At 39.0% G+C, this 123,625-nt stretch overlaps 5 protein-coding genes and 1 long non-coding RNA gene across 14 annotated transcripts in view; 1 reads left to right on the top strand and 5 right to left on the bottom strand.

Moving 5' to 3' along the window:
* HDC (histidine decarboxylase) overlaps positions 1-6,712 on the bottom strand; it is a 10,969-nt gene extending 4,257 nt beyond the window's left edge. For 2 of the 4 annotated variants that reach the window (XM_053988786.1, XM_053988785.1), the window contains exons 1-9: positions 6,621-6,712; positions 5,673-5,845; positions 4,526-4,639; positions 3,667-3,789; positions 2,728-2,862; positions 1,698-1,841; positions 1,379-1,445; positions 416-578; positions 242-332 (exon numbers count right to left, since the gene is read on the bottom strand). In XM_053988786.1, the coding sequence (XP_053844761.1) occupies positions 242-332; positions 416-578; positions 1,379-1,445; positions 1,698-1,841; positions 2,728-2,862; positions 3,667-3,789; positions 4,526-4,639; positions 5,673-5,845; positions 6,621-6,648 (1,038 nt within the window). In that variant the 5' untranslated portion in view covers positions 6,649-6,712. Of the gene's footprint in view, positions 1-241; positions 333-415; positions 579-1,378; positions 1,446-1,697; positions 1,842-2,727; positions 2,863-3,666; positions 3,790-4,525; positions 4,640-5,194; positions 5,223-5,672; positions 5,846-6,620 lie in introns of those variants that run through there. The other 2 variants (XM_053988787.1, XM_053988788.1) reach the window with 2 other exon arrangements.
* A 2,728-nt stretch (positions 6,713-9,440) lies between these two features.
* GABPB1 (GA binding protein transcription factor subunit beta 1) lies at positions 9,441-28,981 on the bottom strand. Of its 3 annotated transcripts, none has more exons than XM_053988485.1 (9): positions 28,878-28,981; positions 22,303-22,410; positions 21,334-21,501; positions 20,673-20,867; positions 19,470-19,581; positions 18,973-19,086; positions 17,125-17,310; positions 16,104-16,219; positions 9,441-11,234 (listed from the first exon to the last, which is right to left on the bottom strand). In XM_053988485.1, exons 2-9 carry the CDS (start codon positions 22,408-22,410, stop codon positions 11,082-11,084), a joined length of 1,152 nt encoding a protein of 383 aa, XP_053844460.1. In that variant the 5' UTR covers positions 28,878-28,981; the 3' UTR covers positions 9,441-11,081. The 3 variants fall into 3 exon arrangements, with proteins under 3 accessions (XP_053844460.1, XP_053844461.1, XP_053844462.1); XM_053988486.1 differs by having other exon boundaries at positions 28,814-28,971; XM_053988487.1 differs by lacking the exon at positions 28,878-28,981 and adding an exon at positions 22,744-23,018.
* Positions 28,982-32,688: 3,707 nt separating this feature from the next.
* Positions 32,689-55,243, top strand: USP8 (ubiquitin specific peptidase 8). 4 transcript variants are annotated; one of them, XM_053988160.1, is made up of 20 exons: positions 32,689-32,838; positions 37,381-37,551; positions 38,187-38,331; positions 38,819-38,904; positions 41,479-41,623; positions 42,275-42,332; positions 43,064-43,208; positions 43,468-43,630; positions 44,787-44,931; positions 45,124-45,317; positions 46,465-47,076; positions 48,302-48,388; positions 49,020-49,100; positions 49,483-49,745; positions 50,344-50,556; positions 51,007-51,217; positions 51,555-51,791; positions 52,296-52,438; positions 52,806-52,938; positions 53,157-55,243. In XM_053988160.1, exons 2-20 carry the CDS (start codon positions 37,448-37,450, stop codon positions 53,340-53,342), a joined length of 3,351 nt encoding a protein of 1,116 aa, XP_053844135.1. In that variant the 5' UTR covers positions 32,689-32,838; positions 37,381-37,447; the 3' UTR covers positions 53,343-55,243. The 4 variants fall into 4 exon arrangements, with proteins under 4 accessions (XP_053844135.1, XP_053844133.1, XP_053844136.1 ...); XM_053988158.1 differs by having other exon boundaries at positions 32,690-32,838; positions 48,299-48,388; XM_053988159.1 differs by lacking the exon at positions 32,689-32,838 and adding an exon at positions 36,055-36,072 and having other exon boundaries at positions 48,299-48,388.
* Positions 45,124-51,597, bottom strand: LOC128813232 (uncharacterized). The gene is made up of 4 exons (XR_008438965.1): positions 51,509-51,597; positions 48,996-49,112; positions 47,507-47,571; positions 45,124-45,177 (listed from the first exon to the last, which is right to left on the bottom strand). It is a non-coding gene; the product is annotated as an uncharacterized LOC128813232 (long non-coding RNA).
* USP50 (ubiquitin specific peptidase 50) lies at positions 54,900-59,787 on the bottom strand. The gene is made up of 7 exons (XM_053988705.1): positions 59,467-59,787; positions 58,941-59,136; positions 58,334-58,525; positions 57,519-57,716; positions 56,882-57,024; positions 55,643-55,775; positions 54,900-55,064 (listed from the first exon to the last, which is right to left on the bottom strand). Exons 1-7 carry the CDS (start codon positions 59,553-59,555, stop codon positions 54,900-54,902), a joined length of 1,116 nt encoding a protein of 371 aa, XP_053844680.1. The 5' UTR covers positions 59,556-59,787.
* A 2,550-nt stretch (positions 59,788-62,337) lies between these two features.
* On the bottom strand, positions 62,338-96,010 carry TRPM7 (transient receptor potential cation channel subfamily M member 7). Its single transcript, XM_053988704.1, has 40 exons — positions 95,993-96,010; positions 94,803-94,882; positions 93,316-93,354; positions 92,664-92,862; positions 91,217-91,430; positions 90,558-90,682; positions 89,769-89,940; positions 88,702-88,876; positions 87,862-87,985; positions 87,226-87,298; positions 86,839-86,939; positions 85,854-85,988; positions 84,987-85,040; positions 84,303-84,443; positions 83,696-83,830; positions 82,820-83,100; positions 82,121-82,349; positions 80,723-80,878; positions 80,442-80,585; positions 79,732-79,860; positions 78,774-79,058; positions 77,556-77,730; positions 76,882-77,014; positions 75,889-76,073; positions 75,097-75,229; positions 73,907-74,622; positions 71,834-71,910; positions 70,898-70,957; positions 69,778-69,859; positions 69,333-69,403; positions 68,817-68,854; positions 67,830-67,855; positions 67,426-67,476; positions 67,272-67,337; positions 66,388-66,671; positions 65,978-66,060; positions 65,427-65,632; positions 64,357-64,408; positions 64,160-64,266; positions 62,338-63,877 (listed from the first exon to the last, which is right to left on the bottom strand). The coding sequence occupies exons 1-40, from the start codon at positions 96,008-96,010 to the stop codon at positions 63,747-63,749; spliced, it is 5,685 nt and encodes a 1,894-aa protein (XP_053844679.1). The 3' UTR covers positions 62,338-63,746.
* Between the last annotated feature and the right edge of the window lie 27,615 nt (positions 96,011-123,625).

The raw sequence follows: 123,625 nt of genomic DNA, 5'->3' as shown, positions 1-123,625 counted from the left end.
GATCTGCATCTGTGTAAAAATCTTAAGTACTTCAATCTGAAAGCAATTTTAAAATTAATCTTCATAACCAGGGCTTACTGCAAAGTTTTGCTATTTTCTCTGCATTAGGATCTCAGTATAATTTGGTTTACATAGTAAGACCAGCTATAAAATAAGCATAATCCAGAATGTGAGAAAAATTTCACAGTCTGATTAAAAATTTTATAGGCAATATAAAATATCAACTTAAATATGAACTTACCATGAAGTCAATTGCAGCTTCTGAATTGGCATGTCTGAGGTAGACAGGGTTAACGCTGAAGGTTTGATGCAACTTGTATTTATCTTTAACCCTGTCAACAACGTAAGTGCAGAGAAAAACTTTTCAATTTGCATGTTATCCTTTTGGTGTTGTTTGTGTTTTGACTATACTCACCAAAATCCAGTGCAGTCAAAGTGGACCATCATCCATTTAGAAGGATTAAAAGTAAAGGAATCTGCATATTCAATTCCATCCAAAAACAATCGAAACTCAGGACATACAAATGCCGTTCCTGCATATGCAGCATCAATATGAAGCCAGAGTCCCTCAGCAGCACCTGTTGGAATTGAGATTGTTGTTATGAAAGGGATATAGGGAATCAAAGTGCATGCTAAACTCTCCTCTCTGCAAACCAGGAGCAGTGTTTTGGAAGAGTCAGACAAGCAATTGACAATCTAGTTTTATTCTAAAGGTATGGATCCATAATGTCAAAATATAGGATAATGCTGAAACCAGGTGGACTCTGTAATAAAATTCACTATTCTATATTTTATGTGAGTGAGTCTTTTTAACATTTGATTTCTCTCACCTGCCCTTTCACTAAGTGAAATTCCCCAGTACCCCTCAGTTGCACAAAGCCAAAATAAAGACATAGTGGCAAGCAAAAAAGGGCCCAGAAATAGAAACCACAATCTGACCCATAAGAGAAAGCTCCTCAGATCTTCAGCAGCTACTGGTCAGTATTTATGCTGGAATAGAATTTGCAACCATGTCAAGTTTACATATGATATTGATTGATCCACAGGCTGTCCTACCAGAATCTACCTTCAAAATTCCTTTGCTAGATTAAATATTAATGTGTCCATCCTACAGCAGTACCACACAGTCTGTATTTCCTGAATAACCACATTAAAGATTTATCAGTTGGCAAATTTCACCCATCTAAAATGGAATGTATTTCAGCATCCTAACCTAATTCTTACAGAAATCACTGCAGTCTTGTACTGACTTCAGTCATCCCTGAAACATGTCTGAAAAACTCAGCTCTCCTTCATTTTGGTATGAAAAAGTCTAAGAGTATCTTCTAGATACTTTCATAGATCAAAATCAGGGAAAAAAAAAACCCAAAACACTTACAAACTGGACCCAATTCTGAGAGATTGTCAAAAGCACAGACACCAGTTGTACCCAAAGTTGCACAAACCTAGAAAAAAAAATCTGTTATAATGGATTTGGTTTCTTTTAATACATGGATGCAACACTTTAAAAGTGGGCAGCTTATTGCAGGCAATCAAAACATTAAAACTTTTTATTTAATAAAATAGAACTTCTTGTATACATTTGAATCTTCAGCTAATGTATTTTAACACAACAGGAAATTTTTAAAATGTAATTTCATGTTGACATTAAGAATATAACACTATGTCAATATCCCCAACCAGAAAGTTGAACATACGAAGACTGGCACTAGGCCTTTTTTTCTGTCTTCTGCAATGGCTTTCTTCAAAGTTTCACCTCTGAGGGAAAAGTTCTCATCCACAGGCAGAAATTTTATCTTCACAAGAGAAATCAAGCCAGCCTTTTCTACAGAGGAATGTGCCTTTAAAATAAGAAAAACAGTAAGACCTCAAGCTCTGAGGCTGAACAGCTGTGATAAGTTATGGCTTTATGAAAGACAGTGGTGGCAAGAAATACAGAGATAATGACCTTATTGTAATCCCTATTAATACAAGTCTGAAAGCATCTTCTTTGTAACTGTAAGAAATTGTACACTGTAATTCCAAAGAATGCTTCATTTACTTGGGTACTGGTTTCTAAAATATAATAATAGCCATCCTCATCTTGTGTTTGGAGGGCCATTTATCATAACTCAGTTCTTAAAAGAGCCTCCTAGAAATGAATCAGCCTCAGTTTATTCCCTCCTCCCTGCCATAAGAAGATAAATCCCCTGAAGTGTGTTTACTTCTGGATAGAGCAAAACACCTTACAAGATACAGTCCTTTTAGTTATACTAAGAGAGAATGAGCATGAGTGTGTCTTCTGTGGTAGTTTTCCCAGGGGAACACAACTGCTCAGTTCAGGAGGCCAAGGACAGAACAAGTCTGCTGGTAAAAGCCAACAGTGGAGCCCACAGCCAGGAGCAGCATTTAGGTAACAGTGCCTTGAGCATGCCTGTCTCCGAGGGGAAGGAGGCTGGGAAGAAACAGCATGAGCTCAGCACACAGTTCCTGGAGTAAGGCTTTGTGAAAAAGAGGAAGGAAGTGCAGAAATCAGTCATGTGAAACAATCTCTTGAGGACTGCCAAGACCCTAAAAGCCTCGCCTCACACTGAGTCAGCTTCCCCATCTGCAGAAAGCAGCAGTAGGGGAACTGGTCCACACTTGGGAGGCACTCTTGTGGTGTTGTACAGAAATGTGACTTCACATGGCAAAGGCTGAGTGAGACAACAGAAGCAATTTGTCTTCCTTGGAATCATAAGAACCTACTTGATCAGATGCATAAGCGATGAGGCAAGAATTGAGCGAGGACTCATCAGTGTCTGGCTCAGAAACCTTCATCTCTAGAATTTTGTTCTTCCGTGCTGCCAGCAGTGCAACCAAGGTTGATTCACTCACAGTGCTCTGCAAAGACATTGCTCATTTACTGCAACTGCTACTTCCTTGCTATTTTGCCAGGGATCTGCTGAAATCAGTGAAATGCCCAGCTGCCCACCCCCTCTTTTATTCCTACTCCTGCTTTTCTCTGACGCAGTGGAGAGTCATTAGCTGATGAGCAATTCTCTGGGCCAGCAACACAAAACAAAGCCTTTTAACTGCTGCATATTTTAACATGCAGCACTGAGTTCTGGGGAGTAAATAAGCTACATTTTCCTTTTGTTCTACAAATAAAACATAGTATTTCCCATAAAATAACAAACATGATCAAAGCCCTTTATAATAACAAAGACGCAGCACTGATTCCAGGGAACTCTTGCTTACACCTTCTGGAAGGAGGTAACAGTTCAGGCCTTGACCTTGCACCTCTCAGAGACAAAAAGTAGACATGAGAAAAAGGAAAAATAACTTCTTGTGTGGCTAAGAACTGTGGCAGAAGGATGGTGATAAGGATTCCTCCTCTAATTTTGTAAGAATCACTTTAGTGCAAAATTTGGTGATGTGAAACAGATTAAAGAAATTAAATCTGACTCATTTATCCTTAAAAAGACCGCAATACTTGCTGTTTGTCCATAACAGAGCACTAAAAGCAATAGCAGTTTCTATTCTATAATCTACCACATTTAATACTAAAATCTGGGAAAATAATGCCAAATTTAGATTCAGAGCCATATAGAAAATTTTGTTGGTTTTGTCCCTAAGAAAACTATCACCCAGAGAGAAATTCACTTGAAAACAAATGTTGATAAGGCCGTCTCTAAACTCCCCTACCTGTAATACTCCTCCACCCACACTATCAGGATGGTGGTGCAGGAATTTATCTGGAAGGCCCAGCATTTTTGCCAACCAATCCATCACATTCATTTCCAGTTCTGTACAGGCTGGGCTGGAGGCCTAGAAAAAAATGAAAAAGGAGAATCAGGCTGTAATTCACCTTGGGCACTGATCCCTAGTCCAACTGAGAGCTGAGAGGCAACGAGCTAATCTGATACAGCTGCATGGAGACCACACCAACCAATTTCTTATAGGCTTATGAGCTTCTACTTTCTTACACAGACACACACATCTAAAAATCTGGGCAACTTTGGCACTGGGGAAAACAATGGCTTCAGAAACTACTGTGGTGTGCAGAGTCATAAGCATGCAGTGCTCTGTAGCTGCTGCAGGAGGATACAAAATACGTAGATATTCTGGCCCAGGATACAAAACAATTATTTTCAGAAGAAGAAAAATAGGAAGTGTGTTCTCTCAAAGGAGCAGGAGAACTGGAATGGAGCCCAATCTAGCCTGCAGACATGGATGGTGGCCGCCCTATTGCTTACACTGCTTGTGTAAGAGTCTTGGCACTGAGACTAGATGACAAGGAACAATGCTCAGTGGGATATGCAAAGAATTTGAAAACAGACATTTCTAGTATATTTTTTTTAATTCACCTCTTACTACTAGGTATTGCTTGTTCTTATATGTTCTTTTGGGTTTTTTTTTTTTAAGTGACAATTTTCATTTATGCAACAACATACAGTTGGTTAAACAAATAATTATACTGAGAGAACAAGAAAGAATGACTAAGACCTGGTCTTGCACATGACGCACAGGGGAGGAATGACTAAAATAGCCACAAAAAATTTACCCATGTGAATCCCAAGCAGTTAATTGCGTCAGCCAACATATCTCCAAGGAGTGAAGGCCAGGAAGTTAGAGCTGGAAAGTAGGCATGCATGTGTGGACTTTGCCAATGGACTACCTAGAACAGAATTATGTAGAAGTTTAGTCTGAAAATGTCACAAAACTTTGCATGAGATGTAGTGGTTCCTATCTGTTTGAAGTGAGAGAAAAGGATTACAGCAACATAATACATGCAACTATATATCTGCTAGCAGAGGGCTGCACAGATAATATCAACAGGGGAGCAGCACTAGCAGATAATAACACTGCATTATTAACAGATAAATTGCAAGCAACAGCAAAAGCATTTATCTGAATTAAACAGGCAGACAAAGATTCTGAACAGGAAAGAATGTTGTGCCGTGTTTGAAAGACGAGAGTCAGAAACATTCATCAAAATATTTATCTTTATAAAGGTAATCCTTGCAACAAAGTTGCTAATTTTCTCAAACAAGTTGCCTTTAGCTGCACACAGCAATTTACAACTATATAAACCCTTCTATACACCTGAATGAGATTCTGTGTGGCACACCGGCATAAGTACACGTAATCTGATTGCCTCTCCTACATCAGATCAAGTTTCTGCAAACATCTACAAAAAAATTTGAGAACGGGGTTTGAAAAAGCTTCTTACATTAAACATGCAATTTGGTAATATGAATTCCCTTAGCAGAATCTGCAGTATCCATGTACAAGAGGGAGTAGACGTTTATATTCAAAGTGCAGGAGACAAGCCTTGTATGTGCATGAAGTTGGGCAAGAGTTGTTTCACCTTGCTGTGCCCAGTTTTCACATCTCTGAAATTAAGATTATATGGTTCAGCAGGTAGAGACATTGTGAAGCTTATGATTTTCTCATACTGCTGAATTTGTTTCCCTATAAGCAAATATGAATTATATACAAAGTAGTTAAAAAATACACTCACAATCTAACCCCTAAAATTATAGTTAGGAACACAACTATGGACATAACATCTACAAGATTCATGCTACATTTTTGGGTACTTCACTTATCTAGAACAATGTTCTACAGAATCTGCGCCTTCCCAGGATTTGGTGTTCACCCCAGGTAGTAATGGCCTTTTCCTGTCATGATTATACTTTATTTCTTACCCCTGGCATAATAATCTTCTCTATATCTCCAAAGATGTCGTCCCAGCTGTCTGGGTCCATTGGGGCAGAGTCTGGCAGCTGGGCTCTCATGTAACCTGGCTGTACATCAGGAGTCACCCGTCGCTCTCTCACATTGCTCAGGTACTGGCAAATGTAATCCACCATCTCTTTCCCTGGAAGAGGCAAACCAGTGGTTTCAGTTTCAGTTAGGGAAACACTAACAGTACAGGCACTCCACACAATCTGTCCTTAGCATTGGACAGAGATTCCAACAGCATTGGAATACTGCTCCCAGCTCCTCCCCCCTACTTGTCCCATCTAATAATGTTCTAAAACAGGCTCACAGGGCTTTTTCAGTGCCATCATCCAAGAGTTCAAATGTACCTTTAAAACCCAATCATGGTACAAATTGTTTGTTTGGTTGCTGAAAGGTTAGATTTTCTTGTCTACAAATTAACTGAAACTGCATTTCACAGGAATTAAATTTTCATGTCCTGCACGTCCTTGTCATTATAGCAAACCCACTTTCGCATCCTCTGAAATCAGCTGCATAGCTCCACACCCTTTCTCCACTTTTTAAGGCAATCTGGAACCAAAGTTAGCTCTCCATCTCCAGAACTGTCCAAGTACCACTGCAGTCTCAGGGTGTGAAGCCAGTGAAAAGCTATTGTGCATAACCCCTTAGCACAAGTTTATTCAGAATTATAGCTTTGCAGCTTTCCCTCAGCATCTTAGATGTAAGACCAAAAAGGCTAAGTTACCCACAGACACTAAATCCATTAATTTAAACTCAACCCTGGGACACATTTTTGCCTCAGCAGATCCAAGGCCAAGTACACATTTAAAGAGTATATAGCCCATCCTAATTTTGGGTATCACTCACAGCCCTACAACAGTTGATCTCCATGAGCAAATGTTAACTATTGGCAAGAGCCACAGTTCACTCACCTCTCTGTCTGTACTCCTCAGGCTCCATACTGATTCCTTGGGAATGCACCTCTTCAAACCTGGGCCACAACCTTTTGGGAGCTGTGGTCAGTTTGGTCTGGTGCCCTGCCAGCTGCTTCCCCCTTTATAGCTCCCTTTATCTCTCAGACTCACACATGCTGGAAAAGGTTTAACAGGCAGGTCATTGGTGAGTGTTTATCTAACTCCTCCCAGCTGAGGGTTTTTACAATCTCTCATGTTCTCATCTGTGCTCTTTTGATGTGTAAGATAGTGTATCACTAGAGGAGCTGTCTCTGCACTTTCCCATTTTCAATCAGTCTTTCAGAAGTCTCACAGTAATCCATGCCATGAATGTAAGGCACATTAACATGAGACTTGTGGGAGAGAAAAAGCTCAAGAGCTTTCAAAACCAAATAAAAGCTAGCAGATGTTACGCCAGCACACCCAGCCACTGTGCTAGCAGTAGCCATGAAAACAAGATACCAGCACAGAACAAATTTGATATGGGAAACAGTGACTTTTCCTAAGAATTGAGAATTCTTGGTTTTTCCCCAAAAGAAGAGTACACTACATCCCCACAAGTATTTAGTCCTTATGCTCTCAGTCCCATGCTGCTAAAAGGAAAGGCTTCACAGTCATTGCCAGTTCCAGAACTACAATGTGAAGCAGCAATGATCCTTTTTGTGGATTTCCTGCCCCTCAGATCAGAGCAGGTTACACAATGCAGGGTGATGTTCCTCCATGGATACCACCCGAGACCACTGAGCTGGGGAGAGGCACCTTTTCCTTCACTGTGCTTTCTCCTGTATGATATGCATAAGCACTGGGATTTAGTCTTGTCTCTCCAGAATTCCTCCAAGTCCTCCACCTGGATTGTTCTCAGTTTGAAAGAACAGCCTTATAGATTGCCTCTTGTTCCAGTTTTAGGACCTGAAAACACATCCTGACCTCTCTCTGGCAGCACAATCTTTGACACTACTCAATGTGGAATCCTTATCCATCTTCACTTGCTCTACACTGCACCAGGCAGCCCTGGGAAAAGAGAGAGGCAGGACTTGTGGACTAAGCACCAGAAAGGGAAATTATTTCCCATACAACACACTCTTGCCTATTTTTGCCATACCCTAGGCTCCTGCTTGGGGCTGGCCCTGCTGGAGGCAGGATGCCAGGCTAGGCAGACGCTGAGTCTGATACCTCCCAGCAGTTTTGCTGTTCTCTCACAAGAGAGAACTGGCTGCCAGAGCAGCTTTGATTCTCTGCCCCAGGTACTCTAATGCAGCACAACCACTTACATAGTTCTAGAAAGTTTTTACATTGTTCTCACACATGCTGTCTACAGAACAGTGTGAAACCTTTCCTTTTTTTCTGCTGCAAATAGATACTTGAGAAGGAACTGTTTTACAGATATGAGAAAGATGCTCTGACACACACACATCAAAAGATTAATGTACTGAAATAAAAAAACCCAAATTGATAAAAAGGCTTTGAGAGAAGTGCAAAAAACCACTATATGCATGTTCATCTTTTTATCTCATATTGCTCTGGAAACCTTAGGAAAAAAGTAACAAGCTGCCCACATGTTTAATAGGAATTTATGAACAACTTTTGGCTGTACTGTAAGTGATCCCATAAAGGGGAACAGGCTAAGAAGGGACAGGAATCAAGCACAACTCAAAATGAGCCCAAAGTTCTCAAAAACCCTGATTTTAGCTCATGACAAGTGATCAATATGCTAATATATATGGACATCTGTTGAAAGAAACAGATGGTAGCTAATTACATTTATATTTTTAATTTGGAACAGCAAATAAGGAACAATATTTTTAACAATGTTTTCAGAGTGAAACTATATAGTAAATATTTCATGTAACATATACCCTGCACTTTAGCTCAAAGGTGACAGTTTCATTGACTTAATCTCTTGTTCTGTGCAGAAGAGAACAAACAGCAAGTCCTGTTTGGAGCTAAAATGAAATAGCTGATAATGGATTACAGGTAGGGTAAATATTGCCGGTGATAAATAAGGATTTGTTATAGCTACGCTGCACTCAGAAGGGTTTTGTCATGGACAATGAGGAATAGAATATTTGCTCACAGGAAACAGAATTAATAGAAAAGGTTCATTTCATTGTGTGCTGCCAACATCTGCTGTCACAACCGTGGGAAAATCTCCACTTGGATGTTGCCACTATCACCACTCAAACAGTGCCACTCTTATCATTATTAAGAAATCAGAGATTACACTGTTGTTAAATTTGTGGGATGTGAGGACACAAACATTATTTTGATCACAAAATAATTCATTGGAGCAATGCCTAAGCAGCACATTTCCCTTGGCTAACTGGTTCCTCAATCTGTTAATGATGTAATGGATAGTTCCTGAAAAAAATCCCTAAAATAGAGCAATTTCCAGTTAACCGCTGCACAGGGTTTGCTTCAAGTCCTAGTACTAGCCTGATAATGTCCTTGAAAATAATTCTTCTAATAATTTTTCTTCACCACCACAGATTTCCCATTTTTATCTTTCGATTATTTTTAGCTTGAATTTGCCAATCAAAATCAACTTTACCAAATATATAATAATACTAAGATAATTAGAATTTTTCCTATCTGCCAAATCTATAAACCCAAGTCAAATTTTGACCAGTTTGAAAAGTTTTGTACAGTGCAATGCAATTATTTCCCCATTCCTCCCTCCTACCATTTAAGGCCATTTTATACCCAAAACTGGTTTTTCATGTTTTTCCAGATGTCTAACACAGAACAGCTTTGACCTTCTCATTCACACACAAACCAATTGAATAGATTCTACACTATATATATGTGGAAAAGATATTTAATTGTAAAATAGAAAAAGTAGGCCAGAGTACAGTTTTAAGGGTAATTCTTCCGTGTACAGTATAGATAAACCAGACTTTTTGCTTAAGTTTATATAAACAATTTCATAAAAGCAGTGAACATGGAACAACAAAGCAAAGCACAAAGAGTTTTATCTTACAAAAAATGGATCTGCACAGTAGTTCAAAATTTAATGTAACACAGCACTGAACAATCTTAAGGCAGCTCAGTCTAAGCACAGGACTAAAGCCAGGAACTCCTGAGATCCATTCCCAGGTGACCACAGGTTCACGTGGTGGTAAGCCAGTCATTTAACACTCCCTCATGTTGCACTTAAACCAGTTATAAAATTGAGACAGTAACACTCACTTACCTGCCTCAGGCAGAGCAGTAAGGGTTCTTTAAAAGATTTTACAATGCTCTGAAGATGTAACGTGCCATATAAATTTTAAGCATAATAGATCACTGCACAGACACACACAAACACAGTATCACAGTGAGGAACAATGATGCCGGCTAGGAAGAGCATCACTACAACATAAAAAAATTATTCGTCCAATTGTGTAATTAAAATGCAAAAGTCCGTTAAAAAATGTATCACCGAAGTAATTTCAAGGTTATTGGGGAAGAGAGATCAATAGGGATATTCTAAAATAGCTAGTATTTGTGTTCCAGTGGAGACGTTCTTTTCTACTCATTACTGAACTTTAAAATGTTTGTACAGGAAAATCGTAAGACACACAAAGTGAAGTTTCAACACCTCCACTACCAAATTTTGCCTTTTAATATGTAAATTAAGATACTTTTTTGTTCTTCTTAATTACAAATTACATTCTTCCAAGAAATATACCATCCACAATAAAACTGGCTGCTAGCTTACTTCAAATGACCTATAGGCTAAACATTTTTCTCATGATTTTTCTCATCTTTGCTGAAAAATACCTATGCAAGATGTATGTGTAGAAATTATAAAAACATGCAGCATATGTACAAACTGAAAAGTTTAAAAAATATTAGCTTCATATACATGTAAATCTACTTGGATATATCTGAAATTAAATATAAAAATTTCACCACCTAAAATAAAAAAAAAAAAAAAAAAAACCCAAAAATGGTTTTCAGAGAATCTGAGACAACTACTTAAAGCTGTACAAAGATTTCCACCTGGAAATGTCTTATTCAGAGAAGTTGAGCTGTTATCATGTAGAAATAACTGTTAATTAATTTTGTCACATAATCAAATTTCAAATTGTCAGCTTAAATCAACATCACCCTTAAAACTGTTCTGTTTTTCAGAAGTTAGATTCATACTAAAATCAAAAATTTCACAAAAACATTGGCTTTTCATGTTTCTGGATCCCTTCAAAAAGATTTAGCAACTCATTTTGAAACTGTAAAAAAACCAACTATTTACAGTATTTAATTTTAAATACTTTTCACAATTTCTAAATTCAGAGTTTTTATGTTACAAGAAATCAATCAGAGCTCACGGCTTAAGTCCAGTTATCAACTTGTAGCATCTTCTCTATCATGAAATCCCATGGCTGTACCTATAAAGTGTACAGTTCAAGATTGTACTGCAGGTTTTGAAAGTAACAGGCTTTGCAGTGTGTTCATTTTTTATTAAACAGCTTCTTTATTAGTCTGGAGGCGGTTCATTGCCTCTAACTTCTGCCGATAGGCCTCTGCTTCTTGTTCCTTCTTTAGAAGCTGCTGACGATATTTTTGTGCTTCTCTGTTTGCCTCATCCAGCTGTTTCTGAAGAGTTTCTCTTTCCTATTAGAAACAGAACCAGCAATATTTTGTCAAAGAAGTATCAAATACAAGCTAAAATGGCAAATACTTTTCCTTTACATGCAGTTCAAGTGTTATCAAGGGTATCATGGAGAAGCTGTTCAGTTCTGACTCGAGCAAACCTGTATGAATGCTGCTGTGCAAATTAGACCCCAATTATCAAGGAGCCAATTCCCCACACAGGGCTGGAAGTGTGGAGACAGTAAACCCGAGTCAACTGTGCTGCAAAGGTGCCATGCAAATCTTCACCAAAAAAGAGCTAAATGAAAAAAGCGGAAGCGTGGTGATTAAATACTAACAGAATACATTAACATTTCTCCAGTCATTCAATCTAACAGGCTTGTCCCTTGCTGTTGTATATCTAATTAGACAAGAAAAATGACAAGCTGTTACCTATCAGCCATCCGCACTGGAGAGTGTCAGCGGCCCACTGACCAAAGCATGAACCTAACTGTTTCTGAACGGGGACTGATACTCTGCAATCCAGAGGTCTAATTACATCCCCAAGGACACTGTATCTTTATGAATTAACAGGCAATTAGCCAGATAAGCTTTGTTCCTTTTAAAAGCAGCTAGTAAAGAAATTCTTAAGTAACTGCAGAAATGCTGCATACAAGTTTGCTGGGGGTGGATATAAAATGGTATCCAAGCAAAATGATATGGGAAATGCCACATCCTCTGAAGCTGCCTTAGGAACTAAGGAGAACACATTTTCATCTCCAGTGATGCAGGTACTGGCATTTTGTCTGATGTTGCTCTGAGCCCAATTGAAAAAGCAATTTGCTTGGGAAATAGTTTTGTTTTGATCAAATATTCAATCAAATACCATTTCATTGAAGTGCATCATACTTTTATGAGTAAGGCAGTATTGGATTTAAAATAATTCTTTCCACTGTAGTTGTTAAGCAGGAACAGTAAGGAAGGTTGCCAGAGAAACCAGCCATCTCCCAGAGAAACAACTTATCAAAAAACTGAGGACCAGTGAAAGCAAGTTGTCTTTTCACCATATTCCCATCTGAGCAGTTCAATATCACACTCCCATTTAATACCTCTAACAGTTGTTAGAAGTTTCAGTCTCCTACACTCCCCTAAGAGCATCCCTATTCTTCTCCTCTGATGCATTCATGTATTTTCATGATCAGAAAAACACAAAAATACTCTGCTTCCCTTCTACTTGCTACTGTCCTCAGTACTTGTCACAGTCACATTCAGCAATCACATGTCAGCTGAAATGTGCTTAAATACAATGCCAGAGGTGGTCAGATCATTGCTAACAGCAGCACCTGAACAGCAAAAACAACAGGTGAAGGAAATTATATTAACAGATTATAAAGAGACTAGCTAGAACACAGAACAAACTCCAGTAAGTGCAACTTGATTTTCCAAGGGATTTTAAGAGCTGAAAGCTAGGGTTTGCTTCATTTGGAGCATATGCTAGTAAAATGAGAGCTCATCTGATTTTGGTTACTTATTTGAAAAGTTAGGCTTCCACCTCTGAAAAACTGGATTCTGCTTTTAAGGCAACTTTAAGTATGGTCAGCCCATCTTGCAACTAGCCTGGCAGATGGCAAATGAACAGCCAAGCCTACACCTCAGAGGATCTGAAACACACCAACGATCCTCCAGCACCAGCCCAGCCAAAAGTTCTCTCTGTAGAATGAGGGGACCAACAGCTTATGTAAAACAGCCTCATGGATTAGAGCCTTGGTGAACAGAGCTACAAGACAATTCCCAGGGAATTAGTCAAAACAGTTGATCCTTCCACATGTGGAAAGCAGCCTTTCCTTTTTGAGGGCTGGGATGTACTGAGCTGGGCATTAGCTATCCCATGAATTGGTCTCAAAAAAATCATCAAAAACCTAGTACTGTCAAGAAGCAAAGCTGCTCTCTCTGCTGGCCTGCACAGAAATAAGAACCTTGGTAGTTCACTGGCAAGAACTCCTGTGGGGCATTACAAACAGCAAAGGGCTATCCCTGCTATGGAATGTGTGCAAACATTTGGGAATGCAATCACTGCTGTGGAGTGGGGGCACACTGCAAACATTTGAGGGTGGGGAAGTTCTTGAACAACGTTTTAAGAGTATTTCCCACAGAAGAGAGAACTAGAGCTGTGTACCCAAAAGTAGTACAGCACGTTAAGGAAAGGGTAGGAAAAAATGGAAAAAACCCAAGTCTCCAAGGCAGGGCCAGAAGATAAAACCATTATCTACTAGACAGACTAGCAATTCAAAGCACATAGGTTAGTCCAGCAGCTAACAGGTGTAGTTTTCAGACGGTCACAGTCCCAACAAACAGAATGAGTTCAGGAGATGAACTCAACTATTCTGTGTGACGAGGCAGTGGAAAGAATCCAATGCTTCTGGAGGAGCTACCGTGGACTCAGTGGTCAAAACCGGTTCTCTAACTTTGACATCTAGAATAGAGAGGACATTATCTCATCTACCAATTCAATCAAACCCAGAAAGTGCTCTTGGAACATTCTTTAGAACACAACCAGAAGTGTTCCAGATATCTGGAGTTCTTTTGTATCACCTACCCAGATAAAACTCAAATTAGAGGATGCTCAGTGCTCTAAAGAAATTTTCCATTTTACCAGGGAATTTTCCTCATACATGTAACTTTTCATTGACAATAGGAACACCATTCTTTTAAACAACCACTCTTTTAAACAACACAAAGACACAGGATATGAATCCATGAATGTAATTAGTTTACAATTATGATTATTTTTTAGTATAATCAAATTATTTTCCTGGTTCTAATGCATGTCACCTTTCAAACATGGAACATGGGAGAAACAGTCAAATTAAAGAATGAAAATAAAGACCATTATGTGTTAATGAATTATGCATGAAAATGAAAAACAGAGTATCTGTGTGACAGGGTTTTTTTGCTGCCATCCCATGTTTAAAATATCAAACTGCTTAGGAAAACTGCTGTCAATCTACAAAATGAGCTGAAATGTCTTAATGGACCCAGAATAGAAAATTTAAAAACACCACTACAGCTTTAGTTGTTCCACAGTACTTTCACAGGAAAGGTTGTCACCTCACATGGATGGGAGGATTTTCAACTACAAAAACTTCCAAACTACAGTAAACTGTTCACACACTATGAACTTAAAACAGCAGGAAAAAAGCATTCAGCCTTGAATCAACCTTTATAATAAAATAAAGGAATTAATTAGAGCGATGCAAAAAAACCAAATGTTTTCTGTATTTCCACATTCTAAAATATTTTTAAATACTTTAATGAGAGGAAGGGTCCCACTCCAAATTTAAATATCTACCACTGTCTGTGATGAAGAAATTTGAAGTGAACCAACTTTGTGTGCACTCCTTTAGTAGCAGTATCCACTACTACTAAAGTAAATTAGTACCATAGCCCTGTGAACCACAACAAGGCCCTTAAAGACAACTGGCCTTCACACAGAGGCAGAGGTCTGCATGTGCATTTCCAGTTGTACAGGCAGGGACAAGAAAGTCATCAAAACTTCCACTTAAAAGTAACAGACCAAGTAACTCATCTAAATCAACTTCTTTCAATATTTGAGAAATATGTTTCACATATATAAATAAAACTGGTCATCCCCTTAAAAGAATTCTTGGTATTTTTACATCAATTATCTGTAATTAAGAACAGGTCAATTTATCCCTTAACCAATCTGTATTTTTAAAAATTAATTTAACAGAATTACTAGAATACTTAAGGAAATGTAATTTCCTTTATGAATAATTCAGGCAGATTTTTAAAAGTGTGAACAAAAGAAATGCTTTTATTGTAACAGTCATACATTTTAAAAAATGCAGCAAGAAAATTTCAACTGTCAGGATAATCTGTAATGACCACAAAGCTGCAAAGGCCAGAAGTATTTGATGCAACAACTCAGGGACACGGAAAGTAAATGAAGAGAGGTGGTAATTACTGTTATTGGACATGGATAACATATAGCACATACTGTACAACAAAAAGTACTCAATTAGGCACAATTTGATAATATGAACAGAAGTTGGAGAATACAACCTTTGATAAATGAAGTATCATGGAGTTGACAAAATGAAAACTTACAGTCTAGTCAAAGCAGACAGCAATTTTCATAAACTTTTGACCAAAAGGGGTCAGCACAGTTAGAAGTAACAGGAAAAGGAATGAGATGGTTGACCTTTTGTGGCTAGTATAAAAAAAACTACAATTTTAAACTGAACAGCTACATTCATTTATCATATAAAAAGGAAAGAGCTCTCAACATTTTTAGGTCTTTTGCAGTATAGTTTTTAAAAAAACAGATGGTGCAAAGTTATGTAATAATAAACTGCTTCAGAATTAAAAAAAAAAAAAAGGCGGAGGACACCACACAGATAAAAATTAACAAACACAGAATCTTACTGTTTCACAGTTCCATCAACAGTTATCTAGATACCATGAATGGAAAGGAAACATTGCTTAAAATGATCTCACAATCAGAAGCATGTGGCTGTAACAGAAGGATGAGGGTACAGTGCTCTCATTCACTCAGAGCGGAAAGAGTCAAGTCACTCGATAACGTATCAGCACCCAGTTTTAAAAACCAGCTAGTGATCTTCAAGAAAAACAAAAAGAAGTTCTCATATACCTGAACAAGTGTCACTTTTACATGACCCCAGGATCAAGCAAATAGCCCTCCTATTTTCTTTTTACAGCAACTTTGTAAAAGATGAATTTCAGTTACAGGAGAGACTCAACAAGTTAAATGTTTTCACACACTTCATTCTGTGGTAACACAGAAATTAACCTCCTGAACAATACAAAAACCATAACCAGATACTCAGTCCTGAACACTGTTCAACACAGATCACGTAATATACTCCTTACTTCTATTTCTGCAGACTCCACACGATTTTCAACAATCTCAATGCACTGTCTCTTCACTGGTGGTTCTTCACTTATTACAGTTTCTTCAGCAATGTCTGTTGCTGGAACTGTTAACACTGAAAATGTATTTGTACATGTAAATACATTTACTTTAAACAATATTTGCACTACATAAAACTCATTTAAGTAATTTTATTAACAGCAAAAAATGCAGATATTTTTGCTTGTGAGAACACAGTTATACAATAAAGTGCACAATAAGCTCAGAGTGAAAATCTACTAAAAACTTTAGTTGCTTGTATGCTATTTAAGGACTTTAAAATTCCTCATTATTGAAGCCTACAGTACTTAGCTCTGGAAAATCACTGGCATTTTTCACAGAGTAAACAGACATGACAGAGAACTGCAGCAGAGTCACCAGCCTGTCAACTCTAACTTCTGGAGCAGACCATTTATATAATATTTCTTGAATAAATACAAATCTTGCTTTTGTTTTGATTATACACATTAAGTAATCTAAAAATCCAGTAATTAGCCATGAATAAGAAAATCAGGATTCTCAGTAAAGTCATACTCTAATTCCTGACACAGCCATCTGTAAATAAATGTAACTGTCACCTCAGTTGCTATCTACAGCCATTCACTCATATTGATAACAAGGTGTACTAGTTCAGGCAGACTGTGAGCCAAATTATTTGCCTCCTATGTACAACTCTTCAACCTTCACACTGCGAATCCTCATGAAGAAACCAGAGAAGGATTCATTTTTATCTAAATAGTGCCAGGGGATCTTTAAAAGAAACCACCCAAAGCACACTATCAGCTTCTACAAAGTTCATATGGCCCAAAAAAAGTTGTGTCACTCTGGCTTCACTGGTTCTGTCAGTGCTGCTCTAAAACTTCAGGTCCAAGCTATTTGCACCTAAAAAGTCATTATTATTATTATTATTATTATTATTATTATTATTACTGTAGCTAAAACAGTTCCTCAAGCTGGAATCATATACAAGCGTGTACTCACCTTGCTGCCCATCTGGCATGGTCACAATAATGGGTTGCCCTATCCCACTGGTTGGAATGGAATGCAGGTTACCCAGCTGAATGCCATCTGTTACTATGGTAATAACCTGCTGACCTCCAGAACTGACCACTTGCTGAATGGCCCCATCCACAGATTCTGCAGTCACAACTTCTTCTGTGGCCACAACTAGCAACAGATTAGTAAAGGAATTAAGTCAATTTATAAATGAAACTTTTATGATTTCAAATGCATTTTCGTACAGCTGAGAAAACATTTATTCCATGGCTTTCATAAGTTGACCCCCTGATGAATACTTTACTATATATTTTAAATAGAGTCTTTCATCAGGCCAACATAAAGCACTCACATTTTGACATATACATGCAACACCATCCTTGCTCAATATAATAGTATCGATATACTCCACTCAAAATTGATGCTTTGGGGTCAGTGTTAACAGGTCAGCAAGAACAGCAGCTGCTTTTAAGAATACAAAGAACTTCTGCATTGTACACAATGGACTAAGTTACACTAATAGCAGAATAAAAAAAGAAAATTAACTTGTGATACTACCTTGAAGTTACTTCTCAACCAATGCCTTGCCACTGTATGTCAGGACTCAGCTTGGATTTCTCTAGATAATATAATGGTCTTCAAGATGCTAACAGACTAAAGGACCCCTAGAGAATCTTAAGTTTTGTCTGTACTCCATGAGTACTTCAAACAACTTTATTTCTTATACAAAGTACGAAACAAGACTAAAGGAAAAGTTCTGCAGAGCTGACATTCTTACACATTTGAAGAAGAAAGATAAAGCTTAAGAAGTAAAAAAAACCTTGTATGTATATAATTTTGTAGGTAAAAGTAAAAAATTCCAGCTTAACTATTTCATATCCATGATTCAATGAGTATAAAGCAGTGAACTCTCACAGTTCAGTATCACTTCTACAAATCAAGGTAGGACAAGGAAAGCCTGCATTCAGAACTACAGCACATACCCCAGCTTGCACTGTATGCTGCAAATGGAGTATTGTGCTACCATCCAACAAGATGCTGAGACAAAGAGCAAGATCACTGGTAGCACAATCAAGGAAATTCAAGAACACTAGCTCTGTATTTTATTTTCAATTTGTCAGGGTAAAAGCAAAGCCTTTGATTTAAATAACGGACATTAGAGTGTTCTCTATCTACAGAGATGAAATTAAAACCCTATAGACTGTGTTGTGATGTTCAAGATGATAGAAGGTAGATGAAACTCTGAAGCTTTCATCTTTTAAGTTAATTACAATATAACATACACAGAAAAATCACTCTGTAGTTGAAATAATGATTGCAGACATTGTCTTCTGAAGATCTTTATGTTTAGAGATTACTGTCCTATAACACTGCTTAAATATTCACAGTGTTTATTCAGGAAACCAAAACAGCAACTCCCACATGAATAAGTGGTGTTGTACTGAACTTGATTTGGCTTCCAAGTACAGGCTCAGCAGTAAGAAAGACCACTGTCACAAAAAAGTCCAAATTGCAACTGCCAATACCGGGTGCTGTGGCAAACAGCTCTGATCTTTCAGTGTCAAACTCAGTGTTGGGTTTTAGTTCTGGAAGGAAACATTGCCAGAACTTCTTCAAACTTTGAAAGAAAAGGGAAGATTTTGTCTAAAAAGAAGCTATTCTATATAAAAAGAAAAAATAGCCCATAAATATGGTCATTATTCCTTCCTTGCTCTCCTTCCTTATCTATACCTATAGAATCATTATTTACCACAGTACTTCACGTGTTGAAGGAAACTTGAAGTTATGTACTTTAAATTTATTAAATTAGTCTAAATGATTTAGCTTTCTAACCTGGTGTTTCTGAAGAATTAGAGAGTGGAGCTGATGCTTCTGCTAAAGCTGCCAACGTAGCTAATACTGATGTTGATGAATTTCCAAACTGTACAGCAGACACTCCTGTTTCATCTAGAAGGATGAAAAAAAAAAATAGCTGATAAATTTAAAACCAGCAAAGTCCCTTTTTCTATTTTTATTGCACTGAAACTTCTAGCACACACTCCATTTTCAGCAGCATTCTGCAGAACCAAAGTGCTATTCTAAAGTGAAGTTTGTTAAGCAAATACAACTTCTGATAATTTATGTCTGTGAAGATTGTTGTTTTAGGTATGTACATATTTACAACACACAAAAAACACTGATGAGAAATATGGTAACTATTCTTATCACTGTTTTTCCTCACACCTTTTCACTAAATGGTGAAAATCAGTGGAAGTATAAAATCCCAGTAGCTATCCTTTAGGCACCTAAATGCCTGTTTTATTTGGATGTATTTGCAGAAGATACCAGACCTGTTAGGTTCACCACCCCTCCAGGTCCGATGATGAACTGCGGTGTGGCTGCGTGTATCGTCACAGTGTCCGGACTCTCGGGATTCGTATTGATTTGGTTCTGCATTGCAATCTGGGACACAAAGGTAACATCATCAGTCCAACTGCAGGTATAAAGGAGTTGTTGACCTTGTTTAAGAGCTAGAATTCTTGAATGCTTCACACAAACAAGGAGGCTCTCCCTCATTATACTCATGCAATACACATACATTGTGTCCTACCTTCAAGTACATAAGAAACTTTTTTTTTTTAGTTGAAATCTGAAGACAGAAAGTCTATTGGCGTGAAAGAGTTTAACAACACACCACTACTTCTCCCTACCAGTTATGTAAACAATGAGAATAAGGCTCTTTTGCAGATATGCCAGCTCACTTATCTAAAAGAGGAAGCCTGAAGAACCGAGACTGCTGGGGCAGATACACGTCAAGAAAAGCTACTCTGACAGCTTTGCAATTGCCCCGAAATGGACGTGGCAGTCATTTTGTCTTCCTATGAATTATTACTAACTTCTGTTTACTGCACCCCTTCTGCAGTCGGGAGGAGGCTAAAGGAACACACCAGAAGTTCAGACATTTAAAGACATAGGGAGGCTACAGATTTATACAGTGGCATAATGATGTTTTTCATTTGCTTTACATTCTTTTCTCAGTAAGATTTATCACTTCATTTGCCTTTAACAAAACTATTGGACAGGGAGCACACATTTCCATGGAATTATCTATTAAAATCAATTCTCCAACATTTCAATCTTAGCTTTTCTAATTCTGGAAAAATTGGCATCTCTTCTGTCCTGTCTGAACTTCAACTAGGAAATTAATATCCATATATGAAGCTAACTGAATATTAGGGGATAGTCAGAATATACTGCCAGAGAAGGGAGTTCTTTTTTTACACCTCAGTTGTAAAGAGTCCACCTACCTCTGTGTATTACATCACTCAAATTTAAGAAAATAAAGAATACTTATCCTTGACTTTGTAGGTGGTGAAGATGTTCTTTGACCAAGTAATGTCTACTAACATTAATCTCATTTCATGTAAAGAACTAGACTGGAGTGTGGCATTATCAATATATGGTGTCACAGCTGCTACAGTAAAAGCTTAGTTTAAAACATGTAATCAAGTACTTTGCTGCAAGTTTCCTTAACATGAGGAATTAAAAGTTACCTGTAATATTTCTGCAATGTCTTCATTTCCATTGTCTACTGCAATATCTAATGCCGTTTTGCAAAATTTACTCTGAGCATGAACATCTGCTCCATACTTTATCAAGAGTTCTACAACTTCTTGGTGGTGATGTTCAGTAGCCCAGTGAAGTGCAGTCATTTTGAGCATGTCCTTTGCATTGACATCAGCACCATGCTACAAACAAGATCATTGCATAAATTATGCCATTAGAAACATCTCAATTAAATAATGCTGGTCACAGAATGAAGCCCTAAATTGCTTTTCTCCATGAGGAATGCCCAGTTATCTTACATTTACACATTTATTAGAAGTAATTCAATCTAGCTACCAAATACATTATTTACCTCGAAAGTATTAGAGATACTCTAAAGCACATCTTATTTCTAAAATCTATTACTAAACACAATATCAAATTAGGGAGTATTATTATTTTGAAACAGCAGTAAATAATTCACCTGAAATCATGATGATTTTAATGTAAAATAGATTACAGTTCAACTGGAAAACAAAGCTCCCAATGCACACAGTTTAACTACTCATGTAATTTCAATTATGGTTTCATGACTAAAAGCAAATTGCAAGTATCTGATTGTACACCATTGCAATAACCCCACTTCAGACTTGTTTCAGCACTTCGTACCTTAAGTAAGACTTCTACTATGCTGGCATGGCCTTCTGATGCTGCCATATGTAATGGAGTTCTGTCCACTTTGGTTCTGGCATCCCGACTCACCCCTGCTCGCAGCAACACTTCTGTGGTGGAGTAATGTCCGTACTGTGCTGCTAGATGAAGTGGAGATGTTCCCAACTGTAACAGAACACAAAACATGCAGATCTAACAGATGTCAGTACAAAGCATTTCTTCTTACTCTGAAGATACCAAACCCAGGTGTCAAGCTGCCACTTCAAAATCATTTTCCCTTGTAGTCTCAAGGAGAGGAGCTGTTGAGGCTTTTACAGAATATGAATGGGGGAGGGAAGTTTGTTGTTGCTTTTTTTTACTCTGTTTTTTCTGTGTTTTTGGCATGTAACATTTCAAGGGGCCTAACTCCATTTTTAGTGTTGGTCAACAGGGACCTTTGGAAGTCAATTAAGTCCAACCTTCTGCTCAAAACAGTTTATTTGGAAGTTAGGTCACTAAGCAGATTAAGGCTCTTAAGAGCTTGTAAATGCCCTAGGAATTTTGGGTACTTGACCTGTCTCTACAACTTACTCAAAAATCAGCACCTCCAGAAGACAACTCAGTACCCCTATATCAGGGAACTCTCAGCTGCACATATTAGGACTGTTTTCATAATTCAGACCTCTTCCTATACTAAGTGCATAAACACAGTAACTAGGAGGATGATTGCTGCTTTTTCCCATTAACCATTCCAAAGTTCATCTTGAAAGTCACCAGAATGAGCTCATTCACAGTCTGTTACTAAAATCAGTAGGAGGTCATATGAAGAAACAGACAAGTTTAATTTTGAATTAGACATTAGATTATGTGAATGAAGAATTCCAAGGAGAAGTGTAATATAAATGCTAAATTGTAAGAATAGTATTTCCTTTTTCAGGTGAGAAAAGTAAGATGATTTACTTTCTCCACTGCAAAAGTTTTCATTACCCAGTCTGTGGTAAAAGGTGCTCCATTTGCCATCAAAATGCGAACTTCATCATCTTGACCTGCTCGTGCAGCTTCTAAAAGTTTCTTTCCCAAATCTACTAGTGACATCTAGTGAAGAACATAAAGGAATATAAAGACAAAATAATAACATTAACACTATTTTAAATACATACATGTTACCTATTTTTTTAAATTCTTATTTCTGAACTACTCTGAGAAGTTCAGAAACTGGAGTTGGTATTTTAGCCACGAGAACAAGCTTTATTGATTGCAATAAGCAGTCTGATTTTAGAATTACTTTTGCCTGTCAAACAGAACTGATATCAGTGTGAAGATTTCAGTATGACAATGCTGCAACCATTGTAGATGTAAAGTTAAACAAAATTTAAACTGAACTGGATGAACATTTCTTATAGCAGAAGGTGGTTTCAAAGCTCTCACCTGATACTGTAGCCTTCTGCAGCTTTGTCCAGCTTTCAAACAGTTCTACATCATGGCTGCTATGTCATGCATCCAAAGGCACTATATCCACTTATCCAAAAAGCCTACGTGTATTTAGGAGGTACCACCATGTAAATGCACTGAGATAGGTACGAAACACAACACCTTTCTGACATCTTATCCATCACTATTTTTGTTCACCCTAAAATATAATTTCTGTACCCCCAGATGCAAAATGACACAATAAGCATATTATTGTACTACATACAACATATACATTAAATAAAACCTTTGCCTGAAAAAATATTACTGCCCGCTTTAACTGTCTACAGTTACTAAAAACATGTGAAATAAAAAGTTTTGAGACATGACTGCGATACTAGCTGAAAAACCTTCACATCATGATTGGATAACGTCCCTTTTACACCAAGATTCTATGTAATACTTGCAATAATATATGTAGACAAATTACACCTGTTTCTGTTGCATCAAAGATTTGCTACAAACACAACTTTTTAAACTCGCCCCATTTCATACTTGCTATTAAATTTGTTTGGTAAAAAAATTAGAACTAAACCATAACCTATGCTACTAACCAAAAAATACTACTGCTAACATTTTAGTATACCTATAGCTATGCTTTCCACTACCAGGATGCTAAAAATGGAATTGCTTTCATCAGTTTAGTCTCCAGTCACAAACAAAGTTAAGCCTGTATTACTAATAACAGCAGTTGTGAGGCCAATGTCCTACATAAAGTGAAGAGAATATCAGTCCAGGAAAGAAATCCCATTAACATACAAATCTATTACAAAAACAGTATCTTTAGAAATTTCTCTGTACCTGGCTCAACTGGCACATTGCTTAATAAACTGAAAGCTGTTGACTTTGGAAAAAACTAGAAAGGAGACCAAAATACTGCAAATGCAGTACTGAACACATATTGGTAGGGCTGTGAACTAGAGCAGATTACCTCTGTCTACAGAACTGACTGCAGGCAGCAATATTCCTGTCACCAAAATACTCCATTGTGTCCATCCTTCTGGTACATGTGAACACATTGATTTGTCTCCAGCCAGAAAAGGGAAGAGAAGCAGGAAGGTGGCAGGACAGGACAAATACTAACAATGGGAAAAGGAAGGAAAAAAGGAATACAATCAGATGCAGAGGAAGGGACAACAGCTGTCTCTTTTCCATAAAGAGCAAAAGAGAAAATCTAGGGAAGATCCTAAGAAACTGAATAAGAGAAAAGCTGTCATACCTGTTAAAAAGAGACACTAGAAGTAATAATACCAAACATAAGGCAAGATATGGCACTTGAAAAGTGCAGCAGTGAAATGAAGGAATAGAGCACTCCCTTTAAATGGCTTTTTTTTTTTTTTTTTTTCCAGTGGGGATTGCAAGTTAAGGAGGAAAAGTATGCTCACAGACAGACATCCTTTTTCTTTTGGTCTAATACCACCACATCAAGGCCCTCAGAAGCAAAGGAAAGCTGAAAGTTAATTCAAAATACTGAGGTTACAACTAGCTCAGAAAGACAGCTATCCATTTTCCATTTATTTTTGGTTTAAACAGCAGTAGAGCAAAGGAACTAATAAAACCTCATTTTGGAATTGCTGAATAATTAAGGCTGAAGGAGACCTCTCAAGGTCACGTAGTTCAATATCCCAGTCAGAGCTGGCCCAGGGCTCAGACCTATTGAGTTTTGAATGTCTATGAACATCCTACCACTTCTTTAGCCTCATTCCAGTGTCCAACCACCCTCATGGAAGAGTTGCCTTCCGTATATATTCATCTTCCCCCACTAACCAAAAAGACACTCATGATAACAAGTTATACTTGATGTCTGTTAAACTGAATTAAATTAGCCTGTACATTTAACAGCCTATTCAGAACCCACTGCACACATCTATACAGTACTGAATGAACTGCAAAGCTGTTATGAAAACCCTATGCAGCAAAACTCAAGCCACCCCCCAAAAAAAATGAATTATGGTGGCCTGCAAAATACCAGTCTCACTCCCAGGGGATGTTAGGGACAAACTTCATCAGAGCCTCCCTGAAATCCCTGAATTACTGTGGAGCACAATCAATGAAAGCACACCAGTTCTCTTCCCAATGCAAAACTAAATAGCTTTATACTACACTTGATAAAAAAATGTTCCAATCAAGGAAAAAAATAACCTTTCATTACCACAAATTCCTTACATTAACCAACACTCTCTTGGTTGCTATAAGGTGTTTGTATTTTAAACAAGCACAAAGCATCACACAGGTTGGTATATACCTCACAATGTACAGTTTTTACTTCAGTTAAAAGAGAAATTAATTATGTTTCAGTTCTCATGGGGTACTTGGAAGCATGCTTGGGCCATCTAGTGGAAAAGTGAAAAAAAAACCCACAAAATTCCACTGTTCAACTAAAATAATAAAAATCCCATTACACGTCACTAATGCTCTAACAGCAGCAAACAAAGATGCATTTCCAACAAAACTCATGCACGTTTAGTCACTTTTAACCAATGAATACTAGCACTCACAACATTTCTGAATAGTCAACCCAAAGCTGATTTCCACTTGGCAGCCCATTCCAAGGACTGGTACTGTAAGAAACCCCCCAGTGACAACATACCCAACCTCCCCCACACTCATCCACAGTCCTGGGACAGAGCAAGAAGGGTCTGCAGAGTCACAACCTCCCATTCCAGAAAACCTTTCCAGGTGCTCTCTCAAGATCGCTCAGCAACACTACAATAGTGCAGTGGTACTATCACAAGCAAGATACAATAATACATTTAAAATTGAAATGAGATTGCTATTTCAAAGAGCAGTCTGCTGCTACTCCACAGTGCTAAAATCAACTCTGCTGAACAGTGTTTGAGGGTTCTCTTCACTGTGTCATTTCCATCAAGCTCTGCTAAGCGTGACAGCTGTGTAACACTTTGCATGAAGACTTTTTTGGAGAATAAAAACATCACTGGCTCTGAAATAAAGACTTGAGACTGTTGGAGTTACTCTTATGGCAATGTGATAATGTTTTCAGACTTCTAAGAGCTCCTACACAAATGTGTGAAGAGAGGGTTTTGTCTACAACTGAGTAAATAGGGAAGAGCTTCTGCTGGGTTTAGACTTCTCTGGTTTAATCAGCTCCTGAACTTCCACAGTACTGCAATGTATTCTGCACAGTATCTTAGCCAGATGCCACAACTAACTGGTAATTAAAAATAACATCAAATTATTATTGCTATTTTACTTATGTTCAAAGGAAAATTACACTACTTTTTTGCATCCATCTTAGATTTAGGTTTTTATACACTCTATAAAACTCTGAAGATCACAGTGTTACCAGAAGGGTGTAGAATAGCACTCAACAGGAGTTTAGGTGGAACTGTGTGTGAAATAGGCTCCATGGGAAGCAAGTGGAGCTAAAAACCTGGCAACTTGGGACGCCTGGCTACCACACCACAGTCTACAGACAACAGAGCAGCAGACTACTGCAGTCCAAATTAAAATCAAGTTTGGCTTAAAATGTTGCAGCATCTCTCAGAGTGGTGTCCTGCCCCCAAGAACCCAGACCTGTTCCTCTTCTATCACTGCAGTGCTGAGCATCAGCTGGTCAAGATCAACAGGCCCAAAACAGCTATGACAGAACATCTGGCAGCACGGAGATCTCCCAGCCCAGCGTTTGTCCCAAGGTGCACTCCTGAAAGGGACATGCTTACTCTGGAGGAGCATGGACTGCAGCAGTGCAACTTATCAAAGGTACTCGAATCAATACACGCCGTGTCTCTGATAAGGATGTCAAATCACACAGTTCCATTAAAGGCTCATTAAACACTTTTCCCTGCTCAAGTGACAGATGGCAGAATTGCACTTAGAAGATGGCTAGAGACCCATCATCTCTCACATCCATTACATCTGGAAAAATAACTTCCTTTCAGAATGTCTTCTTCTTTCCAGTACTTAAGGAAAAACCAATTTAACCTGCTTCCCCAGACCCAACCTTCAAAAATGCTACCACCCTACTGATTTCAACATCTCACAGTATTACCAGAAATTCAGAATAGCCCTTTCTAGCTAATTTCATGTGCCTGTCCATACCAAGGTCAATAATATTTTGAAGTACAGCATAGAGTAGCTAGCATCTCATGAACACTCTGGAATCATTTTAACGTACATATCAATTACCAGTGATTATAGCAACTTACATGGAAAAACTCAAAAAGTTCCTGTCTGGTTTCGTATGTGAATCAAACAGCTTTTGACAATGATTTCACAAGCAATACTTCAAATATTAATAAAAATGTAATAGGCTTAGACTATCCACATTTCTATCATGACAGTGAAAATTACACCAATATGCTGATTGCAGTCAGCTTTAATTCCAGTGCTTTCTGCTTTCCTCCGACTGTTGTGTTTGTAATTAAATTCTCTCTAGTTTGCTTGAACAGTAACATGACCTTCATGTCAGACATGCATCAGATGAAAATACCTGATCTGAGAAAAGCAAACATTGTTGCATAGCTTAGTGGCAAAGACAGCCAGGCCTGTTATTAATGCAGGTCTGGTCTCCTATTAGGCTCACACATTAACTTAAATAAGCACCAATCAACAATGAACTCAAATAACTCAAATAAAAAAAGGTTTTTCTACATCTTTTTTTATAAAGGAGAGCACAGATTTGGCCACGATTTGTAACATCTAAAGAGTGTTATGCAACAAGGGTGAACCATTGACACCCAGATTTGGACTGGCACTGCCAACAAGCTACACAGTTTTCACAAATAAATTTTGCACTAGATACCAAAAAGCTTAATTTGCAGCAGGTGTGATTGACATGAAGAATCCAAGGGCTTGTGATGTAGCCTTTGAACTGTACGACAGCCTTAGGAGACCGTCTCAGGTTGATTAAGCTTAAAAATACCATGAAATAAAATTCATCCACCTCCTACCAACAACATCCATTTTATCATGAGGAATCTTCCTCGACAGTTTGTGTCTGGCATATAGGCCTAAAAAAAAAAATCCAACTAGAAAACAAAGTGTTTTCAGCGAAGAATGTAGGTCATGAACAAGAGTCTCTATTTAGAATATGCTGATCTGCCACATATACTCTTAACCTTACTCACATGGCACAGTTATGTTCCCTTACAAATATTTGTATGCATACAAAATTCAGCTAACTGCACAGTCTTACTAATAGTTCAGAAGTAACGAGTAACTTAAAATAGGCTGAAGAACTACAGGGTATGCATTCACAACTCTGAGCATATTTAACTCTACTATGAAGCATTCGCAGTTAAATCAAAGCCACCTTAGCAAGCATGTTAAAGGAAAATACACAAATGCCTTAAGAACTACCACAGACGACTTCCTACAGGGGATTTCACCGACGTGCCACCAGTGTCCCACCAACGGAAACTACTTTGACTATTTGGGGAAATCAGAAAAAAAAAAAAAAAACGACAAAAACGACAATCGGCACTAACGTATCGTATCCCACTTTTATGCTCCCATCATACGCTTTATTAAGAGTCCAAAGCAAGAGTTACAGACTCCGGGTGAGGGGCACTGCGGAGGGGAAACCGCTCCCTTCCCGCCCGAGCCGCCTCTCCCCAGGGCACCTTTGGCGCCAAGCTCGCGCACGCAGCCCCGCCGCCTCAGGAGCCCGGGCCGCGGCCCCACCGGGCCCCCCGGCCCACGCGGGGCTCGGGACCGTGCCCAGGCGGCTCACACCGCGCTGCCCGGCGGAGAAACCCGCGGGACGAGCCGAGCCCCGCTCTGCCCCTCAGCTCCCGGGTCCCTCGCCGGGCGCGTCGCGCTCGCCCGCGCCCCGCGGGCCGCCCAGGCCGCCGCCGCGGCCCAGCGCGCCGCCCGCGCCCCCCGCGCGGCGGGGTCCCCGGAAGGCCGGCCGGCCGCCCGCTCTCCCCGACAGGAAATCCTGGCTGGGCTGGGCGCTGCGGAGGGAGCCGCGGCGCCGGGTTCCGGGGGAAGTGGAATTATTTTTTACCAGCGAAGAGATCAACTTCCACATCCGGTAACAGGGCCCTATACAAAGGCACAGACTGACCTGGAAAAGCTTGGCCGGCCCGGGGGGGGTGAGGGAGAGACGGGGCGCGGGGACGGGCCCTTACCGTGCTGCCGGCCCGGCCGCCGCCGCCGCCGCCGCACCGACCCGGGGCTCCGCAGGCCGAGAGCCCCACACGAGAGTCCGCGCCGCGCCCGGCGGAGGGACACGGCGGGCGGAGGGGAGTGGCGCGGCTCCGCGCGGCTCTGCCCCGCCGCGGGCGCGCGGGCGGGCGCGAGGCGGCGCGGGGCGCCCCGGGCGGGCCCGGAGGGGCGCCCGGCACTTACCATGGGCGCGGGAATTACCTTATTAACACAGACATCGAGGGAAAAGGGGCGCGCGGAGGGATACGGCCTCACCGCCGCACAGCGCGCATGCGCGCCGCCGCGGGGAAAGGCGGGGAAGCGCGCGCTGGAGGGGCCCCGCCATGTTCCGTTCCGCTGCCCGCCCGGCGGGGGCAGGGCCGGCCCCGCGCTCCCGGCAGGCCCGGGTGGCCTCCCTAGAGGCAGCTTATGGAATAAGGACAGGGGTCGCTATCCCCGGTTACTCTGTGGCACAGGATGCTGGGGCTTGAGTTTCCCGCCTCTTGGCTGCTGGGGCTCTGCTTGTGCTCCCAGGTGAGGGTGCGCTGTCTGAGCATGGACTTCTCTGTCTTGCCTGTCTGAGGCAGGGCTTTAGAGATAATCACGGAATCAAATCGGTTGGAGAAGGCCTCAGAGATCATAAGAGCCCAGCGTGTGACCCAACACTATCCTGGCAGCTTAGAGCAATGGACTGAGTGCCAGGTCCAGTCTTTCCTTCAACACCCCCAGGGACAGTGACTCCACCGCCTCCCTGGGCAGCTCGTTCCAGTGTCTAATCACCCTGTAAAGAAATCTTCATGTCCAACCTAAACCTTCCCTGGTGGAACTCAAAACTATGTCTTCTTGTTCTTGCAATGGTTACCTGGGAGAGACCAATTCTTTCCCACATGGCCACAACCTCGTATCTGGGAGTTGTAGAGAGTGATAAAGTCACCCCTAAGCCTCCTCCAGGTGGAACCCCCAGCTCCCCCAGCTGCTCCTCATAGGACTTGTGTTCCAGGTCTCTTACCAACTTCACTTTCTCTGGACCTGCTCCAGCCCCAAAATGTCCTTCTTAAGTTAAGGGTCTGAGAACTGGATTCAGTATTCAAGGTGTGACCTCACCAGTTGCAAATTTGAGGAGGCTACACTTTGGGATCAGAAATACGACTTGATAGGATGACAGCTCCATAATAGTCTTCAGTTGTTGCTGCTCTTTCAGAGGGCTCTGGCCTTCAGTCCCAGACTGGTAATGAACCTGACAGCCCAGGCCCCGAAACATTTCTCTCCCAGTTTTATTTCAACAATGCAAAATGATTGTGCTCCCATTCTCCACAAAGCTGCTCCAAGTCATATATCTGCTACTGTGAAGCATGGATCTCATAATCATCCTTCAGGAAAACATACCAATGACAAAATTCCAGTCTGTTATTTTGGAGATTATAATACCCACTAGATCATTAGAGGAATACTTGTTATAACACTGTTTACAGAGCCATTATTATTTGCCTTTGACCTACCTAATGCAGCTTTGTACAAAATACCAATAAAAATATTCCAAGGAGTAACCGTTCCTTTCTGTCACCTATGGACTGGTTTTTCTGGGCATGCTCAGCCAGAAGGCGGCACTAGAGAACAAATCCAAACACCTCGGGGCTGCCACTGGTCACCCAGGGCATGGAAACCTTAAATCCAACCTTCAGCACGTTCCTTGTTGGCAAGTGTCTGTGTCTCTCAATAAAGAATTTGCATGTCATGTGATGGCTTTTCATTTACCCAGTAGCGGTAGACACAAAAAATGTTACAATGTCCTCACAGGCGTGTGCCAATAAAACAGGAACACTGATGTTAGCAGCAGTGCTACAGAAAAGCCAAACTTTCCATATTAATGACAATCTTTCATAGAGGTGAAAAATTTAGTCCATTAGCACTGTATATCAATTTTCTTCATTATGATCACAAAATAATCATGTCTAGTTTTTTTGTGGTATTCACCAAAACTACATGTAAGAGAGAGACATTGGATGTCTGATGTAGGCAAGTCAGAACACATTTCAAATCTGTAAAGTATAGTTTCTATTTTACCCTGCTTTAGGAGATGTACATTTTTTAAGCTAAATAATCTAATACATTCTACTAAAAAGCACACCAATTTCTACTAAAATTATTTTATTTATTTAATACTGCTACACAAGAACATACGTGCTGATAGGAAAATGTCTTCTAACCTGAGGCAACCACAGCATGTTATAACATAACCAACATCATTAGCATGTTTTAACAAGCTCTGGAGTGGGATAAAGATAATTGCACAGGCAACTCCTCCCCAAACACTTTTCTATATATGGCTGGGGTTTGCCCATACAAGTAAAACCAAAGATTGTATCGTGCAATTTTTTCATATAAGAGAAACAATAAAGGGGTTCTCTGAGTCCAGTTTGGACAGCAGTGAGTATGAGTGTCAACATTAATTTGTACACATCCCAAGCTCCATCAGTGGACTTACACATCCCAAGCTCCTTCTCCATCAGTGGACTTACCCCTTCCATCTTGTCATAACTTTCTGGCATCACTCACCCTGGCTAAAACACATAGAGCAGGTCTGGAAAAGGCACAAGAGTGTGGTGTTATTAATATTCAGTTCAACTTAGAGTGTCACTAGATGACAGATAACTAGGGTGACATTAGAGTTGTTGGAATCTATTGATTTACTTTGTATTCACCTTTCTGCACTATATAGAAGACAGAGCACTGTTCTCATTTCTCCCAGAACCTTTCACAGGCCTGAGCACTCACACACACTGCAAACTACAGATGGAGAAATTGTCTGAGCCTTTCATGTGCCCAGTACCAACCAATGTTACTGTAACACTAGATGCTGTGATATAGTTCAGCTTCCTGGACAAGGAATTAGAAGTATTTTGGAAGGCTACATGGGGACAGGCATCTCCATGTTTTCTAAACTTCCCTGTTTAGGCTCCATGACCTCCCTGTTCTCTAAAGTCACTGGTGGAAACTGCTCCAGCTCACAAGACATTTCCACTGGCAAAACTGAGTACCAGGTTGAAATGTAGTTGTTGAATCCTCTCACCCTCCAACACAGTTAGGGGACAGGCCAGGACTGTGGCAGCACAGAGCATCTCCTCCATTTGTATAAGATCTCCATGGCATGACCGGCCTCTTCCCTTTTCCCAGCATGACTGTACCAGCACGTCCACACATACCTGCCATCCCTGAGATGCGATGCTTGTAGTAACACAAGATGCACAGAAAACACTGTCATCAACAGAAAACTTGGAGTGTCCCCTATCAATCCAGGTTTCTCTAAAAATAGGATATTTTTATAGAGACGTCTTGTGTTTCCACACCAGATTGCACAGTACAATGAGCCAGCTTAACACCCCATACAAACGCTGGGATGCCCTACAGAACGTGACAGACTCCAGAGCTCTCTCTTACTGCCTTGGCCACAGTAACAAATCTCCCGCTCCCGAGACGAGGAGCCACGGCCGGCGGGGCAGCAGCCCATGGAGGCTGGCAGGGCACGGCAGGTAACCTCGCCCTCCCTCGGAGCGCTCTCCACGGCTGGCGGTGGGCGAGGTCACCGCGTCTCCCTCCCCTCACACGGCCCCCGGAGCCACCCCAGCTCCGAGGCGGCTCCGCGGCGGGTGTGGGCCTGCGCCCCCCGCCCGCCCCAGCGCTGCCGCGCCCCGCAGGGCCCGCGGGACGGCAGCAGGGCCTCCCCGCAGCCGCGCGGCCCGAGCCGGCCCCGCGGCACGGATAGGGCCGTGGCAGTCCCCGCCCCCGCGGGGAGCGGAGGCCCGGCAGGAGGGAGGGAAGCAGGGAAGGAGGGACGCCGCCGAGTTCCGCCCTAGCAGCCATGGCCGCGTAGCGTCTCCTCGGCAGCCGCGCTCGGACATGGGCCTGCCCCGGGCCGGCGGGCGGAGGCAGCGAGTCCCCGCGGCGGTGAGTGCGCGGCCGGGGCGGCTCTGAGCCGGCGGGGATCGAAGCCTGCGGGGCAGGGGGACTCCGGCAGTGACAGGAGGGGCGGGCGCCCTTGGAGAAATCCCCGGGCCCAGCCCCGCCGTGCGGAGGAGCGGCCCTCGAGGGGCTGCGGAGGACGGGGGAGCCGGTCTGGGCCGTACGGGGAGAATCGGGCCTGGCCCGGAGGGGAGCCGGCGGTGTGACCTTGGGCAGCCCGCAGTCTCCCAGCCTTAGCCCGGCCGAGGTGAGGAGCGAGCGGAGCCGCCGCCGAGCCCGAGAGCGGCCGGAGGAAGATGGCAGGGAAGCGGCGCTTCCCAGAGTGCCGCACTCCTGCGGCCGGCGAGCTGCGGTGTCATGGAGATTGCCACAGCCCGGCCGGGCCGCCGCAGCGCTATTGACCGCCCGGTTAGAAACTTGAAGGAGTTTTCTGCCTCTCTGTCACCTCCCCGGCTTCTTATCACCTCTGCTGTTTGCCTACGCCTTGCAAATGTTCATTTATCTAAATAACAAGTGGAACTATTTGTGGTTTTACTTAGAATAACTTTCAAACTTCCAGCAGAAAATCCAGTGTATTTAAGAAACTTTATAGTGTCTTTCTTCCCCCTCGGTATCAAGTGAAACTGTTGGATGGCTGGCTGTCAAAGGGTTTTCTCACTGCGTGGAGAGAGTCCTTGCGAGGCTCGGCAGTGCAGGTTTCAGCAGGGTACGTGGCCGGAGAGAGACCCGTGATGTGTTTGTTACTGCCCTGGTGGCAGCCAGAAGAACGGTGAAAGTTTGGGTGCTCTCTGAGCATAATGAGCTTGCCATAAGAAGCCCCAATAGTTATAATCACCCTATGCACATTAGGTTACTGGACCAAGGCCTGTAGTATTAATACCAGAGCCTGGAAGAGAGCTAGAGGACTCACAGAACTAAATATGCTGATTGTTTGTGTAGTTCAATCATTGAAAAATTCTCAGTTTCTAGACTCACACTGATAATCTTAACAAAACCAACTCTTGTGTACTAAGTGCAGACAGTAAAACTTAACTCTGAGGAAACTGAGTAACTTAATGCTCATGAGAAATCCATTTCTCATTTGCTCAAGTGCTAGAGAGAAAAAGAAGTGAATAATACTTTATTACATACCTGAATTGGTGATGCACATTACTTGTGTCAGTGTTTCAAAATGTGTTAGTGTGCACACTGCTTGCAGCATAACTGCTTCAGTGCATCATTCTTTCTGTAGTCATTCCACTTAAAGCTTACTCATATCCTTAGTAAAACTGGCATGATAATTAGATGTTGAAAAACCTGTTACCAACAGGTATGCTTCCCTGTCAGAGTAAAACTATCCATTTTAAGTATGTCAAATGCCTATAATAATACAAGCATGACTTTGCTTATATTTTGGAATAGTGGCCTTGTTTTCAGCACTCATAGGTATGAAGAAGGAACCAGAGATAATACTTCAGCTGGGGGTAGAAAAGATCTCAGGCTTTGAGTTTGATCTTAATTTTTAAGATAAAAGTTGACAGGCCTGAAATAAGTTGTTTCTTCTTCCTCACAGGGTTGACTAATAGTAGATTTAGCTATTACAACTTCTTCAGTCCCTTGTAGTCATGGTTTTGTGATCCAGTTTTCTTTGATGGTGACTAGTTCCAAACTGTATTTGTGCAGCTGGATTTTGCTGGATTACTTCACTGAGAGTAGGCCAGTTAGGAATCTGGTATCTGCAAAAAATTATGTTCAAAATCAGATGGCAATATTTATCAATGAAGGAGTTGATTTGGACTCTGAAATTATAGTCTTTCCAAAGCTTGCTCAAAAATGAAGGAAATAAACCATGTTCATTTGAGTATGAGAAAAAAATTAAGGTAATGTACATCTTAAAATTTAGTGGAAGCTTAAGAAATTTTAAGGGTCCTAACGAGGTAAGACCGAGCAGTGGTCAGTCTGTAGTAACTAAAATCCAGTTGGGGCATTTGTGATGCATAAACCTGAAAATGTTAGTTACAGATCCAAAATTAAGATTCTGTATAGAAAAATGTCTTAGAAACTGCAACTGAAATCTCATATCAACTTATGACATATGCTGTGTGTATTTCAATTAAGTGTGTGGTTGAGAATTTGATTTTTAAAATGTTTAGAAAATGTTATTCCTTATCCATTCTTACTCATTTCACTGCAGCAGATTGTATGAATTGTGGTGCTGTGGGAGGTCAAAGGGTAATACCTCATTCATCAGATACTGTGGTTAGAAGCTCGTGCTTTAAAAAAGGTACAGAAATTTCCTTTAATCAGAAAATAAAAGTTCAACAGTGAACTTGCATGGCAGTTTAAAGACCTGCACTTATAATTTAGTGACCATAAGAAAATGTGGAAAGATAATTTTTGTTTCAGGCCAAAGCTCAGAGGTGGCTTTTATTTACTAGTTCTGCATTTGTATAGATGATGTTCCAGAAGATCTGCCCTTTTCAAGGTGTGTCAGCAACACTTGAGAATTTACTGACATCATTAAATGGTTCACCTTCCACATAATCTTGAGCTTTTTTGCTCATATGCACACAGCAGTCTAATGCTATGTGCATATCTTATTCAGACTGCATATTTAGTTACAATATTCTGTCAGAACAAAACCAAATGCTGCCACTTAAGATTAAGAAAATACTGGTTACATAACAGAGCAAACATTGAAGATATATTTGGAAAGGACTTAAAAGCTTCAAAGGAAAAGTCTATTTACAGTTCCATGGAGAAAAAAAAAGCCAGGTAAAGACATGCTCTGAAGGTAGAATGAGACAAGTAATACTAAAATCTTAATAAGAGTGAAGCCTCTCTTTATGAGGTTGCAAAAAGTGTCTCTTTGTTTTAGGCTAAAGGCTTTTATGCTGGAAAGGTCTTCTTTAGGGCAGGGAGTGTCTGTGTTTTGTTTCTACTGCGTGCAGTTCTAGTGAATTATCTGCCTTGTTTTCAGCTCCTAAGTATCTTCCTGAAAGTTACAATTGAATGTATGACACATCACATAGAAAAGACAATATTTTAAGATGAGTGAGGTATGGGATACATTTTTATTTCTATGTATTAAAGATAGTATTTGAGGAGTTCAGTACTTACTTTATAGAATTATCTGGAAATTAGTCCACTAAGAGAGGATTTTTAACAATTTTTTCAGTTTTAACAAGCTGATACCTGGTTATCAAGGAAACTAGCAAGTACAGCATCCGTGTTCAAGCAGTAAGTTATTTTGCTAGATATTGTTTAGTCTGACCTTGGCATACTAGACCTTAAACCAAAGGTTTGTATTAACTTAGTGTCTTTGTTTGATAACCAGTTCCTAGACCAACAATAGTCAACCTAACGCTAGTCTGTGCAGTAATACTTCAAGGAGTACAACAGCTATGAGCCTTGGGAAGGGATCCCATTCCCAGCTTAGCTTCTTCTTGACTGCACATGCCAACTCCTGCCCTTGCACAAGCTGTGTAGCCTTTCTGCTTCTTTAGCAGGCTGAATTGGCTCAGTAAGAGGTTGGAGAAGTACCAGACCAGCATGAGAAAGAGGGAGGGCAATTGGGACTACCTCATTGAGTGGCAGTCAGCTACTGATCAATTTGGTCAGGTGAAACTTCCCTCTGAGGTCACTGTCTTTTTTTTGGTCACACTTGATGCTGATCACGTATAGAGTGAAAGAGAAATGCTCTACCTTCATCTTGTCAAAAGCCACTAGGAAATAACTTACTTGCTTATATCATTTGGGTGTCTGTCTTCTAATGAGTCCCCCCTTAAGCCTTTCAATATCACTCACATCTTAATGTCTCACCTCTTGCTTGTGAGGGAGCTCAGTTCCTCCCGTGCCGCCCCCAAGGCTAAAATGGCTCACTGTGTACTAGAAGCAAAGAGTTTTAGTTAAGACTGTCTGCAGGAGACTTCGTGGACTTCCCTGTCTCAGATAACATGATGTAACAGTCCCTTGTGACCAAACCCTGCTTAACTATTTCATGGCTGCCTGGAGAGCACTTTCAAATGAAAGCACAATGTCAATGGCACCAAGGAGTTGAAGACCTACAGAATGTAGGTCCAAGAATGTGTCCAAGACATTTCAGTACATTTTAATGGTAGCAGCCTTCTTGTTCTCAACTTACCTCTTAGCAAGACATTAGAAGTCATTTTTCAAAGGGGCTAGTATGTATTTGCAGGGTACAGAGGAGTCAGCTATTTTTTTATAGTATACTTGCTGGCATTTCAGTAGAATAAATTTGCTGCATACGCTGATTTTGAACATTCATGAGTCAGCATTTCTTCATATTTTATTTTTCTGTTAGCACCATATTGCTGGACGTTCTTGATCAATTACCTGAAGTGATTTCAAATAATTCTGTCACTTTGGGAGGATTAGTTTATGCTATTAATTGTTCAGACACTCTGTTTGCTAGCTCACATAAGGCGAGATAAATTAGGTAATAAACCTACACAGGTAACTATAACTACTGTACTAAAAGTAATTGGAATATAATTTGGTTCTTCCTACCCTTTTTTTCTCCTCCAGAAAAATACTGATAAAGACTTCTAAGAAGCTGTAACATCCTAGAAGGGACATAAGTAACAATATTAACATGCCTGCTGTGGCATCTGTACCTAAGGAGCTATACCTCTCTACTTCATTGAAAGATCTCAACAAGAAGACAGAAGTAAAACCTGAAAAGACCAGTACAAAAAGGTACATATGTTGTAATTGACTTTGAATTAATACTTAAAATACAAAATTTGTTGTGGATCTAAATTTCCTTCATTATTTCTGCTAGATACAGAATCTTCAGTAGTCTTATGTATGGCTCTCAACTGTCACATTGGATATGCTTACTGCCTTCAGAAGGTCACTGGCATACTACCAAAACATGACTTGGACAGAGCACAATGCCCATGAAAATCTGCATACTTAGAGGAAAGGCTACATAAATGCAAATCTGTCAAAATGATAAAACCTTTAGCAAGTGCCTGAATGCTTTGCCTCTAGCATTTTTAGACAATCGATGATTTAACTTTGTCTTACTATGACTTAGTTTTTTCCAAGGAAAAAAACTATTCTTAGAAGGGAACGGTATCTTTTCCCATATCTCACTATGGTATTAAATTATGGAAGCCTTTAAATAAGGCTGGTAAACAAACTAGCAAAGATAAACATTATTTGGAGGAACATGATTGCAATTCATATTTAATGAAAACTTTGTATTAAGGTGGTAAAATCGAATGCTTAATATATGGGTGAAGTCTGTAAACACTTAATCTTGTAATGAAAAGGTGTTTGGGGACAAGTCAACAATTATGTGCTCTACTCTTCTTCTTTGGTTTCAGTTATGTGCAGAGTGCCCTTAAGATTTTCAAGGCAGCAGAGGAAAGCAGACTGGACGGAGATGAAGAAAAAGCTTACATCCTATATATGAAATATGTGGCTGTTTACAACCTTATTAGAAAGAGACCTGATTTTAAGCAGCAGCAGGTATAAAAGCTTTCTGACTGATCTCTTCTGCATTGGTCAAAGTATGAGAAGTACAGAGAAGTACAGAGAATTACACTAATGCACATTCAAAGGATCACACTGATATTGAGTAAACTGTCTCACTTATAGTGCTATTATTTCTTTCTTGTTTTTTGACAAGTCTGGTGTTAATTTTTTTTTCAGATTTGTTTTTATGTATGAACTATACAAATTGTCAGATCTGTCAATATTTTTTCATGGAAAGGTATTCTTGTAATTTTTACCAGTCAGACTTTTTTGGGGAAGTTGCCTTGTCTAGCCTTTATTTATTAGTGCCATGAAACAAAACTAATACTTGAATAGAAAATATTTTGATTCAAACCAGTTCTTTTTTTTGGCATTAATATCATTATAATATCAACTCTCCATACATTAGTGACTCTTGACATGCATAGAATTAGGCATTGTTAAACTGTATATTTATATGATGTGATGCTTGTCATTTTAGGATTATTTTCATTCAATTCTGGGACCTACAAATTTAAAAAAAGCTCTTGATGAAGCTGAAATACTGTCAGACAGCCTTAAACTCAGGTATGTAACATAGTTGATGGCTAAGACGTTGTTCTTTATGCCTCAAGCCTGTATCTGTGCCAAGTGCAGATTTTCATGCTAATTAGTAGTAAGCAATTGCACTTGAGTAAACCATAGGTACCTGAAACTCTTGAGAGCTTAAATTTATTTCCAGAAGTCTTTTACTGGAGACAATTTTCACTGCCATACACTCCAATAACTTGTCATTTTGTACACTGTCTGCTAATTCCTGGTAACTTTGGTTTGTTGACAGTGTCTCCTAGTTTTGTTAATTGACTAATAGAAAGAAACCACAAGGTCTGAAGTACATATACAGGAGAGATGATCAAGAGCAATTTCCTCCTCAACCTTTTAGTCACAAGGTCATCTTAGCCCAAATATATTAATGAACGTTCCTTATAATCAGATATACTAAAAAGTCCCCTAGTCTAGATGTAGTTTACACTAAGAAATGCCAAGTTTTGATTCTTCAGCCACACCTTTCCTCTGCCATTTGCAGATGTGTATGGAATGCACAGATCTGCCAGTATATAAATGAGCAGATGGTTAATGGGCTTTTGGGTACCTGATTGACAGCTGTCAAGTCACATCTTTGTGCCATAAGCCATGAAATTGTGTTAGTAAGAAGTTGTAAGGTAGGGTCTATCTTTAGGTGATATTCAGCACAGTAGTTCTTATTTCCAGCCTTCTCTGCTTCTTGCATCCTTAACGATTTTCTCACTCTTTTAACTCTCTCTCTGCAGCTGGGCACATTTCCCTTCACAAGTGTCATGTCCCACCCCCTCCTCCCAAGTATTCTTGTGAAAGTGCATTTTATGCCCTCCAAAGTGCTAAATCTATAAAGTTAATTTAGGTGAACTGTGAGTGTAGTTGCATGTATGTGAAGAGTGGCTTCGCAAAGAACTCATGACACTGTGTATGAAACAATCTTTAGAGTTTCTTTGTTTAGGTGAGTCTTACAATTAAATACAGCTACAAATTCACTTTAAGAGTAAACATTGATAGAATCAGAGAAACCCAAAATGCAGAGACTTGTTTAAATAACTTATGTTCTTTTATGAAAGGAACAGAGTTTTGAAATTGACCCAGTAACTTTTAACTACTCTGGCAAAATGTGTAAATATTTAAAGGTAACAGAAATGAAACATGACTCCTGTGTAACTACAGAAGTAGTTTCAAGGAAATTATTTGTATAATTTCTTCCCCAGGCAGTAGGCCAGCAAATAGTTTGAATGTTAATTGTTAACTAAAAGTAGAGCTGCTGAAACTTGTATAGGGGCAGGAATGCTTACATGAATGGCCTATGAGGTGCTTCAGAAGTATAAATAGTAAATAGGAAATTGATGGGTAAATATTTCATACCGACCAAATTAAAATCTGAAATATGCTTTAGTGTCATTAACTCCAAGTGGGAACAAAATGCTCAGTTCTAACTTAAAATGCCTGTGCCAAATCAAGAAGCCTGTTTAAAAATAAAATTACAGACTTGGTGCCTCCTTCCTCTCAGTGGGCAATTAGTGCAGTAGACTTGGAGGTAGAATTTGATTGAATGATCTAGGTTATTAACACAGTACTTTTAAACTGAAATACAGCTGTATTGTCATTGTTATTTTAACCCTAATTATGCAACATCTGGTTAAAAGGAGCACTTACTAACACAGTTAGTAAGTTCTGAGTTCATGTTTTACTTCTTGGTTCAGTCATCCAAATTGTTAGGTCAAACATTCTTTGTTTTATGATACTAGTAACCCTTAAACTTCTCAGTTGTATTAAATGTCAATGAATACTATTGAACAATGATGCGACTGTACAAACCTCCAGTGGGTGATCTGAACACTGTAGTTTGGAGATCACTGGCTTATAATACCATGATTGTCCTTCCAGTGATGAAAGGCTGGGAGGGTAATTTTCAAATCTGAGGCTTTATGAAAAGGACAGCTGTATGCAAGACCTCATCTCCCAAAACTCCTGAGTGAACACAGTTCTTGCATTGGCTTCCCTGTAGGCCCAGTGTTTGAAACAGGCACCAGGCACACAGGTGAGCACATCACAGAGTCAACTTACATTCTGAAGGTGATTACTGTATAAGTAGTTCTGATCCAACTTCCCAGAAAAAGCAAATTTAGATAACTGAGCTAACTTACTCTTCACTGGCTCCATTGCAAATGAAGTAAAATACCTGGGATGACTGTTATAATATATTGGAGTTTACTTGTAAGTCACCAGTATCTACTCTTTTCTGTGGAAAGTGAAAAACATTGAGAGATACTGTAGCTAAACATGACCCCAGGTGTAAAGAAAAAAATCGCTTTACAATCAGTGGCTATGTAATAGGACTCAAACCAAGATTTAACAGTAAGAAAATGAACCCAAAAGTGGGAAAAATAAGACCACATAGGTTAGGAAGCAAAATGGAGTTTGTTGGAATACAAAAACTGTCAATACTTTAACTTTTTAAAATTCTAAATACTTCTTTTAAAGTTTTTGACTGAAGACTTAATGATTTTGATATTAATAATCCAAGGTTAGCCAAAACCACAATATTGAAAAAAAGGCACTTCTTTCCCCTAATAGATACGAGGAAGCTGAAGTTCGGAAAAAACTTGAAGAGAGGGACAGACAAGAGTTGCAAAAAAAGCAAGATCCAAAAGATGATGGAAAGAGCTCAGCCAAAAACTCCTCAGAAAGTGCTGTGGATTCCAAAGGAAAAAGCCAAAGGGTAAGTGAAGATGTTAACAAACTTTAATTCAATCTGAATGTATAGTTTCAATCTAGAATTTGGTCTCTACTTCTACTAGTAGCTATTTCCAGTTCAGAATCAAGGTGGTTTTGGTTTTTTTTAATGAATTTACACTCTCCATGACCCTTCTTTGACATTTCTTTGGAATACATGAAGTCCTAGCAGCCTCCAAGTCTTGTATAAGATAGACTGAGCTTTATGGTTAAGTCAAATTCTGTTCTGTGCTGGAATTACTGCAAGAATCACATGCAAGAAACCCAAGGTAATGGTGACAAACTGATATTAAGGATAACATGTCTCCATTTTAGGGGAAGGTTGACTTTCTAGCAGTAGTGTGGAAACACTAATTAACACTTCATTCTCGACAAATACTTTAAGAATTTCTTCTGGTAGATGATGGTGTCCTAGGCTGTATTACCTTTTTAACTGTTTCCTGTCTAGGCAGGGCAGCAACCTCAGTATCTTTTGAGTACATTTCTCAGCACATCTTCAGAAACAGCTCCCTTGTGCTGTGTTTGTTCTAGTGGCCTAACTGTCTGACAAGTTTCTTTCAGGCTCTGTGAGAGTCATTCTCTGTTGGCCTTAGTTCTGAGTATTATATGCTAAACTTTTTTTTTTCCCTTTATACAGATTAATGGTGAGACAAAGCATTCACTGGAAACAAAAGATCAGTCTGATAGCCTGAGTGGTAAGAGATGCAATGCTCACACAAATGTGAAAAAGGTTTCTGTATGACTGTGCACTAATCACCTCACAGCTGCAGTCCTTCTCAGGAGTTATTTCACAGTTAAAATATTTTGATGAAATTCTAGTATCCTGCATTTCAGTTATAACAAATCAGTAATTAATTAAGCTCTGTATTAAAGCCTTCATTACTTCTCATAAACTTAGAGATCTGTAGTTAGTTTTTCAACTGTTCAGTAATTGAAGTTGAACTAGTCCTGAAGTGATCAGGTTAGAAAGAAAAACAGCTGGACTGCTGATAGGCAAGGATGAAATATGACAGTTTACTCAGTTAAATACAAAATTTTTCCTTTCCCCTTACAACCTTCTGCTTTTTGTTCTTTTAATGAGTATGTGGAAAAGTTCTCTCTAGAGTTCTTAAGAGGAATATCTGCAGCATGTACTTCACAAATGCTTGCCTATATAGCTTGATTTAAATGAGACTACAATAAGTTAAACTTGTTTATCACTGAAATATCCAGTATTGTCTAATCTAACAGATGAAGTGCTGATCACTACAGCAGAGGGAGCAAAAGGTCCACACTGTAATGTCTCACCTTCATGACTCTGTGGGACTTCTTAGTTCTGTTTCATCTGTTTGTAGTCTTGATTGCACCAGTCAGATACCATAGCCATTCATAGCATTCATACATTTATAATGTAGCTTCTTACATGTAACTGCTTCTCTCCTTCAAGGAGCAGTCACGCCTGAGAAACTGTTTGCAATGATGTCAGACAAAAACATTGAATTGCTTATAATGGATGCTCGAAAATCAAAGGATTATCAGGAATCCTGTATTCCAAAATCCATCAGCGTCCCAGAAGAAGCTATCCATCCTGGGTAAGACATGATGTTCAGTGAGAGTGAAATATTTCATTTTCTAAAAAGTACATGCATTTAAAGCTTTTATACCTAATGTCAGAATCCCTGCTGTGTACCAGTGGGTGAGATGTATCTGCACAGCTCTGTTTTTGCGTGTACTGACTTCAACACAATGCATATTTATTTTATCCAAGCACATAAACATCTATGGATTATATATTGTTGGACAAAATGTTACTTGTACGTGAGTCTTTAAATGCATGTTAATACATTTCAGAGATACTGCTTATCTGATTGAAGCTAGACTCCCAGAGGAGTCTAGGGATCCATGGAAGAGGAGAGGACAGTTCCATTATGTTATACTGCTAGACTGGTTTAGTTCTGCTGAAGACTTAAAGCTGGGAACAACTCTACAGAGCCTGAAAGATGCACTTTTTAAGGTTGGCAAATTTAATCTTCTAATTCATTAATTAATTCATCTTAGTAAATAAGGTCTTGAAGCACTTACATTATGTGTATATGGAGGCTTTAATGACACCTGGTTGAGTTTCCAAAGCCTGCTTGTTTTGATAGCAGAAGTATAGTTTGAAGTTTCACACTGTACCCTAGTAGAAGACAGTATAATTTAATAAACAGCAGAATGATTCAACCCACTTCGTCAACAAGCAGCTCATCAACTTAGAGTTCTTTGCTGACAGAGTTATTTGGGAAAGTACTTTTAGTCTTGTTTCCCAGGAACAGTCACCCTCTCTCCTGTATTAGCAACAGTAATTCCTTATCCCTGGAAACTGGTTGGCCACCTACTTTGCAGTCCTATCAGCCAGGTACTTCCTACAGTGGAGGGGCTGCAATGAAGGAAGCTCCAGAAATATTTTCAGCATGGTTAACATTTCTGCATTTTTGAATATGACTTTTAGGTAAACATTAATTTAAAATTGAGTTTCATCAGTGCAGGAAGCTTATAGACTTCACAGTGAGCAGATACCCAATATTTTCGAGTCAAACTCTCTGTGGCCATGTTGTCCCTCCTCTGTACAGTGGTGGCTCTTGTGAAAGACTGCAAATCTTTCTGTTACCTTGACATTCAGGACTGGGGTTCAGAGATAGTTCAGCAGTTCTCCCTCTTAATTGTTTTACAGACTGTTCTCTAAACTGTTTGTGTCTTGTTCATCTGATAATACTGAGGAGGGCAGTCTGAACCCTGAACTCTTAAGGGGTTTCAGAAAGTCAAATGTTATGCTTTCTAAATCACTAATCCCTTAGCAAACATACCAGATAAGAAACTGAAGCAAATATTGTAATAAAAATACTTTTCTGTGTGGAGGATTGTTATGTGAAGCAGCAGTAAGTGGTTCTTTCTGTGCTGGAAATATTCACACCCTGTTGTAGGCAGAGCCAGGAACTCAGCTGTGCTGGGCATTCTCTAAACACAGAAAGGATCTCTTATTTTTGCCACCTCTAATTCTTGTTTAAAAATCTAAAAAAACAATCTCTCAATTTAATGACTAGGCACAGGAATTGCAATAACACTATAAAGCTGTAAAAGTTCACTTTCTATTTTTAAATCAATTAACATTAAACTTTTTTTCCATACAGTGGGAAAGCAAAACCATCTTGCAGAATGAACCTTTAATTCTCGAGGGAGGTTATGAAAACTGGCTCCTTTGTTTTCCCCAGTATACAACAAATGCTAGAGTAACTCCACCCCAGCATGGCAGGACTGAAGCAGTGACTGTTTCTTGTAAGTATAAAGTATAACACCCCACCAAGCATTTGTAGTTACTGAATGAATCTTTTATTCATTGAGCTGTATTTAGGAAAGTCTTGTTCTAGCTAAAAACTAAATTTTGAGTTGGAATGAGGGGTTTATTTTGCGTCTGTGGTTTTGTTTTGAGAATTCTCTTATGGTTCCCTCCTGTCCCCTCTCCTGCAGTGGATTTTACATATCCATCTCTGGAAGAGCCAGCTCCTGTGCCACCTGTTGTTGCTGAAAATGAAGAAATGGGAGACAATTTGGAAGAGAGACTAAAATCACTTAACAGACCAAATGTACAGGATGCTGCTGTTCCAAAATCTGACAGTTCCTTTGTAGTTAATCCCGTGTCAATTACAAGAAGTATCCCTGAGGTAAGCTTTTTGACCTGTTCCTTTTTTTCAGTTAGTATAGGATTAATGTGTTAGAGACCCACCACACCCAGAACTCTGAATGCACAAGTAAACATACTCAGTGCATTTGTTTAAGCCTTGTACACGAGTATATTGGTACAGAGACTCTTGGTGGTCTGTGAAGCTGTGGTAACTGATCTACAGAATTCTGTGAAACTAAATACACTTAACAGAATAGCAGAAATTTTCATAAATGTTTTTATGTGAGCATGTGAGAAATTCAAGGTCAGCAATTGATCACTAATTCAGAAAGTTCATAAGTAGTCTTTCTACTTAAAGCACATAGGATGAAATACAGAGAGGACAGTTAAGCCATGGCTTACCTTGGCTATTCCACAGGTCTGATTTCCAGCCACTGTATCTTCATTCAAGTAACAAAACATTTAGGTGTTTTGTCACTCTGGGCCCAGTAGTGAAAGTATAGGAATTTGTTTCTTCCTTTCATGCAAATGAGACTTTATAAAAACACTTTTGTAGAGTTCTTACAGTAAAATAATACTTTCCTTAGGAGACAAGGCTAAAAGCTCTTCACTTTCAGCCTTCTAGATGCAGCCTTGAATATAGATTTCATTCAAGAGACCCTATGCTGTAAAATTTAGAGACCTTATTTCTGTTTGTCCCTGAACCAGATGAGCTTTATTTATTCAGAACAGTCACTGCGGCATCAAAAACAACCTACAGGCAACAGCCGAGCAAAGCCATTCTTAAATACTCCTTCCCATCAAGCAGATCTGTCTTAAACATGTGCTTTGTCACATGATTGAGAGAGCCAAGCCCAAATTAGGCTGCCTGATTGCCCTAAAATGTTCACCTTTGAAAGCTCAGAAATAGAGGTAATTGTGGTAAAAGTGGTGATTAGTGCATAATGCTGTCCTTGTGATTCTTTAGCACTTATTAGTTCACACCTAGAATGAATACCTAGTTTTACTAACAAGCAGTTTGAACAAGAAGATTTAATGAAATTGAAAGATCTGTCTCTCTCTGGCAGAAGTCAACTTGATATCATCTTTATTCTCTTACAAATCTCATTTAGGAAGAGCTTGGTAAAGCGAGTAGTAATTGCTGTAGTGAATTGTTCTACACTCTGTGTTCTGTGCCTGTGTTACAGGTGGATCGTTCTAAAAAGCCTTCACTAAAAATCCTTGGTGATAACAGAGCAAAACCTCCAAGTACAATCAGTGACAGCCAGTCTGGTGAGAGTGGAAGAATAGTTCCAGACCGCTCCACAAAGCCCGTGCACGATGGAAGGAGCACTCTGACAGAAGAGGAAAAAAGTCGGGTCCATGCAGAAACCGCTGCTTTGTTAGAGAAGAACAGACGGGAAAAGGAACTGCGGGAGAGGCAACAACAGGAACAGAAAGAGAGGCTCAAGAGAGAAAAAGAAGAACAAGAACGAAAAGAACAAGAACAAAAGGCAAAAGAGGAACAGAAGGAAAAGGAACACAAAGACAGGCTACAGCAATCAAAAGAGGACAGAGAGCAGAAGGAGAGGGATGAACAAATAAAAAGAGAGCAGGAGGAAAAGGAACAAGAAAGAGCACATAGAGAAGCAGTAGAAGCAAAAAAACAAAATAAAAATGAACCAGAAAACATTGGTGGAAAAAGGATTGAGATTGACAAAATATCCATGGAAGAAAGAGAAAAGGGAACTCGAACACCAGAAACACAGAAACGGGCACTGGGTGATGCATCTCAGACCTTTGTGACTGTTCCAGGCAAGGTTAGTGAAAAAGAAAATCATCTAATGTGAAGTAGTCATGCACTTAAATCATTCTGAATAGTCTAGTTTTCATTTAGCAATTTGAAATACATAATTGGATGTTTATTTAGACCACATTTTACATAAAAGTAGAGGAGAGAGTTAAAACCAAGACACAAATAGATTTTTTTTCCCAAGACAAGCTTGTTTCTTTCTTGTAAGCAGGCAGCATGAAATCCCCACGGGATAATAAAACTTCCCACTCACATGGAGCTAGAAGGGATGATGGTTCATAGACTGCAACCCTCTGTTTCAAAGATAGAAGCCTTGGTGGTATTTTAACTCTTGTACCAACTTGGTACTGTACTATGTACATATGACACAATGGTGTCATAAGGAACCCTTTAGTATCCCCAGGTGTAGAAACACTGACAAAACAGGATTTTGTTACCTGGCACAGGAAGCAAAGCAACATCCTCATCTAGGATTTTTGCTGAAAACAGTCCAGTTCCAAACCTTGGGGGGAAGGGAGGAGTGTCACAGTTCTTTCTTTCCTCATTCTTGAGAAAAACTTCAAAATTTCTCAATGTACAAATCATCTGATCATAAAACAGGAGCCACTTGCAAAGCTAACAATGGAACAGATGTCTTTAAAACTATTTCTCAAGAACTTGAATTGGGATATTTTTGTCTGCTTTTATAATTGCAGTTTGGTTTGACCATATTCTGGTGTTTGTTTAATCCAAATGCACAAGAAAGCAAAAGTAAATCTTCCTGTGCAAATTTAGCACAGTCATTCATGAGCTTTTGACTGACAGAACAACACAACATAATCCCAAAATGATGGCCTATGATCAACCAACTTCATGTTGGCTTCACAGTTTGCCTTTTCCATGGAGAGGTTTGATAAGTGAGGAGTGAAAGGGAAAAAAGCCTCAAGTTTAACAACAAGTTATAAACCCCACAACTTTTAGGGTAGAAAGTAGTGTAGGTGGAAGTTCTGTACTTTATTTCTGAGCTGTTGAAACTGCAGAACAAATTGTAATACAACATTCAGTTTCAAAACCTATTCCAGTGAATTGCCTATTCCAGTATGTAGAAGGAATAAAAATTACCTGCTTTAACCACTTTGTTGTGGTACATGCATTTAACAACCAAAAAAGAAAGTATAACTCTGCTTTATCAGCATTCTTTACTGACACGCCAGATGAAAATTGAAGCCTTGTTTCAAAATCTTTTGCAGCAGATGGGGGTTAAAGGACAACCAGACAGTGAAGCTCAAAAGCCAGGACCCCTTAGAGAGGATTCTGAACAAGATGCTGAAAGACTTAAAGTAAATACAAATGTATTGTATGTAGCCAAAATAACCAAGCACAGATGCTTTATGATTATTATATTATGTTAAACTCCATTTCATTTCAATTTTTAAAGTCATCATCTTAAGAAAAGACCATGCCATGTTCACACTGTGTTTTTCCTTTTTTTAATTTGGCATATTCATATGAAAAATACTTGAAACTTCCATTAGAAGTCTTGATGTATTTCTGGTGGCACTAACAAGCATTCTCCATGCATTTGTCATCTCATGCATACACCTTCAAGTGCTACTTTAAGAGGGAGAAAAGCTCAGCCTTATGTGTTTAACAGAAGCACATACTCCTACCATTTCCTGATTCTTCAGGGAAAAAATTGAGTTTTGTGACTTTCATGAGACTAAATGGTTGGATTGTTTTTTGGTTTTTTGGAATGTGTCAACAAATGTTTTGTTTAGATTCCAATATTTTTGTTTAGATTGAGCAATAGAAAGTACTAAACTACCATTACAATACATTTTATTTCTATTTATAATCAAGGATTTACTGTACTATTTGCACTGAATCATGTAACTCCATAGAGAAGTCACAGGCAGCTTGTTGCTCTGCATGGGTAACTGTACATACCTTTTCTTTCTCTTTGTTTATTAGTCCCAGCGGGAGCCATTAATAAGAGCACGAAGTGAGGAAATGGGAAGGATAGTCCCAGGGCTGCCTGCAGGTTGGGTAAAGGTAACTCCTCTCCTGAAATGAAAATCAAACTGTTTTGTGTAGTTTTGTCCTGTATTTCAGTTGTGTCTTACTTCTAAGTTAGATCTTGTTTCTTTTTTTTTTACTCCCTTTTAACTTACACACAGTTACTTTCTGAATTTTAATATTATTTGTAACGAAACTAGGACAGTTCATCTGCTGTTCCTGATTTTTGCTGTTTAATAGGCATTTTGGTGAAAGTTCTCCCTTCTACTAAATTTAATCCATTTAATGTTGAGGCCAGTCACAGCATAATATCCCAATGTCTGAAAAACTCATGCTGTTCTTACAGTAATTTATTAATAGGTAAGTTAATGATGAATTTTCACTTGGGTTTGAAACTGTTTGGTTTTTTTCCCCCAAGTTCCTGGATGACATCACTGGAACCTATCGTTACTATCACTCACCAACAAATACTGTTCAGATGTACCCACCAGAAATGGCTCCTCCAGCCACTCCTCCATCAACCCCTCCCACTCGGAAAGCCAAGCCAAAGGTGACCGCTGAGCGGGAGAGAGAGCACTCCAAGCTGAAGCGCTCCTACTCGTCCCCAGATATAACCCAAGCCATTCAGGAGGAAGACAAGAAAAGAATTCCTGTAACTCCTGCAGTCAATCGTGACAATAAGTATGTTTGTTTGATAAGTTAGGTCACAACCCAGGCCCTATGACAGCACAAAGGACTTTCTTTGTGTTTAACCAACTGATATTACTGTTTTCTAAGTGGGTTTGAAAGGATGCAAAAGTAATAGACTAAAATTTCATTGCTAGAAGTTCAGTGTATAGAGCAATTCTCTTTGAGAAATCAATATAATAGTTCTGTATTAGCAGGAATTTCAGAGGTCACAGACTATTAATTGGATGACAGTTGCTTTAAGTTCTATTATTTGTATTAACATACTAAAAGACTATGTTCTGACAGTTTGTGAAATGCAAGTTTTCAGATTTTAAACTGTATTAAACAGCTACATCTTCATCTGTGAATTAAAGAAATAAAGGGAAAAATATAAATCTCATAACTGATGGTGCCTAAAACTCAGCCTCATTATAGGCCAGTGTATATAGATTTCTCACTGTTGCATTGGCTGGTTTTGAATACCCTAAATGATGGTATTTGGTGCCGGGATGGTCCAATCCCTGTGGGTGGTGGGGTGAGGTGTAGTGTTGGTTTATGTGAACAACTTTGTCAAGTCTGAGACTCCTAAAAAATAATTTCTTGCTTATAGACCTGCCTGTTACACTAAAGCAGAAATTTCCAGGCTCTCTGCGTCGCAGATTCGAAATCTTAATCCTGTGTTTGGAGGATCGGGACCAGCTCTGACAGGACTTCGTAATCTAGGGAACACTTGCTACATGAATTCCATATTACAGTGTCTGTGCAATGCACCTCACCTGGCTGAGTATTTCAACAGAAACTTGTATCAAGCTGATATTAACAGGTAACAATCTCTCATCTGCCTTTATACTTGCCAATTCAAGATCACTTAGTGGGGCTGTTTGTTTTTTAAGTAGGAGGCAAGTGGTAACTTTTAGGCACCTTGACATTTTCAAAATTCATGTGTATCACTAAATAGGTTTTACTGGACATTGATAATTAAATTATGGTCACTACGTTCATAAAATACATGTGTACTAGACTAGGCTCTTAAAACTAAACTGAATATTTAAACAGTTCACAAAACATGCTGGAAACAGCTGTATCTTCTGTCTAGAATATGGAACCAAATTACAGGGCTGACATAGATGAAAATTTAACTCAGTCTAACAGCCAGTTTTCCTTCTTCTAAAGAAATTATTTTAAAATTGGGATCATGTCTTGAATTAAAAACATTAGTACTAAAACCCAGTTATTTGAATGGCTCAGATTGCTGTTGTCTCTTATTTTATAGGTCAAATTTCCTGGGGCACAAAGGTGAAGTGGCTGAAGAGTTTGGTGTAATAATGAAAGCTTTATGGGCAGGACAGTATAAATATATCAGTCCAAAAGACTTCAAAATTACAATTGGGAAGATTAATGACCAATTTTCAGGATACAGCCAACAAGACTCCCAAGAATTGCTTCTCTTTCTAATGGATGGCTTGCATGAAGACCTAAATAAAGTAAGCAATACACTTAAAACAAATTATATATCTGTCAGATGATCAAGAGAAATAAATTTTCAAAATACTTCCTTATTCTGTAAGATGATTATATTACTGCAACCCTGTATAGAAAGAAATATGATTATTCAGAATTAAAGAAGGAATTCTGAAATAGTAGGTATAAGGTAGTGGAGGGAGTCACAGAAGAAGCCTCACTAGACAAGAACTGGATGGCTACAGTGACATTGTTTAAATATTCTTGTGAATATTCAATCATATGCTTGCCTATAGATGAGACTTCTTACTTACATATATGTTAATATATTGCTGTGGTATTTAAACTTCTGCTATCCAGGCTGACAACAGGAAAAGATACAAGGAAGAAAATAATGATCACCTTGATGACTCAAGTGCAGCAGAAATAGCCTGGCACAAACACAAACAGCTCAACGAGTCCATTATTGTGGCACTCTTCCAAGGCCAGTTCAAATCCACTGTGCAGTGTCTGACGTGTCACAAGAGGTCCAGAACCTTCGAGGCTTTCATGTATCTGTCATTACCACTCGCATCCTCCAGCAAATGCACTCTGCAGGTATGGGGAACTGGAGAGAAACAGCTCCTGGAGTGCAAACATTCCTCTGGCACTTCATTATGATGCTGCTTCTGCTCACCCTCTGCTTGAAGGGCTTGGTCAGCATTCTGCTTAATTTGCATTGACCTGAAACATGAACAGATCTGAATCTGCATTTTTTTTAGTTCTTCTAAAGTTTAAAGAAATAGGTTATCCCTTAAAAGTTTTAAATTAGAAGCAGGATGGAAATACTGACGCTGCCATAACAGCATGTTTATTACTTGCTTTGGTAGGTCACAATGTAAGTATTCTGTGTTTTTAAACAAAACATTGTCTGTATATTTTGAAGGACGCTGATTAATATCTGCAGTAAAACTTGCTTCCACATATAGATTTAAGTCACTTTTCCTCAGTGAAATGTAGGATGCAGATAACTGATGCAGCTTAACAACCAAATGGGAAACAAACATTTTTGTTACACTTCCATAAATGCCTACCATTCACAATCTCTGTATTTTGTTTTAGGAATGCCTTAGATTGTTCTCCAAAGAAGAAAAGCTCACTGATAACAATAGATTTTACTGTAGCCATTGCAAAACTCGAAGGGATTCTTTGAAAAAAATAGAAATTTGGAAATTACCACCTGTTCTTCTTGTGCACTTGAAACGGTAAGGAAATGGTGATTGGTGAATATTAATTAGGATGAAATGACCAGGCTTTGATGGAACTGGATTGTTCCACGGCAATAGCTAAGCATTTTTACTTAGAGAAGGTCACAGATACATTACTAATTGTAATGTTGCAAGAATTTGATTTTCATCTGATGCTTCTTTTATAAGGCTGTAATTCCCAAGGTACTTTCACAAGTGACCTCTTGTTATTTTTGCTAAGAAACACATGAGCAAACGTTAACAGAACTGGGGGCTTCAGTTGAGATCACATCCTGGTTAAAAACAGGGAAAAGAAACATGCTTAATACAATAGAATGGCTTGTGAACAACCTGTAACTTTTCATTATGCTTTTTAATTCTCTAGATTTTCCTATGACGGAAGATGGAAACAAAAGCTTCAAACTTCAGTAGATTTTCCACTGGAAACTCTTGACCTCTCTCAGTATGTCATTGGTCCAAAGACTTCCTTGAAGAGATACAATCTGTTCTCAGTATCGGTAAGTAACCATGTCACATTTCAAAATCCAGCTGCACTTGATGACAGGACTCAGGGTGGCCTGTGTGATTCAGCCAGGCTGCATTGTAGTTGCAGACTAAGTTGCATTCTAAAAAGAACAATTGGGATTTAGTAAAAATTTAATGTTCTAGGTTATTTCCCTAACCAGGGAAGAAATGGCAGCTTTGAAGGCCACTAATCCTTGCCTTACGTTCACAGAATCATTACGGTGGGCTGGACGGGGGGCACTACACAGCCTACTGCAAAAATGCTTCAAAACAGCGCTGGTTTAAGTTTGATGACCATGAAGTGTCTGAGATCTCGGCGTCCTCAGTGAAGTCCTCAGCTGCTTACATTCTCTTTTATACATCCTATGAACAGCGAGCAGTAGATATGGCCACGTAAAGGAATGTGGCTTAAGGAAACTGGTTTTCTCTCTTCAAGAGCAAAATAGGCCTGGGAATGCATATAAATATGCAAAAGTACAGCAGACATAGTCACTGGAGGAGTGGGAGGAGCAGGGTGTCTGCCAGCAGGGCTCCCTCGGGCCGTAGCAGTGCTTAACAATCAGAGACTGCTGGGTAACGCTTGTGGTCATACTGCCATCTGTGAAACCATTTACAAGCATACTTGCATTACTGTTTATTTTAAAAAGAACTATATTTTTAGTCTGCTCCAAAATTAAATTCTAGCTTAGTCATCTGAAATCTATTAACAAGTAGTTTAAAATGTCTTAAAATCCCAAGGCATATCTTGGTTTATTTTTTTCTTTCACTGTTAATGGCCTTTTCACATTTCTAACCTTAAGCTTGACTCTACTGTGAATACTCTAGAACGATGTAAACAGTTAGGAATGTAAGTGTACATATTGATTGCATACTTGCACATCAGAATTATGTATATAATAAAATGTTGTCCTTTTTGTGAGAAGCTCTAAAACTCAGAGGATTGCATTTATTTGCCAGCTCTAAATAATTGCAACACTACTTAATAAAAAAAGCAGAGCTGTATTATTTTTTCTGTTAGCTTTTGTCAATATTTGTGCACTTCAGAGTTATTCTAAACAAACAAGATTTTCCTTTTTAATTTTTTAATATAAATTTTCATGTACACATGCATTAAAAACCTTAATGAAGAAATTATTTAAAAATATATCCTGTTAAATGTATGTTTGGGTTTGGTTTTTCATTCTCAGTTTGTTATGTAATGATCAAGATTGTACATAATAACAGTCTGACTCATATTCACACAGTTTAAAGGTTCTCCATATAAAAAAAAAATACTGGTTTGCATAGAGCTGATTAGTTTAAAAACTTCTTTTAGTTGCATCTTACATATTTCTTTGCTCTGGTTTTGAGTTAATTTTCCTTTTCTGATAAGGTTGGCATTCAAAAGTCTTACATTCTGAGCTTTTACCTGTCTCTGTCTGTCTTGCTGATAGAATTAAGACCAATATTGATTGTTTTCCAAAAGCTTGCAAGCTGCAAACAAGTTTGAAGTGCTGGAGAATCAAAAATGACATCAGTAGAGCAATGCCTTTTTCTTTCTTATATATTAATGGTCACTCCATCCTCTCTTATGTAGCACAGTCTGGTCTGATTGTGTGCTTTCATTATGGTATCCTTCTGTTAATTCCTGAAAGGCAGCTTAGATTTAACCAGCAGAAAAACAAGAATTTCCAGGTAAGTGCATCTGTGTGCTCAACATCCGTGTTGTTTTGAGGGGTGCAAGAAGGTTGTCATGGAAAAGAGCCCCCGGCCCTTGTGCAGTGGAGCAGATGCACGTTCCTTCATGGCTTAGAGGCTGGAACTGTCCTTTCTAGGAATCACTTCCTGAGAGACCACAACAGCTGATCAGTGGTGCACATGCTCTAGTTTATTGATGAAACAGGAGTTGGCTAATGCTGCTGGTGAATTCTAGGTGCTGCCCTACTCAGTGTTCATTTTCAAGACTAACAGGGTGTCAGTAGCCTTGGGAGATGTAAAAGAGGAGGTAAGCTGTGTCAGCCTGCACTGCAGAGTCTGGGATCTTGGTGACCTGGGCATCATCAAAGCTGTACCAGTGTTTGGTGACTGAGTGCTTGCAGAAGGCCGTGTAGTGGCCATAATCCAGATCTCCAGCGTGGTTCTGTAATAAACAACACAGTCTGTTAAAAGCAGACTCCTGTTCTGTCTCCTTACAGGCAAAGCTAGGAACTGGCAATTGTTTCTTGTATGCACTTGGAAAAGATGGCACAGAGGGTTCTAGCCCTTTTTGGCCTAGGGCAGGGAATGTTAATTCAAATAAATTCTTTCAAACAGAGTAAATGGATGATGATCATGCTTATTTATTTTGCAGTTACATTTGCAGCCCAACTATTAGCCCTGATACAGGTCACTATATGAGGGCCCCACTTGTTGTGAGCCATGTCCTTATTTAAAAACAGGATTCATGCAGGATCAGCCTGCGAGTTTACTCTGAAGAGGCATTATGTGCCAGGAGCGCATTCTTTTAACATTGGGATGTTGGGGAAGAAGGAGAAATAATGTCTCTGTCCTTCAGTTATGTACTGTTACTGGATTGTGTCCATGGCTGGTAGAAAAAAAGCATACAACACAACATACATTAAATTATAAATCATTATACATGAAGTCCAAACCAAGACAGGCTTCATCTGCTCCATGAGGCAGGGCCTTCCCAACAGAAGCAGGAAGGGCAAAGCTTACCACTACAGCACATAAGCTGTACTCTGTACTGTTGGGACACGATGTGGAGATGTAAGGAGAGAGATCCAGATTGCTGAATGGATAGCAGACAGTGGTTGAGAGTTTTATTCTGTGCTTGTCCTGCCAGGCAAACCTGAAATGAATTTTTGAATGATTGTAAATGACCCTCGGCTTCTGTTTGTGTTGTGGTTATTGCTTAACTGACTTTCCTAGGAGGAGGGAAAAGCAACAACTGACTACCCAGCATTTGAAAGAAGGATCTCTGTTAATGTTGTGTATTGCAGTAAACTGACAGAAAATGCACTAAACCCACATGACATGTCCAGCAAGAAAAGCAGAGCTCTTGCTTCCTGATCCTTCAGTCAAAGCCTGAAGTCATATATATGCATCACTCTCTCTGTGTCCTAAACATTTTGGACTGGACTGCAGTGCCAGCGTCAGCTCTTCTCTCATGCCAGACTTCATCCCTCTTCCCTCTGTATCTTTGAGTACATCACTGCACTTTTAAACATTTACAATGTGGCCAAGAGCTGCAGCTGGAGACCACATGTCCTTTGAGAATTTTGAGAAAAGCAGATGCTGAATGGAAAATCAAATAAGAACTTCAAATAACATAGTTCTGGGAAGCCAAATCATCCCAGAGTAGTTTTCTTTATAGGTGGAAAGTTGTTAAGAAAAAAAAAATTTTTTAGAATAAATTCAGCATCTAAGTATGTGTGCCTAGTGAAATCTGCTAACCCAGGTGCTCCTTTGCTGAGGCACCACTCTGTTTAGGCCTGATTTAGTAAAGGGATAAACAAAACCAGAGTGCCTCAACTGCAGTACCAGCAAGCAAAACACTGTGTCAGTCCTGCTTTTGGAACCCAAGCCACAGGTCTCTCAGTTGCCACAGGAACTGATTCACAAGGATCATACAGGGACTGAATGAGCTACTGCACTGGGCTGTAGTCAGTCACTGCTTGGTGGAGTTTTCTTCCCTCTGGAGAGCAGATCCCAAGTATTGGGAGAAATTTGGTGGGCTGCAGGACACAGGCAGAACACCCTACATGAAATTCAGGAATACAACTTGCATGTTTGACAGCTCTTTTTCTGTAAATGCCCTTTTAACTTTCAGGTATCTAAAGTATTAAACCCACTTACTTGCAGTGATTTGTCTAGTTTCAGGCAAACACAAGTGACTGTCCTTCATGACTCACATTACCCAGGAACTGGCTATGTCCTGCCCCAGTTAGACTGTACCTCTTTAGATGAAAAATGATGATCTGTGGTGCCTTGGTTATGGAGGCCTTTACTGTTGCATCTTGGTTGCTTCCGCACCAGTAGCAATGGATTTGGTTGTTCCGAGTCAGTGTGTCTGGCTGAAAAAAGCATTCCAGGCAGTCCTGTCAGAGGGATAAAAAAACAAACATCACTTGATTGAACAGATCTCCCTCCACCCCTGAAGGTGCTCAGCAACATAAAAGATGAATTTGCTCCTCCTTACTGAATGCAGCAAGGCTGACATTACAAATTCACAAGACAAATCAGCGAACATTGGCTTCCATTCTCCCCACCAAGGCAGGAAATACTTGGATGACTGGGAGAAACCTGAAATACTTGGACAACTGGAAGAAACCTTCATGGCTGCTATTAAATGATCTAAATATCCTTCATCCCCTGGCAACTCGTGAGCATTGCTCCTGTAACCCTACCAGCCTCCATGGTTCTGAGACCAGTAAAGATGCCCCACTTCTCTAGGGACCAGATCCAAGACTATCCATTAGAGCCCAGGAGCCCAAAGTAACTAAACCCCTGCATTTTTCCAATAACACCTCTTAGTGTAAGCCTCTACTCCCACGTGAAGCAGAAAGCAGCAGGAATGTGTTGGCTGTTGTACCTGCAGAGAGCACACGCTGGTGGAAGGGATGGGCAGGGAGAGGACGGTGAAGTTCTCGGGTCTGTCACTGAGGGCTTTGCATGTCAGACACCTGATACCATAACTGAGCTGTCCCTCAAATAAGTGTGTTATAATAGATGTGCCACTGCTACTCCTTGTGCTTGCTCCCACAGCAGGGCTCTGTCTTTCTTGGCTTGGCTATACAGAAGGAAAAAAAATAACAAAATGTAGGTGAACAATTGTCTTGAGAAATGCCTTCACTGGGTTTTAATAGGTGCTGCCCACTCCCTGGGTTGATCAGTTGTTAGTCTTGCCACAGAACTTGGCTCTAAAATGCTGTTACTTTACTTGATGGTTCATACATGCAGAGTAAGATTGATTCCTTTTCTTAGAGAAAAGTAACAAAAATACAACAATTCAGACATTTGATAGCATTAGTTGCTTGAAAAGCTCTTTATCAGTGGCTCTGGAGGGGAGAAAGACATGGGGGCATGGCAGATGTGAAGTTTTCAGGCAGATGAGAAAGTGGAAGAATATTAACTGTGGAAGGAGCAAGGAGAGGGAGAGGTTAGGACAGTGAAGCTACACCAGCATTGTCATTTAGATGGGGGCTGCAATTTGATGGAGCATTAGACAAGAAGCAAATTAATAATCGGGTGTACACAGGTATGAAATAAAGGTAGAAAAGGAAAGTTATTAGTGGCCCCATCACAGAATTCAGAAGAGGATGATAGGCAATTACTATATGGAATGCTAAGTCATGAAATGCAGAGGAAACAGCTGTAGTTCCCAAAACATCACAGCTGGGCTCTCACCTCCTTGAAAGCCTCGTGGAGGTCATCCAGCACACAGATGAGGAACTCCTGTGCATCATGCTGAGTCCTCCTGCTAAAAGCTGGGTACCGCTTCCCGAAGACAGAATGAAAAGCCTCAGGGGAAACATAGTCAAACTCTCCAAGCCACATGTCAGACATCAAACAGCCAAAGGCAGTCGCAGACTCTCCAATCTCCCTTGGAAAAAAGGGGAGAGTTTCAGATGATGTATGGACAAAAAAGTGTCTGCCTTCATTTCTGTACTGGGAGCACAGTACAGAAATTCAGAAAACAGATGCTGGTACAGTACAGCTCTGGCAGCTGTCACTTGGCTTGAGGGACTCTGCAGATCCCAGAAAGTGGTAGGAACCTTCATCAAGACTGCAGTAATGAGTATTACCGTCAAGATGGGAAGAAAAGTATCATGCTGAAGGACCAGCAAGGAAACAAGCTGGGCTCTCAAAGGAGAAAGAAACCAGCTGGTGGCCAATCTGACTGGAACTGCCTGGGGGAAGCTAGCAGGTGCCTTGGACAGTCTCATGGCAACATGTATCCTTTGGCAGGAAAATAGTGCCAAGCAGAAAGCTCTCTGTGAACAAACCAACTCACTCGTGCAGGGCTGTGTTCCACTTTCCTGAGAGGAAATACTGCACGAGCGGGGTCAGGCTGCAGAGGCACTGCAGCACCGCGTTCATGTAGCACGTGTTCTCCAGGTTCTGCAGCCCTGTGAGCCCTGGGTGCAGGCTGCTCATATCCTCCAGCTGTTCCTTGGGGGAATACTTCCATTTCCATGCCATCCTTCCACCTACTATGAAAAAAATCCACAACAGTGGAAATCTAAAATGCTACATTTTCTTGTTTAAAAATTACATTCACATTTATTTTCACTGGGTTTATAGTGGTGAAGACTCTTTTTCTTCCCCACTAAGCTCTTTCCAATACGGTAAGATACATAATTATGAGGTATTATTTAAACACCTGAAGTTTTAGAGTTATTCCTAAAATTCCATTCAGTCTTTTCAGTCCATACACAGTTATTCAAAAACTACAACCACTTGTGAATAGCCATCTTTAGGGCAAAATGCTTAACAGTGCGTATTACATTATATTTCATTTCCTCAGGTACAGTACTCACCTGTTTTCTAAAACCATAGGTTGCAGTCCAGATGCTACTATAAACAGGTTGTTCTTCAGATTTTTGCTATAAAATGTTCCTTCATTCATGTTAGGAAAACGTTAGTAAGTTTGTTTTCTGGCTGCATAAGTCTGTCCTGGACCAAACTGTCCCCATCCCCAATCAGACAAGATGCTGAACACAGACCCTACACCACCAACCGATTTGCTGTTCTTTCCTAGAGGCTGATGTTCTATTCTGAGGCAGGGCAGAGAATTCTAAAACCACAGCAATCTCTGTAGAGCAAAGACGAGCAGTGCCCTGTGTGTTCAGTCCCGTGTTCCGTCCTGTCACCCCAGCCCCTTGTGATGTCACCTGGTAACACTGGGCAGGGTACACACCTGGCCAGACCTGCCTCCATCTCCTTCCATGTGCCAGCCAGAACAGAAAACTTTGGGAAGAGAGGGGCACGCACCCATTCCACTGAGCAGGGAGCTTTGGCCCAACACACCTTTATCCATGTTTGCTCACTTGGATTAGGATTTATTATTGCCATGCTCTGCTGGAAGGGCAGTGATGACCGAGGGTGTTGACCATAAAAGGATGGAGCTACCTCAGAACATCACACTGAATTAGTTTCTTGGTGTTCTGAAGATTCTCCTGAGAGGAAAAAAAAAAAGGTATGGCAGATGGCTTTTAATTAGCTATGTTAATGCAGTTCATCTCTAAATTCCATATGCCACTGAAGAGCAGCAGTTTTTCCCTATTTAACAGACAACTTGGAAAGTAACAAGTACCCACAGAAGAGGCCCATGAAGTGATGTAAAAAACCTCCTAATTATCTTACTTGTTAAACTTCAAACAAAGGATGTCCCTGGCACTCCTGGGACAGCTGTCACTGCTATTGACCCCTCAAAATCTGGTTTAGTTTTGTAAATGGAACTGGATATGTTTATTCCCACTTTTTGTGGAATCTGAATCAAGACTTTGACTTACTATTTAATGTAACATGATACACAAATTCAGATGGATGCTACCAACTGCAAACTCTGGGGCTGAGAATTAACTTCCCATTAGTCTCACCACAAAGGAGATTATTGCAAGGAAAAGTGTTAATCGAGAAAAGAAACATTAAAACATCAGAACTTTTTTCAGAGGCCTTGTTACATATTAAAAAGTCCTATTTTTTTCCCAACTGGTCTTTTAGGAACATTTAATATGAACTGTTACTAACAAGTCTCCAGCTGTAGTCTTTTTCCCTCTCCAAATTCCTGCATTGTTAACAGTTATGGCATTAAGTTGAGATTCAACTACAAAGATTTAATGTGTAGGAAATCACTGTCAGGCTTAAAAACCAAACCCCTCCTTTTCCAAATCACAAAGCTGCTGAGCAGCAGCTAAAAAACCGGCTCATATATTTTGCCACAATGCATTTGGGATTGGTTTTCTCTGAAATGTTTCACCACCTAAATTCTGCAAGAAAGCAGTCAGCAATGACTTTGGTGGATTAATTAAAAGTCTAAATTATGTAGCTTATTAATTTCCCTATATGATAAATACTATTTTAAATACCCTCCTAGTAGGAAATTCACTGAAGCATTTCAGATTTTGACTAAAAAATAATTAAGTTTGAATTATATTCCTGTATTTAAAAGCTAGGTTCTAAGAAGATATGCCAATACTTTAGTTCTTGAATAGTTATCAGAAGTTCCAGTTCCATCACTTTCCTCCATTTTGGTAACATAAAGGAAATTTAAAAGCTGAAGGATCACAACTCCTCCCTGTTTATAGAGCATTTCAAGACTGATGAGGTTTCAGCAGACGAGTGTCACTTGATGTTGTCAAACAAATTGAATTTCATGGAATAGTTTTCCTGTTCCTACCGCCCAACATCAGCAGGATGTGGCACTGTCCAAACAGAGTCAGGCTTCTTTTTCAAGCCAACTTGTTTTTGTCCTTGGCCACCACACTTCTCCAATTCCTTCCCTAAAGGGTACTTAACACAAATATTTTTTTTTCCTGCAAGTATGAGGCAGACCACTTCTGAAAGTTACACATTTCTCCCCCCTCAATTTAGACATACACTTCTCATGTAATTCAAGCTGTAAGTCACACAGAGTAAGCTACTGCTCATGCCAGGCAGATGTACAGAAATATGAACAGTGGTAACCACTCCAAATCTTACAGGCATTTCCCAACCACATTTTTCCCTTTTGGTCTTGAAAAAGCTTCAGAGCCTGAGTCACTGCAAGACTGAGCAGAAGGAACACTCCCCTTGATCACTCACACCCATCACAAGGTGATCACATCTGTTTATTTTGCTAAGAAATTAGTCACAAGCAGAACTACTGAAGAGCAGTAACACAGCTAAAAAATAACTGCCTAGTGAAGTATTTGTCAAGAAACAAAGTTTCCCAGCTTTTACTTAAAATGTAATGAAAATGTTTTTCTTCTTTCATACACTGAAATTTGGTCACATTTTCAAAACACCAGAGACTCCTCTAGAAATCTCTCAATTTGCAGAGCCAGTCACACTTACAGACTCAGTGCTGCTGTTACTTGGCATTAGGAAGGTGCAAGTACATCTGAAATATCTGCCCATTCCCTCCCAGCAACAGGAGGTGATGCCGTCAGGCATCTCTAAGAAGCAGCTCCTAATTAAACATTGTGAAGAGCTATTTTTGACTCATTTACTCATTAATCCCCTCACATGTGTTTAGCAACTATGACAGTTTTCGCTTTTTTACCTCCCTAGTTTCTGCTGTTGGCTAAAGTTGTGATACCTCAAAGGCTAACAACTACTTCGATCCAGCATAGCAAATTCTACTTTTCTGCATTAAGAGTTACTTAAATGCACCAAAATAACCTTTCAGACTGAGACAAGAGCAGAAGTCTGTAAACAAGAATAAATTTATTTTAGATTCTTTAAAGATTTAATGATATACAAAATGTATACAGTATTATATCCTTATAACATTTTACCTTTCCCCATCAAACATAAAACACCATTTAAACAACTATTGTGTTCGTGCCTTAGGTCTGTATCTATAAGATACACTACTGAATAAAAAATTTATAGAGCTATATACTGCCCTTTTAATTAAAAATTACAAATTAGTACCTATGTAACAAAAAAAAAAAATCGCAGCATGAAACTTCAGTTGGACAACAGGTTCTTTTCTTGCTGAATGCTCAACAATATTTGGGACAGTTAAATTACATTTTATTGGCATGAAGGTGCATTGCAATCTCCCGTACTTTACACAATGCTAATCCGACCCTAGTCTCTCTTAAGTAAGTACCACAAATAACATAACATTAAAGATGTTTCCTACACAATTTTAAATACATTTACAAGTTATGTGTACATTCGGTTTCGATATACTGGTTTAGCAGATCTTTGGAAGGCAGAACTTCTGAAGCAGTCACTACATACGTACAAGGGAAAGCACTTCCAACTTGTGTTCTTACAAGGCAACTTATTTGGACCAGCACAAACTAATTCTTCTATTAAATATGATTATACCAGTCTATCATGGCTTTGTTACTATTTGACAGTGACTTGATAAAATTGAAATGTGTAAAACAAGAAATTTCATTATGCACAATTCAGGCTCTATTTCACAAAACAAAAACAACCAAGCCCAGTTTTACAGTCATGAAGCTGAAAGAATCCTGATTCAGGAGACACTCTCTCTCTTTTGGAACAGATCAAGTTCCTACCTTCAACTTCAGTCTATTGGCATCCTATGTACACCTCATTTGGCTCTGTCCTCTTCAAAAGGTTAGATTAAAAGACACCTGGTGAGAAAATATTAGTGGAACACTTCCAAAAACTCTCTAAGAATACTCTGGCATTACAGAGGTAGGTGCTTTCTCCTGGTTTTGCTCATTGACAGTAAGACAAATGCCAAAAAGACAAATGCTTTACCTTAAAACAGCAACTACCAAAATCCTTTTGGTGGAAGGCATATTTTCCACCACAGGATTACAGGAAGAAAATCCTCCACTAAACCAAAATAAAATAAAAAATAAAACTTTCTGCTTAAAAAGCCCCTTTAAAAACACATTTTAAATACTTGGCATTATTCCACCTTTAGAATGATCAGCTGCCACGCTGCTCTTTAGATGGTTATCACAAGTCGTAAAATCCTTAGATTATGGACCAGCCAAAATTCCACTTATAAGACAGTAATCCTTGTTTTGACAAGTCTTTCTTTTCATTATAATGAGGAAAAGATAAGTGACAACTTTGTGAGGTTCCATGAAGTTTGAACAAAGCCACTGAGTTGGTCACATCATCAGAGCATCAGACGAATAGAATTGGCCGGATCAGAATCTTTGGTGCAGCTTCCAGGCTGAATTGTCAATTCAGGGGCATCGTCCTGAGGAAATATCATCTTGTCAGGTGTGTAGTCATTCCTCTTCAGATCTGTGCAAACAGAACAAAGTCGTAATGATTACTATTTCTTGAGCTAGTAGAATCAATTGGGAATAAACATCTAGCAAAGAATTGGATATGCAAATGCACTTATAAAGATGAATTCCAGAATATGCACTGTCAAGAAAGGGATGTTTTTATCAGAGGTGCAATCAGAAGCCTGAAGTCAAATTACAAAATTGCACTTTCACAGCATGCCTTGACTATTTCATTAGGTACCATACAACATCTCATGACATCAGTGTCTCAGAAGGAGGGTCCTGGAGCTCTTACCAGGAAGTTTCAGTTTCCTGCAGCAGGAATTACAGTGGTGTTTTGCTCTGAAGTTTTTTATTGCATCCTCTCCCAGATTGGCCGGACCGAACACCATATCGTATGACCTTAGACACAAAGTGCACATCAACATCACTTGCATCTGTTCTCTTTCCAGTGAAAGTTTTACAATACTTTAAGTCTTTCTTTATCCTTACCTTTTTTCCCCAGCTTTTATCACAGAGGGATCTGTCAAATTTTCACCAACACCTTCAGACAGCACATGAAGAAAAAAGTTAAATCTGATTCACTTCTGATTACATAAATATATTAATATTAAAAAGCCTTGGAATCCTTAGCTATGAATTCTCAGCTTTTCCAAGAATAAAAACAGAAAAAAACCCACAACAAACACAACCCAAAGTGCACGTGATTCTCTACCCTTAGAAAATTGCTCCTAAGCAAGCACTTTGTACTTCTCAGATTTCTTCCATCTATTTTTTGCATTTCCTAGCTTGAATTTTCACCCATGAGAAAAATCTCCTATACAGTTCTCACTGCCAGAATATCTGGCACAGAGTTCAGGATAAAACCAGCTTACCACATTGGCACTACGCAAATGTGCCAAAAATAGCATTTTTTATGCCACATTTCATTAGGAAGATATGTATATATTTATATTCTCTGTGTTGCTGTAAGATTCAATACCATATTAGAATTAACAAGCTGGTGAAGGGTCTGGAGCACAGTTCCTATGAGGAGCAGCTGAGGGAGCTGGGGGTGTTTATCCTGGGGAAGAGGAGGCTCAGGGGAGACCTCATCCCTGTCTAGAACTACTGGAAAGGAGACTGTAGCCAGGTGGGGGTTGGTCCCCAGCAGTAGGGCAAAAAAATGGCCTGAATTTACACATGGGGAGGTTTAGGTTGGATATGAGGTAAAATATATTCACTGAAAAGGTTGCCAAGCACTGGAACAGCTGCCCAGGGAAGTGGTGCAGTCACCATCCCTGCAGGGATTTAAAAGCTCTTTAGGGGTGCCCCTGGGCATATGGAGTATGTTGGACTTGGCAGTGCTGGCTAAAGTTGGACTCAATGATCTTAGAGGTCCTTCCCAATCTTCATCATAATATGATTAAATAACAAAATCAAAATTAGATCCTAACTACCTAGAAGAAGAAGCACTAAATAATGCTTGATGTTTATTACAAACATACAAATTCTTAACAAAATGCTATCAAAAGGAAAACCCACATAGACCTTGACCCCAAGTTTCAAAGTCAGGGTGTTACCTTGCAGATCTAATACCAACAGTTCTCCTCTTGTATACTCATATGTCCAGTGGCTGAAAGCCAGCATAACCTCCTCCAGCATGTTAGTTGGGATTATTTCATCACCATTATTGTTATTATATTTTCTAAACTCTCCAGTCATGCACTCTTCAACTGCAAACCACTGGCCAGCAGAGTGGCAATATAACAGGAAAACTTCCAAGAACCTAGTAAAAAGTACACTTAATTAATATAGTTCCAAAATAGAGATCTATCTTTACTATTAATTCTTATTTGATTTACTAACAATTTAAATATTTTTAAACTATTATACAAAGCCATTATCACACAGATTAGAATCAATGCAGAAAATACCAGTGGAAAATTCTGCCAAGGACAATTCTGCCTGCCACATTCACAGCAATATACCATGACATCCACATATGAAAATATGCTCCTATATCCACATATGAGTATCTTAATATATTTGTAATACATACATCTGTTAACAACCTGTAGGCATTCCCCTGAGCCAAAAGCATGCAGTATAATGGCAGTTTAAATACACTCACCTTGGAGAGTATGGGATGGATTTGGGCTTCATCTGGTTGAATGCAAAGGTGAGCTTCTGTGCTGCTCTCTGCTGCTGAATTTCCTGTGAGTCAAACCCACACCTCATTAGCTGCTTAACAGAACAGGGACAGCAGAGAGCCAAGCAGGCAGTGGGAACAGTGTCTATTCCCCCAAGACAGGGTAACAGATTACTTGGTTTTTAAATTATATCTGTATTTTAAGAATTTGAGCTCTTTGATTAAATAAGCTATTCTGGAGCAGAGTTTTTAACCCTTTTGCTCATACAGAACCCCTGACTAACTTTTTTTCCTATTTTAGTAAGTATATACTAGTTTACAGGTGGGAAAATAATTCCTGTTTAACATATAATGCCTGTCCATGTTTAATAATTGACAAAGATAGAACTTACTCTCAAGCACAAATGCAACACAGTGTCCTCCTTATAAATGCTTGACCAAGTATTCACAACTTCAGGAAGAAAAGACTTGATGATATAAAGATGTCCAGATTTCAGTATATCATATTCTGACCACGTGCATACAACTTTGAGAGCACGACGTAAGCCTCCTCCCATCTCCTCTTTACTTAAAAATTCAATTTTAGCACAGAGCCCCAGCTGTGACCAGGAGGACATGCTGTTGTTCAGGATGCTGGGAGAACTTTCTTCAAGGCGATACACAGTGACCGGTTCACCTGCGGCGCAGCACAAGAGCAATCACTGAACTGAATTTTCCAAGTTTGAAATTAAAAGCACTGAAAACACATCATTTCTTACAACAAGCTGCAGTTTTAAGTCATTACAAGCATTCTGAATTAGCAAAAAATTTAAACTGCCTAGTGGGATGACCCCTCTGCAGCTTTTTTCACAGAGCTGCAAAATTTGTCCTGTTTAGATCTATTAATGACACTGCTCAAACAGCACTAAGAACACTGAATAAATGCTTGTTTAAACAAGTGAAGACACCTTAAAGGAATCCTTCCAGAATAGTTTGTTATAAAACTGTTAGCACAATACTACCATCACTGTAACACCATTTCTGAGGACAACTATAATTAAATCTACATTTCATAATCAAGTGAATTGCCCTAGAAAAGGTGTCATACTCACATATATTTCTGAGCGTTCTAAGACAGACTTCTTTTAGTTCAGTTTCACACATGCTGTGAGAAACTGTGAACTTTGCCTTGATCCTTCAATATTAGAAGGATCAAACCAAATTAGAATCCATATAAGGTTTGCTTTTCTTCCCCAAAAGACCACAGAGAACCAGCAACAAGAAATACAATTCTTACCTCTTGGAGGCACAGGAGTGAATGGAATGCTCTGTGATAATCTCATTAGGTTATTTCTTTCTACAGCTAAAGGAGAATTACAGCATTTGTTGAAGTTTAAGGATCTTATAAATGTCAATAAAAATATAAGCATTAGTTCGTAAGAGGGACTGACCTGAGTAATAGTAATTGATATCCATGATGGGCTTGAAAGGAGAAGCAATACCTGAAAAGAGATTAAGGAGAAAAAAGAAGAAAAAAAAGAGATACTCTAGCTACTGATTTATGTATTAAAATACCAGACACTAAGATCAACTGCCAAGTTACTACAGTTTGAAAAGAATCTGCTGTGAAGATAATTAGATATTGCACTTAAGTCTTTACCTCAGGGAAAAAAAATTGTAGAGCTTAATGGTTCGCTGTTTATTTAAAAAAAAAGAAAAATTAAATTTTTAAAAATCACAGTATTGTGTGTCCAATAAATTCCAAATTGCTGTCAATGAAATACATTCCCATACAAGACCCAAGCAGTTGGTTATATATAAAAATCTCTCACTTTAGAGCAGAAAGAAAACTTACCATTCAATGCATCTTCTTCTGATGGCCTGTCAAATGCCACAAAAAAAACAGTCACCTTCAAAACTTACTCTGTATTCCCTGATTTTGACATATCATACTAGGTCACCTTGTTAACCTCACAGTACCACTTTTATCCTGTTAGCCTATTTTTCAAGGGCAGTACAGGTTTCTTAATTACAAAATAGTAATGGAAAGCTGTTAAGTAATCTCATGTTTTTAGAGCTACGCTTTAAATACCTCCAAGTCATGCACAACATTATGTAAAATTTGCATCACAAGAGCTCGTTCCCACAGAGGTGCTTTAATTAAAACTTGTTCACAACAGCTTAGCCTTCTGTTATCAGATAAATAAGGTAATGGCTTTAACAGTTAACTCGGGGGTAATTGCTAACAAGAGCAATGTCTGCATAATTTCAGAGGTGGTTACAGTTTGAAAGGCTGGGTAAAGACCTTTACCATTATGTGTCAACACATTTTCATGTTTTGCCCTCCAAATGGTGTGACACCATTAATCTGAACAGGACCTGTTAAAGCATGATGAGAGCTCAACCTGACCCACCCAAGAGCACCCACAGCCCAGGGAGCCACCCCAGTCCTGGGCTGCATCCCAAGAAGAGTGACCAGCAGGCTGAGGGGATGATTCTGCAAGACACCCCAGCTGGAGCACTGTGGCCATCTCTGGGGCCCCCAAGGTAAAAAGGACCTGTTGGAGAGAACCCAGGAGGCCACAAAGATACTCAGAGGGCTGGAGCCCCTCTGCTCCAGAGACAGGCTGGGAGAGCCTTTCAACCCAAACCATTCGATGATGATCCTATGATTCCAGTGAATACATTTAGTTATTTATTAGAAAAAAAAAACCAAACTTCATGGAGGTTTTTTTTCTCATTAAATGCAACTAAATACCACTATAGCCAAAGACAACCAAAAAGAAAAACAGATCAAAATACAGAGCAATAAAATTGCTCCATTAGTAGAAAGCTTACTTACATTTGACTGCTATTTGAGGGTCTGCCTTGTAGCCAATCCTTTAAAACAAAGGAGATGGAAAACAAAGAGGGCTTCAGTTTTGTAAGGAAAGCACAGTATATTCAGTTGGAGGTGGGGTGGTAATGTGTTTTAAGCTCTTGGAGGACAGTCTGTTTATTGGAAATAAACCAGGCTGTACTGAACTGCAGTTGAATGCAGAGACTCAAATACAACTGAGAAATAGTAACTACCATTAAAAGAATAAATAAGGGTCTATATTCACTACTGTTTATGGATTATAAAAGTAATTCTTTTCCTTAAAAGAAAAGAATTTTGATTTTATTTCTACAAACAGAAAACAGCACAGATTTTTGTATTGAGAACATACACAACTTCTTCCCTTAGTGAAAACAGGTCTCCTGTTGCCTCCTAGAACAAGCAAGTCCACAAATCAGTATTACTCTTTATCTGTTTCTTCTCCTTTATTTGTTCAGCTTCTAGTTCTGCTCAAGAATATCAAAAAAGGTTGATACAAACCGTCAGTAAGGCTGCTTTAGAGTCAACTTGCTGCGTGTCTTCACTCGATGCTCTCCTGCTCTTGCTGTACACTACAAATGAAGGAGATTTGTAACTGGTCAAAGAATGGCAGCTGTCACTGTCACCTGTTTCCTAATAGTGAACAAACAGACACCTTAATGTAGCTCTCATGAAACAAGCCTGACCCACAACTTTAAAAGAAGTCTGCAGTCCTAACCAGATCACTTCACTTTTTACAACTCTGGCTGTCTGTGGCAAATCCAAGGTAACAGAACTGACCTGGCATGGCTAGAAGAACCACAAGAAGCAGAAGATTCAAGTACTACCAAACATGAAAATATTTCGAGATTATTTAACCATTTGTGTTTCCTTTGCATCTTCTTAGGATACCCACTAGCAAGGCAAGTTAGAGACATTAGGGGACCTGAAGAGAGCCCAGACTTACACTGCTCTGAGTGGGCTGTCAGAGGGTCAGTGAACCCACCACAAGAACTGGATTGTTGTAGATCACTGTCAGTTTGAAGACCCTACCAAAAAAAAAAAAATTATATTTACCATCAGTCATCATTACCATTATTGCTTTCAACTACTACTCTTGGAACACAATCTGCCCAGTTTTTCTTTTTAGGACTGGCCAGGACTCTTCCACATTTCTGGATGTACTTCAAATACCTCACTGCATTGAAATGCACAAGTTGAGTGCGTTCATTTAATAGTGCATGCACAATTAAAATGCTCTTCTCACAGTAGCCACCAGCTGTAACATTTTCAGGCACACATTAAGACTCCTGACCCACACCAAAAGAGTTCCTTGCAAGGGAATGTTACAATAGGATAGAACTACAGAAATGTCAATTACACTGGATCCCTACAAGCATCATGTTCAGCTCATCTGTTTCATGCCTTTGTTGGCGATCAGTTTTTATATAAGAATGTGGGTCTGGCAGAAACTAAATTTCAATTTGCATCCACTTAAAATAGCAACAAAATGTAGTAAACTCCTGTCATGTAAAAACCTATGGGTTATGACAGCAATTTCCTTATGGAAATACTTCTTCATAGCAATTACACATTGTTGGACTATGTACTGAAGTGGTCAACTTTTGATAACAAAGTATTTCTTTTGCAAAAAGAGAAAGGTGGTTTCATCACAAACTAGGACTATGTGTAGAGTGGAATAGGGCTTACTCATTTATTACCTCCGTGGTTACCTGAATAAAATGTAAGAATTTATTGTGCCCTGCTTTTGATTCCTAAAATTATAACAGTTAGGAAGTTGTTACCACCCTTTTCACCCTTGCCTCTTACAGAATACACCCCACACACATAAACATACACGAGCCTCTGTGTGTTTGTGTCCAAAATACCTATCTGATGTGTGGTTGTGTGCATAAAAAATATTTCTTTACATCCCTAAACACTAGAACGTTTTAGACCTATGTCAAGGAGACATCCAGTTTACAGATAATGAGATAAGAACAGAGACCCATGTCTTTACTGCAAAGAATACTTTTAGCAACTGTTGAAAATAACATTCCTAATAAATGGAAACTTTCATTACTTACTTGAAGTCTGGTTGTCTCTATACCCTCCAATATAGCTTTTTTGAAGTCTTCCTGCTGCTCCTATCAAAGAAACAAAGTAAATTGTTGACAATAATACCAAAAAAACTGTGCCAAAAATACATACAAAAAGCTTTTTGGTCACACATTATACTCATCAAAAGGTTCAGAAGAAGCAACTCAGCAGAACAGAAGCATTGCAAATGGTCATAATGCAATTCTCAGGTGTATTCTCTCCTGAATGCATGATAACTGCAAATAGTAATTTGTATGTGCTAATTCAACAGCTACATGGCAAAAACTAGTAGTCATATATATATATATATATATATATATATATATATATATACACACTATAACACTTGGAAGGCAGGTTTATGATTAATTACTTTTCCATTTTAGTAATTTTTATTATTCTCTAAGGAAATTTCTTTAAGGAAATTGAAATTATTCATTTTAGTTTATGACAAGTTTATTAAAAAGATTTTTCTTCTTGGAAGCATAATGAACTATTTTTTTTCACTTTTGAAAATAATATACACTGTCATCTATAAATTATAATGTAAATTACTCCAGTCTTCCTAAAGGCTGATCTTGAAATTTATGAGTGTAAAATATTTAGTTTAACACAAATTATGGGATACTTAATTTTATCTTGATTCACAGTTGTAGTCATCTTAGCTTTCATAACCTCAAAGCTTGTTTATTTCATTAGTAGTATCCCTATTATGAAGCAACAGTACTTGATGGCAGTTAAGGTTACATGAGTTTTCACAAGATTTTTTTTTTATCATGAAGCAGATGCAAAGTGCAGTCTGCAATCAATGTGTAAGTTTTTTGATTATATTTGTCTTAGAGTTTTTCCAAACATACTCTGAGGTTAGAGTTTAAAAGAAAATGATTCCCATTAACATATTTGACAAAGCCTTTCATGCTCACCTCAATATCAGCACTTCTTTCCCTCATTTTGCTGGCTGCCTCTTTGAACCGCTGTAGGTCCATGCTGTCTCTGTGACCTTTGACACAGTGAATTCAAAAAGAGTATTCAAAATCAAAGGCAACCTCCAGTGTTCTGACCATGCCAATAGTTTGCATCACCATAGCAAAGGGTTACAAACCACCTAAGGTCTGTGTGCCTGTTTGCACTAGGAAAGACATCACAAACACGCTAAAGTGAAGATCAGTGTAACAATATCAAACTATTGCCTTTCCCACACTGAGGTGTGGAGCACCACGATTCAAAAAGTAAATCTAATATTTGTAATTTTTACTCAAGCGCATGCTCCTCACAGGAAAGGAACAAGGCCTGGATTACAGAACTTTTAGGTATGCTTGACAAATGAAGGGAAAGTAGACAGTTTCCTGGAGGTAGCTTTTACAATATACCCTTCATCCTCCCAGTTGCAAGAAATACTTTCCAGAATTTTCCCAATCATATGGCTTTATAATGAATGAAAATCTACTTGGCTTCACAATTGAAACCTGCATGGAATCACAAGTGGTGTAAATTGTGGACAGTAAGAATGAAGGGTATGTTCTAAATGCTAGAGATGTCAGAGGACCATATACAAAAAAAATCTGGCTCCAGTAAATAAGTATAGTTAGTATTCAAAGTTATTAGTGGTGAAGTACATTTAAAGATTAGATAAGAGTTGTACAATCACTGTCCATAATTTTTAGCCTTGCTTTCTTTTTTCAACCATGAGGCACTTATACATTAATAGCTAATGTAGGTAACTTCTTAGAAATCCAAGTTTCACAGCAGTAGGATAAACTCTTGTCTAGAGATTTAAATTTATACAACCTCCGCAAATCTCTGGAAAACACTGAGACATCCCTAAACAACTATTGCAAGATGACACCTCTGCAGGCAACCTGACAATTCCAGATTACAATCTTCTACTAAACACTAAGCATACTTAAAGCATTATCGACTTTACAGGGATCAGTTAGTAAACCCACACCTGTGTTTTGCAATGAATCTGCCACTGTTTTACCATTCAAATACGTAGGTAACTAACCAAAACCATCCACCTTTTTACTGTTAAGCAGAACTTGAGGGGAGGCAAAATGTTGTATTGACTTTGGAAGCTTCCAAAATGATAGCCCCAACACAGGTTAGCCTAGGCAACAGTGGAAGATCCCAGCTGTAACAGTGTTTAAAGATACAGTATAGGAGGAACCCTCAGCTTGACACAGATACCACAAAGATATTTGTCCAGGACTCCATCAGCCTGAGTAGTGTTCTGTAATTACGTCAAGAAATAGACAATATTTTTGATTTATGCAATGAGAAGGTAGGAGCTTTATAATGAGCCACAAAAGGTTTGTCTACAGTGCCCGTACCAAGTTGTACAGTTGCTAATTGCCCAAAACTGCTATACTCAACAACTGCTTAATGTTTTTCAGAAAAATATTGTCTATGTGACAGAATTATGGAGAAATTATAATTTCAGTTAAAAAAAACATTCAAGCAACATAGGGAAATTAGAGATGTTAAATGCAAAAAAAGCAGAGCAAAATGGTAGAATAAAGTCACCTGCAACCGGAATACACCCAAAATACCATACAATTCTTGATAAGTCAAACCTTGTGGCTTAGATTTGGTCCACAGTTTATGAAGTAGTCCCATAAGGATGTTAGAACATAAATCTCGGGTTTGCAGTTCCATTGCATGGACATGCTGACTTTTGGAAAGTTCATCTTTAACATTCAATTTTCCATGTGAGCCGCCACAGTTGACTGTTGACATCAAGTCGCCCGTTGACAAAGAGAACTTCGTTTGGGGCTTGTTCTTCGCTAACTTGACAGGGGACTGGTGAGCACATTTGTCAACTCTGCAGCTGTAGTTATCATTAGTGTCACTCTCATCATGAATAAAACCACAATTAACGTATCCTCCATTTTCAACACAAGGTTGGGTGAAAGCAAGGCAAGCAGAGCCAGAAGCAAGAGGATAAGAGCAGCTAATAATGACTTCAGGACATTCAGAATCTACTTTGTTATACTTACCCACAAATGCACCAAATTCTACATTATTATCTCCTTCTGTGGCCTTAGAGAAAACAGTCTCTTCATGCTTTGCTGAAGAATCCAGCTGACTTTTGCAACTGGGTCGAGATGGAGTGCTAACAAAAAACTTTGTTGTTGGGGATGTTACATGTGGCATGCTGTTGGATGAGTTGCCTAATTTTTTACTTTTACTAGTGGATTTTGAGATCTCTGCAGCCGGTATTCGCTGGCGAAGTTCTGGAGGGGAAACAGCATTTGAAAATAAGGCACTGCCTGAGGAACCTGCCTCTTGGAAGTTTTTTTCTTCTCTTCGGGGAATCAGAGCCAACTCCTGACCAATTGTCTTATGCTGGACTTCTTTGTCATCACGGATAGAAATGTTACAGAGTAAAGGGTTATTACTCTCAAGGCCTCCTTGTGGAAAAGAACCAAAGACATTTCCAATGCTGTGCTTTTTCCACACAGATGATCTGAGAGAGCCATCTTCAATGAGATTTTGTGCCAAATGTTTTGAAATGCTCAATTCCCGGGTGATTTCATTGTGAACCTTGCTGGCTTCTGAAGCTTTCTGTGCAGTCAGTGTTTTCAGAGTATCCACAGTTAGAGCAGACAGATCCTGGAGGTGGCCAATCTGTGAATCTAAAGACTGTAATGACCTTTTAATGTAGTTGACACGATCACCAACTTCCTTTATCTGAATGCACATTTGTTCCACCCTAAGAAAAATCAAATTATGAAGTAGATATGAAAGGTATTTTTCTCAATATGCAAAAAACTCCAGATTATAACCCTTTCTGTCCATTTAATCAGGGCAAAAAACAACTTTGAAATGTCACAATAATACGATAGCATTGGACTGTTTTGTAATGCAACATTTGTAAATACTTCTGAATCACAGAATTAAAACAGCTATCAATAGAGGGCCTACAGCACTTTCTGAAATCTAACAGTTTCTTAAAACATCATGGGAAACTAAATAATACGATTGCCTCGGTTTACTTGGTGCTTCTGTAGATCAAGAAGCATCAATCACATTATCAGTTTCTGCATAGCAATGCAAAGATACCATATAAAATTTGCATAAACACTTTATGTTCTTGAACCGCATTTCTCCCCCTTTAAAGTACATTTAAAAAAACCTGTAAAAGTTCTAATTCTCTATTCAGAAATTTTAATTGTAAATATTCTACCGTTCGAATGTGACTCGAATCCTCTCCTCACTTCCAGAATGAAATTTATCATCCTTTTCATTGAAATACATCTCAACACACAGCTCTTCAAAATCATGAAGTTTCTTCTGATCTTCTTCTGTCAGGAAGAGTTCTAAAGAGAGATCAACATTTTGGATGATGTATGTAGTGAAGTGGTACGGGTGCTGAAAATTAATAGTCATAACCCTATAAGGGATGTTAACAACAAAACTACAATAAGAACAAAAAAAAAAAAAAAAAAAAAAAAAAAAAAAAACCAACCAAAAAAAATCCTATCAGAGGGCCACCTATGACCCTTCCTCTCTCATTGTAAAAAAAAAGTTCAATAAGATAGACAATAAAATAAAATGAAAATAATGAAAATAGTCATTCTGAGAGGATCTGCACACAATATCATCATTCCTTACAATCCTACCCTTCAATTCCTTTGAGGCAGAGGCTAGATTCCTTAGCTGGCTTTTATTTTTTTTTAAGTTTCAAAGAAGTCTTACAGAAATAAAAAAAATCCTCTCCATTAGCAGTAACAATAAATTTAATATATATATTTGTGTGATAGGTTATTTTACTGGAGATTCTAGGGGCTGGCATTAAACTCTTGAGAAAACCATGGTGATTTTCAAAAGAATTATCAATATTGAAAACACATAAAATTAAGACCCACTTTGGCTTTATTCACAATACACAGTATAACCAAGAACATGGCGTTTGTCTGACAGTTTGCTTTAACCATATCAAAAACATCACTGCAATTTTTGGGATAACTGTTCATACTTGGCCCATCTGAAGTCTTGTCTGTCTTTCTTCTTTTACATATACAGCAGAAGAGGGAAGCCATGTGGCTAAGAATGATCAGTGGTGGAGGCAGAACAGGTTTTTCATGGTAGGCCATAATGAAATGATAGCGCTGATACTTCCACACAATGTTTGAAATTGCCTTGACTTGTAAATACACGTTGCTGAAAGGGAACAGAACAATATTAACACATCAAGGTGTTTTTTGGGGTGGTGGGGAGTTGTTGGTGTTTGTTTAGTGGTTGTTGGATTGTTTGTTTTTTAACACTTTGATAACAATCTTGAATTCTGAAGCCAGTTAAATAAGAGATGAAAGCATAAACTTGTTTTCTGCTGCAAAATGAATTTTGTGGAAGTTGGAAACACATTCAAGAGAACACCATGATCCAGAGCAAGGAGAGGGCTAAAAATATTGTCCTATCAGGTAACTATTTCCTGTCAGTATCTTTATTCAGAAATTAATTACACTGAGATCAAATTTCAAGTTTGCTGAACAAAAAAATTAATTATTTCTAACTAAACCCAGAATTTTATATCACACCACATTAATTTTGCAGTCTGCCTTCTTCAATGTTCCTGAGCTGCTTATGCCCACAAATCAAACACTTGCAGACAACTTACTACAACTGAACCCAACCAACTGGAGAACATTCAATGAATTTAGGAACAACAGTCAATAAAGACAAAGAAATAATTTTGTTTTGTTTGTTTTCTGAAAAAGAGAAGTTTTCCTTTAACTTCTGATTCCCCTGACCTCACAGATGTGATGTGAACTGGACACATCACACACTTCTCTAACTTAGTCATGGCCTTGCAGTGAGGAAGAGAAAGACCAGCCTTAGAACCTGAAAAAAACTTCCAGAAAATGGGATTGCTTTGATCTGGCATCAGTCCTTATCTTGTCATGTTATTTCAATGAGATAGACACTCATCCAATTATTAGCAAAAATTACCTATTATCTACATACTTACTTGAAAAATGCAATCAGGAGATTAACCATGATTATGTACTGTACAAAGAGGTAGACAGCTTGAAGAAACGGGGTCAACCATGTTCCTGGGCCACAGAGATGAGCAACTTTTTCATCAGAATTATTTGCACACACTGTGTTGGGAAAAAAAAAGATACAGAGAAGACATGTACATCTTTTTGAACTCCTAGCAGGTACAGACACAATTAAAAAAACCCTAAAAAAAAAAGGTCACTTACAGTTTGCAACAACCAACTATGATGCACTGGTTCTGCAGTTTCGAAATGTCTCCATACATTTAGGAACATGGTAGAAAAATATCAGAGACGATGTTTCTGGCTGATACTATGCTGTAATCATATTTTTGGCTTTTTAAAAAAAGCATAGTACATCACCACAGCCAAATTTTTGTCATGATAGCTGTGGGGCAGAATTCCCATATCTTGCTAGGAATAGCCATGAGAGAAATTGTAATTATGTAGTTTTCATTCTAAGCCAAACAAGTTTTAGAAAAGCAAATGAAAAATCAGGTCACAGTTTTACAGCTGCAACCCACAAAAGGGATCAATGCCAACAGTACTGGGACTTTAATAAAATTGGAATTTCTTAAGATTTTGATAAGAACTTATCAGAGTACATTTTCTCTTTACTTGCTACATAATTGCAGTATCTTACCATCAATTTCATAGGCATAGACTTCACCAAAAATCATCCAGTATGGATGAAACACAATATCTCTAGCAAGAGTCCAAGAGGGTGCCTCATCAGGATACAGTATTGCCTTCCTGGGAACACCAAAACTAAGTAGTACAAGCGCCATAATCACCACAATGTAAAACATGTTGGCCACCTATTAACACAAAAAAGTCAGTTAATCCACAAGGTCATAAATGTGATCTCACAACTCTAAAAATTTCTACAGTGACAGTGTACACTTGAGAAATTCTATGTATTATGTAAGGAAAAGAGTCCAGGACACAAATATTTCACTCAGAAAATTTTGTTAAATAACAAGCCTTGCAAAAAACCCCAAAAATTCCATGTCCTTTCTTATAATGTATTTAGTATCCTTGGCCAAAGGCAACTGAGTGTATTTCCCTTTCAACTTGAATTCTGTTAGGTACACAAGGAGCAGCTGACAAAAAGAAATATTCCTTCTTAAAGGTACTCAATAGCTGCACAAAAAACAAACGTAGTTTTCCAAGGGCAGGAACACAGAACCTTTGCCTCTTGCAAGAAATCAAAGTGAGAAATGAGCAACTTGATGCCCTTGTTTTTAAGGAATGACAAGGTTCAATTTTGTAAGAACCATTTTATAGAGGGAAGAAACACAAAAGCCCCTTCCACATTCATATATACAGCTCTCGAGCCTTAAAATGGTTTTTAACATTTAGAATAGCTACTGACAGTAGGGAGAGATCATTTAAGTTTAAACAGTTTTAGTATTTCTTGTGTGAGATGACAAGAAGCACAATCTATTACCAGTTTTCCATAGCACAAAACCATGAAGGTGCTTCAGGACACTAAACAAGTTTAAAGTTTTGACCTAAAGAACACACAGGCTATAAATTTCAGACCTAAATGGAAAGCTGAATCAAGACAAAGGCTTCATCATATTCATTTAGGTCTCTGATATCTGAGAACAAAACAGGCCAGAGAAGGAAGATTTGCCATTTTTTTACATTTATGTAACAGAGAGAGCTCCATAAAGGAAGCCTTCTAATCAGTGCTTCTTTTGAAATCCTTTAAGTTATATTCCAGCTAGCTAATTCTACACACCAACTTTCCTATTACAGCAGGATAAAAAACTTCTAACTAAATAAAACTACTGAGAGAAGTTGTAAATGGATGCAGTTGGGGGAAAAAAAAATCAGTAACAAATGTAGTACTTACCATTTTCCCAATCATCATAACATAAGGGCCAGCCTGTTGATTTACAGCTAGAAAATCCAGTAATCGCACATACCAAAAAATTATATTGAGACAGTATGTTATTCTTCCAGCAACAAAGACGTAATTTTCTCTGTAAGTGTTTTCTCCAAAATTCCCCTTGGCTCCAAATCTTAACGCAAACCCGATGAAGAAAGTGACAATGGCAACTGTGTCACTGATATTGAAGTAATCACTGAACCACACTTTGATCTTCTGATTAATCTTCCCAGCCTCTGACATAAAAATCTGTACAAGAAATTAGGGTCAGGACAGCTCACAGTTATTGCACAGGGACCAACAGTAAAATACGTGAATCACTAGCATTTTTATACTTGTAAAAATGTAATAGCTATTAAAATGGAGAACTCTTAAATGCTGAGCAATAAAAACTAGTGTTTAACTGTGTCAGCTTCACAACAAGGAAAGGAGGGTTTTGCTCTGTCTAAACAATCCATTAAGGCATTTTGGAATTAGTGGGTTTTGGTGATGTTTTTATTTCTTTTGAGGCAGCTACTTTGACAAAAATGAATCCTATCCGCCTTCAGTTGAGCCTCATGTACCAGGTTAAGGGACTAACTTCATCTCTCCCATTTAAAAATTATTACAGAACTCCTGTAAAGTCTCTTGCTGACCAGGAACATTGTAGTTATGATGGCTCTCCTGTGTCACTAAAGCTTTTTTTTTTTTTTTTTTTGATATCTTGGTCATAGCACAGTGGCAGAGCCTGCCTGACAAATAAATACACATTTTACAAGGCCTCCATCCAGCAATCTATACCAAGCTTTAAGATAAAGGTATTAAATCATGTACTCTGATGCTTGAAGTTTCTTCACTTTTCTTGTTTACAGAATAATAGTTTAAAGCCTACCGTTTTAACTGACAAAAAAAAGGCTAAAATCCCAGATTGTTACAGGCATACCTCACGAATTTTCTCAATTGCTGATGTGAAAATGTAAGCAATAACAATCCACTCCTGAACAGATGGTAATTCTTCCATTTTTACAAGAACTACAAATGTGTAGAGCATGAGGAATCCTAAGTATGCCAACTAAAAAACCAAATAAAACATATACATACAATTACTGAAGGATCCTTTAAAGACATACATGGAATCTTTTGATGTGGTATACAATAAAAGCTTCAAGTAGGATTACAAGACTATATTTACCCTTTTAAATAGACAAGTTATTATTTATAAGGGGATACAAACATTTTCATCTTAGAAAAAGAAAAATAGCTGTAATAATCTATTTATTGTTAGGAAAGCTTTGCTCTTATTACAGCTATTTTCCTTTAGTACAAATTCTAGCATTTCTATTACACTGATTGAAACGAAGCTGTGCATGCACTTGAGACTAATACATGCTTATAGAACTCCTGCTAGCAACTATGAAGAGAATTACTCAGAACAGAATAAAAAAAACCCAAACCACGGGGCACAGCATGTGCTTATGCAGTTTTATGAAATGAAGTATTTCTCATTTCCAGCTCAGCAAGGTAAGGGGTTTTCTGTCTGCTTTTTGGATAGTGCTTAACATAGACTCAATCAGAACTACATGTTGGGAAAATAACCCAAAAGTCTGTGCTACATTTCCAAATAAAATACACACTACACAGAAGAAAACTCACCGTATTAAACCAAAACTTCACAATTGGAGCGTGATAAAATGCATAAAACTTCTGTGTAATTGGGAGTCTTTTAGGTTTTGCTGGAGTCTCCATGTCATGTTTTTCAAAACTATTGTCCAAGATCCTCACTTCTTTAAAAACCTCCTAAAATAAAAAAAACCTGTTAACTTCCCCCACAAAAATATATGCTTTCTGGCACTAAATTTCACTTCTTTAATTTAAAAATGTAATTATTTAAGTGAGGAATATTGTTTTTAATATCTCCCTCTGCCCCACATTACCATAGGTATTTCATCTGCTGCAGTCTGGAAGTTGTTCTCACTGTCATCCATTGCCATTTGATGTGCATCTTGAGACTGAGGAATATGTGACATTTCAGCCTTGGTCTTATATTCCAACAGCAGTATAGCAGGAGGGAGTAGAATACTCAATATCACCTGGAAAAGATGGAGACTAAGTGTAAATAGTTCACAACTACATTAAAGCATCAGAATACACCAACACACAGAATAGCCTTTGAAAAGATATCTAAATTTCACTTGCTTGTTCTTGAGGGGGAAAATGTAGAAAATAATTAGTTGCCATTACTTGTATATACACTTAAAAGCTTAGGATCACATATACAGAGTGTTTCTTGACTTGAAGACATAGGAAGTGGGAAAAACCAACAAATTCCAAAATTCAAAGCTACTAGAAAGAATGTGTTCCAAGGACATAGAGGTGTTCTGTTCACACTCTGTTATTTAATCCACTCCCAGAAGCTTTGGAACAGTGTATTGTTAAAGTGTATTTTAAAACCATAAAACAAGGTTGTGGTCTGTGGGGGAGAGGGGGAGTGGTGTATGTTTTGTTTGGGTTTTTTTTTTTTTTATTTTCAATTTATGGTAAAAAAATGAGCTAAGGTATAGATGAAGAGAGTAAGTGAAAGCTATTTACTGTCATTAGCCTGTTACAAAGCAAGCAAGAAAACAGTTAATCAGTTATCAAAGAGGATTTTAGTAGGTCACAAGTTAAATGATGCTTATAGGTATTTTGTAGGAAAGGTTTATTTCATTTTATTTCTATCAACAATTAAGTCTTGATACCTAATTTCTCACAGAAATATGCAACTCCCATTTTGGTTCAATTGATCTATATCAATTATCTCTGTCTAGATCATAATTGATCTGTACCACACAAAGGGCACCACTGGAAAACCTGTCCCCGATTTGCCTACCCTTGTTTCGTTCTGTGCCCTGCTTTTGCTCAGTTCCTCCAAAATAGGATATTCACAAAGCTTTTTTACATCAAGTCTTATGTGCTCCCTGTAAAAAGCCAAAATGCATGAAACTACAGTCTTACAATAGGTTTTCCATCTGTTAAGGATTGTTACTACTATGTTTTTAGTAGTGGATTAGTATTCACATGATCTCTTTAAGCCTCTGATTAAAGGCTACTTGCCTGGTTTTTGCCTTCTATATTTCTGTACCTTATTTGAAAAGATAATAGAGTGTCAAAAGAAGCGTTTACAACAAATATTCCAGTTTTGATTATGTTACAGGAGACTGGTTTACAGGATTTATTAATAAAAGCTATAGTTGTGAAAGCTTTACACTAACAGCATTTAAACACACACTTTTCTTCCCTTTAAACAAACACCATTGACCCTTTTTACATGAATGAACTGCAACAGTGCTTACTTTGTACCATGAATTCTTCCTCATGTTCAGCCTTCCCATCCACATATCTGATAACAACATCTGTGTGCAAGTGTGAGCTACAAATGGACGGAGCCTCGAGGACACTGCCAGCTTCAGACAAGTGGAGTTGCTCCAGTTTTTAAGTTCATAAGTCAGTAATTTCATGGCCATAGTTTCATCTTGTCGGAAGGACTGCTCTAACAGCTCAACTGCCAGCTGACCAAACTCGCTAAAATGAAGAAAAAACCAACAAAACAAAAGATAGTATCTATAGAAATGGCCATGAGTTTAGCAAGAATTTTGCTACACAAATTCCCAACTTGCATAACTTGAAGTGACTATTATTTGTCCCTTCTGTACAGATACACTGTAATTTGTAACCACAATACATCAATCTGTGACTTCTGTTAAAAACATATGCATGCTAAAATGGCTATTAAAAACGCACAGAAATTACACAGAAGAAAATGGTACACTGAATCTCCTTTTAATTTGACTACAAATTAAGACTTTTAACAGCCCTCAAGAAAGACTAATATCTAATATAAAGCTTCTACTAGAGTTCCACTTAAACCTTTTAGCAAAACATAATTGTCTTCAAGTGTGCTAACACAACAATTTGTGTCGTGTTCATAAGTAGCCCACTACTTTTATTGCAGAGGTCAAGAAAATATTTTGAACAACAGGAATGTAATTTACTTGGAATACTGTTTCAGTTCTTCTGAAGTATCATCAACAAGGTCACTTTGTTTCGCCTCATATGCCATGGACCGGTAGACTTTGCAAGCCACCAAAGCTTTGGCCATGGACTCCTCGCCGTGCTGCCAGAAGAAAAGAGCCATCTTCTGCCTCTTCATCAGCACTGCCCACAGCAACAGCTCGTTCAGAGGATAAGCAAAACGTCTCGTTTCAGGATCATCTATGTCAACTATTTCATCTTTGGTTCTTTTCTTTTTTCCCTCTTCTGCACCAGTGTCAATCTTTAAAATAAAATCACAAAGTCACGTTTTAAGTCGCTACGCTTGGTCATTATGTAAATTGAAATAAAATGCTGAGTGATCCAATACCAGGTAATAAATAATTATAAGAAGAAAAAAAGAAAATTTTTGAGGACTTAAAAAGTGGCAGGAACTTTTGTTCAAAAACTTCAGTTAAGTACAATTCATTTTAATAATGTGAGACTGAATTAATTTGAATTATAGATCAAAGAAAAGCCGTAACTAATATACATACATACAAATAAAAAAAATTCATGGAAACTGCTTATAGTAGTAATACATGGCCAAATCTTGCTCCACCTACCAAGCCATGTGAGTCCTACCTTCATTACTAGAACGCTGTCAAAGAAACTTTTTTGTCCCTAACATATCAAAGCTTGTCCACAAGACTACTATACAGAACGAGAAACGCCCTTTACAGAATCCTATTAAAAAGCTGCAGTTTAGAAATGAGTACAAAAGCAAAGTTGAAATTCCAGCTTTACCAAAGTCAATGCAATTGCTGCTACTCACACTCAGCAGGCTCCCCACTCTCAGCTACTTGAAATAAACCCCATGTTCCCCTCACAGCCCTCACCTTTGGTTTGTACGGCTGCGCTGTTTTGATGAAATGATTATGGCGCATTTTTTCTTTCTTGTCTGCCCTGTTACCAAAAGACTCATGGCTTTTACACATCTGAGGAGTGGTACTCGAAGGATTTCGCCCAGATCTCTGCAACAAGGAAAAGGGGGTTGGTTACTGAAACATGGATGAACTCCAACAGCAAAACCACAATGCTCACTGGATATTTAACAAACTGTTTTCATTGTTTTTAAGAAGTCACTAAATGGGCAGTTACACTTGTTGGTTAGTGTAGCTTGCACAAGAAGCTAAAATATCTGCATCCCAAGCCCTGGTGAATTTGCATGTGTAGTGTCCTTTCTTCCCCTATGAGTAGAAAAAGAGGGAACCACAGAGAAGGAATTAGGATATGCTAGAATAAGGTTGAGGAGAATAAAACCTGTTGTTGGCCCTCAATCCCAGAACAGTTTTCAGCTGCCTTCATAGTCCTTACTACTGCATTTAAAAGAACCAGTCCATTGACAAGAAGAACAAACCAACATGGATTCAATCATTGTACAAAACTCAAAGGTTTGGGTTTTTTCAGCTGAGGACAAATGGGCTGTTACCCAAGTGCACGTACCCGATTGTTCCCGCTGAGACTGTTGTATATCGCTCTGAAGCGTTTCCTTGTGTAGGTGCATCTGTAGGTTCCTCCCATTAGATATTCAATAACCAGTCCCACATCAATCAGGTTGATTTTATATCCTGGAGGAAGATTTCCCTAGGAATACACAGGGTATTATATTAAACTTGCTTAGAGTGTTTCTACATGTTTTATCACAGCTCTAAATAATAATTAAAAAAAAAAAAAAAAAGAAGCCTCTCATGATAAAAAAACCCTCCAACACAAAACCCAAAAAGCATCTACATGACTCAACAGTTATTAATTTTAAAGAAAGACCAGGTCTACATGAACTCCCCTAACAGAACAGATTCCATTGGTGGGGGAGGCACCAGAGGTTTTTTGTCTATTGTTTTAACAACCAAAATTTCTCCATGCTGGAAGCGTCAGCTTCCAATCCCCCCAAGAAGAAAAACAATCAAAAGAAAAATGAAAGACAACAGTCTTTGGGTTAAACATCTTTTAGGGAACAGGGCACCAAGCATACAACAGAAATATTGAAAACTACCAAAATGTCTGCAGAGGTAGCTTAATACTTAAAATAAAATTCAATTAATTAATTGCAGATCAAATTGATAGTCAAATACAAGAAACTAACAAAAGTAACTGCTAGTTTGACAGATTTTCACATGGACAGCATACCTGTTTGACGTCCCGAACAAGATGAAAGAGTGTTGGGTTAGTTGGGCCTTGTTTCTTTACAACAAAAGAGAAGGAAAACTTGGAATGAGAAATTAGCATGCAACAACAGCACCATAAGAGGTTAATTTAAAAAAACTAATTTAGAATACAAAAATATATTAAAATATAAATAAATACAATAAATGAATAAACTTCTCAAGGAGGCTTCTCTACAGAGCTTTATTAGCTAAAGAATTAATTCTTTTTTCTTTTTTTTTGTCAAAAGCAGATACTGAGACTGTTAACATAAACCTAAGCCATATTTGTGTACTACTCACGTCAGCTAATTTTTGGTGGAAGGTTCTTTGTTCTGTCTTTGGATACTGTTATCAAAATTACCTTGGAATTCTTAGATCAACACCTACAGCAACAAAATTTTTCTAAGTAATAATTATAACTATGCAAGTTGACAAATTAAATTCTTCCTAAAACTACTATGGTGTTAACTGCTACAGACAGAATCCATCCTATGAAGCCCTATAGATCTCAGATTCTGGGCACAAGTTTCACCCATGTGACTTTCTCTCGTTCTCTTCTCCACTGTGTTTTGCACACCTTGTATGTTGACAAAGCTGCAATTTTCCCTTTAGTCTCAAACCCCACCATCACACACAGATGAACACCCTGCTGACAGACAATTTTGGTGCTGCTGGGGCTGTGCACAGCAGCCAACAGCAGCCACTTCCCAACTCCAACCTTGTGCCCAGGAGCCTTCCCTACCAACACCCCACAACCTCCAGACTGCTGCACACGAGCTAGGACACAACAGGCTGAGCAAACAAAAAAAAACTGTTCTAAAAGCAGCTTAAAAGGCAATCATTTACTTACTGTGTTATAAAGTTCTTCCAGCCTGGGAATTGTAAGAAATTTGTGCATGCTTACTCCATTTTCAATCAGAAGTTTCACAAATGCAACTCTGTCCATCACAAGGGCATCCAGCATAGCCTGTTCCAGAGAGCCAACCTACAACAAATAAGCAAAAAGGTGGAGCCTAGAGAGATCAAGTAAAACAGTGAACCTAGATACTGTATCAACCTCCTTCATTCTGAGGGCTGGAAAAACCTTACATGTCTATAAAGATGTCGCCCTTGGTTCAGAATATCCCCTGAACCTCTACAGTTACCTGAAGACTTGAACTGTTCTGTGGGTCCTGCCTACTGAGACAGTGAGACTAAGGAGACATTTGGTTTAACATAATTGAGGTGTTCTCATTAGCTGATATTGGATAAAACAAAAAAAGACCTAAAATATCTAAAGCACAATTTGCTTCAAAGATGTCAGAACCCTCATGGCAATCAACAAGCCTTACACAGTATGTACTTCTGACTGCACGCTCAATAAGCTCATGTTTTATTTTTACAGTACTAGGCAGAAAAGGCAAGAGCCACCATGTAGTTCTTAAATTCATTTTCAAACTACAAAAAAACAGACATTTTGTCCCTCCCTCAAAAGACACTGCAGTGCTGCCAACAGTGCATTTTACTAGATACTTCTTAAGAACTTTCTAGGGTCATGCAACTGTAACGAAGAAAGAGCATATGACTAACATGAATTCAGCTTTCACCTTTGTAATGTGTTTTCTCTGCTAGTTATTCAGAACAGTTAGCACATTTCTAAAAATTTTGGACCATTTTCAAATACATAATAACAAAACAGCTTTAAGGTTATGCAGTACACCCAAATTACTGTCTCAAAATAAACCTGTCAATATTCCAAAGTCTCTCTCTACAAAAGTCAAGATTCATCCTTTACAGTAAACTGTGCTTCTCTCTATTAGGAATTATCATTCTGCTTAACCCAGACCATTACATACCAGCCATTGTTGCCCATAAACAAAAACGTGATTTTTGGCTATGTCAACTCTGTCCCATGCAAGTGTAAGAACAAGCTGGTCAAATGCAGATGCATTCGTGCCTTAAGAAGCAAACACAATGAAGAAAATTAAAAATTAATTATAATACAACATAATAAATATTCTTGCTTCCTGAAAAGGCTAAATTAAGCAATCCACCACAAAGTTATGCTGTATATGTCATCATTTATGTCATGTTATAGCATTATACAATGAGAACACAGATATCTATTTGTTTAAAAACTTACAATTCCTCTTGGTATTTTATAAATGATTCATGATTCATCACATAAACACTAATCAATAATAGCTGAAGGTTCCAAGTGTTCTTTAAAAATTAAGTCTCACCTTTTAACAATGCTGTAAGTATTGCAACATCAATGTCCTGATGTTCATCTGACCCAATATGAAAAACTGTAATCTGTCCAAAATGGCAAAATGGGGAAAACATATTTAAAAGTTATTTTCAGGCAAAGGTTATTGGCTTCAGTCTTTTAAATTTTTTTCAATTCCTGAGATAAGACACCTCGTCTTCAATGCAACTTGAAGCCTGTCTATGTTCAATTCAAACTTTTAGTGCGCATTCTGTTTTGTTTTCCTAAGTGGGAATTTTTAATTAATTTAAACTTCTTTTCCTCCTATGATTACAATTCACTGCTCTCTATAACACAGTATCCTGTTTACCTCTCCAGCCCATTAAAGATGATGAGATTAACCTGCCAGCACACATGGTTAGCTGAATAAGGTAATTTTATATCTCAGAAGAGCACAATGTGATGTAAAAATGAGACACCAGTCCCTGAACTTAGGCTACACATAACCTCTACAAAGTGGTTTTGTTTTAAGTATGCAGTGATACTATACCTTTATTAGTAGTCATAACTAAAAGATAAAAAAAAAAAAAAAGAAAAAGAAAAAAATAATATCATATATCCACAAATGCATGCACGTTGCATAGAAAATGTTATGGCAAGATCTACTTACAAGTTCTTTTTTTTTCATGCATTCCAGCAGTGTCTGAAACAAATGAACTGCTTCACTTTGACCAAAGTTAAATGTCTTTTTGATGGTTGAAATGATTTCAGGTTCAGCACCCTCAGGAACATTCCTGAGATTGAAACAAACAGGAAAACAATTGTTTTAGATGAACAGTAATAACAACAATGCATTTAATTAGTTTCAACATGTCCATTCAAAGTCCTGCTATCTATAAGCTTATAACTGTTGCTGTGGCAAAACCTTGGGTAACCTTTAGAAAGAACTACAGGTTACTTAACCTATGATTCAATACTACTGCCTCCTAAAAGTAACTCAACTCCCTCTCCCTTTCCTTCCCATACTGAGTTCTGAGATATTCTCAACCAGAAGATTTTGACACAAAATAATAAACAGTCACTCCTCTGAGTAAGACGCATTTGTAATCTTAGCCTGGACAAAGCTGTTTGGTTTACAGCTACATTGGATCCCTGCCTCCCAGGGCTCAGAGGCAGCCCCTGCAACAGGGACAACTGACTAAAAATCACCAAATACTGTGGAGCTCAAGCACATCCCTTTTATTATTTGAAGCTATACTCAAAACAGGCAAGTGTCTTCTGCACTAAACAGAAAAGGCTTTTGTATAGATTCATGAAGAAATGGTCGCAAAGCTCATCTGTGGGTGACATACATGGATGCCACACATCTGTACACCTTGTCATTTATCTGTGTATGACAAGAACTGTCTGGACACAATGCTGTGCCGTGTGCTCTGGGATGACCCACTGTGGTCCCTTCCAACCTGACCCATCCAGTGGTTCTGCCACAGTCTGCACTGCTGACACTTACCCCCCCTCCTCTGTTTGCTTGTGAACATAGGCCAGGATGTCTGCAGCTCTGCCAGTTCCCTCACACACCACCACAGGCACTGGAGGGCTCTCCTGAAGGAAGTCTAGAACGGTGAGGATGACGTTGGGGCCACCTTCAAACACAAGTGCCACCACAGGCACACCTTGGCCAATTCCTGGAAAATGGCAAAGATAAAATCCCAACAATGCCATAAGTGTATAGTGAATGCTAAGGCCAGTTCTACATATTTAATAAATCAGGTTTGTCCTTTCTATTGAATCAACATTAAAATACTGTCTGCCAGACATTAACTGTTGGTAATGCGCAGTTTCAAGCACTCTACATTCTGGATTGGGACACAAGCACTGCCAAGCTGGTCAATACAACAGGATACAGTCTACAAAACAGAAAAGATTCCTCACAGAAACATTAATGAACTAACACAGAAAAGTGAATAATTTTTCTTTTTGAATCTCCTCTTCTAACTTCCCCCAGTAGTTCCCAATGGTGACAACACATACACAGTTTGAACATAGGTATCAGAAAACTGAAGAATTTTTCTTTTTGAATCCCCTCTTCTAACTTCCCCCAATAGTTCCTAATGGTGACAACACATATACAGTTTGAATATAGGTACAGAGGAACCCTCTACTGATTGGAAATATTGCAAGAGCATTCCTGTAAGGGTCAAAATACATGTGTTGCTCCACAACTGGGAAAACACCATACTGCAAACTGTGAAACTGCCAGTGATCAGTGCCAAAACCATTAATTAATCAGACCAATCAGGACTTGGTGACAACACACCAAGACCTGAAGTGATTTACGTTTGTTCTCTACAAAGTAAATACACAACTTTATTCGTAAAGGATTCCTCTGTGGTCCCAGAGAAATCATAAATCTACCAGCAATAACTAGGGTCCAGAGCAGCTGCTGAAATTTGCAGTTTTAGACTTGAAATATAAACAAAAGTTTTAATTTATTTTATTTTGTCATTCAGATGTTTGGTGCAAACACCCTTTTCATGAACCCATAGTAACAAGCCCTCAGGCACCAGAATTACTTACTTGCATGGATCCGTTGCAAATTAATAGTTTTTTCCAGTTCTCTTCGCAGTTTAACTTCTGCTCCATACTTCCCAACTGTTCCATCATCCACCAGAATGAAATGGGAATGGAGGTTATTTAGGACGTTTAATTTACTTAATGGATTTAACAAGGTCTGATATGGAGCAACCACCTAAGTGCAAGCACACAACAATGTCTTTTACTTGCAAAGATTCACACTTGTCTCTGTGAAATCTAACTAGACACAAGAACTGATGGCTCAACACGAAGCACTGACACATATAAGGAAGCACTGACACATACAAGCATGCCTTGGATCAGGATACACCAACAGCTGCAGCTCTGAACTTTGTGCAGGGAAGCAGATAATTGTATCACTAAAGGATGCTGTTCTGAAGGGTAACAAAGATCCTTTGAAAAGGTGTCTTTGGGGAAAATTTGTGACTTCTCTGGCAAACAGCAGCACTGAAGACTCCACATCAAAATTTTCAACTTATTAACCTCTCTAAATGTGAATTCTCTGTAATACTTTAGTATTTTTGTTATTTGATTCAATGGTATCAGTGAGGGAGGAAAAAGGATTGTACTTCAGAACAAGCTCCTCCTGTAGCACATTTGCATTTTGCAACTTGTTTACAGTAGCGATCTTGCATAAGTCACAGATGTCAGTGTATCTTCATAGTAAAGCAAGTATTCCAATGATGCAAAGCAAGAGAAAAACATGCTTGAGCGGACGTGTCAAAAGTAAATGAGGTAAATCATTATTTCAGTTAGGTAATTCATCCTTACATCTCTTCCAACAAGGTCGTTTCTGTTTTCAATCACTCCCCACGGAGCAATCCCAATAGTGCAAATCTTTCGAGATGATCTGGAAGCGTGTTCTCTTAGAGCATCACCAACATGTTTTGCAACACCTGCTCGTGCATAAAAAAGATTCCAGTGCATTGAATGCCACATCTTACTAAGAATACAAATATTTATTTACGTGTTTAACTGTTTTATTTAGATAACCAGGCCTTTAAGGATCTAGCAACTTACACACTACTAAAGAAAAGGCATTGTGCTACACCTACTAGGAGGAAACAAAGTCATTCAACAAAACAAATATTAGCCTAGCAAGAACTAAAGAATTTCCAGCACATTATTGTACTTCTTTTTAATCACATTACGCTCTTCCTTGTTTCAAAAACAAAACCCAGAAAACAACCAACCAAACAAAACAAAGCCCAAAACCCAACCCCCTCTCTATATGTTATTTCTCTTTTCAATACAAAACAGTAGCCCACTTTCAAATACATATGTTCAAAATGCATTTTTTAAATTTCATTTGACCCAATTCATTCAAATGTCTTTGTTTCAGGATGTAGCAATGCATCCATACATTAAATCTTTTGGCTCTTGTAAAACTGCAATCCAGTTAATGTGCACATTCTTTGCTAGCTCCTTACCTGTGTTCACTCCTCCAGTTATAATCCAGGCTCCTGTGGTCACTGCAGCTTTGATAAGACCTTTGCCAAGCAACTGTTTGATGCGTGGGTGAAGTTCAAATTTCTGCATGCCCCCATGGACAGATATAACAAGCTTTGGCAACTCCATCTGCCATTCTTTGAGCATAAGTTGCAGAATAGCTTCAGGCTTAGTGTCATATGACAGTCGCACATACTGCAGGCACAAGAACAGAGTTTAAAGGTTCAAATACGTCAAAAGAAGAACCAGGATGTATTTCAGGATATATTTTCCTACTCCTGGCTATGGAAACTGTAATTCACTTTTTCAAAACACAGCAGATGCAATAAATGAACAAGCTTCCTTTATATCCTCTGTCCAGATGTGACAGTTTTGAAAGCAAATTTTGGAAAGGAAACAACTACAGAAAGAGCATGGCATTCCATCCTACTGGCATAGTGACCTAGAAAATGACTCTATGAAAGCACTGGATGATCTCTAAATTAGATGAAGTTCAGAAGTATCTGTAAAAGCTCTGCCATATGCTAGGAGAGGCTTTTGTGTCCCCTGCAAAGAGTTTTACAATTGCTTGGTTTTCCTTCCCTGTTCCTGGTGGGAAGGAAACCTACATATTTCAACAGAAGACTTCAAAACTGGCAGCTTTTTAACAGCATAAGATTAAGTAGATGGTTGATCAGCTATAATGCTGCCACATCTTCAGAATGAGCTACTGAATAGAGGGGACAGTAGGCAGAAATTGAACTCTTTCTGAATACAGTTCTAAATAACAAAACAACACTACTCCATTAAACAGGTTTGAGCAACCCCACTTGTACTCTGCAGAAGGAAGCAGGAATGAGTGGGCAGCCCAGTGTTTCTGTGCTCCTAGAAAAGGGTTCACAGCAATTTTAAGCTACACTAAGTACAAAGGAACCCATACACTGCTATTAAGAATATGAAAGAACTGTGCCCAGGGCCCTTCTCTCACAGAGATGATCTGACCTGGAATACTGGACTGTCCTTAGGGCTTCTGCCAGCAGCATAAAGAACACATCTCCCTCACTCAAGCACTTTGGTTTGACCACAGAAGTCACAATGTACAAGCACCCCCTGTAGCCTGTAACTGCATACACTTTAAATAATTTCTACCACAACTAAACATCTTTTACAAATAGAAATTAGAAAGAATTCAAATCACAACAAAAATGCTAGCCTGTAACTGTAACTGCATACACTTTAAATAATTTCTACCACAACTAAACATCTTTTACAAATAGAAATTAGAAAGAATTCAAATCACAACAAAAATGCTAGAACAGAAGAGGGCACTGGTTTGTCATAATAGAGGTGTTAATATTTTCAGCTTCCAATTTCAGAATTTGAGTGAAGCATTCAGCACCAACATGGTGAGAGTAAGAAAAAAAAGAAACAACAAAACATCATACATGCCTTAGCCCTGTAAGAATGAGAGCCACCTTGAAAGTTGATGACACCATAAGCATCAGTAGAGGTCTGTTCTGTGTGTTTTTCCACTGACCATTCTTCTATTTCCTGATTGTAGTTTTCACCCAGCTTCACATCGGAGTATTTCATAGCCAGACTGGCAGTGAAACAAGCATGTTGTCTGACCAAGCGGCCACAGCAGCACCTGCGCCCAGAGCATGGGGAATGCTTTGGTAAATACTACCATTGTAAGAGAAAAGAACTTCCTTTATCGATAGCAGGAACAGAATAGATGTAGAAAGGAAAGATTCTAGACATTACAAAAACCTTTTTTCCAGAGCGAGCCTTGTTGTCATAAATATTTACAGCAATAGTCAATTACAATATATATTATTATGCAAAATACTGAAGCTCACTAAGGCAGCAAGCTGGAGGCCAGGAGAAATTGCTTCTTTGAAGCCAAGTAATTTATATAACATTTATAACTCCATGACCTACTTATTGCAGACAGTTCTTTAAACATTAGTTATATTTATTTTATATCTAACCTTTCACCAACTTGTCACTCATAATATTGATCAAAACTTTTGAAAACCCTATTATGAAAGCACTTAATGAGAAAATATTTCTAAATATTGTAATTACAAAGAGCTTTTACCTGACAAGTTGCTGACAAATCTGACATCCTGGAAGGCATCTGTAAGAAATATTTAAAGATATGACTAAACTTCTCACACAATTCACACACAACAGTGAGCAATTCACCAACAACCAGAGGCCATTCTTAGAAACTGAAGGACAAATTGTGGTGGGAAAGTTGTAAAGTCCATTGTAACCTACAAATAGCTTAAACTGAAAGGGCAAGTGTTGAAGACCATTCTGTTCCTTGTTAAATGCTCTGGAAATTTTAACAGCTTCCTAATTACTTCATTTGCATTTGCAAATTTTCCATGTGCTGCAATTGTGGCTATAAATTCTAAAAGCTTCTCATGTCACATGATCTCAAGGAATGTGGTGAATTATTTACAATAATTTGAAAATTCTACAGCGTTTAGTTCTTTTCTGTTTAAAAACAAAGTACTTAAATGAAAAACAGTAACCTGCCCCAGTATAACAAAAGAGATTTATAAGTGCTTTTTAAGGAAAAGAGTGAAATAGAAGTTTCCTCAGCCTCAGAAGAAAAGGTTTCTCAGCTGCTGTCATATATATGAAGTTTAAGAAAAAAATGGTGATCTAAAATCCATAATTACAATAGTAAATATTATGGGGAGACAAAACTGCCTTAAAAATACCAATTTTAAATCTATTTCCAACTTGACTTTATCTGTGACACAAATGTCATGACTATGCACATCAAACTCAATCATTGTAGGAACTCTTAAATTATACCTGTAACACTTGGTGAAAGTCAGCTAGATATACACTAGAGTTACCATTAACGTGCTTGATTTCACACCTCTAATTTAAGATAAGGTAAAAACAGCCTGTGAGATATGATAAATATTCTTGGCCTCAGCCTCCCCTTTAGAAACATATTTCCCCGTTTTTCAGCCTAGTTTTTTTTTCCTTTAAGAACTTAAGGATGAAATACTATTACACGTGACATGAAATCTGAACAGTTCCCATTTATCTGTTTTCCCTAGAAGCAAGTACTTCTTCAGCCTTTTTTTTTTTTTTTTTTTTTGGTAATTTTTTCCCCAGCCCAATTCTTGGTTTTCTTTATTCTTCTATGAATTCTTCACCCTTTTTTTCTACACTGTCAGGTTGATTTTCACACTTCACCCTACACTTACAATGATGCTTTTTAAATTCCAGTAGAGGACATCTCTATGAGACTTTCTGACTTCAGAAATTTCTTTTTCACACCCCCGTCACTAAAAACAGATCATAGACATCAGTAGGAGGAGTGGTAAGAAGCAGCAAAGGGAACAGGGGAAGAACATTTTTTTGGAGATTTCTGCAATGCCAAAGTCCTTTCAGAAAAAGAAAAAGAAAATCCAACTCACAGAGCAACAATGTCCAGTCATGAAAGCACAAACCCGAGACAGTATTTCATACAAAAAAACCAGTCTAACACTCATGAGAATACTGACTTTTTTTAACATTAAAGAGCAGCAATGAAGTCTGGCAGAATTTCTCATTTACCTGTGGGGGTCTTTTGAACTTGGTATAATATACACACACTCCCTCTTTGTGAAAGTATTTTCTATCCAGGATTTCTGGGACTGAAAAACAAAAAATTTAATAGTATTATAACATACAAATCACATACCTTTGCAATGAAAAAAGCTTTTTAAGGAAAGAAGAGTCAGAAAATGAGGGGGGTGCTCTCTCAAAAACTAACAAAACCATGGATGACCTTATTAAAGCATCTCACACATCTCTCCAAAAACTGAGACAACCAGAATCATTATGTAATTTATATACAAATCACTTCAAATCAGAAGTAATATTTTTCAAAGCTAACATTCCAATAGCAAAAATTTTAATATGTAAGTAAATATGTTCCCAAAAAACACCCCATAAACAATTTTAAGATACACTATTACCCTATCTTGCTAAGAAAAAAATATCATGTAAAATTTTTTTTTAATTACCTGCATTAAACTGAGATAATACTAATTTCATCTATTTCCCTCTTTAATGAAGTAAAATTTTCATCTTGGAATTGTGGGTAAGCTTTCTAACAACACCGGCAATCTTTTCAACTAGCAGTAAATAGGTCATAACCTTTGTTCTTCATCAAGATACTTTTCATTTCAGTAAATAAAATTAATTGGGATCTCTGAACTGCGTTCAAAGGTTAAGCTTGAAAAATGTTCTAAAACATGAAATTAAGCATGTTCACTACTTCAAATGCTTACTATTCTAATCACTGGACATAATTTCTTTCAGTTGCTTTAAACAACCACATTAACGTTATCTTACATAATAATCTTAAGTTAGTTGCTAAACAACATCATAATGCGTAATGTCTGTGTCGTGTTTCAGCAATACATTGGGAAAGAAATTCAGACAGGACTTTTAGAAATTAAAAACATGAAAAAAAATCTTGGAATGCTAATTTGCATCTTATGCAACATTATTTTAAATCCTCACTGAGATTACATTAAAATTGCTTCACTGCTAACAGCAATGTGCTACATTTACATTTTACCTTTAGAAAAATTTGATCAATTTCACACTGATTTATTTTACAAGAAGGAGGAAAAAAGACTGATGGATATTATTCACAGGTATCTAATCAGAGGTCTGCAGAACTGATGAAGAAATTAAGATTTTGGGGTTTTTTTAGATTTTAAGAGAAGTTTAAGATGGATGCATTTTTCACTCACTGCAACTTCAATATCCATTTAGGATAATATGGACACATTATTACAACTAAGAATGTACCAGCTAATTTTAATAAAGACCCTCAGAAAACTGCTCCTGAACTGCTCACCCTCTTTCAAAACATTTCCCAGACTCAGCAGATCTTTCCAACATTATTCATCATGATCACCTTCCAATATTTTGCTTTAGTGAACTTTGATGATGAATTTATCAAGACAGCAACAAACTGCTGCTCCAGATTCTGTCTTCACATTAAGAAGGCCTTTACTCTTCCCAGGAGTAGGGAAAGTTGCAGAATAAAGGCACTTTGAGACAGAAAGAAGGAGAAAATATGCACAATCCACAGCAAAGAATCATGGAAGGAAAAGCAGGACAACAGAATGAGCACTCACACAGTGCATTTCATATTTAAACTAATCCTTTACACACCTGGAATAAATTAAATAGCCAAGGTCATCATTTGCTACTGTCCTAGCTCCCTTCCCTACAGACAGGAATGAATGCTGTAGCAAAGGAGAAGGAAGGCCTTGAAGGGAAAAGCAGGATATTAAACATTATATGCAAATACAGTTTTATGGAAGATTCCATTACACCATTCCATTTATGGTCCTTTTCCCTCTTTTTTGTTTGTTGGATATTTTTTGGTGTGTTCTCTTTTCATTCTCCTTTGAAGCAGAACCAAGTGACTGTCCCCTAAGAGGCTTGTGAAAGAAAGAGATCACTTCCTTTGCTGTCCTCAGAATTCATCTTTTAGCAGCATCTCCTCAGTTCTTTAGCAAGAAAAGTGTACCATCCACCACAAAGGAGCTGAGTATTTCCTAGGACACCTTTGCCTTACAAGAGTTGGACATAAAACAGTTCGGTCTCTTCTCTACCTTTATCAGATGATCAGCACTGTTACAAAAATAAACTTGATATATGTTTATATGAACATTTATACATGTATCATACTAAACGTGTATTTTACATACAGTAAGTAGTCCAAATTTTCAGCTCCTTGTTAAGGTTTTCTTTAAGCACTATTAAGCTTTAGCCTTTGTGAGACGAATCCCAGTTATGGAAGCTACTTTCTCCTGCCTGAGTCGCCACTGTTTACATGGGAATTTTTATATTTAATTTCTTAAAACTGAGCATTACTTTAACACTGCAGTAGTTTAAGCTTAACTCTGCAGATCCTGCAGAATATAAAAAGATACAGAAGAGTAATTTAATACTTAGATGTTTCAGCCAGCTGGCTAAAACCACACCTTGAAGCAAGAGATCACAGGCATAAGACGCTAGATGTTAAAATCCAAAGAATATAAACCACAAGCAATTGCGTCAATTGCTCCACGCAATATTGTTTTATTATTAAGTGGTGATCAAAGCTGGGGACAAGGAACACTGGCTCACAATGTGCAACAGCACTTTTCATAACAAACATATCCCAAAAACAGAAAAAAAAAAAAAAAAAGAACAAAAAAAAAGCCCCCAAAACAAAACAACTAGCCATTCATCATTTTTTCTCTTAAAGAATGTAGTTTTAACCCCTTATCAAGGATTTCTCTCAATTTTTCCACAGTGCAAATATTTTCAGCACATATCACTACATTTTATCAGTCACCCCAAGTCAGTTGTTTATGTAAAAGCAGCTCTGTAATGTTATTAAAACGTACTTGTAACTTCTTAGTAAAATTAGACTCTCTCTAGAAGCATGCTTGTATGCTAATTAATCTTTATTGCAGAAGATTTTATATAGAATTTGCTAATTCCAGAGTCTTGTTTTCTTTTGAGAGAGGAAAAGAAAAAAAAATACAAACCAAGAAGAGAAGAGAACTGAGTGAAAGACAATTCCCATAAATGGGTAAAAATCACATTAAAAATGCAGGAAGTATTGCCTTCCATGTAAATAGGAACAATTATTACATAATGTTCCTGTGATGACCAGAAAAAGGAAGATGCTATGAGGACACTGTTGAGTATAAATTAGATGTAACAGTTACCTCCAAGAAATACTCCCTCATCAGCTAAAGATCAAGTTAATACAGGAGATTCAGTCAGAAATCAAAAATCAATATGCAAGTTATCAGACTGTTTAAGAAAAATTGCCTACTCTCATTAAAGCTTTTTCATCATCTGAACAGGATACACAACTCCACCCCCCAAACTGTTTCCAGTAACAGGCAGCTCCTGCTGCTCCAAGTGCTCTGTTTTCCCAGTGTATTTTTAGAAGATGCACTTTACACCATGGTTATGGGTAACACAGGTCAGGAGCCTTTTAGCAAAAGGCACCGACATATAGAGATCTACTTTTCAACTGTTTCCTTTCTTTCTTTTCAAAATTGTGGAACTTAGCTTCCCATATTCTTTCCTATGCATTCTCAATCTCTCAAGCTAAATAAAATTTAAGACTTACAAAAAGAATTGTAATACAATTTATATTATTCCTGAACTACCTTCACTTTTCAGGTGAGTCTATGAAAGTTTCACCACATTAAGACCTCTCAGCTGGGAGGATCTTGTCTATACACATAAAAATTCTTAACTTTTACCTTTTTGGAAGAAGTGCTACAGTAACTACTAACACCTCATCCCGAAGAGGCCAACAAGGCTTTTGCACAGACTTTAAGCTGTAGGTTTCACAAGATACCTCATTCTGGTTGTACTGATTTCTGAGCAGACAAAGTCCACTGTGTCTTCCAGTACCTCTGAAATAACGTCAAGAAGCAGAAAGCACATAGATTTGATTCAATCACCTAGAAGAGATGATTCACTCTGGGATCATGATTAAAATAAATACTTCACACTACTTTAAATAAATATGTCCTCTCCCAACAGTTTCACCATTGCTGAAATAATTCTAATTGCTATTTGAAACAAAACTTACTCAAGTACTTGCTGAACTACAAACTCAAGAGAATGTGCCCAATTATTTCTGACTTCTGGAAGTATCTAAATGCCAAGATAATCCCATGGCCTTTTGTAACAGGTGGAAGTATTACTGTAGCCATTTTAATATTAACTATGCTTGACTCAGCAATAGCATTAGCACTCCAAAGCTCCAATAACAGAGATTATTTAAATGTACCTGCTCAAGATTTATATGTTATCTTTACTGAAATTCACACTGGAAAACTTTAGCAAGTCTCTTTGTAGAATGAAATTTTTACCACAAATTATAATTTCAGGTTTTGCATATAGCAGGTGAAAAAAGAAAATTAAAAAAAAAAAAGAAACCATCACCAAAGTACAGTATGAGATCAAGTCTCAGAAATAAAAAACAACCCCTTTCTACTCTCCCCCCTTCAGCTCACGTATGTTTAAGAGCCTCTCATTCAACATGTTAAAAAATGAAGACAATTAAGTTCTAGCAATTGATACACGGCAATATGGCAAAGCCTTATCAAGCAATTCTGAAATTCTCAAAGTTTATTCAACAGGTTTGGTCTGAATTATTTTCTCTACAGAAAGTAAGCCTGCCTGCTTGGCCAGATCTCAAAATTGCTTTCATGATTTTTAAATAACATAAATATGGCAGATATAAATAATATTTGTAGCTGGCAATCCTGAACTTTGTGCACAAAGGAATCCCAGTTTATTTTTTCTACTCTTTTGTGATACTGTATACTGTTGTAAGATAATAAGTTACAATATTGTAACAATATTTGTTACAAAATTAAAATTTAACTTTTCCCAACTATATTACTCTGGAGCCTGCAACCACGCACACCAACCCAGCAGTTCTGACAATTTTCCAATAAAGCTCCCCACTGAATCAGGAAACTGACCTGAATTAATAAATAATTTGATAAACTGTGACCTTTGTGGATGGCTGATAATGGGGATTTCAGTTACTGATAGCATAGACTGAGCTTCAAATTTAGAAATCATATCACTTTCTACCCAGTCTCATATTTCATCTTTCAAATCTCTGCTTACACCATATGGCAGTTCAATACATGCAATACTTTCTCAGTGAGAAGATCCACCAATTTTATTTGTCCTTTATTTAAAAATTAATATAGACTCTATATTCTTTCTTCACTGCCTCCAATTTTCCAAACCATTTCTTTTCCATCTGAACGGAAAATACAGGAAAGTTTCAGCAAGCCTGAAAACAAGAAGACAGAGTGGAAACTACGTGCAGCAGGAATAGCTGTGCTAGCACTGCCGCAGAGCAGTCCTATCTCTCTAGGTCACTTAGAGCCAACAAGATAAATTTCAAAACATTTCTAAGAGACATACTGTACTAACAATGTCCTTTAGCTTGTCTATTCAAGGAATTGTCCACTGACATTGTTCCAACTTGAAGTTACTGCTTCTTATGTAACTATACATACCACACACACTCTTCGTGACTTACCAGAGGGTCTCTTATCTGAGAAACCCACTCCATTATCCAAACACGTGCTGCACCATGGGACTGACCTGTGATCCCTGCCCAGACAACCAGCCCTAGCCAGGCACTGGGCTGCTGCAGCTATAGCTGAAAGGCAGAAATTCCAGACAAACCTCTATCTTATTGCTTTTATGCTAGATACATTGAATAAAGCCAAACAATTGTGATAAATACAATATCAAATTAGGTTAATGCATATCAAGTAGTTTAGAATTCACAAAGCTTCTTGTTGGAAGAGGAGCCATAAATAAAATGCACTAAATGAAAAGTTTTAAGTATGTTTTAATAATGTTATAGAGCCTCCTCTACATCAATAGCTCACTGAAAAGATTTCTAGAAAGCGCTTCAAATCCTTAAGGCAGTAAGAACCACACTCCAGATAAAACACCTGGACTTGTTTTTAGGACAAATTAACTGAATGATACTGAAAATGTGCACCCCAGGATGAGCTGAGTAACTAAGCCATTTTGTAAGGGGTTGAGAGCTGGCTGAAAGAAAGTTACCTCTATCTGCCAAAGAAAAGACTTAAAATTTTGTATTAAAAATACCAGCAGAGCACATCTCAGTTCCCCAAGGAAATATTTATCATTCAAGGAAACTCTTCAAAACTTCAGCTAACTAAGCAGATGGAAGGAAAAAAAGGTAGTTTAATGCTATATATTTGCTACCATTTGGTTTAAACTCTTGGCTCTGTCAAACCCCAGGCATTTAATTTACTAGCTTTCCCTTCAATTTAAAAAGTTACATACTTCTGTAATTCTAGTTTGGGGTTTTTTGTTTTCTTTTTTAAAAGAGGGGGGAGAAAACAAAGCATTTAGGCAGCTAGTATTACGAACTATATTTAAAAGACTCTCTGACACAGAATAACAGTGCTGTCTGTCCAGACAATGCATAACACACACAGAGCACCTACAAAACTTGTTCCTGAATCAGTATCTACAGTATCAGTCAACCTCGGTTTTTTGTACTGACTTCCATAGAAAGTATGGATATGTGCAATACTCAAAAGACAGAGGCTCAGACATTATCCCAAAGCCAGAAGATATTTATGCAGTGCTTTAATGCATCCCTGTGAAGAATGTCACTCTAAATGTCAAGGACTGTGCTTTAATTTTAATTGTTGTTTAATCCACTACAAATGAAAAATTTTGCAAGGATATTTTACCTGCTGCATCAGGATTACTTATTAGTCTAAAACAGCAACCAGCTTCATGTACAGAAGTTGGTTCTTTTCTTTTTTTCCCCAAATGCACTGAGGCATCTCTTGTCACAGAAAGTGACCAGCTCAGCCAGACAGACCCATCATGCACAAAAGGGTCTCTGCTATGCTGAAGATCCTCTTCTAAACAGAACAGCTCACCAGGCTTCACTGCACTCCTAAGAGAGCAAACAGCTCCTGTTTCTGGATTGAAAAACTTTTCTACTGAAAATATTGCTAAGTCCTGAAAATAGATTGTTTGACAGCAAAAAAAAAAAAACCAAAAAAACTGGGTTTACGTTAAATAAAAACTGTTGAAGCAAGCAAGGAAAGAGGGCAGTCAGAGAAAGCCCTCTGTCAATTCTGCACATGGGAAGCAGATCTCAAGTGAGCCAAAGAGCAAAGATAAGAATCTTCCTCTCAATGGCTCCCTTAGTGCTGAAAACAAACCTTCAACAATCCTATTTTTTATTAAACAGTTCAGGAGATTTGCTCTGAACAGATTTCACAGCAGTCCAGGTCTGTAACAGAGCAGCTATTGTTTTATCAAGTTCTTCTCTGATGTAATGAAGCCACCACAGAAGTCCCGGAATCCACGTGCAGTTTTGGATGCAAAGGGTAATCAGGATTTGTCAAAAGGGATTATTACAGTGCTCTCAAACTTGATGAAAATTATTCCAATCTGCTACTTGGAGAACAGGCTGGTTTTGAGAGAATTATTTCACTGTACAATTACAAAGCACATAATTCAGTTGTTTAGGGATTTTTTTTTTCTGCAGATTCATTTAATTAAGAATACCCTAAATTCATTAACAGAATGTAGCATTAAGAAGTGTTGACTTTTAACCCTGATGCACCAGAATAGAATCCACAGACCTAATATTATTGGTATATTTTTATTACATTCAAACTCAATCCACTTCATCCATATCGTTGGGAAAGTTATCTTCTAACTGCAATACAGGTCTTTCAGTGGAAAAGTCAGAGTAAATTTTGAAAGAAATTAATTTATTTAATTAATAGGTTAAGGTCTCTGCTGTTCTGCAGTTAGACCAGCCATAAAATTACTCCTCTTTTTCAGAAAGTATTACATTTGAAAATGCATATATCATCCACACAAGGCATAAAATAAATATTAATATGCACCTAGAAAATATTTCACAACTGATTCTATGGTATGAGGTAGCTCAGGTCACTATGGAATGAACCATCAATTGATTTCAGAAGTCAGTCACCCACTGGTGTAATTTCAAGCTGGCTTTTTCTCTGCTGATATAACAATAAACACCTTCCGAGTTAAATGCCCAACTATACCAGATACAGTAATTAAACTTGCCAAAACCAGAGACTCCCTGAGACTGTGTCAGCACAACAGATGGCAAGCTGTTCCTGAACATGCCTTCAGAAAAGCCATGGGGAAGCAAGGAGAGAAATGCATTTTAATTTTTATTTTCCAACAACGTTCATTGACAGAATTTGGAATTTTGGGAGGAAAAATAAAATACAGCAGAAGGTAAACCAGTTTCATTGCTGTGAGCTGAAGTAAATAGATTTCTGAATAGTTCACATTCATAGTCTTCCCAACTAATGAAATACCAAGCTAAAAAAATTTACCCCTGCTAAAGAATCTATAAATTACTTCCTCCGAGTTCACAGACCAATCGCATTTTGACGCATTCCATAAAGTATTTCAAAGCATATACTGAAGTTATGACCTAGAAGCAACAAACTAGTGAGTTTTCAAAGGAGATGAAAATAATTCTTTACTCTCTAAAACTTAACTCCATGGATGAAGGAAAAGGATAGAGAAAGAGTGTGTGGTTGTAACTACAAGAAATATAGCTACAGCTTTTCAGCCAACATTTTCACTCTTAATATTCACTTTGTTCAAATGAGATTAAAACAAAAAAAAAAGCCAAACAAAAAAATCATGGCAAAGTACATAGGAATGTCTGCAAGCCTGTCATACAGCCTCTGCTTCTTTCTGCTAGGGTTCCTCACTTAAAATCCACTTTTAATTACGTTGAATGACCCGTATAAACCAACCTCAAATCTCTTGCATTTTCAAACATCCAGCCTCCTTTCCCTTCCTTATCCACAGTGATACAATTGTACAGCCCGCATTCTCCTCACCTCTCGCAGCACCACAGATTTTGCTGCAGTCTGTGGTCATTCTGACCTACCAGATGCAGACTGCAAGCCTACACATTCTCTTAAATAGGACCAGCAGGAAGGTAGAGTCAGCATTCCTACTCACCACACACACAGAACGATGCCAAGTCTTTCTAAGTCGGTCAAAACATCTCTGTGCGTATGAGGGCTGGTGCCTCTCCCTGGTCCTTTCTGCAGGGACAGATGGGACACACTGTGCTGGCTGCTGAAACTCCTGCGCTTCCTGGCTCACCAGATCTCCATGAAAGTATTCGTTTGGCTCATACCTCACATTTCTGGCAAGTGCTGGGCTTACCTTGCACGTGCCACAGAGGGTGTACGAACAGACAATCCTACAAACTCTGGATTTATTTTTGGAAGGAATGAGGCTTGGGGCATGGTTTCAGCAGTAAAGCAACTCACATAGTCTGGATGTGGTTGCTGTCCTCCTCAAGCAACCTCCAGTCCCTTCCACATTCACACAGGGAATACAAGTTACAGATGCAAGAAAGGAGGCAGTGGTGGCCACCTCTGGAAATAAAGCAGTGGGAAAGGGCGCATGTGACCAGCCAAATAATTAATCCTGCCTTCAATTTGCTTCCGCTTTGTTCCCTGATAAGAAACCTCAGCTCTGGCAGCCGCTGTTCCTAGACAGCTTTACAGGCTGCAAACCCCTCACCTCGTGCAAAGGATGGACTGCAACGATATTTGAGCTGCAGATTTAAGGAAAGTCCTCCCTTTCTAGTTCATGAAGTGCATGAACATCTGATTAATTCAGTATGTGCTGAAGCACATTACAACTACAAAAGCAAAGTGGAAGGGTGGATGCTGTTTGTCCTGCTCTACCACTTTCTTAGGCTGTTCAATTTACAGATCTGACTTATTTTTCATGTCGTACAAAGAAAGACACTTCTCTATCATCACAGCAAAGATTCTGATGACTCCTGACTTAAGTAGGCTATTATTAACTCACTAGAGCAATGGAAACTTGTTATCACTAAGGAATTTTTCACATAGCTGGCCTCAGACAACTCTTTGAACATATATTAAAAAAAAAAAAAAAAAAAGAAAGCCTATGCCCACATTAATTATGGCAGATCAATAATATTTCTCTGAATAGCATGAGTGCGAAGGAAGAGCAACAGAAAACACTCATGGGCACATGAAATAGGAGACAGCACCAGACCACTGCTAAGGATGACAAAATTTCACAGAACATATGTTTAGACACAGTATCTGGGAAAACAACTTTATTGTTATAATCAAAACTACTGAAACTAGGAAAGAGACCCATCTGCAAACACACAACCAAAGACCCACCTGAAACAGATCTGGAAGTTTGGATTCTCCCTGCCTGTACACACGTGCACACCAATGTGCCAGTATTTGTTAGGCACAACAGGGGAAGCAAACGTTTTGGTCAGCTCCAGAGTGATCAGACTTCTTGAACAATTAGAACAGACTGGAGAAAGTAGGATGAGCTGGCACAAAAGCAAGCCAAAACAAGAATTTGCTGTAGTTCACCTACTGCCGAATGACAAAGACTTAAGCATTTTTAAATACTGCTCAAAACAAAGAGCTACTGGATTCAGTTACACTTGCACTGCCTGTCAAGACAAAGCAGCAGCTCTCCTGTCACAGCCAGCTCAGCCTGCAGCTGCTCAGTGCTGACTACAGCCCCACCTCGGGGCACAAGAACCCTGACAGCATTCAAGAGACATCCACCTACCTCCACTCTTATCAGAAGATAAAGTTCCCCACTATAACTATTCAAGTAGTTTCTGTTTTCTGCACTAGAAAAGTGCAAAGAAGAAACTTAACTGGGTTTGTTAAGGAAATGTGAAAGCGGCTAATTACTGTCTGAAATAATATACAATGTTTGTTTAGGCACTTTTAAAAATTTCCACCCTGTTTTTGAGGGTTGTTTGAGCTTTTGATGCTTTCAGAAGCTCTTCTATGTTAAATACCACAAGTCTAAATAATTACTCAGAAACTAAATATATTATTTTTAGAAATAAAGTATCCTCTTTTTTTTTTGTTTGGTTTGTTGGGTTTTTTTGATTTTGTGTTGGTTTTTGTTTTGATTTGGTTGTTTGTTTGGTTTTTTTTCCAGAGTAGGGGAAACAACTGATTAAATAATATTGACAGATCACAACACGATTTCACATGGAAAATGTTTTCTATTTATGGTAATTTCTTCCAGCATACTAAACACCACTAAAACCAGTGCTGAGTGGTATGTGGCACAAAGGCCTGTCTAAGCTGTACTGGACTAATACCTGGGACAGGCTCCTCCCTGGCCTGCTGGGAGAAGAGTGAAGACAATCATCCTAGAGAAACAAAAGACACCAGCAGGGAGGTGGAGGTCCTGGCAAAGCCAAGAAACACAGGAGAAATATTGGCTTTCATAGATGCAATTCTTCAAATTATAAAGTGAGGTGCAGTCAGAGAGAAGTTCTTACTCTGCCCTCCCACCCATTCTCCTGCTATTTCTCCCCCACCTGCAGTTGTGCACTTGCCCTCTGGGAAACTGATTGAGCTCCCTAAACCAGCAAGTTACCCTCAGGGGGAAAAAAAGTAGGTAGCTTTAATATCAGAATGAACAGATTCTGATGTAAACTGGACAGAAAACTAAAGCACAAGAAGGAATCACATGGCCATGATCAGGGTGGGAAGAAGGGAAGTAGGACATCCCCTTTGGTAGCAGAAAGATACTGGGTTGGCAGAAGAGCTGAGCTGATCTAAGCATATTGCCAAGGTACACCAAAATAATCCCCAAAAGCACATAGGCTCTAGGCACCCAGGGAAAGGCTACAGATCTATCACACAAAAAGACTTATTTTTTTAATGCACACACATCCTGATTCAGAAAGGAAAGGAAGTTAAGAATGTATTTCTTTATTTCTCAGAGAGCTGCCAGTGAAGCAAGAACATATTGCCTAAGGTCACATTTTGGAGGGGCAGACACCTGCGTTTAAGAACACCATTCTCATCTGGCATTGAAGATTTGTTCTAATTCATGGTATAATTAACATCTAACGCCTAATACATTAATTACTAAAGATTTTTCTTGTCCTACATGTAAGATCTTTATATTTGCCAGAAAACCCCAAAAAACTCAGTAATGACACCCAAGAGGATCATCAAAATTACTAACCTTATCTCAGTTGTGCTAATTTTTCTACATCCTCTTTGCAGAGAGAAAGAGCTGCTCTGAAACCCCCTTGGTCTCCACTGAGCAAGCCTGGGGACTCACTGCCTAATTAGCTCCTGTGAATAATCCTCCCCCTCTCTGCAAAGTCTACCTGTATTCTGCAGATTGCCCATGACCAGAAAATATCCTTCTACAACCTGAGAACAGGATTTCTCTGAAGGCACAAAAGCTTTGGTCTCGCACATTTTCTACACCAGGAGGAAAGCAGAGCCCAAAGTTTACTGCACCGTGCTGTCCAGCAGAGTGCTGTGATTATACCAGTACCAAATATTGTTCTTGAGGGCCAGGAAACACCGAGCACAACCAGAGGATACATCCACACAATGACTCGTTTGTTAGCAGCCCTCAGCACCGCAGGACGTTCACCTGTAACACAAGCGGGCAGCCCAAACCAGGACAAGGGTGATGAGAGGTTTCTGCCCTCTTTCCCTACATAAGCAACATAAAAGGCTACATTGTTTCACTAAAGCATTTGAAACAATTACAGAGAATTTAGTGGTGAAGAGTCACAGAGTTGCACATGGAGCAGTAAAATTTATACTGAAAACTGCATGCACGCAAACCGTGGGTTTTCTACAGCTGAAAATTAAATAATCATTTTTCTCCATAAGACTTTTATAAAAGAAACAAGACTAAGAACAATTGCTTAATGAGGCAAAGGCATAAATCCTCATCAAGAGCATTTCTGAAGTTGCACAAATTAGAAGGGCGAAGGTTATTTAAGTGGCTATTTCTGTTTTTCAGTGCCTCTGGCTGTAAAGCCAGTTGATGCCAGTTTAAGAGGTAAAAGTCCATCCCAACCTCCACATCTGCGCTTAGTGGCCCTGGCTGAGGCCAGGTGAGTGCTCACAGGGCTGTCCCCAGGGCCAGCCAGCAGCAAAGCCAGGAAGAGCCTCAGCAGCAGCAACAGGGTCAGCAAAGAGGAGCCTGTGAAATCAGGAGGACTGAGCCTCTTCCAACCAGTTCTGCAGCCAGAGCCATTGCCAGACAATGGCACATTCCTAGACAGTTCTCTGGGATATTTGTCAGCTAAGGTACCAGTGATTTATTATTCTTTTCCTAATGCAAGGTTACTACCACAAGCAGGAGTTCCTTCAAGATGAATCTCTCTCAAACTCTTCATCCAGAAGATCACCTTCAGCAATACACTCTTCTAATCTTCTTCATATACTTCAGCCACAGTTTTATTAAACTTTCTGTTTAAAAGGATTCTGCAAACTACACAATAATGCAGCCAGGGAACACAGGCAAAACTGGTAAGATTTTGACATTTAAAACGTCATTAACTGCACCTACTCTTGCAGATTAACTGATTTTTATAATTGAAGAGAAAGTTAATTAACAGTTCCGTAATTACACAACTGGTATTTTTAGGCTCTAATCATGTGTCACTTAAGCACATGCATAATTTAACCTATCCAGGTGACTGAAGTTATGCCTAAAGACTTGCATGACCTGCAGCAGCACCAGGGACAGGCTTTGAAAGGAAACAGCTTTTTCAGAGTGGCTCTAGCCCCAAACTAGAACATGCATTACACTAACAGCACAAAGCCAATCTACATGCAATTTTAACAATGTTGTACAGCAGCATGACTGTCTTTGAACCTGTCCACATGGCTGCTGTGCTGAGCTCTGGCACGTACATTAGTAGAATGCAGCTTTGGTTTCTCCTAACTCAAAGAAACAGGTTCGGCTTCCCGAGAAAGTCAAACAAGAATGGGAACAGTGCTAAAAAGCAAATATGCTGCATGCTGAGAACACTGAGAAAAAAAAAATCAGCAATATTCTGTTACATGAGACAAGTTACCAGCAGTGAATCACTTGCCAACAGAAAAAAAACTGATGGGAGGGAACAAACTCATCTTGCTGCAGCTCAGTTCTGAGACAGACTGGAGCATAGCACATCTGGTAAAAACAAGTGATCTTGAATCTGTTAGCACACATTCAGAAAAGCAGGTCAAGAAAAACATGCTCTGTGAACAAGAATTTAGACACAGGAGTATTCAAGAACAGCCACCATGCACTTGCAGTACAATTAGACAAGGCTACAAAGCAATTTGGTTTATACTTTGAAGAGGCCATGGAACCTGACTTGTGCTGGCACAGCTCCATCCATGCCTGTGCACAAGGCTGTGAGACCCAGAAAACATTCATGTTCCATGGGTGATGCACAGAGTCACTGAACACTTCCTAATGCAATAGCACAAGCCAAATCTCAGGCACTTTGGAGCAAGCTTCCAATCCAGCTTCACAGCTCCTGTCAAGTCCAGGGTGCCACAATCCCATTTTCCTAAGCCTCTGCACATGATCCCAACCTATCTCATACCAGCACCAGCATTTATGCAGTCACATGGAAGCTGGTTCAGGGAAATGACCAACAAAATAATCCAAAAAGAGGTGATGGGAAGTTTATTCAATTCAGATTCCCAGTGACTGAGCACAAGGAAGCACAAAGGGACAGGTGAAAGGGAGACAGCCAGGTTTTATAGGAGTTTTGACTGGATTACAACACACTAAGAAGAGCTTTGGGAACAGCTAGCAAAGGGCTTGAACAGCAACCCTTAACCTGAGGTAATTACCCTGCAACACATCTCAAGCACTCCAGGTCAGTTAGAAAATATATTGTCAATAAAATGAGTAAGAGTGGGAAGGACTGGGCTGCTAAATAACACTATGTCTAGGAGAGCACAACTCTAGAAATTTTTAAGCAATAAGTGCTGGTGAAATAAAATTTTCCTAATAAAGCATCTGGAAATCCATTTGCAGAAGGCATAAATGTAGGTTTATTTATTAAACTTAAACTTTTAGAGCCAAGTTTTTCAAGTCCACATCTCACAAAAACTGCAGCATTAGAGAAAAAATTAGCAGACATTTGGATAAGAACCATCAGCAAGGGATACCTTGCAAAATTCAACCCAGCATAAATCAGGGGACTAGGATTACAAAGTGAAAATTCTTAGCAGAGGTGACAAGAATCAAGTAGATAAGGTAAAGAAAATAAGTAGAGGTAAGTGGGAACAAAGCAGGGAACAAAAGCTGGGATTCAATTACAAAAACCATTGTGCTACCACCAACTAAGCTGTAACAGACACTTTCCCAGGCTTTGAGGATTACAGAGTTATGGTGAAAGGCTGAACACCTAGATGAAACTCATTTAGAGTTGTAACTGAGAAAGTATTCTCAAGCAAGAATGATTTAGTGTAACACAGCAAAAATATACTTCATTAATCACCCAAAAGGTTGCCAGTAAAAAATCAAACCAAAAACTAAAAATCAGCAAACCAGAACTTAATCTCGATATGCCAATTCTCAAAACTACAACTTCTTTCCTTTTTTTTTTCCCCTACATCTGCTCAGTTTAGCAGTAAACAATTAAAGGCAGAATCCAATAGCACTGGGGGTCATCCAGACCAGGCTTTGAGAACCATGACAAAGAAACAAAAAGCTTGACCAGGCTGTTACAGATCTTAAAAAAGAGGTCCAATGCTCTCCAAATCAAAAAGAGGACTCAAATTCTTGCTATTAAATTACTATCAGTAAGTGTACACTTTGGTAAGACTCATGTGCATAATTTTCACAAACTATAAGCACACAACTACACTCATTGAAACTGTGTATTGGCCTGGTGCATGCTCATTGCAAAACACATGGTGTGCATTTAAACAAAATAAGCACTTGGTGTTGGACTGTATATGATGTAAATTAGGGCTCTCCACAGACAGGTTGAAGATGAAGTCTCATAAAAGCTTCACAGAGGGTTTACAATAGCTGTCTCTGAAGCTGGATGACCTAAAAACATCACTTGTCAAACTACATGCAGCAGAGTACTAACTTGATTACTGAATCAGCCTCTAAATTTCTGATTTTGCAGCTGTAGAAAAATCAACAGATATGCTATCACACAAATCTTATTCCATCCTCTTTGAGCTGAGAACAAATGAAATGAACATAGATTGACATATATTAACTCAGCAATTGCACATTTGCAATACAAAGTGTTCAAACATTTCAGAAAATGTGACAACAAAATGCATTAACTAGCTTAAGTTAGAATGAGTTTGTACGACTCTTCAGGAAAAAAAAAACTTACACTGCTCTTAATAATATAAAGATTAAATAAACTGTGATGCAACTCTTAGGATTTAAGAAACACAGAAATCCCCATAATTAAGGTTCAACCCAAGTCTACCATTTCAGTAGCATCTGAACTTTGCTTTAGTTAAGGGGCAAAAACTGCATAACTTATAAACCAAGCTTTAATGTGCTGTCAGTTTGGTACCATACTTTAAGTTCCCCTTGGCAATCAACCACATCTATCTTACAGACTAATCCTGCAACATCCTTATACCATATGCTGTCAAACCACTTTCCACAGTGGTTTCTTTCTGCCCTTTCATAAAGCAACTTTTCAGAACTAACAGCACCACTATTAGCAATACAGTTATTTTATTCCCTGTATTCCAGACACTTTTAATCCAATTTTTGGGAAGGAAAGAAAAGTCGTATACAGTTTCTCTCTTGTTTTTTTATATTTCATTGTCCCATCAGAAGCTCACTGGCATTTCCTTCTTGGAAAGATCACAGGAGTAAGAACTGTCCTGTGCTCACCTAACAGCAATTAGACCTGCATGGTCCCTTCTTCTGTGCAGAAATTATAATAGCTGGGGGAAAAAAAAAATCAAATTCAGGTTGTTCTGTGGATTCAGCACACCTGGCAGTTCAAGTGGCTCACATTCTACATGCCAAGCAAAATATAGGTGTAAAGGCTGAAATAAACTCACCACTCCTCAAGCAAACTAGTGCTCCTTCCATCAGCGAAACAGCTGTCATGGAGACTGCTCTTGGAATCCCCACTGCTGCTCAGGGCTGTGGTCCCACCCAGTTAAGGTGCAGCTGGTCGGCTGCTTAATGACTGGCTGCTACCAAAAAGACAAATCACCTCCTGCACATCCTCCCTCCCCTCCTGCACAGCAGCAGGGATGCCCAGCTAATCCTCTGCTGAGCAAGGACGGGGAGCAAAGCTGGCCAACACTAAGGTTTTGGGAGCTTACTTTTTCTGTTCTTTCGTTAGATTAGTTTTCTGTTACTTAAAACACAAAAGCACCTATAATTTAAGCATAAGAAAAGCCAAGATTCTCATAATAAAAATAATAGAAACCAAAGATTAGGTAGACCACTTTCAGTACTGGCTGTATCACGATATATGACACCATCACCTCAACGTTCTCATTATGTGAGGAAAGCAAAGGGATTAAATAAAAAAAAAAGACAATAACAAGACTGCAGAGACTACAATAGAGGAAAGAGGGCTTCAGGCCAGAAAATACAAAGAAAGTGTGCAACAAAAGTTCAAGTTTACCACAGGTCAAGTGGACTATTTTTTGTAGAACCAATGAAGCACAGACTGATTTGTCAGGGGCCACAGCTATTTGTCAGTATCAGAGCTAAAAAGTGACAAAGCTATAATAATTATGTTAGTATCTTATCCAAATACACATAGAGAATGAGATTATTCAGTAATTTATCTGATGACAAGTCAGCTGCTGAAATTTCAACTACTGAAGATAAAATGCACCAAGACGGAATTACTTAGAGGCACAAGAAACATCACCTCAAAACCAAAATTTCAGTTCTGAAAAAGACACACACTGATTTTACTATCAGTCTGCCCTTAAAAAAGTGAGGAAAAGAAACAGAACTAATGTTGCTTGTTTCAGGAAATAAACAGGGCATGTAAATATCACAGCCAACGTAGACACCGCTGAAAGAAACTTGGAATTCCAAAAGAAATAAATATCAGCTAAAAAAAAAAAAGACAAAGACATATTTTTCAGGTTAAATATTTTGGCATGAGAAATACCATTTCATATTGCCTTGGTATTTCAAAACTTTACAATACAGAAACCCATTCTCAAGTATTTCAAGACTGCAAAATTCTATCAAGCATCTCTCTTCACACATGATTTTTGACAAGTCCTCTTAGAGACTTATTTGCAACATTTCTGGTGTCAAAGCGCAAACCAGTATAGCCAAACTCTATTGTGTCAGAGCCAGTTATTGAAGTTCAAAAACTATTGTTCTGTTCAGAAACAGCTCATCTGTCATGACTGTCCACGAGGATTGAATGGTTAACAGAAATGCACCTCCTGAATGGGCCATGAGACAGAAGCATGAAAAATTTGGGTGTTGGTCCAAATTTTCCAGGAAAGGGAAGCACAGCAAGTGGCAAAGATAACGATGAGAAAAAGAGAGGACTTTGGATGCTGCAGTCTATCACCAGCAGAGCGGAGAAAGCTGGGCTGATGTGGTAAGACAAAATGGTAATGCAGCAAGACTAGTTAGGCAGAGCCTCAAGGGAAAATAAATGAAAGTTTAAAACACAACGGAGTAACTCTCTCCAAGATAATCCACGTGGGGAGATAGATGATCTGATACAGATAGTGTGAGATAACTGTCAAATGCAAGGTGATGTTTCAAGGTGCCTTTGTATGACAAGTGAACATTACCCTTCCACTGCTGAGCTCAAGCAAGCAAAAAAGTATCAAAGTACAACATCAGGAAACTAAGGTACAAACAGTCCAAACTCAGCCTAAATAGCTCCACATGCACAAAGGTTTCCCCCCCCTCCTGCCCTGAAATAGCAAAGTCAAGAATGGCCTCCTACCAGAAGGTATGAAGGATGATCTAGCAGACACTTATCTCACCCACACAGACACATTTAAAAAAAAAGACTGAACAGCCGGAATTGCCACATTGAACAACTCACTCAGAATAATTCCTGATTTAATGTTGGACACCATCCAGCAATTATTCAAAGTTGCTAAATAGTCATGGAGCAGCAGGGAAATTTTTAGCAAAATGAGCTTGCATAAAATGTCCTATATTCATCTCAACCAAAAGACCTTTTTAAAAGAGGTTTCGAAACATTTGGTAAACACACAGCAAATATAAAACACTGCAAACACACTACATTGCCAGAAAGGCTGCTGAGTCCCAAGTTTACAGAACTATGATGGTTAAAACGAATCTGTACATTTTTAGGCTATGTCAACACCAAAAAAACCACCCACCAGAGCTAAATTTAAAAAATGAAATAAAAGAACCCAAATCCCCCACTCCTCAAAACCAAACCCAACACCAAACCACTTCAGGTGAGAAGAGCAAGTACCACGCAAGTGGCAGATGCCAAGCACTCTTAAGTCAGAATGGAAGGTTGCATTTTCAGCTTATTCCTAGAGGAGTGCTGGATTTGCAGTTTCTAGAAGAACACAGCCCACATTTCCACACTGTTCACAGATATATTCGGAAATGAAAGATTCATGGACACCAATTCCCGTGTTTTTTAAAAAAACACCATGAAATAAAACACCTTTATTTAAAATGAAACAAAGCATCTTACTAAAAGTTCAAGCAGACTGTAGAAATCCATATATTTAGACTTTACACTTACATTTTCAAAATTACTTGAAAGCACTTGATGCGATAAGTCACCCTAAATTCTTTAAATATTAAGGAATAAACTTATACGGATGAAGAACCGTTTAAGAGCCAGAATATAGAGCTGGATTTGAAACTGTGTTTTCTTTGCAGACACTCATACAGGTCTAGGTATATATATGCGCCCTTATGCATAACATGTTGAAACTGCAAAAATCAAATAGGTGTAATGATCAGAAGGGAAGGACTGCTGCAGCCTAGAGAACTACGGCGTGCGAATTCTGGTTTTAGACCAAACCACCATGACGGACGGAGGCAGCACTGGCTGCACTAACGGCGAGCTCTCGTTTCTAAGAGGTGCGGCACCACCGCCGCGGGACCCGGCGCTGCCCCGGGCACCGCGCGAGGGCAGCGGCGGCGGGAGCCTCGCCCCGGCGGCGCGGGGCATTCCCGGCCGGCAGCTCCGGGAGGGCCGGGCCCGCGGGCGGGAGATGAGCGGGGGCCGGCAGCGAGGAGCCCGAGCGTCCCCTCCGGCCCGGGCGGCGGGCAGCGCGGCAGCGGCAGCCGCGGCGGCTCGGGGCGGCCGGGACCCGCAGCAGCCGGCTGGGACAGGTCTGATCCGGCGGCCCCGTCCCTGCCCCCTCCCCGCCGGGCGCGCCCGGCCCCGCCGCCGCGGCACCCCCGCACCCCGCGGCTCTCACCATTCTCCTCAGGGCCGGGCTGGGTCTCGGCGCCGACTCTGGTTCTCCTCCCGCCGGGCAGCTCCTGCTCGTGGTTCGGCGTCGGCGGTGGCGGGGCCTGTCTCCATCTATCGGGGCTGGGCTCGGCGGCAGCGGAGGGCTGGGTGGGGAGCGGCCGGGCGAGGACGACGCTCCGGGGACGAAGGGAGGCGCGGGACGCGGAGGACGGCGCTGGTTCGGCTCCGCACCGGGACTCAGGGCTGGCGGCGGTCTCGGCCCGGCGCCTCTTTCTCATAATTGTGCGACTCGGCCGGCGGAGGAGCCGCGGCGCTGCCGCGTCAGCGCGCACCGCCCCCGGGAGGAGGAGGGGGCTGCCGGGGCGGTGCTGCCCGCCCGGCTCCCCTCGGGGCGGGCACGGCCGGGCCGTGAGGGGCTCTCGCTGCCTCTCCGCACGCGCGGCGCGCTCCGAGATACCCGGAGAAGGCGTCAGTGGCTGCGGGCGGGCAGGCGGCCGTGCTGCCCTGTGCTGCTGCTGCGGTGAAGGCGGAGATGTTAAAAATGGAGCTTCCCGGGAGAGAAACCCGCCTGGCTGGGAAGTGCGGTTCGGAGAGGGGCCCCGCACCTCCGCAAAGGCGGCGGCTTCGCATCGGGCTGCGCGGCGTCCCCGAGGGCGCGGGCCCGGCAGGAGGGGTCACCTCCGCCCGGCTCGATCCGAGCCGGCTCCTGCCCCCGGAGCGGGACCCGGCCTTGCTCCGTGTTGGAGCCACAGGGCACCGAACAGCGGTAGCTCAGATTAGTTCGCGGTTTTCTCGCCAGCCCTGCTCGCACATGGCAGTGCCGCCATTAGCACCTCCTCAGAGGCATCTTCTAACAGGCCTGAGCCAAACTGGAGGAAATTTCGTTTTGGAGGGAAAAAGGAGGATGCATTTCTTCCACTTCAGTCAATTCCGTTTCCAGTTTAGATTTGGAACTGCCCAGAGGAGGAACCTTGTCTTCTTTTGTCCCTGTATGCAATCTGCAAACTTGGAGAATCAGTACCACAAATGGGAAGCCTCATACAATAATTTCTACTATATATGTCATTATATAGCTTTTGCAACAACCTCTGTGCTAGAGTAAACAGCATTTGTAAGGCAAGAATGAGATATTGGGTTTGGCTTAAATTATTTGTGTTCCTTAAATTAGAAAAATTAAAGAGATCTAGAAAAATCTCTAATCTCTTTTTAAAATGCCATGGCCATACAAGAGCAGTAATTACATATAAACACAATCCAAACTTATTCAAAGTAATTTAAAACCTTTGATTTTTCAAAGTCAGGCCTGATCACTTGTCAGCTGTTGTGAGTTTATCATCTCTTTCCCCTTGCTGCAAAATGCCAGCATTAGTGTTGGGCTGAGCTGACATGTGCTCACACCTGGACCCTGGGCTGGTGCATCACAGGGTAACAGAGTCCACTCCAGTGATCAGACAGGCACCATCAGAAATCAAACCAAGCATTAACTTGCAGCAGCCACTTTTGCCTTTTTTCTTTTTTCTTTAACAGGACTGTAGATAACAATAAACAAAACGTTCTTGCATTAACAGCCATTTTAGCAGGGCAAGTCCAGTTGTAAATTCTGGTGTCAGAACACCTTTGCTGCGGACAATAGGTGCAAGTTTGGGAAGACCCAGCAACTGAGGCATCCAACTCGAATTAGGGTGTTGCAGGGAGTTCCTCAGCTGCAGGGGAGCTCCTAATGCTTGTTTTAAGTTAACTTCAGAAGAATTCCTACTATCTTACATAGATATGAAAATTAGGCTCTTAGGACTCTCAATTTCCATAGAAATGGAAAATTAGGCTTTTCCAGGAAAAACTTAAATGAGTTCTGAGTACAAGATCACACAACAAAGAGGCTCCATTCACTCTCTTACTGTGTAGAAGTCCCAAGCCTGCTGATCTGCCACTACTTGCTCCTGCCCAGATTCCCATGTGCTAGTTCTTGGCTTAGGGAGCAGGAACAGAAGGAGCAGTGGAAGCCCAGTAGAATTTTTTGGGAAATGGTTCAAGAATCTTCCAAAGTAGAGAAAATGGGGGATTTTTGAATTCTTCAGTTGACACCATAAAGCATATCTGAGAAATTACCTCATTCCTCCTTCCTCTCTCCCTCTTCTTCCCTTTCTAATTAATTGATCTAAAGCTCACATTCCACATTAGATTAGTCAGTCCTTCTGTGACTAGATCCTTCACCTCATCTCACAGCAATACTTGGGCTTTACTGACTTGATTCACATGATTATCATGTTGGCCTCTTAAGTTTCATATTTGTAAATCCAAGAGCTAGAAGAAGCAAGGAAATGAGGGAAAAGTAGCTGAAGGCCTACCTGGGCATGAGTCTTCCCTGGTACAAGCTATTAGTTTCGGAGAATGTGTGTAAGGTGAGGAATTTCCATGCCTTGTTCTCCTGTTGATCCTGCAAAACTGTAGAGATCAACATCAAACTATTTCAGAGTTCAGCTGTTATGAGCTTAGTTGAAAAGAGCACATTGTTTCAGGAACAGCTTGGGATGAAAATGAAAGGAAAATGAGTCAATGAGTCGTCAGCATCCTCTCTGCCTCGTGCTGTCTGGGGGAGCATGAGCCTTCGGTGTTGTGGAGGCACGGACCCAGCACCAGAGTGAAACACATCCCTGTGACCTGGCAGCGAGGCACACACCTGAGGAAGTCACCTCATACCCTCTTACTACCTTGATCAGCCCGTACAGAGCACGGTGGCATGATTTGACCCTAAACTAGCAGTTAGTCATCCAAAAGGTGAATTCTTGTACATTCAGATGTTAAATCTTGTAAATTACTGCACTTTAGGATAAATATTTGCTACTTGTCATGCTAAGTGTTGCCTTTCCTTCACACTGAAAGTCAACTCAAAATTCCTCTGCTATCTCCTTCCAAATCAACACCTGTCAGCTGTGAATGTCAATGAAATAATGAAGCATTATTTTATACCTTAGGCATTTAAGGATCTTTAACCTGAAACAAGCTTCTGCTATCTCAGATTGAATATAACAGGTTTTTAAAACAACTCCTTTTGTTATGTGGTTCCCATATCTCATTTTTATATCTCAAATCAAGCTATCAGTCTGCCCTTGACACATTTATTATGTGATCATCACTAGACCTAGTAAAGTTTGTGATGTCAACCCCAGTAGGTTTTACATTCCATTAAACCAACTGTAACTTGATCTCAATGTGAGTGCTAAAGGATAAGAAACCTTTCTTAGGAAGCTCTTATCTCAATATTGCAATACCCAGTCGCCAGGATGCTGCTCTTTGCTCACGCTGACATGGATGAGACACTGACTTATACTTAGGAAAAGAAACCACAGCATTCCTCTTGATGAGAAACTGATTGAGTTACCATTAAATGAAAGTGACCTGGTTTTGGTTTTGTTTGTTTGACACTATAAAAAGTTTTACCAGATATATGCTGTTATTCTGCAGCTGTTCAAAATAAGTGCTAGAGTTCAAGTAGTTAAGTAAGTTGCAATTGCTAACTGCTAAGGAGATCTAGTTAATGTCCCACTCAAAGCAAACAGATTCTCTGTAGAAAACGGGGTTTTTTGTCCCACAGTGAAGTAATCTGTGGCAGAAAAGAGTTCACTTTTGTGAACTGTTCACTTTTCATATTTTTGAAACAGGGGTGAATTCTCCCAATAATGCCTTATTTTTTTCTTTGGCCACGGGTTTGTACTTTTCTGATTTACCCAGGTAAATAACTTCTCCAGCTACAGCTGTAGTGGTAACTCAGCAGTTTACATTCAGACTGCTACTCCTAAAAACTGAAGATAGCTTTTTTTCCCCACATGGAAGTTTAAAATTTGTCAGGTAAGGCAAAAAACATACAATGACACAGGTTAATGGGATCTTTAAGTCCCCTCCATTATTTGTGGAAGATTATCTAGTGCTGATGTCGCTGAATTTTTGTGACAACATTTGTCCAATATCTTTCATATAACATGCCAAATAAAATTACAATCACATAACTTGGCAACAATTCAAAATATACTGTTTCAGAATGGGATGAAGTAGAAACAGCTAGGAGGAGGCTTCTTGCCATTGAAACTAGGGAAATAAAACTTAGAAAATTTGTAACTTCACCGTTTTTAAATGGTTTAGTAATTTCAGTTACTTTGTTGGTTTGTGGTGCACCTCAGAGTCACACATCTCCTGAAGAGGTCCCAAAGTTTTGATAAACTTTTTGCATTATATCAAAGTTTCTTAAAGGCAAAAAGTAGTTAGGCTAAGCAATGTGTTAGCTTTAACAGCTGAGATGTATTCCCTCAAAAGAAACAAGCATACAGAAATAGGTCATAAAATCCTATGGTAAATTCAAGATACACCTGGAGAATAATGTGCAAAATAATTTTGCATATTTAAGAGTCATTAAACAAATTATCCCCTGTGACTTAGACTCCAATCTCACAGACAATGGATGTCTTTAAATTCAAGTAACAAAACTGCTCAGGTATTAAAATCGATGAAATAACTTTGGCATCTCTGTACCACACAGCCCCAGAGAGGGGGGCATGGCTTTGGAGATAAGAGAGCTGATCTGCTATCACCTGAAGGCCACCAGTACACTTCAGCTCCTCTTTAACAACTACATTTAAGTGTTAACTAAGGGCCAGAGCATAAGGCAAAGTCAGCCACTGACTTTGAAACACAGATGCAGGGAATGGCATGTGAGGCTTCTCAGAGGCTTCAGTGCTTTGCTAGGAATGGCAAATCCCCACTAATGCTAGGAAGGGACTGGAGGGTGGCTTTCTGATGGCAGCACAAAGGGCTCAATGACCAAGCACACCAAGCTCAGAGTGCAAAACCAGTAACTCCAGTTCAACTTTGTGCTAGGACTCATCACATCCAAATTAGGCAACAAGAGAGTGTGGGTTTTCCAGTTTTAAAATCTGCATTAAAGATATTCCATACCAATAGCAACGGATATCAAGTTAATGAGGTAATTGAGCACATGCAATTCAGAATGTTCTTCTACATGCTCCATGAGTGCATGAAAAGAGATACATTACCCAACCCATCATCTAAAGTAGAATGTAAGCATATCTTGTATTTGGGAATATGATATGTTACTTCCTGCTCAGAAAACAGTGAGAGCTTAACCAACATAGGCCACAGTCTTGCACAAAATTGCCAAGGGCGTGCCTCCACACATCTCTATTTAGATGTGTAAAATCAGTAGCTACCAGGAACTGTATGGGTGCATTTACAACATAATGGTGACCCTTTGCAAGATTTTATCAGTGCCTGCCTTTAAAAATATAACTAAAATTACTTTATCTCAGTTTCGTTCCTTCTGAACTTTCTCCTCCCTGTAGCTTTTTAAAAAAGCTTCCCTGTGAAAATTGTTTCTGCTGCAATCTTTGAGGCCACAAAGTCTTGTGTTTTCATTTGTCGGCAGCTGAGCAGATGGTCAGGCAGTGAGGTGGCCTTTGCACAGAGATGATCCAGGTGCAAGAACCAGGTGCAGCATCTCCTTCCAGGACCGTGCTGCTTGAACCAGCTTGAAACAGCAGCTGAAGGTACCTGAATTTTACCAACCAGAGAAAGTTCACAGAGCTCTGCTTCTTGATGTTTTGGGGTTTTTTAAAATCCAGGGATAGGTAACTCATAATCAAAACATAAAATTTTAGGTGACTCTATATATGGGACAGGTCTTAATTGTACAATTTGAAATTCTTATGTGATAGTGACCATGACAAAAATGTCACTTTGTGTTGCAGAAGCTTGCTCTTCCATTTCTTAGAGAAGGAGGTACCAGTGGGCATGCATTTGCTCTTGGTTCCATTGTTGCTATAATGTAAATTTACTTAAATTTACTTTTTAAGTCAGCTACCACAGAAATACTCATCTACTAGATAAGTATCTCTTTGCTAACTTTCTGTAGTCATTTGCTTTAAATCCATGGGGGTGGATCAATTCTCCAGCATAAGTTTCCACTATCTTTTGAAAGAAATATTTAATTAAAAGGAGACCACTTTTCTTGTAGCTTTGACAGGGACACATCACAACAAAGGTGGAAATTAAATTAACTGAACTACTGTTGAACTTTTAAATGCACCAATCCTATCGAATTTCCTTGTATTCCAAAGTGTGTACAATATCCAAGTTCACAAATTCTGGCAGCCTTTCTGCAAAACATGGAGAGAACCAGCATGAGCACATTTCAGCCTCTGATGAAACTGCAAAAACCCTTACTTTTTTTGTTTCCAAATCTAAGCCTGGCAGTTACACCACCATTAATGCAACCCCAGAAAGTCAGTGGGACCATGACACCAACAAGGACATGCAGAAGATCAACTTGTTTTAAGTTCCTGTTACTGGTGGCTTGAGCTGGTGGGCACGATGGCTGTGTTTGTTTTCATAGAGTCCAAAAGATTAAACCTCCTCAATAATGGTCTCCATACTGGAACAGAGAACATATTATTGTCCAAGATAATGTGCAAAGTCACTTCCAATTATGCTGGTACTGCTCCAAATAGAAAAGAGGAAATAAAGGAGGTTCTATGTTCATGGACAAGGAGAGAGAACAGAAACCAGACAGCAGAATACTCATGAGCACACCCCTAAAAAAAGCTGAAAGCTCTTTGATCTAAGTACCTTCTTGGTTAAAAGGTCTTTGAGCTGCAAGCAAAAACCTATTCTCAGCTATTTGATGTCCTCAGTATTCAGGGAAACAGGATCTTGCACATTCTTTATCAGTAACAGGAATTCCAGAGATACCTGAGCTTCCACCATCAGCCTCTCTCAAGAACACAAAACCTTGAACTCTGATTGCTCACCACTGACAAAAAGGATAACAGTCCGAGTTGCCCTTCTTCTTGCCTCAAAAACCGTAGAGATAAAGCATTCACCCAGAAAATGTGCTGTATGGGCTATTTGAAAACAAAACAGTGCTTCAGCTTCTGAAAGCATTAAAAATCCAAACTCAACTTTTAAATATATTTCAATCTGACAGTTTAGCATAAATAAATTATACCAAATAAAAAAAAAAATCAAACTCATGTTGGGGTGATAAAATTTGAATTTTTCCATGAATTAAAAAAAAATTGCAGATCATTTGAGCTGGAAAACAAGCAAAAAAAACCCCCACTTTCATAACCAAACCACTAGAGGTGGAATGCTCCTCTGTAGGTTGCCTAGTTCCAGCCCCCCTACTCAAGGCAGATTGCCAGGCCTGTGGCCACTTGTATTTTGTCTGTCTCCAAGGATGGAGACTCTACCAGCTCTGTGTGCAACCTGTGTCACTGCTTGACCAAACTCACAGGGAAAAGCTTATTTTTGTGTCTAAATGGAATTGTATTGTAAAGATTGGACTGACCTAAAGTGTCAAGCATCCCCTTCCTTAGCAACTGCCTCTTCTACTTGCAATTTTGAGATTTACAGTTTAGCCAATGTGTCAAATGGAGCAGCCTTAATAATGGACTGCATGGGGACTAGAGAGTGAAAAACAAATTTGCTGATTGCAGCTGCGTCTGTTCTTAACTTCTACTTTTTAAAATAAGTAAATTCAAAGAGCATTTTGGAGGGTTCTCTCCCCATTAAGCACTGCATTACTGTGACTCAAAGTTACTGGAACCTCCAGTGTACAAGCAAAGAGACTTAAAATACCTAAGAACATGTTACATCCAAAACACCATATCACAGGGCTGTAGGGATGCTCAAGGATCACCTATCAAGTGCACTCAGGTTCAGTGATTTTTTCTTTTTCCTTGCCAACACTTCAACCCAGTCTGGGTTTCAAGTTTGAGGCTTGGCTGTTTCCTGCCCTCATGGCTAAGCACCTTCAGCTGAACGATGCCTGTGCAGCACATTTCCTGGCTGACTGCAGGAAGCTTGTTTCCATCAAGAAGTTTGCAGCTGTGAAGTTTCCAGCTCACTGTTTCTCAGGTGTATTTGCACAGAGCCTCAGCACTAACAGCTGTAAAACAAGCATTTCCTGAGTCACACCAGGAAATGATGTAGCTCAGTTCACTTCAGTTCCTCCCTCTTCATCCCAGGGGAAAAAATAGAGGAAAGCAATGTACCAACCCCATCACACAGGTACTTACAAGTGGAATCATAACTTTGATACATCGAAAAAAACTGCAACTACATCTTCATGGGGGTGCATTATGGATTTTTAATTTACTTGGTATTATGAAGTGTTAATTGTTTTGCCATGAACATTCACAGTAGGAAAAGGATGAGTTAGAACAAAGCAATTACTCAACTATTTTTTTCCAAGTAACATTTATTAATAACATTTTTAAGGTGATAACTTAAGAGTCATAAGGAAGGGGGCTGTTGTCAGTAAACATACAATGAAAAGGTAGTAAGATCTTTCTATTAAAGTATGACTAACAAGGTTTTTAACAGTGTTTAGCTCAACCAAATTTAATATTAAAAACATTCAAAATTGCTAGAAGTGTTGCAATCAGTTCTATTGAACTTATAAAACCTCATTTCAGTAGTCAATACTATCCTACTATTTATATAAAATTTTAAACTCCATTCATAATTTTTGTAAACAAAGCACCTAAGCATT

This window comes from Vidua macroura, chromosome 12 (genome assembly GCF_024509145.1).
Source record: "Vidua macroura isolate BioBank_ID:100142 chromosome 12, ASM2450914v1, whole genome shotgun sequence".
NCBI classification, from domain to species: Eukaryota; Metazoa; Chordata; class Aves; order Passeriformes; family Viduidae; genus Vidua; species Vidua macroura.
The sequence above is the reverse complement of the archived record's forward strand: the minus strand, read 5'-3'. Positions and strand labels throughout refer to the sequence as shown.

What these genes read in the sequence shown, in the direction of transcription:
- USP50 (XM_053988705.1), bottom strand. Translation starts at nt 59,555, where the DNA reads ATGAATGAAGGAACATTTTATAGCAAAAATCTGAAGAACAACCTGTTT. An exon ending in CCTATGGTTTTAGAAAACAG is followed by an intron (nt 59,137 to 59,466) that starts GTGAGTACTGTA and finishes TTTTCATAGTAG; the next exon opens with GTGGAAGGATGGCATGGAAA. An exon ending in CCAGCGTGTGCTCTCTGCAG is followed by an intron (nt 57,025 to 57,518) that starts GTACAACAGCCA and finishes TCCCTCTGACAG; the next exon opens with GACTGCCTGGAATGCTTTTT.
- USP8 (XM_053988158.1), top strand. Translation starts at nt 37,448, where the DNA reads ATGCCTGCTGTGGCATCTGTACCTAAGGAGCTATACCTCTCTACTTCA. An exon ending in GAAAAGACCAGTACAAAAAG is followed by an intron (nt 37,552 to 38,186) that starts GTACATATGTTG and finishes CTTTGGTTTCAG; the next exon opens with TTATGTGCAGAGTGCCCTTA. An exon ending in CTTCTTGTGCACTTGAAACG is followed by an intron (nt 52,439 to 52,805) that starts GTAAGGAAATGG and finishes TTAATTCTCTAG; the next exon opens with ATTTTCCTATGACGGAAGAT.
- GABPB1 (XM_053988485.1), bottom strand. Translation starts at nt 22,410, where the DNA reads ATGTCACTAGTAGATTTGGGAAAGAAACTTTTAGAAGCTGCACGAGCA. An exon ending in CATGCCAGATGGGCAGCAAG is followed by an intron (nt 16,220 to 17,124) that starts GTGAGTACACGC and finishes ATACATTTTCAG; the next exon opens with TGTTAACAGTTCCAGCAACA. An exon ending in TGGAGTCTGCAGAAATAGAA is followed by an intron (nt 11,235 to 16,103) that starts GTAAGGAGTATA and finishes TGTTTCTAATAG; the next exon opens with GAAAGAGAAACTCTTCAGAA.
- TRPM7 (XM_053988704.1), bottom strand. An exon ending in TTATGATGATTGGGAAAATG is followed by an intron (nt 77,731 to 78,773) that starts GTAAGTACTACA and finishes TTGTGTTAATAG; the next exon opens with GTGGCCAACATGTTTTACAT. An exon ending in ATTCGAGTCACATTCGAACG is followed by an intron (nt 74,623 to 75,096) that starts GTAGAATATTTA and finishes GATTTTTCTTAG; the next exon opens with GGTGGAACAAATGTGCATTC.